Source organism: Lithobates pipiens, unplaced genomic scaffold (genome assembly GCF_037356315.1).
Source record: "Lithobates pipiens isolate NorthernLeopardFrog02 unplaced genomic scaffold, aLitPip1_a1.2 Scaffold_19, whole genome shotgun sequence".
Lineage (NCBI taxonomy): Eukaryota > Metazoa > Chordata > Amphibia > Anura > Ranidae > Lithobates > Lithobates pipiens.
Window position 1 is genome coordinate 416,685,579 of NW_027507764.1, and position 144,179 is coordinate 416,829,757.

Sequence of the window (144,179 nt, forward strand, 5' to 3'; positions counted from 1 at the left end):
TTATTTCTCAGGCCTATAGTGTAAAGGGGAAGATTCCTCCTTTTCAAGTGAAAGCGCACTCAACCAGGGCTGTAGGTGCTTCTTGGGCAGTGCATCACCAGGCCTCCCTGGCTCAGATCTGTAAGGCTGCAACTTGGTCATCAGTCCACACATTCACTAGATTCTATCAGGTGGATGTCAGAGGGCAAGAGGATATAGTTTTTGGGCACAGTGTACAGCAGGCTGCGGTTTAGATCCTCCGGTCCATGGCTTTCTATATTTCTGATCTGTGTCTCCCTCCCCTCAAACTGAGCATTGCTTTGGGACATCCCACTATGTAATGAAGTGTCCCGTGATGTATGATCAAGAAAATGGGATTTTTATATACAGCTTACCTGTAAAATCCTTTTCTTGAGAAGTACATCACAGGACACAGAGCTCCCGCCCCTCTTGGGTTTCACGTGGTTTTCTTATTGCTTTTCTACAAAACTGAGGTGCCTCCCATATGGGAGGGGTTATATGGGGAGGAATTCTCCTTAATTGAGGGTTAACCAGTGTCCAATCACCAGAGGTGCCTATATAACCCACTATGTAATGAAGCTCCTGTGTCCCGTGATGTAAGTCTCAAGAAAAGGATTTTACAGGTAAGCTGTATATAAAAATCCTATTATATTGCAGTCGTTCAGGTGCTTACCTAATAGTTTTTTGAAACTATTGATGCCCCCTGGTGAGATCACTGCCTGTGGAAGGGAATTCCACATCCTTGCTGTTCTTACAGTAAAGAACTGTTTACATAGTTTAAGGTTAAACCTCTTTTATACTCATTTTAATGAGTGGCCATGTGTCTTGTTAAATTCCCTTCCGCGGAAAAGTTTTATCCCAATTGTTTGGTCACCATTATGGTATTTGTAACTTAAAATCATATCCCCTCTCAAGTGTTTGTTCTCCAGAGAGAATAGTTTGGTGCTCACAACCTTTCTTCATAACTAATGTCCTCCAGACCCTTTATTAGCTTTTTTGCCCTTCTTTGTACTCGCTCCATTTCCAGTACATCCTTCCTGAGGACTGGTCCCCAGATCTGGACAGCATAATCCAAGGACGGCTGGACCAGAGTCTTGTAGAGTGGGCATTGCATGTCATTGCTGAGCCTATCATCTATTAGGACCCCCAGGTCCTTTTCCAGCCCAGATTCCCCCAGAGGTTCACCCCCTAGTGTATAGATTGCATTCATATGTTTGCCATCCAAATTCATTATTTTACATTTTTCTACATTAACCCCCTCAATACCAGGCACTTAAACACCTTCCTGCCCAGATCAATTTTGAGCTTTCAGCGCTGTCGCAATTTAAATGACAATTGTGCGGTCATGCTACACTGCACCCAAATGAAATTTTTATAATTTTTTCCCACAAATAGTGCTTTCTTTTGGTAGTATTTGATCACCTCTCCGTTTTTAATTTTTTGCTAAACAGATAAAAAAGGCCTGAAAATTTTGAAAAAAATATGTTTTCTTTTTGTTTCAGTTTCAAAACTTTGTAAATAAGTACGTTTTCTCCTTCACTGATGGGCACTGATGGGGCTGCACTGAGGGGCACTGATAAGACGGCACTGATGGGCACTGATAGGCGGCACTGATGGGCACTGATAGGTGGCAAAAATTGGCACTGATAGCTGGCATGGATTGGCATGGATAGGTGGCATGAATAGGCATGGATAGGTGGCACAGATGGGAATGGATAGGCAGCACAGATGGGCATGGATGGGCACTGATACTTGGCATGGATGAGCACTGATACTTGGCATGGATGGGCACTGATAGGTGGCATGGATGGGCACTGATAGGTGGCACGGGTGGACACTGATAGGCGGCATTGTATTGTATTGTTTTGTACTGATGGATGCCAATCAGTGCAAAACAATAATGCATGCCAATCAGTGATGCCCATTGTGGGCAGTGATTGGCATCCATTGTGGGCAGTGATTGGCATCCATTGTGGGCACTGACTGGCATCCCTGGTGGTCTAGGGTGGCATACCTGGTGCTGGGCATCCATGGTGGTCTGGTGGCGTCCCTGGTGGTCCGCTGTGGGTATTCTGGGGGGGGGGCTACGCTGATAATCGATCAGCACAGATCCCCCTGTCAGAGGAGCAGCCGATTGTCTCTCCTCTACTTGCGTCTGACAGATGCGAGTGAGGAAAAGCCGATCAACGGCTCTTCCTATTTACACTGTGATCAGCCATGATTGGACGCAGCTGATCACGTGGTTAAGAGTCCCCGTCGGAGAATATTTACCGAGATCGTAGTTGCGGGGTTTCAGCCTGACACCCCGCAACAACGATCGCTGTGATGCGCGCCCCCGGGGGTGCGCAGCGGTTCAAAATCCTGAGGACGTCATATGACGCCCAGTCAGAATTTTGAAACCACTTTGCAGCCTTCATTAGCCTATAGGGCGGGCGGCAAGTGGTTAAACCTTATTTGCCCACCCCATTAATTTTTTCAGATCTTTTTGAACGTTTTCCATGTCATGCAGAGAAGTTATTGCCCTGCTTAGCTTAGTATTGTCAGCAAATACAGAGATTGAACTGTTTATCCCATCCTCCAGGTCGTTTATGAACAAATTAAATAGGATTGGTCCCAGCAAAGAACCCTTGCATATTCCCCATTTATCATCACGATGATTTATTATCATGAAGACTGAGGAGAAGAATAAATTCAATACCTGTGTCATCTCCCCATCCTTTATAACCAGATGTCCTTCCTCACTCTTTATGGGACCAATATGGTCTACCCCCCTTTTTAATGTTTACATTTTTTTTGCTCTCCTCTGCTATGTGTCTTTCGTGTTCTATCTTAGCCACCCTAATTACATCCTTACATTTCTTGCTGCATTCTTTATAAAGTTTGAATGCTGATGATGATCCCTCAACCTTGTATTTTTTGAAGGCCTCCTCTCTTGCTTTTATATGAATTTTTACATTGGTGTTAAGCCACCCAGGACTTTTGTTAGCTCTTTTAAATGTATTACATAATGGGGTGCACTGGCTAATGCCCTGTGCATAATGTTCTTTATTGCTAAGATTTTATCCCAATGTATATCTTCTAGCAAGGTTCCTATTTAGGGAAGTTGCAGTAAGAAGGGTAGGGAAGTTATCTCTTTTGAAATTCGGTGTCTTTGTATTTCTCTTATGTTTCCTATTTGTGTGATTTATACTGAAACCCGTGATCGCTGTTTCCTACAGTTCTCCATATTTCCCCATCTGTGATCAGGTCTGTAGATCTAGTAATGCTTTATTTTTAGTTGGTGCATCTACCATCTGACCCATGTCAGAAATTGTCATACAAGACATTTAGGAACTAGAGAGCCTTAGATGAATGTGTGGTTCCCTCCACCCAGTCTGGATAATTAAAATCCCCCAGTATGATAACAATTCCCATCCTTGTTGCTAATCCAAATTGTGATAGGAGATCCACCTCCCCCACCTCCCTCAGGTTAAGGGGCCTATAGCATACTCCCAGTATTATTTTCCCCTTAGCTTCATCCCTCTGGAGCTCTACCCATAAGGATTCCACCTCCTTCCTAGCTCCCTTAGTGAAGTCCACGTGTACATTATTCTTGATATACAGGAATACCCCTCCCCTTTGCTACCCTCTCTATCCCTCAGATAAAGGGAATACCCTGAATGGTTGCCAGCCAATCATGAGAGAGGTTGAACCAAGTATCTGAAATTCCCACAAAATACAAATCCTGCTTGTACAACAGTATCTCTAGTTTACCCATCCTGTCCGCCAGATTAACATGCCACATAGTTTAGACCAGTTGATAACTATACTCTTATTGGTTGTTTTCCAAGATTGCAATTAGGACTTGTGACTATACTTACCTTGGGTTTCTGTGCTTTAGTCAACCTACCACTAATCCCCGGATACTACCCTCTGGACTATGTTCTGCACTGAGTATCTCTACCCCTGGACCCTCCCCCCATCGCCTAGTTTAAAGACCCCTCTTTTTGGCCATCTTTACTCCTAGCACATCTGCACCCTTCTCATTTAGGTGCAGTCCCTCCCTTCTATAGTACTGGTTACCATCTAATAAGTCGGCCCAGTTCTCCAAGAACCCAAACCCCTCCTTACTACACCAGCTTCTCAGTCACTTGTTTACTTCCCTAGTCTCCCTTTGCCTTTCTGGTGTGGCTCGATGTACCTGTAGTATTTCTGAGAATACTACCATGGAGGTCCTTTTCCTAAATTTAGCTCCCAAGTTCCTAAAATCATTTTTCAGGACACTCCATCTGTCTCTGACTTTGTCATTGGTGCCAATGTGCACCATGACAGCCAGGTCTTCCCCAGCCCCGCCTGTCCACCAGATCTGTAATGTGCTGAACCTGAGCAACGGTAGACAGCATACAGTTCGGCGCTTCAAGTCTTTGTCACAGATTGCCCTCTCTGTCCTTCTAAGAATTGAGTCCTCTACCACCAGAAACTGTCTATCCTTTCCCTTCACTTCCCCTCAACTCTCACTGGAGGAGTTCTTCCTCTGGCATCTAGGAGAGTCCGTCAGCTCCAGCAGTGCTGGTCCCTGACTGGTTTCACCAATGTTACTCAGTGGAGCGTACTTATTGGGAGGCTCCAGCCCAGGATCGGCATCCCTGGCACTTCTCCCTCTAACCTTCCCGATTGTCACCCATCTACTCTTTGCTGGTGCCTGCGCTTCTTTGTCTCTACCCACCTCTGTGCTGACCCCTGCCGGCACCTGCTGGGTACATTTATGGCTCTCCTTTAGTATGGAGTCTCTTCTCAGTGCTAACATTTGCTTCACTAGATTCAGAACCTGGGCTTCCAGGGAAACAATGTACTTACATTTTGCACAACAGTATTTGCCGTTGATCAGATAATCAAGGAACACATACATTCTGCAAGATGTACACCGAGTCGCATCTCCACACCCGCCGGGCATCATACCTACCAATTTATTGAGGATTGGGATTATACCCTGTCCAAATTACAACTAGCTTCCTATCAAGACAATGCACAGGTACTTGCCGACCCACTTGCACTGGCAGACCCACGTGCACTCACAAACCTACGTGCACTCGTAGACCACTTGCACTCGCAGCCTACATGCCCTCGCAGACCCATGTGCACTCACAGACCCATGTGCACTCGTAGACCACTTGTACTTGCAGCCTACGTGCACTCGCAGACCCACGTGCACTCATAGCCTACGTGTACTCACAGACAACGTGCACTAGCAGACCACTTGCACTCGCAGCCTACGTGCACTTGCAATACACAGGTACACACCATACACAAGTATAAACAATATACAGGTACTAATGATTCACACATCCACACTAGAGGCGATTCAGTTCGCATTGTGCGCTATACAAGTATTTCATTCATTCATTCATTCACACACTACTCAGACAACACTCAGTTACTCACAGTACACAGGTACTTTGAACCCTGTTATAACCTCCTGTTTTAAACTCCCGTTTTTAACTTACTCCTTAGTCCAGATCCACTAACTCTGGTTTTTAACCACTTCAGTCTTGAAGGATTTGCCCCTTTCCTGACCAGGCCATTTTTTGCTATACAGCACTGCATTGCTTTAACTGATAATTGTACCCAAATACGGTGTATGTCCTTTTTTCTCCCCACAAATAGAGATTTCTTTTGGTGGTATTTGATCACCTCTGTGTTTTTTCTTTTTTGCGTTATAAACAAAAAAAAAAGCGACAGTTTTGAAAAAAACACAATATTTTTTACTTTTGCTATAATAAATATCCCAATAAAAAAAAAAAAAAAAATATGTCTTCCTCAGTTTAGGCCGATATATATTCTTCTACATATTTTTGGTAAAAAAAAAAAAAAATCGCAATAAGCATATATTGATTGATTTGCACAAAAGTTATAGCGTCTACAAAATAGGGGATAGATTTATGGCATTTTTATTATTTTATTTTTTTACTGCAATTTTTATCAGAACTGCAACATTTTAGCTGACAGATCGGACACTTTTAACACTATTTTGGGACCACTGACATTCATACAGTGATTCGTGATTTAAATAGCCAATGATTACTGTATAATTGTCATTGGTAGGGAAGGGGTTAACACTAGGGGTTATCTGTGTTCCTTGTGTGTGTTCTAACTGTAGGGGTGATGGCACTGACTAGGGAAGGAGACTGATCGGTGTTCCTATATACTAGGAACATGAGATCTGTCTTCTCTCCCCTGACAGGACGTGGATGTGTGTGTTTACACACACACATCCCCATTCCTGCTTTGTCAGGAGTGATTGTGAGTGCGCCGGTGGATATCACGCGCACGGGCTCCTTAACCCTTGTACACACGGTCAGAGATTCCGACGGAATGTGTCCTATCGGACCGTTTGTATGATAATCTGACTCTGTGTGGTCTCCATCGGACTGTTTCCGTCGGATACTTTTCCAACTTGTCCGTAAAATTTTCCCACAAAATGCTCCGATCGGACATGCTCCGATCATGTGTAGCCTACTCCGAAGGACAAAGTGCCACGCATGTTCAGATCAAATTCCTAGACCAAAGCTATTGGCTACTAGCCTGAAAGTAGTCCCGTCGTAACAAAATAACGTCATCACGTTATGTACAATCGGATTTTCCGACAACTTTGTCCAACCATGTGTATGCAACAGTTTCGGACAAAATCCGTCGGACAAAATCCGTCGGACAAAATCCAACGGATTTGGTTGTCAGACTGTCCGTCTGTGTGTGCAAGGGCTTAGTGATGTGGCAGGTGCACATGCCCCCTAATCTCCTTAAAGCAGCTACGCAGATTCGCGCAGGGGGCCATTCTTCCGCCGTCAATTGATCGGAAGCGGTTAACTCACCACTTAGTCCAGTTCCACTTAGTCTAAGTTCCAGCAAGCTCAAGATGAGCAGGCTCAAAATGAGTTCTACAGAAGATTATATAGGCCTCAAGCACCTGTGACCAATTAACCACTCCCCTTAAAGCGGAGTTCCACCCAAAATGTAACTTCCACCTTTCGGGATCCGGTGTAACATTTGGCACCTTTCAGGGGGGAGGGGGGAGCAAATACCTGGATTAAACAGGTATCTGCTTCCAGGCATAGGTAGCCGCAGTGTCCGTGGATATCTATGCCAGGTCCTGCATCTCCTCTGCTGTATTCTGAGAGACACACAGGTCCCAGAAGACAGCACTATCAGTGGGATCACATAGCGCAACTCGCGCATGCACAGTAGGGAACCAGGCTATGAAGCCACCTTACCCACAATGGTGGCACCTCCATCCAAGAGCTGAGGGACAGATCGGCTTTGGATGCCGACATTGCGGACTCCCTGGACAGGTAAGTGTCCATATTTTAAAAGTCAGCAGCTGCAGTATTTGTTGCTGATGAGCTGCTGACTTTTTAAAAAAATTGGTCAAACTCCGTTTTAATTAGTAGGCTGAAGGAGGACCAGGCGGCACATCTCTCGTTCTAGGAGTGCATCATATGACGTCCTCCCATTTAAACAGGGAATGCGTGCGATCATGCGCACGCATCCCTGTTTCTTCAGAGACAATGATCGCCACTGAGGGGGGGGGGGAACAGCCATTAAACATGGCTGTTTACCACGTGATCGGCCATAATGAAGTCACGGCTGATCACAGGTGGCACAGCCCCACTTTGCACTGCGCATGCACGTGATTGGGAGCGCTCTGCGCATGGACGTCGGTGGCGGCGTGTTCCCGGGAACACTGCTCATCACCGACGCTGGTAAGCAGCCATTCGCCGGCGGCTGTTTACCACATGATCTGCTGTGATCCTTTCACAGCCGATCACTAAATTACAACAAACCGCGGTAACGAGATGTTATTGGGTTCTCCTCCTCACACACGATCGGGGTGTGAGATTGTGGTAATTTTACCGCCTACAGTGTACACCAACACACACTGATTGCTCCCCCAATAAAGAGGACCTGTCATCACCCATCAAAGTAGCTGTCACAGTCCATCAGAGTACCCGAGTACCTGTCACAATCCATCAGAATACCGAGTACCTGTCACAGTCCATCTGAGTATCCGAGTACATGTTACAGTCAATCAGAGTGCCCGAGTACCTGTCACAGTCTATCAGAGTACCTGAGAAGATGTCACAGTCCATATGAGTACCTGAATACCTGTCACAGTTCATTTGAGTACACGAGTACCTGTCACAGTCTATATGAGTAATGAATAAAGAGGACCTGTCACCACCCATCAAAGTACCTGTCACAGTCCAGCAGAGTACCCGAGTACCTGTCACAATCCATCAGAGTACCTGAGTACCTGTCACAGTCCATCTGAGTACCCAAGTACATGTCACAGTCAATCAGAGTATCCGAGTACCTGTCACAGTCCATCTGAGTACCTGAGTACCTGTCACTGCCCTTCATAGTACCCGAATACCAGTCACCAGCCCATCCGAGTACCCAAGTACCTATCTGTAGCCCATCAGAGTACCCGAGTACCTGTCACCAGGCCATCAGAGTACCCGAGTACCTGTCACCAGGCCATCAGAGTACACGAGTACCTGTCGCCAGCCCACCAGAGTACACGAATACCTGTCACCAGCCCAAAGGGGAGTCCCCGAGGGCCTGTCTGCAGCTCATCAAGTTATCCGAGTACCTGTCTCCAGCCTAAAGGTACATATCTGCAGCCCATGCCTCATAGAATATACATTGGGGTGTTTGCTTTCCAAAATGGGGTCATTTTGTGGGTAATGCCTGACGCCTGAAGGTACTACTGTTGGTCCTCTGTATGTGGCCAGGCTGTGTAAAAGTCTCACACATGTGGTATTGCCATACTCGGGAAGAGTAGCAGAATGTGTTTTGGGGTGTCATTTTTGCTATATACATGCTATGTTTTTGAAATATCTTATAAATTGACAACTTTGTGTAAAAAAAAAAGCGGTTTCATTTTTTTCCACATTTTCCAAAAACTTCTGGAAAAAATGAACCGTTCAAATGACTCATTCTGTCTCATAGATTATACGTTGGGGTGTTTGATTTCCAAAATTAGGTCATTTTGTGGTAAATTCCATTTTCCTGGTGCTCCAGGGCCTTCAAAAGTGTAATAGGTGGTTGAGAAATGAGATGTGTAATTTATGCTCCTAGAACGCCAGAAAAGTGCCACTTCAATGTTGGGCCTCTGTATGTGGCTGTGTAAAAGTCTCACACATGTGGTATCACCATACTTAGGAAGAGTAGCAGAATGTATTTTGGGGTGTATTTTTTTGTATGGATATGCTGTGTGTAAGAAATAACCTGATAATATAACAATTTTGTAAAAAATAAAAATAAAAATCTTCATTTTGCAAAGGATTGTTGGAAAAAAATACAACGTAAAAAAACTCACCATGCTAGCTACTTAATACCTTGGAATGTCTACATTCTAAAAAGGGGTAATTTGGAGGGTATTTGTACTTTCCTTACTTGTTAGTGTCTCAAGAAATGAGATGGACCTGATGTACTGAAGGCCTGATCAGAGGTGATCCATTTTCAGTGATTGACACCATAGTTGTAGACTCTATAACTTTCACAAAGACCAAATAATATACACTAATTTGGGTTATTTTTACCAAAGATATGTAGCAGTATAAAATTTGGCCAAAATTTATGAAGAAACGTTTCTATTTAGCAAAATGTTATCACAGAAACAAATAAAAAAGCCTTTTTTTCACAAAAAGTACAGTCTTTTTTTATTTATAGCACAAAAAATAAAAAACCCACTAGTGATTAAATACCACCAAAAAAATATCTATTTGTGTGAAAAAAAGGATGCAAGTTTCATATGGGTACACTGTTATAACTGAGTTAGTGTCATTCAAACCGTGAGCGTTGAAAGGTGAAAATTGGTCTAAACAGGAAGGGGGTGTAAGTGCACTGTATTGAGGTGGTTAAAAAGTGACAGAGGGCATGTTAAAAAAGCTGTAAGGACCCCCCCCCCCCCCCAAAAAAAATCCTTAAAATGCAACACAGCAATCACCAGCAGTCAAAAGAAAAACTTGTTCACACTCTCCGCTCATGGTTCTCACGGTTCAGCTTCTAACCAGTAAGCATGTTCAAGCAACCCCCCCCCCCCCGCTCTTTTTTTTTACTTACATTACACACAACGATATATTTTAAGTAAATACAGCTTTCCTTTATTTACTAAGTTAAGTAAACACCATCTACACCTTTACTTAACCACGTGCCGCCCGCCCACCATCAAATGACGACGGGGCAGTGCTGCTCTCGTTCTGGGACGATGGGGCTGGTGCAGCTCTTTAATCATGTGATCGGCTGTGTCCAATCACAGCCGGTCACATGTAAACAAGGAAGAGATGGTAATCGTCTCTCCTCTCCTCACACTGACAGAGTGTGTGGCAAGGAGAGCCAATCAGCAGCATTTCCTTGCAAGGGACAGTAAGAGATGTAATCAGGGCACCAGTGCCAGAAACCCATGCTAACCAGTGCCAGCAACCAGTGCCAACCAGTGCCAGCAATCAATGCCCACCAGTGCCCACCTGTGCCAACAATCAGTGCCCACCACAGCCAGAAATAAGTACCCATTAGTGATGTCAGTCAGTGCTGGCTTTCAGTGCCGCCTATCAATGATGCTCATCAGTAAAGCCCATCAGTGCCACCCATTAATGCCCATCAGTGCCGCCCATCAGTGCTCATCAGTGCCGCTTATCCATGCTGCCTATCAGTGCCCACTAGTGCTGGCTATCAGGGCCTGTGAGTGCCACCTTTCAGTGCCCACCAGTGCCACCTATCAATGCCCACTGGTGCCACTCATCAGTGCCGCCTATCAATGCTCATCAGTGCGACTTATCAGTGCCCATAAGTGCAGAATACTAGTGCCTCCTCATCAGTGCCACCTAATCAGTGCCCATAAATCCCGCCTCATCAGTCCTCATAAGTGCCACCTCATCAGTGCAGCCTATCAGTGTCCATCAGTGCCACCTCATCAGCACACATCAGTGAAGGAGAAAAATTACTTATTTACAAAATTTACTGACAGAAACTAAGAAAACCTTTTTTTCAACATTTTAGGAAAAAAAAAAATCTCAGCAGTGATTAAATACCACCAAAAGAAATCTCTATTTGTGTGAAGAAAACAATAACAATTTCACATGGTTACAGTGTAGCATGACCACGCAATTGTCATTCAAAATGTGACAGCGCTGAAACCTGAAAAATGCCTTGGGCTGGAAGGGAGTGGAAGTGCCCAAAAGATAAGTGGTTAATCAGCTGCAATGTATATTGAAATACCTAAAAGAATTATATCTTGATAAATATGCACATACTAATTTCAGTAAATATAGCATATTCTATTACATGGTCACTAGGAAGCTAATTACCCCATTTTCTTAAGTATCCCCACACGGGGTTACACAGTCTTTTCCAATTCTGAAGCAGTTATTCACATGTTAAATATTTGTAAGAAATATTTTCTGCACACTATGGAATGTGATCCAACAGTGCTCCTTCCAACAAATCCTTTTCTAATGAAGACTCCACATTGGGTTTCATCTGTCATGTTTGATTACAACCTATGGTGTGATAGAATGTTATTGTTGTTCATTAAACTAAATGCAGTTCTGTAAACAGGAATGCTTCCTTATAAACGGAACTGCAATAAATAACTCTACAGTATAAATTCACTCTCCATAGGTTTTATTTGCCTAGAAACAATTTAAAATGTGTTAAATTTTGAGCACAAATATCATCATAATACAACAAATATGCACCTCATTCTAAAAAATATATGCATTTGGGATTTCTAAGTAGGTAATTTTTTATCGGTTGCTCTACTTTGCATATTCACTAACTTTTATAACACAGAGTGTATGTAGCATGCCCTGTCCCTTTTTGCCAGCAATTTCTGTCTGTCAAAGAACAGTCAGGACTTTCTGATTATTACAGCATTTTCTGTTTGGAAAGGAGCACTGCAGCCACAAGCAGAACTTTGTTTCTGCCGTAGGTGTCTGATAACTAGCATAAATGTACCAACTAATATTGAGCTTAGGTGTTACTGGACCCAACCAGCTCACCAGTCCCTCTCCTTATGCGTTACCAATCCCTCTGAGGAGGTCACACTTGTGGCGTAACGGGCAAGGGGATGACCCGGTGACGCTGCATTTTTAACTCTGTGAATTGTGAGCTATATTTTAATATAATATAACTGTTTTCAAGGGCAATAGTGGTAATTAGGGATGAGTCAAACACAGTTCGGTTCGCACCAGACACTTGTGAACAGGCAAAAAAATCAAAAGTGCTAATTTTAAAGGCTTATATGCAAGTTATTATCATAAAAAGTGTTTTGGGCCCTGGGTCCTGCTCCAGGGGACATGTATCAATGTAAAATAAAATTTTAAAAATGGTCGTCTTTTCGTGAGCAATGATTTTAATAATGCTTAAAGTGAAACAATAGAAATGAAATGTTCCTTTAAATATCCTGCATGGGGATGTCTATAATATGCCTGTAAAGTGGCGCAGCTTTCCCGTGTTTAGAACAGTACCACAGGAAAAATTACATTTCTAAAGGAAAAAAAGTAATTTAAAACTGATTGCAGCTGTAATGACTTGTCGGGTCTCAGCAATATAGATAAAACTCATTGAAAAAAAATGGCATGGGTCCACCCCAGTCCATTACCAGGCCCTTTGGGTCTGGTACTAATATTAAGGGGAACTCTAAACCAAACATTTTTTAAAAAATTGTGTGGGGGCCCCCCCAAAATCCACACCAGGCCCTTCAGGTCTGTATGGATATTAAGGGGAACCTTGCACCAAATTTGAAAAAAATGATGTAGGGGTCCCCCCAAAATCCCCCTCTGATGCCACGTGACAGTGGAATGCAGTTTGCCCATTTACATCACTGAGTGACCCCACCTCAGCTATATAACAAATATCATTGAGAAGAAGCGTCAATCGACAGGAGCCTCCCATGGAGGTGGAGCTGTTGCAGCTTTTTTTCTTCCTTTTTTGGCTCGTCGCTAGATGGATCTACATTTGTGGGACTTTTTTTTTTTTTTATAAATCAGGAGTGCTTTATTGAAGGAAAAGAAGGAAAATAACAATACAGTAAAGTATGTGATCATTTACATATCAAACATGGTATAATACATCCACTTTAACACATCTTATCTTGTGTAGCAGTCTTCCATAAGGCATAGTATTCAGTACAACAGTGATGGCTGATGCAGTGAAGAAATTATCACATATTTAATTTGGTCCAGCTAAGGGGGAGAAGAAAGGAAGAGGAAAAAGGGGGAAATAGGGGGATGAGAAGGAGGGTGGGGGAAAGAGAGGGGAATAGGGGGGAGGAGAGGAGGGGGGGAGGATCAAGGAGGGAATGTAATAGTTACACATCTATGCGTCATCTTTGACCATTTGGCAGGACACGTGGGGTAAACCGGGTCGTTGAGCCATCTACATTAAGTTATCCAAGATGACCACACCTTATTAAACTTCCAGGGGCAGCCCCGATTAATATATGTCAACTTATAGAGGGGTATAGCAGGGTATAGCAGGATTAACTTTATCTTCCCAGGATGCTATAGTGGGGGGAGTCGGGGAGGACCACCTGCAAAGGATCTCTTTTTTGGCATAGAACAGGAGATAAGAGATTAAGAGCTTGCTATGATGCGATCTTTGTTCATCCTCATGGATACCTAGAAGACCCAACTCAGGTGCCCTATGGGCCAACAATTCCAATCTAACGTTTAATTGTTCAAATATCCCTGACCAGAATGTTGACAACGCCGGGCAATCACAGAACATGTGCATATAGGTGCCCAAATGTGTCCGACACCTGGAGCAATGCGGGTCTCTATCGGAATATATCCTAGACAACCGCACCAGGGTAAAGTAAGCTCTGTGAAGGAATTTGTCCCCTGCCAAAACCACCAGCTTGGGGCCCTCTTCCAAACAGTCCTCCCAATCCTCTTTATCCAAAGCAGGAATATCCATCTTCCACACCTCCCGTAGCCTATCCATTTTTGGTGAATCTGTTGTCAACATGTTCCATATAAAGCAGTGAGAGGCTTCTCCAGACCACTACAGGATAAAAGGTCTTCCACCGGGTCGAATTGTAGGAGTGGGGGCACAGGGAACTGGGCCCTAGCCGCGTGGAGGATCTGGGCGTATCGGAAATACATCCACCCAGGTAGCTCATGTGACCTGGAAATTTGGGCAACTGAGAGTAGTATACCTGCGGGCATAATGTCTCTTAAGGTCTTGATGCTAAATTTCACCCATATATGAGGATCTGGGATTGTCTTGAAGTGGGGCAGGCTAGGGTTCCCTCACAGAGGTTGGACGGGAGACCAGAGCTCCACCAGGATCTGCATAAGCCCTTACCTCCCTATACACTAAGATTTTCAGTGCCTGCAGGAAACCCAAATGAGCCGCTTCCACACATACCATAGCATTGGGTCGTCTTTTCTCGAACCACCAATATGCTGTGACCAGCATCGTTGCCCAGTAGTAAATTCACAGATTTGGCAAATACAGCGTAGATTTCTCTAAGCGGGGGATAGAGCCATTCCATAGAGACAACACCCCAGTCCACCTCCCGAAAGAAAGATGCTGGGATCCAAATTGGGCTATTCCAGAAAAGATAAGTGAATTTGGACAATATTATCATCTTTAGAATATTAATATGACCTAGTAGGTTTAGTGGAAGTCTGGACCATGATTGACACCTTTCCTTGAGAAGACAGAGCAAGGGAAGTACATTTTGACTATAATACTGGTCGGTATCCCTGGCCATCCTGATTCCCAGATATTTGAATTCAGTGACCCATTTCAATGGTGAGCGACTGGTCATGGCAGGGGCCTGATGATCCAGAGGTAAGAGGATTGATTTTGACCAATTTATTTGGATACCCGATATGGCACCAAATTTGTCAAAAAGTTCCAAGACGGCAGTTAGTGAGGGGCCAGCATCTTGCAGGTAAAGTAGGGCATCATCCGCATAGAGGGATATTTTCTCTTCTAGACTGCCTATCTGCATCCCATGAACCTCCAGGGATTCTCTAACTAATATCACTAAGGGTTCTATTGCTAGAGCAAATAGACTAGGAGATAATGGACACCCTTGACGAGTGCCTCTGTGGAGTGGGAAGAGGTCTGAGATCCTATCATTTGTATCCCACGTTTACCGGTTGCCCGGTAAAGCAGCTGTATCCAGTTCAGAAAGGCAGGTCCGAAACCAAAGTGTTTCAGTACCCCCCAGAGATATTCCCACTCCACAGAATCAAGTGCCTTCTCATCGTCCAAAGAGGCTATTACCCTGTTTCCAGCATTGTCATGCGTTAGGGACAGCTTGAGGAAGAGGCGCCTAATGTTTATATCTGTGCCCTTGCCCGGCATAAAGCCAGTCTGGTCTCCATGGATCAGTGCGGAGATAACTGAGGACAGGCGGGTAGCCAATATTTTTGGCAACATTTTTGCATCCACATTGATCAATGAGATGGGTCTTTATGACACTCAGTCCTGAGGGTCTTTGTCGGGTTTGGGAATCAAGACCATAATAGCCTTTTCCATAGATTCAGGTAGGGCCTCCATTTCTGCAAGTCTAGAAAAGAGGTTTGTGAGTCTAGGGGCCAGGAGCTCAATATGTTGGGTGTAAAACTTTGTAGGTAAACTCATAAACGGTCAAGAGTTCATCCGAAGATGTTACCACTATTATAATATAACCGTAATATAATTAGTGATGAGGAAAAAACATCTCTTGAGAATTTAATAATCCAAGAAATAGTATAAAGACAAGATCGTGGAACATCAAAGGTGATTGAATGATGGTACTATGCTCGACATGTTTTGTGTGTCTTCACGCTTCTTCCGGAGCTTATCATGACTGACACATTAGCACAGATAAGAATTATAGACTGGGAAACCAAGGTAAATTTTGTCTTTATACTATTTCTTGGATTATTAAATTCTCAAGAGATTTTTTTCCTCATCACTAAGTATATTATGGTTATATTATAATAGCGGTAACATCTTTGGATGAACTCTTGGCTGTTTATGAGTTTCAGTTGTTTTTGAAATTATTTTTGTTATATATGTAAATAAAATTATATCTTTAAAAAAAAATGTTTTTGTAATTGTGCCTAGAAAGTCCATAGCTCCTTTCCTTTTTCATTCATAATTGATTCAAATTTAGGACGTGGCACGTTCTGTTACCAATCTGTATCCACTATACCACTTGGTGTGTTGATACATCTATTCTCTTCAAGTCTCAATGCAGGAATCTCAACAACAGAGAAAAACACATAGAACCAGAAGGTTCCTAAAAGATTTTTGAAAGCAACAGTGTCTTTACCCCTTAACTGAGGGGAGGCAGGGACTCCAACCAAGCAGCGGCATCTCAAGATGAGGTAAAGAATTTTACTGATTCTCCATCCTGTACCCTCAGCTTAGCTGGGATGAGAACATTGTATTTGATATTTCTTGACTGCAGCCCCACTTTTACCTGATCAAAGGATCTTTGCAGTTTTTGGGTCTCTATGGAGTAGTCAGGAAAAAATATCACTCTCGTATTTTGGTATGTCAACTCACTCTTCGAGTGGCTTGGAGTATTTCATCTCGATCCCTGAAATTTAACATACAGAATATCAAGGTGCGGGTGTTAGAGCCAGGGGGACCGGAAACTGGAGGAATCCAGTGAGCGAGTGCCACAGTGAAGTAGGGGGAGAATTGAGCAGCCAGCAGAAAGGCTCGGAGGAGCTCCTCCATGAACACCGTTGGGTTCTTCCCCTCCACTCCTTCTGGCATACCCAAGATCCAGAGGTTATTCCTCCTATTCCTGTTCTCTGCATCGTCAACCTTGTATTCCAAGGTTCGGACCTTGGTTTGGAGTGTATGGATGGACACAGCTTGTTCCCCAACAGCATCCTCAGTCTGACCAACTCTCTGCTCCGTCTCCAATACCCTTGAGCGGAGCTTGTCGATGTCCTGCCGTATGAGGCCAACATTCAATTGTATCGCCTCAATCTTGTTGGTTAATGCTGCCTGGCAGGAAGCAATCGCTGCCATCACCTCCTGGAAGCCAAGCCGAGTCTCCGCCAACGCTTATTCCACCTCTGTCTGCGATGCCATGCTGCGTACTCTCCTGGGTCGGCCCGCCAAGTGGGGAGCCTCTTTCGAGGTTGTATCCTCTGCAGTCTGTGGGAAACTGAGCTTTTTTCCTCTGTGCCTTGTTTGTATGACATCTGGAACAAAACTGGGCATTTTTAGGGCAAAAGATCAACCAGGAGACTGTATAAGTGTAATATATCCAGCAGCGCTCTGGTTCCTGCATCCTCTCAGGTTGCCAACTTGGTTGGAAATAGCCGTCTCCTGTATTTTTTACTATTTTTTACTATTTTTGTTTGTGAAATGGTAGGGGTACAATGTACCCGTTATCAATTCACATAGGGGGAGGCCAAAATCTGGGGGTCACCTTGTTAAAGGTTCCAGATTCCGATAAACTCTCCACCCGTAGACCCCCAGAACCACCGAGGCAAGGGTTGTGGGGTTGAGGACCTTGTCCCCATCAACATCGGAACAAGATGCTTTGGAGGGCTACTCCAAAGCACCCTCCCCATGATGAGGGCATGTGACCTGATATGGTTCAGGAGGGGGAGGCGCTCTCTCGTTCCTCCTCTTTTCCTGTGGCCTGCCAGGTTGTGTGCTTAGATAAGGGTCTGGAATGCATTTTGGGGGACCCCCACACCATTTTTTTTATTTGGTGCAGGGTTCCCCTTAATATTCATACCAGACCTGAAGGGCCTGGTATGGATCTTGGGGGGACCCCCACACAATTTTTTTTTTTAAATTTTGGTTTGGGGTTCCCCTCAATATTCATACCAGACCCCAAGGGCCACTTTACAGGAATACTATAGGCATAATATTTAAAGGAATATTTCATTTTTATTGTTTAACTTTAAGTGTTTAATGTGTGATAAATCTGAGGTGCATCACTCTTTCGCAACTTAATTGTGAGTATAATTTCTTTAGGGTTTGTTTACATAATAAATATTTAATCAGATGGAAAGTGTTTTACCTGTGAAAGATTGGGAGATGTGCATTTCTCTAACTAGGATCCTTGAAAAAATGTAATCCACACTTGTCTCTTCCCCTAAAGAGACAAGTGTGTATGACCTATTACTTGTAGGTCAAGGTTTAAGGTATGTGGCTAATGGTTGAGGTATATAGCACAGGTTGGTATATAGCATAATGGGATATAGTTCAGAAATGTGAGGATGACTGACAAAACCAGGGATTAAGAGGATTTCTGGTGGCCATGGTCCTGCGAACCAGTGATCTCCAAAAATTGCAGCAAAGCCTGTGGAGGCTGCTGCATCTGACTACCTGAGGCAACAAAGCTAATGTCGTTCCAAAAAATTCATCCCCATTGTCAAATCTGCTATAGCTGCTGGGTCCAGCCTGAGAACTTGATTAGGGTCTTGTACTTAAGAGAGGAAAACCAAGAATCATGAAATGAAGGACCGCACCTGAGGAAAACTCCTCATGAAAAATTAAGTATCCCTAGCAGAGATTGTAGCTGTCTCTTATGCCGCATACACACAATCAAACAATCCGGTGGAAAAGTCCGGCGAACAATCCGCCCTTGTGTAGGCTCCGGCGGACTTTTTTTACCCAAAAGTCTGGCAGACTAAGAAAGTAGTTTTGCACACTAATCTGTTCCGCCGGACTCGCATTTCGGCAGACAGTAGGGCCGTGTGTGTGCCAGTCCGCCGTACTTTTGAAATGAACGGACTTTTCCCACCCGGAGAAAAGTCCGCTCATTTTGAGCTCGTCTCCAGGTAGCCGGGACCAGCGAAGGAGGCGTCCAAGTCCATTCATTTCAAAAGTACAGCGGACCTAGTCACCGTACTTAGTTCGCCGCAAAAGTACTAAGTCCGCTGGATAGTCTGCTACGTGCGTGTGCGGCATTAGTACACTCTTGTGAAAGGGAAATGTTGTGAATAAGAGAACTGATTCGGGCCAATTTGTTGGGAGGTAGGCTGGCCTGCATGGGGCAGGTGTCAAGAGTGATACCTAGGAAAGTGATGGACTGTGCCAGGCCTTCCACTTTATGCTCTGCTATGGGCACATTGAGATTTTCCAAAACTAAAGATAGTGCAGAGGGATGACTCAATGGGCAGTAGTTTAGATGCGTCTGAAATTACCGCTTTGGACAGCCAAGCGCACGTGACTTTAGGATGTGCTCTGTGGGCCGTGACTCAAATTTGAAGCACCCGGCATTGGCTAACATTGCATTTCATAGTTGAAATTGAGTTACATATTGTCTAAGATTGTGAGTTTGTACAAACATACGAATGGACGGACTGAGTAACGACTGCTAGTTTGTGGCAGGTGCATCACGATGGAGACTGGGCTGCAGGAAGCTGTATGACAAATGGAATCCATTTGTGTCATTCCAAAGATTTAGATTGTTGTGCCGCTGACACGACTAGATTCGAATCAGGCAGTAGGGTGTGTGAAATGAGCTGTTAGAGTTTGTGAAGCAGAGTATCGGCTGAGTCATGAGTGCATATAAGCGCACTAATGGATTGGTCTGAAATGATTAGTAGTTTATGGCTGACAATAGAGATCGAACTGTAGTAAGCTGCATAATGGATAGAACTGTGATGTGTGGTGCCGATGGTACAAATCGGTGTGTCGCAGGTGTGACTGGATTTGACTGCAGGGATGCCTGCTGGTTGTCAGGCTGAGCTGCCACTGGTAGTGGGAAGAGCAGCCTGAAGAGCTCAGGTAGGGAATTCCCCTGTGGTGCAGCTTCTCTGTGAGCTTGGGGATGGTCCACCTCCTGAGGGACTGCATGCTGCTGCGCTCTGAACCCACAGAGAGTGACAAAGGGGTTAAGGTGAAGTCTTCACTGCCAGCCTCTGACCTGGCTCCAGCTATAAGAAAAGGAGAGGGGGGTGCATATGTTAAGTGGAGTTGTATCGGTAGGATAGTGAGTGGAGTTGCATACAGAAAAATAGAAGGCAAGCAAGAAGGACAGGAAAAGGAATGACAGGCGCAGTTAGAAGGTCTGCATTCTGAAGCGCTGAACGCTGTTGAGTAAAAATTTAGAAAGCTCAAAAGAGTGCGCATGCACGGGATTCCCGGAACGACGCACTAGCCAGGAGCTCCGCACCGCTCTGGCCCTCCACGGCGCCTAAGGCCGCGTACACACGGGCGGACTGTCTGACGAACTTGGTCCGCTGAAACGTGTTTCAGCGGACAATCCGCTCGTGTGTGGGCTTCAGCGGACTTTTTCAGCGGACAGTCTGGCGGACTAAGTCTTTCGGAATTTCCGTAATATTGTCCGTCCAACTTTGGTTTCAGCGGACAGTCCGCTCGTGTGTAGGCTAGTTGGACGGACTAAGTATGGCGCATGCTCAGAAAGGATTTACACGGCCGAAGGTTGCATTGCAGTGTATTGGACGTCGTATTTCTAGTCCCGTCTTACGTGCTGTACACGTCATCGCGCAAGCTTTCAGCGGACTGTCTGTTCATTGTGTGTGGTCAAGTCCGTTCATTCAAAAGTAGGACGGACTGTCTGTCAGATTGTCTGACGGACTTAGTTGGACGGACAGTCCGCCCGTGTGTACGCGGCCTAACATTAGCCACTGACAGCAGACAACTTCGGGGAGACCCCCACCGATCCGTGGAAGACACTGGGCACCCGCCTGCATGTCGGGAACGTCCACAAAGAAGGACGTTAATCGCCAGCTGAACTTCAGCCTGGCAGCTGCCCAGCATTCCAAGATGGTGACCGCAACTCCTTGCGGAGACAACGCTGTCCTGACCAGCACAGCAGCCCCTGTTATGACTCCATCCGCACCTGTGAGTACCATACAGAACCCCTTCTCCTCTCCTGCATCTACAGAGTCGCTCCTGGGCGGACTGCAGACAGAGAACCCATACTCCCCGCTGATTAACACTCCTAACAGTATACCTGATTCTCTGCAAGCATCTCCCATTCAGCCTAACTACCCCCCCCCCAACATGGCCTAGCTATTGAGCAGCTTCTGTGACATGTTAGCTGCCAGACTAGCCCAAAATGCAATGCAGATTACCTCCACAATTAAAGCAGACATCCAGAGCCTGGGGGCCAGGATAGACGCCATTGAGCAGACAGTGGATGAAGCTGCAGCTCGAACGAATCAGAACACTACTTGCATCCAGACACTACAGGACCAGCTTAATACTGCCCTTTCCAAAATAGATGATTTGGAGAACAGGAGCAGATGTTACAACTTTCGTATCAGAGGTATACCTGAATCTAATGCAGATGTGCATGATATCGTCAAATCCCTGATTAAGGAAATTATCCCCGATATCCCGGATCACCGGCTAGAATTGGACAGAGCCCATAGAGTTCTACAACCCCCTCGCCAAGATGGCCTCCTCTCCTCTCCAACAGAGACGACATCTCTCTCAACGGCAATAAAATTCACATTTTTGCAGACATATCTCCCACCACGATTCAGAAAAGGAGAGCCCTAAAACCTTTACTTGACATTCTCTCCCAGAATATGATCAAATATAGATGGGCTTTCCCCTTTCACCTACAGTTTCACTACAAAGAAAAATCCTAGAACATCACGAATTTGCATAATGGCAAATGCTTACTACTCCATTTGGGGTTTATTGCCCAGGAACTTGCTCCCCAACAGATGGAGACCTGCCCAAGCTCGTCCAAGAGACCTCCTCTGACCAGCACACTAACCCCTCTATGGGTGAAGCAGCAAACGAAGAGACAGCGTGATTCTATTCCTCCAAGATTATCGTCACTCCCAACCGACCTCTAGGGGTCTGATCCCATCTATCCGTCTTAGCCGGATCTCCTGATGATGTAGAGGTGACCTCTACACCCATCAAGTCCTTTCGGGACAATTTGATCCACCCCCCCTTTTTTTTCTTCTTCCCCATGGCACAATCCTCCCCTCAGCTGGTAGTTTTACATATTTTTTTTCCAACAGATCTTGGACTGATTTGACTACTACACTCCCCTTTTCATAAAGGGCTACCTACATCTACCAACTCCCCACCCCTCCCCCCCATTCCCCCCCCACCTCCCTTGAAACAGTTACCTTCTTGCCTCTAAATGTTAGTCTCTAGTCAGGAGACTTGTCTTTAATGTTTGGCTATTATGTTTTGTGAGTACGACACTTGCTTTTTCTCAGGGGGCCTCCCCTTGTTTTTGTGCTTGATTCAGTATTTGTTTTTGGTGTTAATTTACTCTTGCCGGGTGCCTTGCGGCCAGAGCGGGACCGCTTGCCACTCCACCTGTTGTGACCCTGGGGCTTTGTCCTCCCATGGTGGCATCAGGATTGCAACCCCATTTTGGGTTGTCCTCCAACCGATCCCTGGATGTCAAAGGGCATCAGAGCAGGCTTTGGCCATCCAACCCTGCTATTTGGGAGCCCAAGACTCTCCCCTTCTTGGGCTTTCCTTACCTCTCTTTTCTCCTCTTTCTTCTTCCTCTCCGGTCCTGTTTTACTCCCCATTTTCATGTTTCTCTCCCCCCAGGTGCCTTCAAGGAGAGTTTGTCGATTCCCGCCTTCTCGCATTCTGGGTTCACCTCGTCTACCTAGGTTGGATGCCCATGAACACAGGGAACAGGTAATAAATTCTAGCATGTATTCACACCAGCACCCTCGTGTCCATGGCTGATGAAACCCCCAAACTGCAGTCCCTCAATATAGCGTCCCACAACACCCAGGGCCTGAACTCCCCTATGAAAAGGCGTAAGGCGCTCCATAATTACCACTCCAAGAATTTAGACATTGTCCTTATCCAAGAGACGCACTTCCCGAAAAGCTTTAACCCTACCCTCCTGCACCTTCTTCTTAGCTAATGCTGATGACAAAAAAAGGGGGGTTGCTGTCCTCTTTTCCAAACACATCCCATTCACCCTTTCCCAAACCATCAAGGACAGTGAGGGAAGATATATTCTAGTTAAATGTTATATAAATGGGACACTTTTCTCCCTCATTTCATATTACGTGCCCAATAAGGGCCAATCCCATTTCTTCTCCTCCATACTAACCTCCTTATCTCCATATCTGGAAGGCAAAGTGATCATGGGAGGCGACTCTGACGTCGCCTTTGATCATATACTAGATAAGTCAGCTCAGAACAAATCTCTCCTTAAAAGACCCCCCAAGCAGAGTCTTAGCATTGCACGGCTCTTCCACTCTATGGGCATGATAGACTCTTGGAGGGAACTACATCCTACGGCCCAGGACTATATGCATTTTTCTGCACCCCACAGAACTTACGCCCATATAGACCATATATTTCTTCACTCTTCGGACATTCATTTAGCATCTCACGCCTCCATAAACGAAGTACCTTGGTCGGACCATTTCGTAGTCTCCCTAAAAATTTCTGGCTTCCTAAACCAAGATATCACCCCACAATGGCGCCTTAAAGAAACCCTTCTATCCAATCCTGTGCACTGCACCATGCTTGAAAATGACCTCAAGGAATACTCCCACAACAATGACACCAATGATATTTCCCCCAGTGTGTTATGGGGGGCACATAAAGCAATCATGAGGGGAAAGCTTATTCAGCTTGCCTCTCACCTTAAATGCGAAAAACAAATAGACATAATCAACTTAGAGAAAGATTTTCAAGCCTTAAGCAAATCTCATAAAAAACACCCCTCCCCTACTTCGCTTGCCCTTCTGGATGCAGCCAGGATTGCCCTGAACACTGCCCTGACCTCCAGCACAGAAAAACACTTGAAGTGGGTGAGTGGTTAATTCGGATAAATTCGGCCCACGTCTTGCGGCAAAACTTTCACCTAAATACTGAACCCATGCTCTTCCCAAAATCAAATCCCTATCTGGCTCCCTAACTCAAAACCCCAAACATATCTTGAAAGCCTTCCACGCGTTTTACTCAAACCTTTACTCAGGTTCAAACCCAGGCAGCACTCCAAAACTTTCCTAGACGGCATCCCTCTCCCCAAAATATCAGACTCCCACCGATCAATCATGGGTGCCCCCATTTCAGAAGCAGAAATTAAAGAAGTCATACAGGAGCTTAAGAAAGGCTCAGCCCCTGGCCCCGATGGATTTTCGACACAGTACTACAAGACCTTCACCGATGTTCTATCTCCTTATCTGGCCCTGTTCTTCAATTCCTTGAGTGACAACTCGCCCTCAGACTCCGAGGCCAATCTAGCGTATATTTCTGTCATTCCCAAACCTGGCAAAGACCAGAGCCTAGTTAGCAACTACAGATCTATTTCATTGATTAATAATGACTTAAAAATAATGACAAAAATATAATTCTAACAGATTAGGATCCTTTATAGGCTCCTATGTCCATAAAGACCAGGTGGGCTTCATTCCGGGGAGGCAGAGACCGGACCAGATAAGGAGAGCGGTGGATATCATCTCCCTACTTAAATCAGGATGGGACAGAGGCCCCTCACAGGAAGGCTTTCTCCTTTCCATAGATTTGCAAAAGGCCTTCGATACCATTACCTGGCCATACCTATTGGGCATCCTAGAAAAGTGGGACTTTGGTGCACAATTTATATATCTCCTCGAAGCCCTTTACTCCCAACTTAGAGCTCAGATCAGACTCCAGGGCTATCTTTTAGATCAGCAAAGGAACTAGACAGGGCTGCCCACTCTCCCCCCTCCTTTTTGCTATTGGTATTGAAACAATAGCCGTAGCCATCAGAAATCACCCAGATATCCATCGGGTCAAATGTGGACAATCAACACATAAAAGTGCCTTATTCACAGACGACATTCTTCTTTTCATCACCTCTCCCCTCATTTCTACCCCTAACATCCTTCAACTCCTCCACAATTTTGGACAAGTCAACATGGCCAAATCGTTAGCCCTCAATATCTCCTTATCACCGGCCCTAGTAAACAGACTAAAGAATCACTTCCCCTTCTCCTGGAGTTCCACCTCCATCCCATACTTAGGCGTCCAGCTCATGTCCAATATAGACCAATTATATAAACACAGTCACCCACCCAAACTTAAAACCGACCTTGAACAATGGTCGCTCCACAAACTGTGCTGGCTTGGAAAAGTCAATGCCGTTAAAATGACCCTCCTCCCTAGGTTAATATACCTCTTCCACTCACTCCCAATACCAGTCCCCAAATTCAGCAATAATAAGATTTACCTGGGGCAAATCTAACCACAGACTCCCTAAGAAAACCCTATTCAGAGCCAGACGGAAGGGCAGACTCGGACTGCAACTTTGCCAAATATCACATATCTATTCGAGAGGACCCAAACCTGACTGGCTAGAAATGGAAAGACAAGCTATCCCCAAGTTCACTATCGATTTCCTTATCTGGCGCCCCCAGAAATCCAGACCCCCGGTCATGTCCCCTACCCTCTCTCACTCTTTCGCCTTATGTAACTCAATACATAAATCAAACATCCTTACATCAAAATGGAAACCCCTTGCCCATATCTTCAACAACCCTACATTCCCGCCAGGATTGGATATAAAGGCATTCCAGTGGTGGCTAGATAAAGGCCTCTACAGAATCGGGCACTTTTTCAACCCAAATGGACCCCTAAATTAAGCCATTGTATCTCCAAGTTAGAAATGCCTGCTTCAGAAAGATTTTGCTTCCATCAAATAGCATACTTCTTGCACTCTCTATCCTCCCAAGACCCTCTCCCCCTTACTGTATCCCAGTATGAACAATGGTGTTCCTCAGCCATGGACGTGAGGGGGGTATTTCCCTGATTTACTCTGCCCTTGCTCAACCACAGGAGAAAGCGCAATACATGCTAAACTGGGAACACGACTTAGGGTTCGAGTGGGACTTTGACCCATGGTACTCCCACTTCATGACCGCGTTCAAGGGGATCCTAAACACTTCCCTAATGGAGGCGGATGTTAAAGTCTTTACCCGCTGGTACATGGTTCCGACACGTCTAGCTAAATTCTACCCTCAATCCTCTCCCCTATGTTTCAGGGGGTGCGGTCATTTAGGATCTCTCCTACACATCTTATGGGAATCTCCCAGAATCAGAAGCTACTGGAACAAGATTTTTAGCCTAATCCAAGGTCACTGGCTTTGCAGTTCCCCAATCCCCAGCCACTGCCCTCCTAAACCAAGAAATTCCCGAAATCACCAAAAAAAGCCAAATCTTGATCCACTATATTTTCGTTGGAGCTAAAATTACAATATCCCGGTCTTGGAAGTCCCCTAAGGTATCCTTCCCATTAACGAAACAAAAAATTACCTGAATTATGTTCCAAGAAAAAACCTCTAATACAATTCTTGACAAACTGGACAAATTTAAATGTGTGTGGGAGCCCTAGGCCCACTACATTGGGTCCTGCCTCTAACTTCAGGTCCCAAGACCATTCCCTGATAATCTCCCAGAACTGAACCCCCCTTACCTCCTCAGACTCTTATTGATTTAGGCACCCCCTTACTCATATCCCACCACTCCCCTTCTCCTGTCCCCCTTTCATTTCTTCTTCCTTTCTCTTTCCCCTTTCCCTACCCTTCCCGCCAGCACCTGCTGGTTAGAAGGATGGTAGTTCTCATCTCTAAGAGCAGGCAATTGAATATCAGTGGCTCCAAGAATAAATTTTTTGTTAGCTAGGTACCAATCACTCAGGCACTTCTCTGGCAAGATTATTTACTGTTCTTCAGGCTTAGCCTTTACGCAGAACTCAAAAGGGACCTTGCGTCATTTACTTAATTACGCTCTTAATGTTTACCTCTGAGACCCTGACACAGTGTGAGCCCAGCCGGGGTGTCAGGGTGTCGGTCCCTCTGGAGGGTTATCTTCTTTATTGATCAACTGACTTTGTGCATTAATCTATAATCCTGAGCTATATCTACTCTTTGAAATCCCAGTTGTTATGTACAAGAGCTTATCGTCTTCAGTAACTACTCTCAATATATACCACTGTTTTGACTGTTCCTCTTTTATTCTCTCATGACTCCCCTGCGAGGGAGATTTGTCTTTGTCACAGTTTTGATCTTTCAATAAAAAAACTTTAAAACTCAAAAAAAAGAAGAAAACTCAAAAGAGTGCATGACAACCGAGATGAGCCAGGATGACTGGCCAGGTAACCGATAGCTTGGGTGCCCATCTGTTCTGAGCACAAACCTGTGTACCAGAGCCGCGGGGCATACTGGGGCGAGAAGCTAAAGGCTGATATGGCCTAAGTAGGAATATTACGTTCTGTAGTTTGGGAGGTATACTTGGCACTGTCAGCAAGCTCAAGATTTGGTGACCTTGTCTGCATATGTGAAGGGTCGTTATTCGAAAACAGAATGTAATGCAAACAGGTGCAGAGAATTCAGTCGACCGAGAACCTGCAGTAAGGGTGACATAGAAGTCCACTTTTTTCTTTTTTTTTCAAATGACCCGCCTTACCCCTTGAAATGCAACTGGCCCCCTGGTGAAGATGTGATCTGCGATCCTTATGTGTTTTTTTTTCCTTTAAGGAAATAATGTCCAACCTGGTGCAGGATGGAACAACCTGAACCCGACTGACCTAAAGGAGAAATGACAGACAGAAAATGGTTAGTGGCACGACTAGATTAAAAAAACTGGCTGTCTGCGTGTATGAAATGGATCCGATATGAATCGTTTTGCTGCATTCACGGAGGAAATTGGATGATTTATGGTGTCGTTAGAAGTTCCCTCCTCCATTCATCTCCGGTCTTCAAGTGTTCCTTGCAAAAGGCTATTTCTTTGCTGTATACCTTACAGCAGTAAGGTAATTACCTAGTGTGATCAGCACGAAAAATCACTTGAACGGAAGAGAGCTGGCTTGGCACAAAATCGCACTTTATTATTTGATTGTGTTATTGCACTCTAACATTCACGATTGGACTATGTATGGGTCACTTTGACTAGATCCAATTGTTGCTGCTGCTGTTATATTTTATTTTGTTGCTGCTGCTATTCTTTATATTTTATCTGCTATATGCACCTTATCTATAATAATCTTTATTATATGCACTTTATTTTGCTTACCACAGTATCACTGTCGTTGACATTTGAATTATCTGTAGATTAGATTTTATGCTATGCACAGATGCACTTTGTATTACCCGTAGACTATATTTTATGCTATGCACAGATGCACTTTTGATGCAGTTTCTGATTGTTTGATCAAGCACGATTGCACTTTTTTGTTTTTTTCCTTGGCACTACTGAGATATAGATTGATTTTCATTCTTTGATAGTTTATTTGAATTTAGGAAGCGCAACACACCCCCCTTTTTTTTCCATTTCCACATTAATGAGAGCCAACTCATAAAGTGTTTGCTGCACCTATCAGAATAGAATTGTAACTTTTAAATTAATTATTTTTACATATAGCGCAGGAGCCCTTACATATAGATTCTAATTGGACTGTGATGTTTATGAAATGGTGTACAAAACTGAAAAACTGTCTGTATGCGGTGTAATGGTGTGTGGTGGTTGGCCTAAGTCAAGTGGTGTTGGATACCGACTGGCAACGACTCGAGAAATTCTTTTATGAAGCAGGTGGTTTGTATGATGGAAAAACGAAGCCTGCACTCGGAGACCTACAAACGGTTTGTAAGTTCCGCTGCGGAGGCCGTAAATACAAAATGGGGAACACGACGAATTGAACAAAGCTTTTGCTAAGAGAAATGATTATGAATCCTACCTGCGACAGTGAGCAAGATGCGATCGCCTGAAAACCACGAACAGAGAAGTCGCAACACACTGGAATTCGGACACACAACTCACGAACACTAAGTGAGTTGGGAAGAGTCGGCCTAGTGACATGTGACTGTAAGTGGTCTGCTTAAATACCCCCCTGACTCTTCCTATATATATATATATATATATATATATATATATATATATATATATATATATATATATGGGAAGAGTCAGGGGGTATTTATATATATATATATATATATGTATATATATATATATATATATAGTTAGTAGACAGTTGACTGATTTCACTTTTTCCCTGTATTTTTTTTTTTAAAGATAAATTACTCTATTGAAATAAATAAAAAAATAAAAAATATCGTCTATATGTATATCTAACTCTCATAATACTTAAGTGCATTTAAAAGGATGTAATCCCCTTGACATATTATTTTGAACTATTTCATGACACTTGTGTTGGCTGATTCTGCTACAATACTTTGTTATAAATGATCATTAAAGCATCCTACTCTAGGCATTCGCCCACTCATCTTTTCTTACCAGCACATCCTAACCTCTCTCTTGTATATCATTTAATGTTATTTTTAACTGCTAATGCCAGCTGTCACCATAAACAGCAGGCCATGTATGAAAGCAAGAAATTACACCAACATTTCATGTTTTATAGTTTTATATTTATGTTTTGCACCTCTAAGTTGAAAAAAAACAATGTCATTGTTAAGATTTATATCACTCAATAGGACTATTACTTCAGCCTTTTGTTTCAAAGATATCCAATAAAATAAGTACCCGAAAAATAGACACATCTAATATTTCCTGCTTTTTGTGAAATGATGTTAGCCTGACAAATCATCAAAAAACAAACCACACTGTGATACTGCCATCTCTAAAAGTTGCAAGTAGTATACTATGGCTGTACTGTTAGATCTTTACACAATAAAACACATTAGAGTCACTGCATCAATATATATAATTTTAGGTAATGAAGCAAAAAAAAATCTCTTTTTAAAATGAAACTGAAATAAAATCACTTCCATACACCTAGCCTAAGAATACTGTATAATAATAAAAAAAAAAGAAATGTAAGGCCTCATGCACACTGAATATTTTCCCAGCTCTTCTGAATGCCTTTCTCATGGAGGCAGAAAAGCAGCATAAAAAACACACCAAAAACAGAATTTTGCAAATGCGTTTATACATACTTGTATGTCAGGTATTGCTTTGCCTAAACGTTCCTCTCCTGAATGCCAAGTGATTTTTCTTCCTGCCTCTAAATTCTCTTGCCTCTAAATTCATGTAAACGCCTATGTGTGCATTGGACACATAGGCTAACATAGAGGGACATTTATAGGCAGAAGAAAAAAGAGACACATGCCCTTAAAATAAGAGTTTTAAAAGATCAGTAAAAGATGGCTTCAGCTCCTGTTCTCCACCTGTAGAGAACTTTTCAGATGTGTTTTCAAATGTGTTTTGCCCTTTTTGAAGCCTCCATGATTAAGCCCTGAAAATGGCAAAACATGTCTAAGTAGTTCTCTACAAGTGGAGAACAGGAGCTCAAGTAATCTTTTACCCATGGGAATTCAGGCCAAACCTACCCTTCCTGAATACCATAAAGTCAAATATCAATTTAAATAATGACACATAACAACTTGTTGGCAAAAAATTGGCCACGGCACGTTTATTGGTGTATTCAAATCAATAAATAATAATAACAACATCTTGATAATTTTATTAATTAATACAATTCTTAAATTTCAAACAACAAACTTAAAACAGCTCAGTCTTAAAGGATTCAAGCATACAGAATATTTATAACCAAAGTCCCCACACGCAGTGTTTGAAATCTCAAGCCTGGTCTACCCCACAACCACAGCGAATGCAATGAAGTTTTGCAACCCTACATTAAAGATATCTACTCCTATTTCTGACAGATGAATGCCATCTGATCTATATAATCTAGCAAAACCACCCTCTAAATCATTATGTCTGTAGAAAAAACTGCCAATATGTGGTATGAATTTTTCCATAGACTTGTTTAGACTTTTCCTAATTTTCTCAACATTTTTTAAATGGGCATCCTGCAGCCATATGAGCCGAGGAACTATCTCTGAAAATATTATTTTGGTATTAGGGGATGAATCTATGAAGGTCACGTTTCATCATAAACATAATATCCAGTGTTCTTATTTTCCCAACATCATTTCCCCCAGGTGAACAATTAATACATCAGGGTCTGGCCATAACTGAAGCAACATGGAGAGATAGAAACACAAATTAGACCATTGAAGACCTCTAATTCCTTTCCAATATATCTGAAATTTTCCAGGATCCAGAGACAAATTGAATGTATAGCAGCACTTCATGGGTCTTTTATTTGCCAAATACACAAAATAGTGGCCAGGATCCAAATATATCTTTTAGAGCCTAAAATTAAAGAGATAAGTCAGGTCTGCATAAATTTGAAATGTTGTGATTCCCATCTACCCAACCTTTTGATTATTGCATCATCCAATCCCATCTTAGAGACCTCCGTAGCCACACCGATCCTGAAAGAATGAGAAGTAAACTTAAATTGTTGCAAATCCAGCTTTTTCATGCATGCTTTTAAAATTAAATTGAACTGATACGAAGGCGAATGTGCGGAAGTGTCCAAGATGGCCACACAGCCCTGGAGCTCACTACCACAGCAGCTCTCTAAACCCAGCCACAGCACACAAGAACGCTGTCCCTGGCCCACACAGCTACCGTAAGAGAGAGGATTACCCAAGGAACCACCCAATGACCTCAGGATCAGCAGAGAACTCTTGAGCTAGCTGAACTCGGCACATCCACATCCCGGCCAAATCAAGATGGAGACTACAACTACACAAAGCCTGGACCAAGAGGCAGAGGAATCCATCGGTGATCGGGACACAGCACCAGATATGAAGAACCTCACACCACTCCCACAGGAGCACAACGCAGGGGCCTTAATCTATCACCACTGAGCAATGTCTTATCTACCCCAGGTATGGGGGCACCTGGCTATCCCCTTACCCCCTCTGACTTCCCCTCCTTGATGGAGGCTGTGACGAACGTGGGTGTCAGATCCCTGCCGTCCTCGCTAACTGGCGACAAAGGACCGGCCAACCTCACACCACGCTGTCACTTACGTAACAATGCCACACTCAGCTGCACCCAGCACGAAGATTTTTCAGCTTGCGGGACCACAATCTAGGTGCGGGCAGCCTGAGAGCGATTGTCACTGGGCTAATTACACAATTAACCCTTTAACTGCCACCACCCCCATTTTAAAAGGCAGAGGCGGGGGGACTCGTAATTTAAGCAATACCAATTATAATTTTAGAATAAGCGCCTGCAACACACACTGCCACCACAGACAGGTCTGCTCAGCACCTTACTCTACCACAGTAGTGCCCTTTTAAGAGACAGGTTCGTTTATAGTTTGCATCAAGAGCTTTAAAGACAAGGTTAACACTTTTCAACATAAGGGTTTATTATGAAAAGGCCAAGGTTGGTGCGAATAAAACATTTACAGAAAAAGGATGTTTCAAAAAATAAAGACAATATACAGCCACAAAGAAATAAGGTAGAATTGGGAAGGAAGAATACTTGCAATTAATGTCTGAGGGTTGATCAGAGTTCGATCGATGAGCAAATTTAATCGGTTCTCAAACTTGGCAGATGTTCTTGCTTGGATGGTAAAAGGAGAACTGACCATTGCCTTGGCCTCTCCTCTTTTCTGTCAAATCAAAGGGAGTGTTGACAGCGACCAGTGACCAATCGTCTGGTCATCTTGTTTAGGGGTTGGTTGCTGGGAGGTGTCTACACTCATGACCCTGTCCCAGGTACACTTTGTGATACATATTCATATCTCTGCCTCTCTACTGTTTATAGACTGCAGATATCCATTTTAGTGATCAGCATGATATTTGCTTCAAAACAAGTCCACACATGACAGGTTTCCCATTTCAGGGTTACCTAGGATTAGTAAGGGGTCCCAGTGGCTTCCCATATGACCTGACATAGGGGTGTCTAGACTTGAAATGTTAGAAATTATCTGAGGAAACTAAATATGTCCATATTATGGCTGTGCTATGATTGCTTTGAAAGTTAAAAAATGTTGAAGTTTCAAAACGATACTAATCTGTCTGTAATCTATGTGATTGGAGGTATTTACGAGGGGTATCTGTTGGTTCTCTGAATGGAGAGGGTGACAGTTTTACGACAGGCCTGAATATCTTGCCAGGCAACTTGAGCCTTGTTTATTGACCTAGCCTGGTTCTGCTTCCTCTGCCGAGATAACCTTTCTTTCCTTTTGAAAATGTTAAAAGCTTTGGATTCCTAAAACAGGGAGGGGGGAGTTCAGATTATTCTAAGGTCATGGCTGCTTTACAAACAACATGGAAACTAGTTACAATATCTCCTGTCTCGGACGTGATATTGTTACAGAGGCCTTTGCCAGCATGCCTGGCCCAAACAGCAGCACAGATCACTATCTTCATACATGCTGACCTCCAACAAATCGGAGCAAGGATAGACACAATCGAAAAGAAAACAGACCAAGCGGTTGCCAAAATGAATCAAAATTCAGCCAGAATCCAGGATCTCCAGGATCACTTAGAGTCATCAAATCCAGATTTTTGCGGATCTCTCTCCCTATACTGTCTAAAAAAGGCACTCATTGAAACCACTTCTTCAAGTGCTGATGCAAAAATAAATCACTTACCGCTGTTCCTTCCCCTTCAGGCTGAATTCTCTCATCAGAACAAGCCCTTTGGTTTCTCATCATTCACAGTGGGTGAATGTTTGCTTTTACACCTGGGGCTGATCACATAAGAAAACCTGACTCCATCTACCTTCAGAGGTTCCTTTTCTGTGAAAAGGCCATCCCCACAAGTCCTCTCACCCTGGTCTCTCAGCAACAGCAGTCAAAGAAGTTGAGGGAAGCTCATCCTACCTGAGGAAGAGGCCCAGAATGTGGACAAGGATGTCTGTCTTTACACCTTCAGGAACTGAACTTTAGAGAGTAACTTTTCCTTTACACTTTATTTATATGGCGCTCCATGGTTTAGGCACAGGCAGCGCACTAAGACCCCAGAGTAGTCTCCCGGGAGAGTAAGTTAGGCCTGAATTCATGTTTATGTCCAGCTCTGAAGTCTACCATATGAACTTCCAGTAATCATAACAAACCTAGCTGGGTCACCTGTGTTAACATATACAGGGCCCTAAGCTGTGTATCAACTGGAACTCTTGCCCTAAGGAGAGGAGGCCTAAGTTTAGCGAGTACAGTTGATAGCTCTAAATTAAGTTCCCAGGGAGGTAAGTGTGCTTGTCCCCTGTCTACCCAGCCTATGAGAACCTATCCCTATCATGGGGGGCAGGGCTTAGGGATTATGGAGATCGGGAGATTTACCACGCAGATCACACTTTTAACTTACAGCTGGGGACAGGTTTCTGTTCATATATTACTGTTTATTGTTGTTGAAAATGTTTTAGACTGGGTAGCCACCGCGCATACAATGCACCTCCACCTGACATTGAGGGATTCATGTTACTCACTTGGGGTCAGACTGATATTCCCTGATTAAGGGGATATCACCCTTTTTCTGGTTTGGGCCAGAAAGTGGCTGGTCCTTTCCTGACTTGAGTGGATGTGGTAATTTTGGGTTAGGTATATTTACTAATGACTTCTTTCTCTTTTCTTCAACCCCCTATGCTTTCTTTTCTGTTTTGCCTTTCCCTTTACTTCTCTCCCAGTGTTCTATGGTCCTCAAAGCTGCCAAGAATTTACCAATCTACGCCCTCAGGAACAAGGTCCTGAAAGAACGAAACAGTTTTCACTCCCACGGTGTTCTTGTCTGAATAAGGTCAGCTTTTTCTTTCTAACAAACTACCTCCCTCTGATTCATGGCTAATCCCACGAATGGCAAGGTGAAGCTGCAAGTAATTTCCCACAATGTTCAGGGGATTCATTCCCCAGTGAAAAGAAGAACTTTATTCCAACTACATCGCTCCTTAAAAACGGATGTGATTCTATTACAAGAAGTTTATCCACCAAAGCTATTCCCAATTCTTTTTAGCTAATGCTGAAAACAAAACAAGAGGTGTTGCAATCTGCTTTTCCAAACATTTACACTTTTCCACCTCTAATGTTATCAAAAACCCGGGTAGACGATTTCTCCCAGTGGAGGGATCTATAGATTGTGGGATCTATACTTTCATCTCATACTACACCCCTAATAAGAGTCAAGGGAATTTTTTTGAAATTCAGATGAAAACCCTACAGCCACACTGTAGGGGCACAGTGGTGATAGGAGGAGATTCGAGCATACCATTAGACCCCCCTCTGGACACATCATCTAGGGAACCCCTAAAATGATGTGACCTCACAAACAGAGCTCAAAAATAGCACAGCTTCTTAACTCATATGGCTTAATAGATATCTGGAGGGAACTGAACCTGCTTGTCAGGGATTACACACACTATTCATCCCTACGCCCTACATACTCCAGGATAGATCACATCTTCCTACAATCTGCAGTGACGCCTCTAGCTCTCTCTTCCACATCCCTTGACAAGACCTTGTCTGGCCACTCCATGGTATTCCTAATAACACAGTGCCCACTAGGGGTCAAGGGAATGTCCAAATGGCACCTAACTTAAGCAATTCTCAGCAACCCGATACACTGTACATTATTAGAAAAGGCTCTGAAAGAGTACTTCACAGTTAATGATAACAATACGGTTTCACCAGCGACATTATGGGTGGCACACAAAACAGTAATCAGAGGGAAACTAATACAGCTGTCTTCTCAATTAAAACGCGAACGCGAAGCTGAAATTCGGAAACTGGGGAGTTTCTTGCCATAAGAAAATGACACAAACAAAGCCCCACTGCTAAAAATTTAGCTCAGTTGGAAACAGCCCGAACGCACCTTAACTAAGCCTTGACCACAGCAGCGGAAAAACACCTTTGATTGTCTGGAGCAAAATTCTATTGACAAAAGGACAGAACTAGCTCCAAACTGGTGACAAACCTTAGCCCAAAGCAATGTACCCTAGCATTCCCCAAGATACACACTGAATCAGGGGACCTAACCCAAAATCCCATCCGGATCATGGAAACATTCAAAATGTTCTACGATAAGATCATTAGGGAACATTCCCACTCCTCTCCCTCTAAATTAAGTGACTTTCTTAAAAATGTACCCATTCCTAAAACATCCCATAACCACATGGAACAACCTTTCTTGTTGGAGGAAGTCTTAGAGGTCAAAAAAACACTCAAAAATGGGTCTTCCCCAGGCGGTCTTTCGGTATGCTATTACAAGAAATTTGGACATGCTTTTACTCAATTCATGACTCGGTTTTTTAATTCCCTCTGGCATGGAGCCCCCATGAATAAAGTTCTAAATTCTGCATTCATCTCAGTCATCCCCTAACCAGGGAAAGAAGCGAGTGACATTAACAACTATCACCCAATTTCGCTCATTGATAATGACCTAAAAATAATGACCAATATCCTAGCAATGAGACTTTCGAGCTTTATCGCAAAATATATTCATAAGGTGGGATTCATCCCTGGGAGACGGGGAGCGGACCAGATTATGAGGGCTATAGATGTAATATCCATTCCGGTGGGATGTGGGAACCCAGCAAGAAGGTTTTCTGTTATCAATCCAGAAGGCCTTTGACTCCATCTCCTGGCTTTGGTCCTAAATTCCTGGGTCCAGTTAATTTACTTTATTCTAACCCTATCGCACAAATCTGCCTGAGAGGTCACTATTTAGATACAGTCAATATACAAAAAGGAACCAGACAGGGATGTCCTCTTTCCTCGATAATATTTGCGATAGCGATCGAGGCATTAATGATCAGGTCCAATACTGACATTAAGGAGGTTTCCTGCGGTGCGCAAGAGCACAAATGTGCGCTGTTTGCAGATGAGTTTTTCTCACCTCCCTACTGATCTCCACACCCAATCTGCTTCAACTGCTGAAAGACTTTTATCAGGCCTTGAAGTAAATGCCGCTAAATCGGCGGCATTAAATATATCAGTCCCCACTTCATTCATAGACCAGCTAAAGGGTCACTTCCCTTTTACCTGGGCATTAAACACTATTGCATGTTTCGGAATCAAACTGCCTGCTAAAATGGAACACTTTTCTCACTACCCCCCAATGTTCCGAAAAGTAGAAGAAGAATTAAAAGTGTGGTAGAAGTGTGTTCTAGCCTTGTTAGGGAGGATTAACGTGGTCAAGATGACGCTACCACCACGCTTGTTATACCCTTTTCATGCCCTCCCCATACCGCTGCAGAAAAATACACTCTGTAAAATTCAATCCAAAATAATTAAATTTATCTGGGGAAAAAAGGGTCATCAACGTAATAAAGAAACCCCTTTTCATGTTAAAAAACAGGGGGGAATGGGACTGCCCAACTTGTGGTGGTACTACAAGGCCTCACAATTGACCCAAATCTCCATAGCATATCCCGAGCCGGATTGGGTCACTATGGAACGACAGGCGATACCTTCCCACACAATAGATCAATAGATTATCTCCTCTGGTGTTCTCCCAAATTAAGACCTACAGAGTTAGCCCCCACACTATCTCATTCCCTAGCACTTTGTGACTCCCTCCATAAACAGAAGAAGCTAATATCTGATATGAAACCTCTTGCACATCTATTCCATAATCCAGCATTTTCTCCAGGCATGAATATACTAGCCTTCAAATGGTGGCTAAATAAAGGACTACCGTATTTAGAATTGGTAATTTCCTCACCTCGCTGGGCCCTTTAATATTGGGGTATTGTACAAGTAAACTCGAAATGCCGAACTTGGAGAGGTTCAGATTCTTCCAGATCAATCATTTTTTACACTCCATCTGGTTGAACAAGCCTGAACCCCCCAAACCTACTAACTATGAATTGGTGTGCCAACATGATGGATCAGAGGGGAGGTATATCTATCATATACGCCAGATCTGGAAATCCACATAGGCCCAGAGAAATGGTTCCATGCATTCCAAAGGTCCTACAAGAGTATTATGAATATCTCCTTAATCAAAGCTAGTATCAAAATCCTCTCAAGGTGGTACTATGTACCAGCTAGATTGCCCAGGTTTTATCAGATGCTTCCCCCCTGTGCTTCAGACGGGCCAACCTTATTGGCTCCATGTACCATACCTGGTGGACATGTCCATGTTTCAGGTCCTACTGGAACAGGGTGTTCCATTTAATACACAAAGTCACGGGGTTAGAAGTCCCTCAGGACCCGACAATCGCCCTTCTGAGCCACAGGGTAAACAAAGCGCCTAAAAGTGCTCAGACCTTAATCTTCTTCATGCTCTTGGGTGCTAAAATTACCATTGCAGGTGCCTGGAAGAAATCTTCAGTATCAATTCTGGCAGCAAAAAATAAAATTGCCTGGATTATGTCCCAGGAACAAATAGTAGCTAAACTTCAAGGTAAAGTCCAACTCTTTGAATCAACCTGGGAACCCTGCGTAGAACACATTAAAGTACCATTTTGAGGGGGGCGTGGCTAGCCGGCGGAGCGGATGGACGCTCAGTGAGGAGCTCCTCTCAGCTACGGGCCAAAAGGGGGACTTTCTACAGCCTACAAGCCTTGTTTTCCGGCGCAATTGTTCCCAGGAGGTGCGGCTAAGCCCGAGGATGCCTCATTGCAAACGAAAAAGCGGTGGCAAACCGAACAAATTCCCAGATTACTTCCTCACACAGCGGCGGTATGCTGAGCAAGATGGCGGCGGTACACGCAGCGGAGGAGAGCAGGGAGGACGTGACATACCTAGCAAGCAACAACCTGTCTCTCACTCTACTACTCTTCCGCACCGCTATATGGGGAAGGCTACCAGCACCCCTCCACCATCAGGAGGGAACAGCCCAGCAAAAAGCTAGCCCAGACTGGACAGCACAGACAAAGATGAGGCTGAGGTAAGCCTAGACTCCTCGCTGGAGGATACCAGAGAATTGCAGGACTCCCTATCAGAGTTTCCCACTACTAATGCCCCTATTCTGCATACAACCTTAAAGGACATGCTAGTGTCCCTGAGATCCACTATTCACTCTGATATTCAAGCTCTCACTAGAAACTTTAAATCAGAAATAGCTTCAGTTTCTAACAGAGTGACACATGTGGAGACCAAAATGGGGGAGTTTGCATTGACTTTTAATGATTTGGTAGATGCCCATAATGACCGGGAAGAAGAGATGATGCTTATGAAACTTAAACTGGCAAATTTGGAGGACAGGTCTAGGAGAAATAATGTCAAAATCCGGGGTATACCCGAGTCAGTTAAACCTCCAGATCTGAAACAGCATTTTCTTCAAATAATAAAAGCGGTTCTGCCAGATGCACCGCTGGAAGATCTTGTAGTGGATCGCATACACAGGCTCCCCAAGCCCAAACATGTGGCGGCTCATCTTCCCAGGGACACCATTGCTCGCATCCACTTTTATCACATTAAAGACCAATTTATGGCAGCGACCAGACGCAGAGATTCCTTACCAGATGATCTTCAGGACCTGTCTTTTTTTGCTGATTTATCAGCGTTTACAATGCAACAAAGCAGGCAGCTCTCCACGATCACAAAAGTGCTAAACAACCATCGAATTACGTATCGGTGGATATACCCTGCGAGACTGCAAATTGTTAAAGAGGATGCTACACATCTCATTTCTACTCTGAAGGAAGGTATGCGACTCCTGCAGGATTGGAAGATCCTAAACCCAGAGCCTGAAGACGACTCAGACCAAGGATGACTTCGCGCCATCCCATGGGTGCCAACCATGGACACGAGCAAGTTTGTTACAAGGGGGTCACACCCCTCTACCCCCCCCCCTTAAGTGCTCGGCCGCTATGTAGCCATTTACAATCTTTGTCAACTTTAACAGACTATAGCTGTTACATTACTACCCCCCTTGAGTAGAGCGGTGATCTCACCGCACAGGTCTTAAAGCGATTCGCTGGTCAACGTAGCGAATTGTCTCTACCGACCGATTTGATTTATTTGTTCATTACGGTTCTGTTGTTTCCAGATTTCTGTTTATATCTGACTCCCCTTAGTGGTACTGAGATTTATCCTGTTTTTTCTTTACTAAGGTTTTCTACTGGTTTCAAGTTTCAGTGTTGAACACATCTCTCTTTTTGGGGATACCATACAGATCATACACAATTATATCTCTCCCCTAGAAGCTTTCGAGTGCCCAGTGCGTATAGGGGACCCCTCCTGCTTTGCCATCCAAGCAGTATCCAGCTCTAATTATTCCAATTGAAGTAGGCACAAGGAGTTCTCTGTTGCCATGCCCTTCTGTATAACTTCCCTGAATGTAAAGGGCCTTAATAGCCCTTTCAAGCAGCAACTAGCTTGGAAAGAAGCCAAACGGCTGCGTAGTGACCAAGAAACTCACTTTGCAGCCCAGAAAACTCCCGTGTTCCAGAATAGACAATTTCCCCATGTGTATTTAGCCAGCTTTACATCCAAAAAGAGAGGTGTGGCTATTGCCATAAAAAACACGGTGCAATTTAAATGTATAGAAATGATTTCGGATGTACTAGGTCGCTATTGTCAGGCTGGCACTTACCGAACCGATGAGTCCGCTTGGGCAGAGGGTGGTCTCCCGTACGTGTCCGACTCACAACCCCTGATAGAGCAGACAGGTGGTTGAGAGTGCGGAGTGGTAAGAGAGCCTGTGATATGGCTCCAGGAGCAGGAACTTGCAGGAAGCTTCCGGCAGCAGGTGTGTAAGTAGGACACAGGCAAACTGGGTACAGAGCAGGAGCAGAGCAGGCAGGTCCGGATGCAGGCAGGGTACAGCAACAGGCGGGCAGCAGAGGCACAGAAGGAGCAGGCAAAAGAGAGGTCAAACAGGCCGAGGTCAGATGCAGGCAGAGGTCAGCGGTGTCAAAGGGAAGCCGGGTCGTCAGGAGATAAGCAAACAGGAACACAGGATACGAACAACGGGACAGGAACCGAGAAGCTGTTGATCAGGCAGCACCTGGGAGATGTCAGTAGCAGACCTAAATAGGCCGATTGGCGCCAAGCACCGTGCACGTGCGCGCGCCGGCACGCGCGGGAACGCGCGGGCGCATAGGCGCGCGCGCACCCGCACGCGCGCTTGCGCACCCGAACGCCGGCAGACACACCAGCGGTACCCGAAGTGCCCACCACAGCGCGTAACGGCGCGCGCTGACGCGCACCAGCGCCAGCAGGGGCACGTGAGGGCACACACCGACGCGCACCAGCGCCCACAGGAGCGCGCAACACCGCACGCACAGGAACACGCACCCCAGCACGCACCGCAGGACATCGGCGCGCACCAACACGGGCAGCACCGCGACCATCCAGGTAACGACCCTGACAGTGCCCCCTCCCTAAGGGCAGACTCCGGCTGCCCAGGTGAGCCGATCTGGAAACCTGGCGGTTCTTGAAGGCCCGCAAAAGTTCTTGAGCATGTAGATTGTCCTCGGGTTCCCAGGAGTTGTCTTCAGGTCCATAACCCTTCCACTTGATAAGGTACTGGGTTACATTACCCCTCTTCCTGCAATCAAGGATTGCTTCAACCTCAAACTCCTCTTCATTGTCCACTATAACAGGTTCGGGTGGGTCAGTAGTGCGGTCAGCAAAGGGATTTGGGGTAACGGGCTTCAGTAAGGTCACGTGAAAGACCGGGTGCACTCTAAAAGAGTCAGGCAGGTTAAGTTCATATGCGACTTCGTTTATCCTCCTCTTTACTGAAAAAGGGCCCATGAATTTAGGGCCTAACTTCCTGGAAGGACAGGCCATCTTAAGGTTGGCTGTAGATAACCATACTTGGCTGCCGGGCGCCAGAACGAGTTCTCCCCGTCTCTTCTTGTCAAACGCCCGTTTATAGCATTCCTGGGACCGGGCCATAGTTTCCTTTAGGAGTTGGTTGTTTTTAGAAAAGAAGTCCAATGTCTCGGAAACTGCCGGAACAAGGCATTCTGGGACTGAGCTGGGTAAGAAGGCTGGGTGGAAGCCGTAATTGGCAAAGAACGGTGTCTGGTTGATGGCGGAATGCAAGGAGTTGTTATAAGCAAACTCCGCCATGGGTAGTAGCGAGACCCAGTCATCCTGCGAGAAAGAAGAAAAACAGCGGATGTACTGCTCCAGGGACTGATTGGTTCTCTCCGTTTGTCCGTTTGTCTGGGGGTGATAAGCGGAGGAAAAAGCCAATTCAATTTCAAGAGACCCGCAGAGCGCTCTCCAAAACCTTGAGGTGAATTGGGCGCCTCGATTGGAAACAATACTTGCCGGGATCCCATGCAGCCTTACAACTTCTTTGACAAAGATCTTGGCCGTCTCCATTGCCGAGGGAGTGCCCCTCATCGGGAGGAAGTGGGCCATCTTGGACAGCCTATCTACGACAACAAAGATAGTAGAGAACCCCTCGGAAAGGGGGAGTTCCACGATAAAGTCCATCGAAATCATTTTCCACGGTCTCTCAGGGACAGGCAAAGGTTTCAGTAGGCCCCAAGCCCGTGTCCGGCTGTTTTTATTTCGGGCGCAAGTGCTACACGAGTCCACATAGTCCTTGCAATCCTTAAGAAGTTGAGGCCACCAGAAGGTGCGCTGAATCAGTTTGGCAGTCTTCAGGGTACCAAAGTGTCCGGCCATCTTATGGTCGTGGCAGAGTTCCAACACGTTCACCTTCAAGGCTTCAGGGACCACAATCTTGCCTTTATGCCAGAACAACCCCTCCCTACAGCTGACCTCGGGGCTCGGGGGCATTCCAACAGAAGCCTGTCTGATCCGGGAGATAAGGTCCCCTTGGAGGAGCAGGAAGTTCCCAGAAGGGAGAATTGTATCAGGAGGCCGAGTCTCTTCAGGGATAGAAAACATACGTGACAGGGCATCCGGCTTGACATTCTTAGAACCAGGTCTATAGGTAATGTGGAATTGAAACCGGGAAAAAAAAAAGAGCCCATCTGGCTTGCCGTGGTCTAAGTCTTTTGGCAGTTCTCAAATATTCCAGGTTTTTATGGTCGGTGTAAACCAGGATGGGATGTGCAGCACCTTCCAATAGATAACGCCACTCCTCCAGAGCCGCCTTAATGGCCAGAAGTTCTCGGTCCCCAACATCATAGTTCCTTTCGGATGACGACAGTTTGCGAGAAAAGAATGCCACCGGAAAAAGAAGGGCCTTGGCACCCTGCCGTTGGGATAACACCGCCCCCACAGCGATTTCCGAAGCATCCACTTCGAGAACGAAGGGTAAAGCTGGGTCCGGATGTTTTAGAATAGAGGCAGAAGTGAATAGCATCTTAAGTTTTTCGAAGGCCAGCTGTGCCTCAGGGGTCCAAGAGAATCGGGTACCCTGCCTGGTCAGTTCGGTGATGGGAGCAATAATTGCAGAGAAACCCCTGATAAATTTCCGGTAGAAGTTGGAAAAACCGACGAAACGTTGTACGCCCTTCCTGTCCACAGGTGCAGGCCAGTCCAGGATGGCAGATACTTTTTGGGGATCCATCTTGATGCCCTCCACAGATATAACCAGGCCCAGGAATTGGATGGACTGGCGTTCAAACTCGCACTTTTCGAGTTTCGCGTAAAGCCCGTGTACCCTGAGACGAGCTAGCACACTACGGACATGTCTACGATGGTCTTCCAATGATGAGGAAAAGATTAGGATATCGTCCAGGTATGCAATTACGTATAGATCCAGGTAGTCGCGAAAGATGTCGTTGACAAAATGTTGAAAGGTTGCGGGTGCATTACACAGCCCGAAGGGCATGACAAGGTACTCGTAGTGCCCAAAACGAGTACGGAACGCTGTCTTCCACTCGTCTCCTTCTCGGATACGGATTAAATTGTAAGCTCCGCGAAGATCCAATTTCGAAAAGATGACTGCGGACCCCAGCCTCTGGAACAACTCGGGTACTGGGGTAAAGGGTAACGGTTTTTGACAGTTATCTTATTCAATTCCCGATAGTCAATGCAGGGGCCTAAGGAATGGTCCTTCTTTTCGACGAAAAAAATGCCAGCACCGGCAGGGGAAGTAGACGGACGGATAAACCCTTTTTTTAGGTTTTCGTCAATATACTCCTTCAGCGTGCCTAACTCCTGCTCCGTTAATGGAAAAATTCTCCCAAAGGGGACTTCAGTACCTGGTAACAGTTCAATAGGGCAGTCATAAGGCCTGTGGGGGGGAAGAGTGTCTGCGCCCTTTTTGCTGAAAACATCCACAAAGTCCTTGTAGGGTTCAGGAACGGTCTGAAGCAATTTCGGATCGACATCCAAACAGAGAAGTTGAGAGGAGTTGCATGTTGGTTGGGCCAAGCAGTGTTGTTGACAGTAATCGGAAAGAAACTTGATTTCCCCTGTGGCCCAGTTAATGCTTGGATTGTGGGCCTGCAACCAGGGTATCCCCAGGATAATGGGAAACAAGGGGGAAGAGATGGCATCCAGACGTAGGTGCTCCTGGTGACAGGTGCCCATAGTGGCCAGCAAAGGAACAGTCTCTTGAGTGACAGGACCGGAACTAAGAGCGGAGCCATCGGCTAGATGTACAGCAAGCCCCTGAGCCTTAGGTATGAGTGAGATGTGATGGTTGGCAGCGAAAGTCAGATCGATAAAGCAGCTGCATGCTCCGGAATCAATGATGGCTGACACTGGGAAACTCCCTCCTGGAAGCTGCAAAGTGAGGAGAAGGGCAAGGTGAGAACTGGGTTTTCGTAGAACAGAGGCACACATGAAGGAAGAGGAAACACACTTACGTGTCTTGTTGGGGCAAGCCCTGACATAGTGCCCAGGTTCACCACAGTAGAGACATAAGTTAAGGGTACGTCTGCGCTGCTTTTCTTCAGGGGTCAACGAGGGCCGAAGTAACCCGAGCTGCATTGGTTCCGGAGCTTCCAGAGCGGGAGCAGAAGAGGTAGAAGAGAACTGACCAGCAGAACTGGGAACCTTGGGGAGCACCCAGGTGGGACGGAAGTGGCTGGAGGACCTCTCCGACCGGCGTTCCCTTAACTGGCGATCAATCTGAATGGAGAGCTTGACTAACTCATCCAGGGTTTGTGGTATTCCTACCCGTGCCAACTCATCCTTAAGGGGGTCAGAAAGTCCCATCCGGAATTGGTGGCGCAAGGCGGCGTCATTCCAATCCGTATCGGAGCTCCAACGGCGGAATTCCACTGCATAATCCTCGGCCGCCCTGCGACCTTGTTGGAGAGAGTGTAGTGCGGCTTCTGCAGTCGCAGTCAACTGAGGGTCCTCATATAACTGAGACATGGCCAAGAAGAAGTCGTCAAGGCTATCCAGGGTTCCAGATTTCTGCTCCAGTAAACGATGGGCCCAGGTTTGAGGCTCGCCGGACAACAGGGATATTACAAAGCCCACCTTGGTTGCCTCTAGAGAGAATGTCCGGGGCTGCAGTGCGAAGTACAGTTCGCAAGAGTTGCGAAACGCACGATACTTGGTGCGATCGCCAGAAAACCTCTCGGGTGTAGGTACCCTTGGCTCTGGAGGAAGCATCACTATGGAGGGTGCAGATGAAAGACCGGTGGGGGAGGTTCCTTGAGGGTTGGATGAGGAGGACAAGGCTTGGACTTGCTCCTCCAACCTTGAGTAGCCATCCTGGAGACTCTTCACGGCTTGGGTCAGACCGGCCAAATGTCCGCATAACTCATCCATAGGGGAGGCCCCCTGCCCGGACTCAGTCATGGCTGCCTGATACTGTCAGGCTGGCACTTACCGAACCGATGAGTCCGCTTGGGCAGAGGGTGGTCTCCCGTACGTGTCCGACTCACAACCCCTGATAGAGCAGACAGGTGGTTGAGAGTGCGGAGTGGTAAGAGAGCCTGTGATATGGCTCCAGGAGCAGGAACTTGCAGGAAGCTTCCGGCAGCAAGTGTGTAAGTAGGACACAGGCAAACTGGGTACAGAGCAGGAGCAGAGCAGGCAGGTCCGGGTGCAGGCAGGGTACAGCAACAGGCGGGCAGCAGAGGCACAGAAGGAGCAGGCAAAAGAGAGGTCAAACAGGCCGAGGTCAGATGCAGGCAGAGGTCAGCGGTGTCAAAGGGAAGCCGGGTCGTCAGGAGATAAGCAAACAGGAACACAGGATACGAACAACGGGACAGGAACCGAGAAGCTGTTGATCAGGCAGCACCTGGGAGATGTCAGTAGCAGACCTAAATAGGCCGATAGACGCCAAGCACCGCGCACGTGCGCGCGCCGACGCGCGTGGGCGCGCGCACGGGCGCGCGCGCACCCGAACGCCGGCAGACACACCAGCGGTACCCGAAGTGCCCACCACAGCGCGTAACGGCGCGCGCTGACGCGCACCAGCGCCAGCAGGGGCACGTGAGGGCACACACCGACGCGCACCAGCGCCCACAGGAGCGCGCAACACCGCACGCACAGGAACACGCACCCCAGCACGCACCGCAGGACATCGGCGCGCACCAACACGGGCAGCACCGCGACCATCCAGGTAACGACCCTGACAGCTATATCATATTGATATTTGAAATTAATAATGTAAGATTCACCCTGATTAATGTATATGCCCCCAATACCAAACAACTATCCTTCATGAACAAAATGAGAAAGAGAGTATCCAAGGTGCAACAAGGTCGAGTGTTGTGGTGTGGTGACTTTAATGCGATTGCGGGAGGGGCAATGGATGTTTCCAGACACGGTAGACCACAGACAAGCAGGGTGTCTTTGGAGAGATTCAATGCCCAATCTGAATTGTTTGATGGTTGGCGCTGCCAACATGCTTCCGAAGCTGACTTTACATTTTATTCGAATGTTCACCAGAGCTATTCTCAAATAGATATGTTTTTGGTTGATAAGTTTACTTTGCAGCAAATTTCTAGGTCAGAGATCCATTGCATATCATGGTCTGACCATGCTCCAATTTCGATTGATGTGGTGGATCGCCGCCTGCAAACAAGAGCTAACAGATGGAGGAATGATATTTATACTCTATCGCAGCCCTGCCACAAACAGTTCATTGAAAAAGAACTTACGGGTTATTTTACCCGCAATGCACCTTCTGTGTCTGATCCCTTTATCTTGTGGAATTCCCACAAGGCCTTTATTAGGGGCTTACTTATACAATTGAGTAGTAAAATTAAGAAACAAAGGACAGAGAAACTAGATGGTTTATTAGATAAAATACAACAGTTAGAAACTGAAAATAAGCGCCAACCTTCTCGGTTCCTCATAGAGACTCTCTTTACGACCAGGCAGGAATGAAGAACATTGTTTATTGCACAACATGACAAACAGTACAGAGCTCTAAAAGCCCGGACGTATAGATACGGTAACAAGGCAAGTAGATTACTGGTCGGATCAGGTCAGGGACAAAATTATCCAGCAAAAACTACCCTTTCTACTGGACTATAGAACTAACAAAAAACACACCAACCCAAAAGAAATAGCAGATATTTTCAGTGATTTTTATGAATCATTGTATAATCTACATGCAGATGCGGACACACCTCAACCCACCGAGTCCTCTATTAACACATTTTTAGAATCGATCGAGCTGCCCAAGATATCCACAGATGACCTTACCCAATTGAATGCGCCCTTTACGCTACAAGAAATTACAAAAGCTGTCACCACTCTTCCGCGCAATAAAGCTCCAGGTCCTGATAGCTTTTCATCAGAATACTATCAATTATTTAGTCCTATTTTGACTCCGTACTTATCGCAGGTGTTTGATGCGGCTACCGCCGCAGCATCATTTCCCCAAGAGATGCTTATGGCAACGATTATTACCCTCCCTAAACCAGGGAAAGAGCCCAACGTACCGCAAAATTTTCGCCCAATTTCGCTCCTCAATGTGGATGTGAAACTCCATGCCAAATTAATAGCAAATAGATTGAAAAATATCCTTCCCAAATTGATTAATTACGACCAAGTGGGTTTTGTCTCAGAGCGCCACACCACCGACGCTACCAGACGTTTGATCAATCTTCTTTCCCTGGTCAAACACAAAAAGGAGCCTTCTCTGCTTCTTTCACTAGACGCAGAGAAGGCTTTTGATAGGATTTATTGGGGATATCTACAGGGGGTGCTTACTAAATTTGGAATGGACGGAGCGATACGTAATGCAGTTCTAGCCCTCTATACACGCCCCTCAGCGCATGTATATACGGAAGGCTTGTACTCGAAGCCTTTTGCTATAACGAATGGGACTAGGCAAGGTTGCCCCCTCTCCCCTATTATCTTTGCCCTCGTCATGGAACTGCTAGCGGAGAAAATAAGGAAAGACCGTTTTATTGAGGGCATCCGCGCGGGTGAGAATCAGTACAAAGTCTCATTGTTTGCAGATGACGTCATACTGTCCCTCTCTGATCCCACAGTCTCTTTACCAGCAGCACATTCAGTTTTGACTGAGTTTAGCAATGTTTCATATTACAAAATTAATAAATCTAAGTCGCTTATCTTAGGAATGAACATTAAACCGTCGATGGAACTGCACCTTAAGAATAAATTCCCCTACCCCTGGACTGACACTTCGGTTAAATACTTGGGAGTGAATCTTACATTCTCTACCGACTCACTTTACAAAGAGAATTATGCACCTCTGCTGAACATCTTCCAACAAGATCTCAACAGACTGCAGAAATTCTATCTTTCATGGTCAGGCCGCATCGCAGCGTACAAAATGTTTGTGCTTCCTAAATTTACCTATTACTTTCGAGCCCTGCCCATCCCTCTGCCAAGATCTTTTTTCGTTAGGCTGCAAAAACAGTTGTTGCACTTTATTTGGGACGGTAAGAAGTCTAGGTGCTCCCCGCATATGCAATATAGACACAAATCCACTGGGGGTATGGGAATCCTGGTTTTGAAAGACTACTATACTGCATTTCTATTAGACCAATTGAGATACTGGTTTACGGAGGAGGAGGCCAGGCCATGGTGCAAGTTGGAGAAGCTTTGGCTACGTGATTCATCTCCGGTGGCTCTCCTAATTGCAGCATGCATTGACAAACGCACTGAAATCCCTAACCACCCCACCATCCAAGCTTCGGTGATAGCCTGGAAAGAAATAGCAACTAAAGGCAATGAATTCTATCCATCAAAAAATGTACCAATTCCCCTAGAAATTACAAAATGGACAATACCAAATATTAGATTGACAAACTGGCTATCCCGCAAGCTGAGAGACTGGTCAGATATAACCTCAAAGGGTAAAATTGTTCCTTTCCATGTTTTACAACAGCAATTCCATCTCCCCAACTCTGAATTTTTGACATACACACAACTAGCCTCATACTTTCAAACGTTTCAAGTGTTGAGTATTCCAGTTCTTGAAAAGATCTGGCTCCACTTACACTCAAACTCTCCAAAACCAAAGGGTATATCAGTGCTTTACAATGCTTTAGATTCCAAGGATGCCTTTACGAAATCTACATACATACATTCATTGGCTGGGAAAGGGAATTGGGCAAGGAATTTACAGATCTTCAATTGAAAACAGCAATAAAACATACCCACATGTACTCCAAATGCTCGAATTATGACGAATTAATGCAAAAGATTATGTTGCGTTGGTACTACACTCCGTATATTGTAGCAAAATTTTCTAAAAGTACCTCAAATTTATGTTGGCGGGGCTGTGGGAGAGTTGGGAGTTTGGTGCACATGCTGTGGGCATGCCCATGCTTACAACCCTTCTGGTTAGAGGTATTTTCGATGTTATCACAAATCTTGAGAAGACAGGTAGTCCCTAAGACAGAATTAGCTCTTTTAAATATAGACCTCAATGCATTCCCATCCAATTTTAGATCAGTAGTCATGCACATTATGCTAGCGGCCAGATCCCTGATATTGAGCAATTGGAAAACACCGGATCCTCCCTCTATTGCATACCTTGTAGCAAGAGTGAATACTGTGAGGGAATACGAAAACATTTTAGCCTATAGAGATGGCAACACAGAGAAATTTGATGTCACCTGGTCCCCTTGGAATACATTTAAAGGAGGAGTCTAGTAAAATTGTATGTTTTTCTTTACACAGCACAATAATATAAGAACACCACTTTGCTTATATGTTCCAGTTAATAATCTGCTTTACGAATGTTTCATGTCTTTCTACTATTATAATTGTCAGAGTAAGTAAAAGCCTCGGACATACTAAAGTTCAGAATGATTGTTTGTAAAGTTTATTGATGATCGAATGATGGAGTTATCAAAATTTCAGAATGATGTCCTTACTGCACAATTTAGTTTCTTTGCATAACAGTCCGTACTATGTGATGTATGATGTCATTTTTTTTCATTTGTTAAGTGCCATATAAGAACGATATGTAAATCCTGTTTAAAAGGAAAAAAAACTTCAAAATAATAAAAACGAGTTAAACAAAAGTACCATTTTATCCTGGACACAATCCCCTCTAAAGGAAACTCCCTAATACTCCTCTCTTCTACTCTCTATCCTCTGGGAATCGTTCCTGGCTATCCCTGACTCTAACTCTTCCATTCCCCTGTCATTTATAATTGCCAATAAAATGAAGGAAAAGAGACAAACTTCAAAGTCTTACATTGAGTATCTCTTTCCTGGTAAGACGACTGATGGGTAACAATTAAATTCAGATTTTATGTTCTTTGGATTACCTACTTAAAAAATTAGATTTAATCGGGTTGTGGAGTAGTGACTTACACGATCCTCCTAAGATCCAGTCAGAATGAGGTCCAGAATTTGGATAACAAGGTTGATGTCTGTCTGGCTTGGTCAGACTACCCAGTCCACAGCGTGAACCCAATGGGGTTGGCGGAGGGGGGTCTCGGCCAAAGCAGGGTGGGCACCGACCTCCAGCATGCTGGAATACTCTTTATATGTAATGGAGGTAGTATAGAATTCTTAAGGAGTATTTACTTGCGTCTAGTCTTCTTACATATATTTCTGATTGTTATTGTTAGCTATTCAACATTTTTGACAATGGTAAGCTAAATCCAAACTATTATATCACATTCATGTTACCCCAATATGTAATGTCATTGTTCTATGCATATCCCTGTCTCAGAGAAGATCACATGATGTTTCAGTAAACCCAGAACTGATTTCTCGTTTTTTGGTAATAATTCAGATACTCGGAGGACATAAAAAAAAACTAGAACAAAAGCAACAATAAATAGCACAACCTTGAAATCTGAAGAACACACCAAAGGAGTAGTTGAACACAACATTTTTAGTAACTGAATCGAAATCCTATTATCCGGAAAATTATGACTCTTCTTATATCCTTTAAGAGCCTGCTGGATGGAAAAAAATGCTGTACATGGAGGTACGTTTCTTAACTTAAAGAAAATATAATGCACCTGCCAGAAATTTGGCAATGTGACTATGAGATAACTGACTGCATTAAACTACATAGAAACATCTGAATATCTGTTTCAAAAGGTAGAATCAAATTATATGTCAAGTTCCCTAGTAAAGTTGGTCAACCTTTGCCATGCGGCTGAATATTCAGCCCACGTACTGTCTGCAACAGAATATCTTATTGAATTTGCAAGAACTTCTAAGTTAGGTACCACAGTTGTTCTTGACACAGGACCTTCCTTGTCCGCATTGGGCAGAAGTTGACAGAATCTGCATACCTTAAATCGAGATAAGGCACTCGCAATTTGATTCTCCTTCCCTGGAATATGCCTGGCTTTTAGACAAATGTTAAATTTTAAGCAAAGAAATACTAAGTATCTGAGCAATTTGACCACCTGTATGGATTTTGCCGACAAGCAATTCATGGCATATATAACTCCTTTATTATCTGAATTAATCAGGATTCTCTTATTGGCAAATTGCTCACCCCATATTTCTAGAAATACTACTAAATGGAATAATTCCAATACTACTATACTTTTGGTGGCTTTAATTTTTCCCCACCTATCTGGCCACTTACCACAGCACCAGTGAGTCTTCCAAATTGCAGAGAATACACATGAACCTGCAGCATCTGTATATAATTCAAGGTCAGATGAAGATTACAATTTCGGCGCAGCCTGATATATTGTGCATAGGGGATATTCCAAACTAAAGCTGCAAGGTGAGCACTGGCCTCATGCAGGAGAGTGTTTAGCTAGACAATTAATTTCATCTTTGAAAATTATTTAATTTTTTTCCTTTTTCTACTTCTATATTTTTATCACTAATGCTCTCTATATATTACTTTAAGAAATAAATAAATTAACAAGTAAAAATTAAGAATTATAAAAATTAATGATTAATAAATATATAAAAAAAAGTTAAACACCCTTTAACATTAAACATTTAAAAAAATTAGATCATTTAATTTATTGATGAATAGTCCAATATATATTTAATTAATTTCTTGGATATGCTATTCCTATTAAAAAAGACAAAATTAATTTGATCTACAGCACAGATTATCCTTATATTTTGTGTATGAAGTATCCTGCACCTTAGCTGTATGCTTAAAGCCTATACTGTCACTCCCCGCTCACGTATATATGACCCCCGTTTATCTATAGGGAATGTAAGTAATGATTGTATCTATATTCTTATTATTTTTTTATTATTACAATTTTTTTTTGTAATTTTTCACACCCGTTCCCATGATGCCCCAAATCTACCCTATACATCCCCCTTCCCCCCCCCCCTCCTTTTTTTTTCAGGGGAGCATGTTTTCTAGATTGATTATGTCATTTGTGATACATTATGTGTATTTCTTATACTTTGATTGTTTTAATGTTTTGTTTGTTTGTTTGTTTTTCGAAAAAAACACCAAAAGCTCCTGATGAAGCGTTTTGTATAACGCGTAACATGTAGAGCATTTCCGAGCTGAATCATCTATGATACACTGTTCATATTTTTGATTTTCTTTTATTTTTGCTTATGTTATATATGTGTCATAGCAAAATGGAAATGTATGGTTCTTTATCTTAAATTGTGATTTAAAATGGAAGTAAACCCTTCCAAACAACTTTGACCTACAGGTAAGCCTAGATTAAGGCTTACCTGTAGGTCCAAGTAATATCTCCTAAACCTATATGGTTTAGGAGATATTTGCCCGAAAATGGGCACCGCTGTCTACGGCGCATGCGCCGTAGACAGCGGCGCGCATGCGCACTAAATGCGGCAAGTCCAAGAATGGATTTGCCAAATTTGTCGACTCCCGTGCGCATGCGCGGGAGTGACGTCATCGCGGCCTCGCCGTATGACAGCGGCGGAGCTGCGAGGCGCGACTCCCGTGCGCATGCGCGGGAGTGACGTCATCGCGGCTTCTCCGCTGTCATTGGTCGGAGCTGCGAGATGCCACCAGCAAGATGGACGCGGCGGACTACAGGGATCAGCGGCGACTTCGCTGGCTCCTGTGTCAGGTAAGTGACACATAATGAGCTACTATGCGATGCATAGTAGTCCATTATGCTTTACCTTTGCAGGGAAAAAAAGAGGAAGTAAACCCATCAGGGTTTACTTCCTCTTTAAATAGACCATATTGACAATGTAATTGTTGTGCTCTGAGGCAATTAGTGTATGTTTTGCACTATATATTTTTTTTAAAATAAATTTTGTTATAAACTTTTTTTAAGAAACTTGTGTCTATGCCTATAAAGTCCATCACTTCTAACAACATTTTTATTTATCAATTTCAAATATCGGGACGTGGCATGTTGTTGTACTATGTATTGTATCCACAGTACCACTCTGTGTTTGATACGCCTTAATTTTTAAAACCATTATATATATCAAAGAATTTTAACCAAGTAACAGGTCCTCTTTGAGGTCGTCTGTCAATATGATGTGTGAAGACTGAGATTTCATGCCTGACATAGCTAAAAACAAGCGACAGGAGAATATCCTGCCAAAAGGCATGGTTATTGTTGCAAAGGACAATAGTCCTAATAGTGATTGTAGTTCTTTTAATAAAACTTTTTTACGCCTAACAAACACAGAAATCGTGGCTTTAATTTTGCTAATTTTTGACTCAGGTAAGTGAAATTCAAATATCTCAGTGTCTGTCTTGATACAAGGGAATTCTATGGATGAGGATGGAAAAACTGTTTTTTCGCTAGCAAATGGAATACCAAAATGCTGAGCGGCTATACTAAACAGTTGGAGCATAAATAAACAAAGAGGGGAATGAGTCGGGCCAATGAATAAGACATCATCAAGGTAGTGTAATATGCCTTGATAACCAGCTTCAAAAGCAACTACCCATTGGAGAAAGGATGCAATTTTTTAAAAAAATAGGAACAGGATATGTAACATCCCATAAAGGAGGCACTTATCGAAATAATAGTTACCTTCAAAATACATAACTAAAGAATTGAATGCCAATGACGTAGCCTAAAAGCAGCCTTTATGTCCGCTTTTGCAAACAGCACACCTTTATCAAATCTCTTGATCTGCTGAATAGCATCCTCAAATGTTCAATAAGATACTAATGACATGCTAGCATCTATTTCATCATTTAAAGAGGTGCCCTTAGGGAATGATAGGTGGTGTATTAGGCAAAAAGGAATTTGGCTCCTTCTTGGGTATGATCCCTAATGGAGACATCCTAAAATGTCAAAAGGAGGGAGCTAAATGGATCAGCTATTCTACTCTCTTTGATTTCTTTAACTAACTTCTCTTTAACTATATGTGCATAATTAGCCACGACTTTAAATTTTTAACCAATTTGCACCCCTCACCCTGAAATACCGGCAAAGGGAAACCTTTGGAGAAACCTTCAATTAAAAACTTGGCTGTCTCCTGGTCTGGATATATTTCTAACCATTGCTGCATGCTTGTTAGTTTCACTGGTGTGTATGCTTTTTGTGTAATTATCTTTCTGGGAGCCATGGAAATTGGTATTCCTTTGAAACACCTGAGTAAAGATTGGGGTCCTGAACAGTGTGAGCATTCATGCTTGTATTTGAAAGAACCCCCCCCCCCCCCATTTACACGGGTTCTCATTGTATGCAAAGTAATATCCTCTTTTATAAGGGGACACTGTAGAGTGTGGCTGCTGCCTGGCATAACCTGTTTTCTGTGGCACTATCAGGTTAAGCCATAACCCAAAGTTTTTATTACTGATTATTGATGTTTCATCCTATTGGAACCATCCTAGTCCTCCAAAACTCTTATAGGACTCTAGCACATGTTCCATATGTTGAAAAAGCCACTGCAATATTTGGGGTGTTTTTCACCCAACACACTAGCCTATATGGCAATGACTGCAACCAGTTATTAAAAGACCCTGCCACTGGCCTTCTCCTATCATCCTCAGATTTTTCATCTAGTTTTTTTGTCTGTTGGGGAAGAAAAAATATTACTTCCATAATGTTGTTAAGTGTATTTGCTAACTCATTTAGACCACCAGGTGGTGCTGGAGCATTGGATAGAGCTGAAGCAGCATTGTGCTGCTCTCTGTTGTCTCCAGTGGACAGCAGCAGAATGTTTGTAATGCTTACACAGCATGGAGCTTCATGCTGTGTTAGTAAAGCGCTGGGCGGGGCTTGCCGATCTGAACCTCCTACCTCTGACACCGCCTCCTTCCTTCTCCTTGATGCCGTTCTTCCCGCCCGCCAGCCACTGCCTCTGGGCAGTGATGGGGACCGAACCCTTCTCTTTTTCTTCTCCCTTAGGCTGACTCTTCCTACCATGCCATGCAACCTTCTTCTTGCCTAGGGTAATGGGCAGCCACGACGGCAGGCCGTTCTGGCATGTCGGGCACTGCTGCGGGCTTCTTGTGGCTGGTCTGCCTCTGCCCCCAGGAAATACTGGGCACGTCCACAGCTCTCTGCATCGGCTGTTCCCTTACTTCTCCACTACGCTCATTATTCTTTTCAGGCATGGCAAAGCACCTCCTTAGCCAGTTTTCCCCGCCACTGTCCTCCGCTCACTCCAGCACTTGCTGCATTAGGGATTTCATAGTCAGGTCAGCTGCAACTTAATGTATTATAGCCCTCCTGAGGAGCTTGTTGCACCAACGCTGACTAGCTGACACTGGCAAAACTATTCCTGTAAGAGGGTCCTATATGTAGCGCTGGTATCCTTGTCTTACGATGTGTATTAGCAATTTTAATTAAAGTCTATGGTCTAGTACTGAAAGTGAACTTAAATAGTATTTAGCTTTTAGCTTTCAAGCATTGAACTATTTACAGGAAGTGACTGCTATTTTCATTGGAGAGTTGACCCTTTTTCCCAGGATGCCGAGTGACCTACCCATGGACACCCTCTCTTGCACTGCATGCTGGGTAGGAGATAAAAAGACCATTTTAGGTCTCTGGGGAACGCATGGCCTGCCTGTGAGGACTTGTGTGGAGGCCTCCCGGAGGAAGCGGCCTACTGCCCTTGCGGAACCCTGCTTGGTTGTGTGAGTGACCTGAAGGGAAGAGGATCCAGAGACACTTGTATGAGCATCGGAAGACCAGGTCTACCTGTCAGAATGGGACAGAGTGACGGAGCAGGCTGACGCAGAAGCAAACTGCAACCACCGGACCAAAGTCACCATACCAAGTTTGCGATCCAGTTGGTGAGAGGGTTGCTACCCACCATTTTCTAAACCATTGCACCTAGTCAGACTTATATACAGGCCTCGCTGGGATACTTAGTCCCACGGAGGAGGAGTATAGCAACTGCATAAGGCCTATTTACTATCACACTTCAAGCACTGTATAGCAACACTAGGATCATCCTTAATTCAACTTTAACTGCTTTCACCTTGGATTACAAATTGATAAGGAGTTATCATTGCTAGCAAAGATCAGAAGACAAAGACTGAGTACTTTAAGTGAGATCTCACCCATAGCTATACAAGTAGGGGGGCTCCCATATATATATATATATATATATATATATATATATATATATATATATATATATATATATATATATTGTTTGTAACTGTTTTATCAAAGTTCATTGTCCTGTCAAGCTGTGTTGGATGACAGTACAATTGCTGTAATCACCTATCTACAAATATATATAGTAAAATATACTTTGGTTAAGTACCTTGTTGTGTGGAGTATTGTTTTCTCCCAGCAGGTGGAGCCAGTGGATCCTGAGAGCACAATACAGGTATATTGTGATATATTAGATTGTACTGTATTGTATTGCACCACAGCTGTGTCAAGGGGTCTGAGCCAAGTTAGTGGGGGTTTGCTACTAGAGTGCAGGCCCAAATCAAATCACCCGCTCCTTCGGGGGTCAGTGCTACATATATATAATATAATATATAATAAGTCCTTTTTCCAGAACATTCCCAGGAGTCACATGACATTCTGGAAAATTCTCAAATATCATGTGACCTTATTTTCCTGCCTCAATCCCTAATATAGTAAATATGTATATATCCAAATATATATATATATTTTTTCATTTACAAGAAGGAGGGGCAACCGCATGCCCATGCTATCAGGCTTAAAGCCTTAAGCCTTGTTAGTCTATTCTTTTCACACTCTTTTGCAACAGCAAGTTGGTGTCTGTGTGCAGATGGTTGCAATTTTGTTGCAGTCTACTGGAATTTAACAAGCAGATCGTGTCTGTCTTGCACCAGTCTATTCTCATGCTGGTCTGACCAATACAGGTTTGAGGGGCATTTTATCAGTACTAATATCATTGTTTCGGGCTACATGTGCATATTGCCTGTTGCATAGCTGAGCTGAAAGCGTGGAGTGAGGAATTGCAACCATTTGTGCATGAGCTATATAAAGAAAAAGTTATAGAAAGATCAAAGATGGCCCAGATAAGTAAAATCCTAAAAACTGAACTTGAATAAAGGGAGGTTGGTGAGTCTAATTTAGCCCCAAGATACAATTTCCGTATAGTGACCTTTTTGAAGTCCATGCACCGCTTTATATTGTCTATCATTAGGCAGTCTTGTAGTGGATCAGTATCATTTCCCATAGAAGTCCTAAAGTGATCTTGTTGCAAAATTAAATAGTAGACATACTGACTCCTTATAAAGTACAGATATGACATATGACATTACCTGTTTTACCACCCCTGTTATCATTCTTACCTCCTTCCACAAGCCCCTATATTGCAGTCCCCTGCAGTTACATAGGGGCCAGCAGAAATCTGACATTAGTAAACATGCATTGGATGAAGAGGATTCACTGGGCACCATCGCCCTTTCCTCTGGGCACCATCGCCCTTTCCTCTGGGCACCGAAGCTCTTTAGGAGAGAAGTTGATCTTCTTTACCCTCCATTTTAATTTTGTAACAGGGTTACTTTAATCAAAGAATATTGTTTTTTTGAAAAGCACTACACGGACATTTGTTATTAGACATGCTAGCCTTTCATAAATTGTCTCAATTCAAAAAATGGTTAAGCAGGCCAAATATGTATTTGATTTATAAAATGCTATCATCTCTTTCTGTTGTCTCCAATTTCTGTGATTTGTTTGTTAAAGCCTTATTTTTTCAGAAGTTGACTGTTTTAAAGATGAACTCCAGGCAGAAATAAAATTAAGTAATCCATCTGTGTAGTCATTAAATGATTAAATATATTTAAAAAAAAAAATGTCAATATGCACCTGAATACTTTCTTTATTTAAAGTTCCTGTGGTCTTCTGCACAGCAGTGCTCAGACTGGAAAGAGAACTGAACAAATCAAGGCTTTCTTTTTAGTTTGCAGTGCTGTCAGTACACTGAACATACATACAGGAGAAAATAGCACATTATTTTGCTGCAGTGCCTTAAATGTCCAATCAGCAGGTTAAGAATATATCCTTGCCCAAATTCTGTTGCATAACTTAACTTCAGCGCAAGAACCTAACTATGCTGTTTCCAAGAGGTGACTGGATCACAAGATTTGTAAAATAAAATAGAAAATCTTTAGGTACATAAGAAGATTTGTATGTGCACATTCATGTGTATATTTAAATGTTTGCATAGAGGTCCATTTTAAACTAAACAAATGCAGTAAAGGAAGTACTACAATATTTTTTATGCTCCGTGTAGTGTAATATTGTATGCTTGCTTGAAAAACAAAATCAATTGGGTTGGAATATGACATTGTGATGAATGTTATGTTTAAAAAAAGAGAGTTGTGTCATATGTAATTGTGCTCAAGCTATTTCAATGACTGATGAAAACTCCTAAATCACTGCACCGATACAGTTTAATATTTTAGGTGTGTTTTTTATGATTTTTTTCAAAAGTAAATTAAAGGGCATTTTAAACTGGTAGCTTTTTCTATAATCTAGCAACCCAACCCACTTAGTTTGTGTTACATTAAAATTGACACCTTTAACATTGATGCAAACTGTACAATGTTTTAAAAAAATATTTTACAATATTATATATATATATATATATATATATATATATATATATATATATATATATATATATATATATATATATTGTTATAAAAATTACACCATACCAATACAATATTAAACTTGCTAAACTTTAAAATCAAACTGATATTCATATGAACTGTCAATAGTAGGTTTTTGATCTAACAGCTTTCTTTTGCTACTTCCTCCAAAGTATTATTTGTTATGAATAAGCACCACATATTTTAGATAAAGATATGAAAAGCAATGAAAGTGGCACTGTAATGTTTGCAATGCAGGCCACAATGGCAGAACCTAGCAGGAGACTGAAATAATGAGAAACATAAATGAATAATTAAATATGTGGGTACTTTGCTTTTCCATGAATAATGTACTGTTTTGTAATGCAACCACAATATTTTCACTTGAAAACAAAGCTTCTTTTTAAAATCTACATAAATATGTACATGAATATTTTAGAATTAAACCACAGATTTAAAGGTATACTGTAATTTGAAATTCAAATTGAATGTGCCACTGTAGCTTGTTGCAATTCAATTTTTTTGTTAATATCAATACACATTTTATATATTGCAATTTTATATATTGCAACTTACCAGTCTTTCGAAGTGGTGGCTGTTTTTTTTAATTTTATTTTTATTTGCTTTATTTTTACCTGGTAACCCTGTCAGTAACAAAACTTCCTAGAGAAAGAATGCTCACTCCCCACATGGTATTTATAAGGGAGCAACTTTGTCACACTAGGACAGGCCTCAAACACCGACTCCTTTTATTTTCTCCATGCCATAAGCATGCAAAACATGTAAATAGCACAAGTTTTCATCTCCCAATATTTCTGGCAGAATCAAAAGGTATTTTCTGCATTGTTTACATGCATTAAAAAGGCCTTTGGATAACTATAATGCCGTGTACACACGACCAATTTTTTCCACATTATTAATTTTTAATTACTAATTTTTAATTATTCATTTTTAATTTGTATCTATATACACATAAATTAAACTTTTCCTTCACAATTGCCAAGTTCCTATATGGGCACACGCACAATATGCAGCAAGCCTGCAGCACATAGCTCATCAACACCATGCCTTGGTCGTAATAGTTCCGCCCCACAGGGTGGAACCCTAACTCGACCAACCGAATAGAACTGCTCTTTCCCTATTTAAACCACTTCCAATATGGTGGTCGAGATGCCTGATGAAGGAGCACGCATGCTCCGAACGCGTGCAACGTAAAACGTAACGAACGTCATCGCAGTGCGCCCCCAACGTACCAACGAACGGACCTCCCTGACGCTGCTACACCGGGCCGTGCGACGCTGGGAACCACCGGCGCCACCGGACGAGAGACACAGCCGAATGAGAAACCGCTTCTCCTCGGGAGCCCTGCGATGTCCCCCAGAGACCTTTTTAAAAACATGATGTGCCTGAAACTTTCTGGTAGAGAGTGAGTGTATTACTTTACAAATTAAATGTCTGTGATCTAAAAATACTGCACTTAGATTGGCGCTGTTTTTCTTCTGTTTGTATATCTTCCACAAGGTACCTTCTACCCTTGAACATGCTGCCTACCTGCTTGTGCTAAAGAAATCCTCCCTTTTCTATGGCTATTGTCACAACTATTAACTATGGACTATAACCAATGATCCTGTTAGCTACCTATTACTTTTGCTACATTTACTGCCATATTCTGCAAGGACTGCAAAACTCTGTGGAAAAGCAGACTTGAAAACCCTAAATCTGCTATACACATTAACTATAGCAGATACCCCCCCTTCCCCCCCCCCTCCTCTTCTTTCCTTCCTCACCCCCCCATCCAGGACATATATAATCCAGCAGCGCAACGCACAAAAAAACATTTTTGATTCACTCTGTACTTACACTAGAAGTCTGTGCTTGCAGCTCTGCATTATGGACAAATAACATACACATATGCGCCCATGTGTGTATATACATACCTATATATACCGCTCACATCAGAGAGATATACAAGCGCATCAACCTGCCTAGATACTCCCATAACAATACCACATATACACATATATATCTCCCTCCTCTAATTTTCTAATTTTTTATATATATATTTTTTATTTATATTTTTTCATTCTTTATTTTTTATTTATATTTTTTATATTTTTTATATTTTTTCGACCTTTTATTATTTCTATAATGGACATGCTTCAATCAGTAGAGCATTCCAAATATGTTTTTCTAGATGAATTATTCTCGCAATTCCCAAAAGATTTTTTCAAGGTACATTTTAAAACAGGAGAGAATGTATATATGAAATTATGCACACTATTTAGAAAAATTGAGGATTCAATCATAACACTCAATCACCAAAAATGGGACAAGTTTTTTCTTGAAAACTACCTTTCCTCTAAAATTACCCCGAGGGGCCTCAGAATAAAAACTAGATGTGCTTTCCTCTCACCCGACCTCCAAACCGAATGGGAACATATCTCCGAATTTTGTTCCCAAAAATGGATCAATATCATTATGAAACAGCGGGATCTCAAAAGCGCGTCTCTTTTAGAAAAACTAAAAAATCAGGTACTAAACCTCACAAAAGATACAACAAATCTTCCCAGCACATGGCTAGATCTACTAAAGAAAAAAACAAAATTAGATGAAGATCAACTAATAAAGGTAAAACTCCAAAAAATGAGACGAGATATAGACGACTACAACAATAAAAGGGTCTTCCAATGGAAAAGCAGTAATCCTACCCCAGTGCCTCTAATGCAGATCCAATTTCCGTCTTCCTTTCGGCCCTTCAAACCCACCACCCTCCCACACATCCCTCCCAACATCCATACTCGAAACACACCAACCAACCAACCCAACACCTATCATCCTATAATCCAGAACCCATAAGGGAGAACAGCCCTCACACTTTACAACCAAAACCTAAACGTTATAGAAAACCAAAAAGATATATAGAAACCTTACAAAATAAAAAATATACCACTATTCCTACTGACAGTGTAACTAATAACAAACCTACAAACACCCCCAACCAAAACAAAAATAGAAATAAAAATAATACTAATAGAGGTGAGAACACCCCTCCAGGACACACAAAAAAGAGTAATCAGGTTACCTCTAGTACAACAACCCCGGATGTTCCTGCAAAACAGTCTCTCCAAAGCACACATGACACTAACATTACAATGGTTCAACAAAAAACCTATTCCCAAACAGTCCAAAATCGTCCTCTCGAGTTTCCCACACAAACAGACGACCAGTCTTTTTTAGTCCTAACCCCTCAACCTGCACAAAAAAGAAAACTAGAAGAGGCAGAAGAGGGGGTAGAAGAAACAAAACCCAAAGAAAAGTTTGCCAAACTATAAAAATCTACAATCTTTCCTCACATACCCTGGTCCCAGATGAAATCTCCCTACTTAATAAAGGACTCAACTTCGCACCCACTAGCCATCCCAACCCCTTCACTCTATTTGTGGATCTAAATAAATGTATACGTAATCTCACAGTGAAAAGTTTTTTCAATATCAAATCCAACAAAGAAAATCCCAACAATACCACAGAATCCAGTGTGAATAATACCTCTCCTCTATGTACAAAAAATGTATACCAAGATGATCCTTGCCTAGCCATTTTGGAAGAACTATACAATATGAATGAAGACTCTGCCACCACCACTAGTCTCTCAGACACTCCTTGTACATACTATCAGCTAGATTCCCCCCCAGTGAAACATACTCCTTTTAGGCACAAATCCATTTTTAACCCCAGCCAGGCAAAAGGTCCATACATACAAAGTTTCTACCAGGTTGTTTATGCAGATATCAAACGTCTTTGTAAACTAAGCCCCCCCCCCCCTCTCCCCTGCAACACCACAGGAACAACCTCACTCTACAAGAAACTCGGGCCCTCCAGAATCTAACAAAAAATAACTCCATTGTCATCAAAACAGCGGACAAAGGAGGTGGTATAGTAATTCAGAATTCTGATGACTATATAAATGAGGCCAACAGATTACTCTCTGATAACAATACATACAAACCCTTAAAAAGTGACCCGCTCCCCCTCTTCTCTATAGAAGCTGAAGCACTCATAAAACGAGCCCTTGGAGACAATATTATTACAAAAGCAGAAGCTTCTTTTCTATCCAAAACATATTACAACACTCCATATTTCTATCACCTTCCGAAAATACATAAAAATTCAGAAAACCCCCCAGGTAGACCAATTGTTGCTGCAATGGAAAGCATAACCAGCCCCTTTTCCATCTACATTGACCATTTTCTGCAACCATTGGCACAAAATCTCCAAACCTACATACGAGATGGTACACACCTACTAGAGATTCTAAAAACTCACTCCTGGGAGCCCACCTACCAGTGGGTGTCCTTGGATGTCAATTTCCTCTATACTTCAATCCCCCATGCTGTTGGCCTTCGGGCAGTGAAACATTTCTTAGCCCTAGACCCATCCCTAAAAACTGCACAAGCAGAGTCCATCTTAGATTCCACAAAGTTCTGCCTCACCCACAATTACTTCTCCTTCAACAAAAAATTCTACTTGCAAACCCAAGGGACAGCTATGGGCGCCAATTTTGCACCTAGCTATGCAAATTTGACAATGGGTTTTTTGGAATCTTTATACATATGGAACAACAATCCATATACAGAACATATAATCTACATAGGTCGCTACATAGATGATATCATCATCATATGGGACAACACCGGACCACCTATAGACGACTTTGTATCACATTGTAACGCCAATGACTTAGGCCTATCTTTCACTTTTGAATCCAGTCCAGACAGCTTACCCTTTCTAGATCTTGAACTTTGCCATATTAACAAAAACCTCATAACTCAGATTACATCGAGCAAGGTACCCTGTTTAAAAGAAAATTCGAAGACAAAGGCTATCCCCCCACCCTAGTAGATGAAGCCTTTGCCAAATTCCTGGACACCCAGCTAGAAACACACCCGGCTACACCCCAACCACATGAAACCATGCCAAACAAACTGATTGCCCATTCCCAAACCCACAGCACCAGATTCATTACCCAATATCACTCCCAACACAAAAAAATGGAAAAGATCTTCAAAAACCATTGGAGTATCCTTCTAGAAGACCCTCTACTAAAAACCTCTATAACAGATACCCCCAGGATTACATATCGTCGAGCTCGCAATGTAAAAAGTTTTATCGCCCCGAGCAAATTGAAAACAACCAATAACAAGCCAAAGCCACTCAGGACATTTCTCACCCTGAAGGGCATGTACCAATGCAAAAAACTAAAGTGCCTTACCTGTAAATTTGTCCACCACCGCCAAAAATCCTTTACCACTAAGGGTAATACGTACCAACTGAAAGAATTTTATAACTGCTACCATTCGCACCCTAAGAAAGAGGTTCGGCGAACATCGCCGATCAGTAGAAGGGGATTCCAATCTCACCATCCCACGGCACTTTAAAGAACACCACCAAGGGTCCACAGAGGGCATGCAAGTTTGGGCCCTCGAACAGATACCTGGATCTTTCCCCCTCGCAGAGCGTTTTAAACGCCTCTGCGAGAGAGAAACTTTTTGGATATACACGTTGGACACTCTCACGCCTGGAGGCCTCAACGAAGACATAGAAATCAACTCAGTTATTTAATTTTTACCCACTATACTTTCTTAATGAGACTTAAATTTCCCTTCGCCCCCCCGCCTCCCCTACCACAAATCAAAATTGACGCGCCTTTTCTGATCCCACTGCATGTGAGTCCATACACATGTGTGTGTGTGTGTGTATATATATATACACATATATATGTGTATGTATATGTGTGTACATAAGTGTGTGTACATAAGTGTGTGTACGTGTATCAAAATGTACACATATACAATCTCAATACAATATTTCTTACTTCTTATTCAATATTTTTTATATATAATTTTTTTATTGAACATCATTTTTCATTGTATCTTATAATATCAAATTTCATAGTATCAAATTCTATCAATATGCATTTCTCTTACTATCTTACGTCCTAATACCCACCAAAGAAATATACCCTTAGTAATTTTGCCCCTTTTTCTTTTTTTCTTTATTTCTTTGTATTTTTATTTTTATTATTATTTTTATTTTTATTTTTTATTTTAATTTTTATTATTTTTTATATTTTTATTTTTAGTTTTATTTGTACTTTTATTTTTATTTTTATTTTTATTTTTCAATTTTCAATAATCCTTTTATATCAATTCTTTTATATCTATTTCCATTTTCTACTCCCTTTACAAAATTCTTTTTACAAAAATATTTTCGTGTTTTTAATAAATAAAATATCCCAATTTTTTCCACATTATTAATTTTTAATTACTAATTTTTAATTATTAATTTTTAATTTGTATCTATATACACATAAATTAAACTTTTCCTTCACAATTGCCAAGTTCCTATATGGGCACACGCACAATATGCAGCAAGCCTGCAGCACATAGCTCATCAACACCATGCCTTGGTCTTAATAGTTCCGCCCCACAGGGTGGAACCCTAACTCGACCGACCAATTAGAACTGCTCTTTCCCTATTTAAACCACTTCCAATATGGTGGTCGAGATGCCTGATGAAGGAGCACGCATGCTCCGAACGCGTGCAACGTAAAACGTAACGAACGTCATCGCAGTGCGCCCCCAACGTACCAACGAACGGACCTCCCTGACGCTGCTACACCGGGCCGTGCGACGCTGGGAACCACCGGCGCCACCGGACGAGAGACACAGCCGAATGAGAAACCGCTTCTCCTCGTGAGCCCTGCGATGTCCCCCAGAGACCTTTTTAAAAACATGATGTGCCTGAAACTTTCTGGTAGAGAGTGAGTGTATTACTTTACAAATTAAATGTCTGTGATCTAAAAATACTGCACTTAGATTGGCGCTGTTTTTCTTCTGTTTGTATATCTTCCACAAGGTACCTTCTACCCTTGAACATGCTGCCTACCTGCTTGTGCTAAAGAAATCCTCCCTTTTCTATGGCTATTGTCACAACTATTAACTATGGCCTATAACCAATGATCCTGTTAGCTACCTATTACTTTTGCTACATTTACTGCCATATTCAGCAAGGACTGCAAAACTCTGTGGAGAAGCAGACTTGAAAACCCTAAATCTGCTATACACATTATACACATTAACTATAGCAGATACCCCCCCTTCCCCCCCCCTCCTCTTCTTTCCTTCCTCACTCCCCCCATCCAGGACATATATAATCCAGCAGCGCAACGCACAAAAAAACATTTTTGATTCAGCCAGTAGCCAATATCTGCCCTTGCACTGTTTTTGGTCCGTCAGAACAGCATACAGACAAACGGTTTTCCAGATATAAATTGATTCTTTTTTTTTTTTTTTTTGCCGACTCAGTAAAACCAATGATCTCCGAGGAAAACCCAGTCCTCACATCCGCCGCTTGCTCAGGTTGCCTCTCATCTCTTTACATCATGGTGGCAGTGTTTTTTTTTTTTCCTTTATAATATGCAAAATCCAAACCATTTTCATGGCTCAACACCTTCCTGCGTTTATCTGAACAACATCTCCCACGCTTACTACGCGTCCCCACCCTCCACTAATTTCCCGCCCCCCCACCTCCCCTACCCCACTTAGTAGATCATTATATAGCTAAATACATTATACATAACTATACCCGCTTAAATCAATACTCTTAATCCTTCTGAGGTGCTCCATCTCCCTTTAAATTCCTGCCAACTTTTCCATTTTTCCAGCGTATACTTATTACTTCTGCCCCCCGAGCTATCCTCCAAACATTCCATCTTATATATCCCTTCTACAGCATCCACCCACTCCCACATCGTAGGCACTTCCGGCTCTTGCCATTTTTTTGGGATTCGTTTTTTCCCCGCATTTAATAAATGTGGGATCAAGGACATCTTGTACTGTTTTACACTACCCTCTGTAGCATGGAACAGGACTGCCCAGGGGTCTGCATTTACTACCGAACTAGTTATGGTTTTAATATGCAATAGGATCTGGTTCCAGTAGTTCTTGATCTTCGGACACCCCCACCAAATATGAGCCATGGTGCCTATTTCCCCGCATCCCCGCCAACATTCTCCTGACGTATCTGCTTGAAATTTGCTTTTCCTATCTGGGGTATAATACCACCTCGACAAACATTTATAGTTCATCTCTGCGGTTTTCGCATCGATGGCTGAGCTATGGGCCAGTTTAAATATTTTGCCTAACATTACCTTATCCTTTTGTGAACCTAGTTCCCTTTCCCATTTTTTGACGAATGGAGGTATTCCCAACTCCCCCGTCGACAACAGCAGCTTGTACCACCTGGAAACTATCCCCTTAGAATTCTTTGATATAGATAGTTGTTCCAGTGTAGTCATTTCATCAGCCGCCCTAATTGGTTGCGGTAGTGTCTTTATAAAGCGGGAGAGCTGGCGATACCTCCACTCATCAATCACCATTATATCTGTTTTTTGTTTTAATTCGTGGAAAGGTGCAATATTACCTTCCTTCATTACATCTTTAAGCTGTGCTTCCTTCTTTACCCAGTTACCTCCTATCTCCATGCAACCTGACAGGAAATATTTATTATCCTTTAGTGCCATGAGGGGTGAATATATTTTCCATTGACGTGCTTGTATACCATATCCCATATTCGGAAAGTGTTACGTGTTAAATTATTTCCTATTCCTAATTTCTGCCTCTTATTTGGGGGGTTCCATATTTGTTTGCCTAATTGTGCTCCACAACTCTCGTGTTCAAGTTTTACCCATTTTTTTTCTGTGTTATCCCTTTTGGTCCATTCGCTCACCCTAGACAGGGCCACCGCTTTATAGTACAACTGAATGTCTGGAATTGCCAGCCCACCTCTATCTTTTGTTTGTCTCAGGCTAGCAAATGCTATTCAGGGTTTTTTATGCTTCCATATAAATTTATTTAGAACTGATTTTAATTTGACCAGATATGTATTAGATAGCGCTATCGGTAACATCTGCAGATGATACAAGATTTTTGGAAATATTATCATCTTCACGATGTTTATTCGCCCCAACCAAGAAATCGAGCTTTTACTGCATCTCTTACACTCCGCCTTAATTTCGTTTAGTAATGGTATGTAGTTGATGCGGTAAAGTCTCTTCTCAGAATTAGCCAATTTTATGCCCAAGTATTTAAGTTCCTTTCTCCACGGGAAGCACCAATTTTGTTGAAGTGTTTGCGCCTCTGTCTTGTTGATATTTATATTTAGTATTTCTGATTTTGATCGATTTATTTTAAAGTTGGACAGCTCTCCGTATTTTTCTAGTATCCTTATTAAATTGGGGACAGACCGTTTGGGATTACATATATAAAATAATATATCATCTGTGAAGGCTGATAATTTGTGTTCCTCCTTCCCCATTTTTACCCCCGTTATGTCAGGACTATCTCGGATTGATGCGAGGAGGGGTTCCATTGACAGCACGAACAGGAGGGGTGACAGGGGGCATCCCTGTCTTGTCCCCCGTTTCAGTTCAAATTTAGCAGACTCCTGTCCATTGACTTTTACTCACGCAGTGGGTTGATTATATAAAACTCTCACCCTCTGTATTGTTATCGGGCCAATTCCCATCTTAGCCATTGTTTGGAACATAAACCCCCAGTCCACTCTGTCGAATGCCTTTTGTGCATTCGTGGACAGAAGTAGACTGGGGGTTTCCCTCCGTTGCATCTGTTGGATCAGCAACAAGGTTCTCAGACCGTTGTCTCTCCCTTCCCTTCCTGGTACAAACCCCACCTGGTCTGGATGGACCAGGCTCTTCATCAGGACCCTCAATCGCTCTGCTATGATCTTTGCGTATAGTTTCGTATCTGTGTTGAGTAGCAAAATTGGCCTGTAGCTGGTGCATTGGGCTGGGTCTTTCCCGTCTTTGTGGATCAATGTAATTGTGGCCGAAAGGCCCTCACTACTCATGCTAAATTTCTCTCCCAACCCATTGAAATAATGACATATTTTTGGTGTTAGAATTTCTCTGTATATTTTATAATAGAGTGTTGTGAACCCGTCTGGTCCAGGAGATTTTCCCGAGGCTGATTTTGTCAAAGCCTTGTTTATTTCTTCGACCGAGATTGGTCGGTCAAGGGTCTCCCTTTCTAACGAACTAATTTTGGGTAATCTAATTTTTTTTAGGAAAGCGGTAATGTTCTTCTCACGGATCTCACCCTGTACCTTTTGCTCTCTGACTGAGTAGATCTCTTCATAATATTTCCTAAAGGTTTCCGCAATTGCTTTCGTTGAGAATACCATATTGCCATTTTTATTCATTATTTTGCCGATAAAATTTTTTGGTTTTTCTTTTGCACTATCTTAGCTAAATATTTACCCGTTTTATCCCCCCAAAGGTAGCGTTCGCGGGCTCTACTATTAAATACCCTCCTGGTTTCTTGTTCTAGGAGGTCCTTTAATTCCTCGCGGGTCTTAACTAGTTTTTTGTATATTATGTCCCTTTGGGGCTGACTTTTTTTATGCTCTTGTTCTAAGTTATAAATCTCCTCCGTTAACCTTTTCGTTTTCATGGCCCTCTTTTTTTTTTTTTTTGACCCTACTGCGATCAATATCCCTCTTATATAAGCTTTATGTGCTTCCCACACCATTGGGCCTGCAGTTTCCGGGATATCATTCAGTGCAAAATAGTGTTCAATTTCTTTACCAATCCTAACTCTATCTTCTTCGTTATATAGCAGATCTTCATTGATCTGCCATGTCGAGGATCTTATCTTGTTACTTAGATTCTTAATTTTAATCTTAACAGGAGCATGGTCTGAGAGGGTGGTTACTTCTATTCTGGCATCAACCAACTGATCTAATAACCCGTGATCGATAAAAATATAGTCAATACGGGAGTATGTCGCGTGTACCGGGGAGTAAAACGAATAATCTCTACTTTTTGGATTCATAACTCGCCACGCATCTACCAGCTGGCCAATAAATAATTTTTGCTGAATATTTCTTAGCTGATCGTTCCTCATCCTCTGTCTCCCGGACGAGCTATCTACTCCCGGATTGAGACAAAAATTAATATCCCCTAACAATATCACGTATCCCTTCTTAAACTTGGTTAACTTATTTAATATCGACTGTAGGAACCCAATAGGGTTGGTATTAGGGGCATAGATGTTCACTATTGTGCAGTCTATCTCATCTAGTGTACCCTTCAGGGAACAGATATCTCCCTTCCACGTCGCTCATCCTATCCACTAATTGAAATTTCATTTTTTTGGAAAAGCCTATCGCAACCCCTCTACTTCTTGTAGAAATTGTATCGCTGTAATACCAATTGGGGAAGTTCTTCGAATATAGTCTAATATTTGATGTCAGGGAGATATGTGTCTCCTGAAGAGCCACCACGTCAGCCTCATATCGCTTTAACTCTACCAAAATCTTGTGCCTCTTGGTTGGGGTATTCAATCCCTTTACGTTGTATGTTAAAAAATTTATAGCATTCATGTATCCCTTGGTTTCCTAATTCCCTGACACCTCTCTTCTCTTATTCGGGTACTAATATTGGATTTTTCAAATGATCTACCATTCCTCCCTATCCCTCGTCTCCCCTCCCACAATGCCCTCCCCCTCACCCTTATACCCGATCTGTACCCTCCCTCCCTCCCCTCTACCCTTGCCCCCCTCCCCCATCCCCCCCCCTACCTGCGGCCTAAACTCGGCCCTTGTCTGGTAGATGGTCGTATGAACTCTTACAATCTCTCAGACAACTTGTTCTGAGGGTCTGGGGCTCCTTGACCTACGCCTCCTCTCTCCTCTCCTATTTGGGCAGGAGAGAGGGCGCATCCCCTCCGTCTCCCACCCTCCTTCCAACATCTTCACACACCGCCTTCTTTCCCCTCTTCCCCCCTGTTCCCGCCCGGCCGGCTTCTATATCACATTTCCTCCCGACCATGAAAAACCCGTCCTCTCTCATTTCCAGCCTGGAAGTTCCGGAATACATAGATCCAATCTCATGCAAAAGTCTGCCAGGTCTTCCTGGTATATCAGCTTCACTGATTGACCGTTTTTAAACCCCATCAAACATTCTGGAAAACCCCAACTATATTTCACATTTCGCGCAGTCATCTCTACTAGCAGCGGCTTCAAAAGCCGTCTCCTTGCTAGAGTCGCATAGGATAGATCCGAAAAAATTTGTATCTCGCGATCTTTATACTGTCGTATGGTTTTCCCTCTGAGCTTTCTCCAGAGTATTGCCTTGTCCTCAAAATAAGTGAATCTTACAATGATATCTCTGGGTCTCTCTGTATCAAGTTGGCGTATTTTGCCTATTCTATGAATCCTATCAATTTTTGGGGGGTTTTCTCTTTCATCTCTCCAGTATTCATCGAATATATTTTCAAGTATTTTTTTTAGGTCTTCTCCCTTTTCCTCCGGGACGGATCGGATCCGAAGATTTTTTCTTCTACTTTGGTTCTCCTGGTCTTCCAATTTATACCATATCTCCCTCTGCTCTCGTCTTACTGTTTCTACTAACTCCTTCATTTTGTTTATATCCTGGGTTTGTTGTTCAATGCGATTCTCCGTTGCCTCTACCCTCTCTAACAGGCTTCCGAGATCCTCTCGGAGCCCACGGATATCCCCCTTGATTGCGTTTTCAAGACTCAGGAGCATCTCCCGCATTTCTCCTTTTGTAGGGGGTAGATCTATTATCCTTGACTCGTCCACTTTGCTATTGTCAATGTCGCTATCAATCCCGATCTCCACTCCTACAAGTGCGGTAGTATCCTCCTGGTGTTTACCTGAGCCTTTTCTCTGCTCTTGATCAGAGTGTTGTTTCTTGCCTGTACCTGTGTGTTTGGGGCTTTCTCCTTGCGTTAAGTATTGTTGTATAGTGGTGTCTAGACCTTTCTCTTTAGAAGACCGCGAAGTTCCGCTTTTAGCGGCTTTATTGGCTGATTTACTCATGATGTCTTGTGGGGTCTTTACTTCTTTCTTATTTACCACTTCCTTTTCCTCCTAGTCCTCCCTCTCCTCCCCTCCTTTCCTCAGGCTTAGTATGTCCGTTTAATAGAGGTCAGTTCACAGTTTTAAGGCTATGGTGCTCACTTTGTGCTTCCCTATGCTTCACTGTGGATGTTTATGCGTAATGATTCGAGGCTGTAGTTTCTGGAGGAGTTTTCTCCCTTTACTTTATCCTCGGTTAGAGTCAGATTTTCCAAAAAGCTGGACACCTATATGTTAAGACACCTTTAAGTCCCGCCCACAATGTTTATGGTGATCTAGACCAACTTTAATATCGTTACTATAAAAGGTACCATTTGCCTTTGTTTGAAAAAAAAGTCCACTTAGCTGGCCCTGCATATATTTCAGCCGTTATTTATCTTGTCATGTTACAAGCTGTTTAAGGACATGCAATTCAAGACCTGCAAGTATGCGCACCACCTTAGGCATACACACATATCCAGAAAAAAGAAAAAAAAAAGAAAAAGAAAACCACCCAGAAAGAAGTATCCCTGTTTGTCGTGGTGGAACCGGCCCGGGTATTCCAATGTAGCTTGCCAGTTTTGATCCTGGCTTCTCATTCATGGTAGAGAATGCGTGTGTCTGTGCCTATAAGTTTATCGACATTTGATCCGACCCTGCTTGAGCGGTTTTAACAATAGGTTATTACTAGATATTCTAAGTCTTTAAGAAAGCGAAGCCCAATTGGCCTCGCTTCCTTTGCCACTCAATCAGGATTTACAATGTTGCAAGATTATACACCATTAAATACACCATGAGTGAATAACAAATCTGTGAGAGAGGGTTGTTGGCAACAGAGAGAATTCACCGACATATACCTCTGGAGCTTCGCGAAAATGTTCACATTTCACCTCTGCGGTATGGAGCCATTTCTATTGCTAACCCTCACTCACAGTCCAATTGTTCTCCCATTCACTATAGGACATTTATACTCACTATAGAGCATTGGTATTCACTGTAGGACACATAGGTTATTGAGGACTAACCTCAGATGGCTCAAGCTTGCACAGATTCAATACAGGGTTATTTCGAGGTATATTATATGAACTTGTGTCTTACATTATAAATGAAGGACCTGTGAGTAAGAATCCTTGAAAGGAAAGAAAAAAGAGAGGGGCGTTTTCCCCTCTCACACTTCTGAGGCACAGCTCTTTATCTGAGTAGGGAAGTTGTAATGCTCTGCAGAAAAATAGCACTTTGTATACCTCCCACTACACTACACTGGCAAGGGGCATCCCATCCCCACGCTCAGCTGTGCAGTTCCCAGACAGTTAAGTTCTACCACATTACATCTTACGATACCGTCCTCAGTTTGTCTCAGGCAGTTGTCATTTTCGTTCTCCCCGGTGTCTGTGTGTTCTCCGGCGTTTAATCCCGGTTCCCCACTAGTGCCGAGGGGGGATGAGGGGGGGTCGAATCACCGCACGCCGGCGGTACTTCATACGGGCGGTCCATTTCCGATGGCCGAGGGGGAATGCGGCATAGGTAGCGTGTTGCAGCAGGGGTGATTGTATTCGCTCCGGTCGGAGCTACACGCTTCCTCTGAACACGGACACGGCTTCCATCTTCAGCTCCCCGTGCTCACGCCCCTTGACAGCGCAGGTCAGCCCCTCCCCTCGGGCGCTCACAGCGACCTCACGTCCTGTGCCCGCCCCGCATTCTGCATATATAAATTGATTCTGTTGGAAAGATTTAAAACATGTTCTATTTCTAGGTCCATCAGAATTAAAAAAAAAAAAAGTCAGCTGAAGCCTACACATGATCGGAATATCCCATGAAATGATTCCATCTGACTTTTTCCGCCGGATAATAATAATAATAATAATAATAATAATAATACAAGTATTTACTGACTTGCAAATGCTTTTCATAACTGTTGCTATGCTAGCAACATTTTTACTTTTTGTCGCTTATTCTATATTGTGTGTAGTTCTGCATTTTCTATTAATGTCCATTTCCAACCAAAAGTTTTTAGTTTTGCATAGACTTGAGATGGGTAAAATACTTCTGTCAAGTTTCATTGCTGTCTGTAAACTTGTTGGGAGATTTCACTCCACTTCCTGCCCTAAGAAATCAGGAGAGCAGTTGCCACTTAGACAGTAGAAACAAACAGTAATAATAAAATAGTACAAGGAATACTAATTACATTAGTAATAAAAAGAGATGTGTTGTACAAATGGACAAATATGAATAGATTTCATATTGAAGAAAAACTACATATTGATAATACACCTGGTTTAACCACTTGCTGACCAGTCAACGTCATTTTACTGCGGCAGGTCTGCACGATCCCATAAACCGTTGTAGCTATACATCGGCTCAGGGGGTGCCGATGCCCGTGGCCGACGGTCGCAATGAACACCGGCCATGAGCGATCGCGAGCAGGAGAAACAGAACAAGGGTGAGTGTGTATAAACACACACTTCCCTGTTCTGTTTTGAGAGAAGTGACAGATCATGTGTTCCTATTAGCTAGGAACCACGATCCGCCACTTTCTCTAATCAGTCCCCTCCCCCTTCATTTAGAATCACCTCCCAGGGAATATGGTTAAGGGGATGTAATGCAGGTTTCCTTTACATCACAGGGGGGCGGGGTCACCCGCACATCACTGGGGAAGCCCGGGTTTACCCTTGTGTCAGAGAGGGGCAGGGCAGGTGACAGGTGGCCCCGTCTTCCTCAGCTAAAACCTGTCAGGCTGCCGGGATTCCCACAGTGTCTCCGGTGGAGAATGGATGGATGCGCTGCGCTGGACCATCGGGAGAGATCACCCATCACTAGACCCCGGAAAAGAGATCAGGCATCGCTGGACCCCGGAGAGATGATCAGCCATCGCTGGATAGCAAGAGTGGATTACCACCGCTGGAATCTTTTTTTATTTTTTTCTTATTTTTAATAAAGGACTTTTCCCATGGTGTGTGTGTGTTTTTTAACAATTTTTTACACTTTCTTTGTGAAATGGTAGGGGTATTTTTGTACCCCCTTACCATTTTAAACAGGAGGGGTGGGATCTGGGGGTCCCCTTGTTAAAGGGGGCTTTCAGATTCTGATAAGCCCCCCACCTGCAGACCCCCACAACCACCGGCCAGGGTTGTGGGGTTGAGGCCCTTGTCCCCATCAACATGGTAACATGATGCTTTGAGGGGTCACAGACCCCCAAAGCATCCTCCCAATGTTGAGGGCATGTGGCCTGGTATGGTCCGGGGGGGCGCTCTCTCGTCCCCCCTCTTTTCCTGCGGCCTGCCAGGTTGCTTGCTCGGATAAAGGGTCTGGTATGGATTTTTGGGGGGAACTCCACGCCATTTTTTTTTTATTTGGCGTGGAGCTCCCCTTAAAATCCATACCAGACCTGAAAATGAACAATAAAAAAAAAAATGTTTTTTTTAAAGCGCCCCTGTCCCCATGTGCTCGCATGCAGAAGCGAACGCATACGTAAGTCCCGCCCACATATGAAAACGGTGTTCAAACCACACATGTGAGGTATCGCTGCGAATGTTAGAGCGAGAGAAATAATTCTAGCCCTAGACCTCCTCTGTAACTCAAAACATATAACCAGTAAAAAAAATTTAAATCGTCGCCTATGGGGATTTTTAAGTAGCGACGTTTGCCGCCATTCCACGAGCGTGTGCAATTTTGAAGAGTGACATATTAGGTATCTATTTACTCAGCGTAACTTCATCTTTCACATTATGCAAAAATTGGGCTAACTTTACTGTGTTTTTTTTTTTTAAGCACAAAACTGTTTTTTTCCCAAAAAAAAGCATTCGAAAAATTACTGCGCAAATACCGTGCGAGATAAAAAGTTGCAAAGACCACCATTGTATTCTCCAGGGTGTTTGCTAAAAAAACATATATAATGTTTTGGAGTTCTATGTAATTTTCTAGCAAATAAATGATGATTTTTACATGTAGGAGAGAAATGTCAGAATTGTCCTGGGTGCTCCAGAACACCTGATGGCGCTCCATGCATGTTGGGCCTCTGTATGTGGCCACGCTGTGTAAAAGTCTCACACATGTGGTATCACCATACTCGGGAGTAATAGTGTTTTGGGGTGTAATTTGTGGTATGCATATGCTGTGTGTGAGAAATAACCTGATAATATGACAATTTTGTGAAAAAAAAAAAAAAGTAAAAAGAATCTTGATTTTGCAAAGAATTGTGGGAAAAAATGACAACTTCAAAAAACTCATCATGCCTCTTACTAAATACCTTGGAATGTCTTCTTTCCAAAAAGGGGTCATTTGGGGGGTATTTGTACTTTTCTGGCATGTTAGGGTCTCAAGAATTGAAATAGGCCGTCAGTCCTTCAGGTGTGATCAATTTTCAGATATTGGCACCATAGCTTGTGGACTCTATAACTTTCACAAAGACCAAATAATATCCACCAATTTGTACTTATTTTTACCAAAGATATGTAGTAGTATAAATTTTGGCCAAAATTTATGAATAAAAAATTACTAATCTGCTAAATTTTCTAACAGAAACAAAGAAAAATTCGTTTTTTTACAGAATTTTCGTTATTTTTTCTTTTATAGCACAAAAAATAAAAAACCCAGCGGTGATTAAATACCACCAAAAGAAAGCTCTATTTGTGTGAAAAAAAGGACAAAAATTTCATATAGGTCCAGTGTTGCATGACTGAGTAATTGTCATTCAAAATGCGAGAGCACCGAAAGCTGAAAATTGGTCTGGTTATTAAGGGTGTTTAAGTGCCCAGTGGTCAAGTGGTTAAATTACTTTTTTCCTGCAGAAATGACACTGTGCAGAGACAGTTCTAAGCATGGGAAACATGCGCCACTTTACAGGCATACTATAGACACCCCCCCGGGTACAAAATTTAAAGGAATATTACACTTTTATTGTTTCACTTTAAGCATTATTAAAATCACTGCTCCCGAAAAAACTGCCATTTTTAAAAGTTTTTTTGCATTGATGTTCTGCTCATCCTTAGTTCCTTGCTGTATCCAAAATGTTGCCTATAAATCTACTTTAAGGCAGCTTATTGATATCCATGGGATTCCAATACACCATCAGACAAGCCCCCAGTTTGTTGATGCGGCACACAGCGTATATTGTCACACATACTGTATGTTCTGACACACAGTCAGATTTTGCGACGGAAAATGTACAATCGGATTGTGTTGTCGGGAAATCTGATCGTGTCCCCTGGGGCAGGACCCAGGTCCCCAAACACTTTTTATGACAATAACTTGCATATAAGCCTTTAAAATTAGCACTTTAGATTTCTCCCATAGACTTTTACAGGGTGTTCTGTGGCTTTTCGAATTTGCCACGAACACCCCACATGGTCCGCTGTTCAGTGAACAGGGGAGCAGGCAATGTTCGAGTCAAACATGGGTTTGACTCAAACTCGAAGCCCATCCCTATTTGCCATATTTTGTTTTAGAAATAAAGAAAATGCTGGTATTTAGCTATACAAAGTCACTGGGTGTGTTACTTGCTCATAGCTCCTGGACATGCTTCCTCAGACACATCCTCTCTTCCCCCACCGGCAGAGCATTCAAATTCGGAGCACTCTCTGCTTTGAGAAATTAAGGTGCTACTGGGAGTCTGGAATCCTTCCATCGCTGCTTAGAGCACATAGAGGAGACTTCCTCTTCGCTTGTTGCTGCAGTAAAACAACTAAATGTCATTGTTGGGCTAAAGCAGACACACATACAGGGCCTTTCTCCAAATGGACAAAAGGGAAGACATTGTAGGAACATTGTGCACCTGAGGCCACTGGAGCCTGTGATCTCAACTGATTTGAACATTTATCGATTTTAATGCTTCGAAGCAAAATAATCAGTAAATTCGAAGAAAATGCGAAAATTCCGAATACAAATTCTGAATACGGATTCCAAATAAAATTTTTTAATCAAAACGATACAAAACTAATTTTTTGGTCATGCTCATGTCTAGTATTCCTAGTATCGGGCCAAGGCACTTCACAATGCGGTATCATAGTTGGAGAGGAGGAGAGTTATGTAAAACCCATGAGAGGTGCCAGAAGAATTTAAAGGAGATATACAAACACAGACAATATCTGACCCTCTTTTTTGTTAAAGGGGTCGTGGTTCTCTGGTGAGTGTACATCTAACTGAGCACTATTGGGTGAATTAATATTAAGCTGGTGATGGTTTCCAATCTCTTACCATATTGAAGACTGATTCTACTGATCTAAAATAACTTATGAACTGCATTTTTTAAGGACTTTCACTTATTGTCCCTTTGTATTGATTGATAGCAAATAGTGTGCAGTGCTTCATGTACAAAGTGAACCAAAATAAACCAGTCTTATAAAAGTGAATAAAGTCTCATCCTGTGTGTCAGTGATTGAACTACATCTTCAATGAAATCCTCCAACAAAACACCACCAGCTGTGCCTGGAAATTATTTGTCACACATGTACACCTCCACCAATCTATGCATTTACCATATGATAAATCGTAATACGCTTCTATGCAGTTATTCTTAAGTAGCAAGATATTACATCATGGTGTATCAGTGGTGGTCCACGATAGAATAAATCTCTAGATAAAAAAGCTCACCAATAGGAGCCCAAAAATGCTTATATAATGTAGTTTAAAAAAACGGACATAAAAACAGCTGCAGCATGATACAAAATAGGCCTGTATTATGCCACCGCTCCCGCCACGAGGAAGCGGTGGTGACAGCTTCAGCACGTAAACATGCACCAAGGGGTTCGCCTATCACTAGACCTATCACAAACGAACACTCAGGATGGGACTTTATTCACTTTTATAAGACTGGTTTACGTTGATTCACTTTGTACAGGAAGCATGGCACACTATTTGTTACTTTTGAATATTTTGAAGGTTGTATGTTCACCTTTATGCACTAGCTGCTAGATAAGTAGTCAGCGCTCACTTTTCTCCTTTTCTGACTTTTATTGATTGGTATTTAGCACCCCGCACTTTGCTTTGAATTGCTTTGAAGCATAAGCACTTTGCACTTTATTCTGTTCCACAGCTTTTGTATTTCTATATAATGTTTTTGCTGTATAACTCATGAATTTTTGCACTTTACTGGTTATTTGGTAATAGTATACTATTTGAGTTTGTTTTTTTGCGTCCCCTCATGCTTAAACAAGTCACAGTATAGGATTATTCCTATACCATTGGGGAGAAGCTTTTAATTGGTCCCACAGTTGCACTTTACATATCATATTTTATTTATAACTGCAGTGGTGCAAGGTATCCTTAACATTTACCCTCTAATAAATTGGCATTCCCCCTCCTCTCTTGGGGAAAATTCTGGTATTATATGATAATCCGACAGCTCGTTTTCATTTCAATGACTTTCTGTCTGATTCCGTGATCATTTCCAATAGAACATATCCCCTTTCCATGCTCCTTTTTCTTGTATTGGTAAGAGAACATCTAACCAGAGCAATTTGGAATAACCTTACTATCCAGAGCATCACTGTGAGTGGGCAACACCATAAAAATGGGCTTTATGAACATAACATGCTTTTATACATCTTGAATCCCAGGCTGGCTTTTCCCTCTATGCTGTACTTAAAAAGTCAAAAAATTTAGTGAATCTACATAAAAATAACCTTACAAAATGTAAGGGAGTGCTACATAATCAGTGCGTACGTTCTGTTGTAATCCAAATATCTGAAGGTAATAAAGTCCTCAAATTGGAAAAAGCTCTCAGAGCCCGTTCACACAGGGGAAACTCAGGATCTGACTTCAGGTCATCCCTAGTCGCCTCAAGTCGCACTACATGTAAAAATCAATGTAATTGAATGAGAGCCGTCTTAATGCACACTACTGAAGTCGCTCCTACTTCAGAAAAGGTTCCTGTACTACTTCTATCCGACTTCTAGGTGACTGGTACCCATTGATTTCAATGGAAGTCGCCTCCAAGTTGGATCTCCATCTATATTGAGGCGACTCTCACAGAATAATCAGCTCTCGAGAGGGAACTCCACGCCAACTTTTTAAAAAAATCCGGCATGGGTTCCCTCTCCAGGAGCATACCAGGCCCTTAGGTCTGGTATGGATTTTAAGAGGAACCTCCATGCCAAAAAAACGGTGTTGGGGTCCCCCCAAGGTCCATACCAGACCCTTATCCGAGAACAAAGCCTGGCCAGTCAGGAAGGGGGTGGGGACGAGCGAGCGTACCAGGCCGCGTGCCCTCAACATGGGCAAGCGAACGTTTTTTTATTTAAATTTGGCGTGGAGTTCCCCCTTGAGAGCTCATTCTCTGATTGGCCACGGCCAAAGTCGCCTGGCCTGGGGCAACTTAAAGTTGTGTTGTAAGTCGCCCCAAGTCGTGTTGACAAGTCGTGTCCAAGTTGCCTACAAAATTCACGTTGAAAGTTGTGTTGCCCTGTGTGAACCGACTCTCAGTGCTGCACCCAAATTGATCTCATGTGGTTGAAATAAATCCAGAAGAAAGAAAATGAGGAGCGCTTCTAAGAATAACCATTCATTCATCTAAAAATGGGAAAGGGTAATAATTTCCACTAGTTAAAGACTTGCAAATTTTGTTGTTGTTACTGTATAAATCAGTTAATAAATTAAAATAATTTCCCTTTACATTCATTCTAAAAACAGTAAATCTATGGTACTGCCAAAGAAGAAAAACAAATAAGAAAAAATAAGATTCTTTAAAGCATTTCTTGGTGGTAATATACACCACAGAATATAACAAAATATTAACAAACACAAAAAATCTACTTGCTCAAGTCACTAAGGATCCAAATAACAATTATTGTTTTGAACCAGCAAAAATCATACTAATGGGATTTTAAACTATAAGTAGGGATGAGCCAAACACCCCCCCCCCCCCCGGTTCGGTTCGCGGCAGAACATGTAAACAGGCAAAAAAATTGTATGAATGCGCAAACCTCGTTAAAGTCTATGTAACTCGAATGTGAAAAATCAAAAGTACTCAAAATCAAAGACAGAGACTCTTTACCATGTGATCAGCCATGTCCAATCACGGCTGATCACAGTGTAAATAGGAAGAGCCGTGATTGGCTTTTCCTCACTCGCGTCTGTCAGACGCGAGTAGAGGAGAGCCGATCGGCTGCTCCTCTGACAGGGGGGGTCTGTGCTGATTGATTATCAGCACAGCCCCCCCCCCCGAGGATGTCCACACCAGACCACCAGGGGATGCCCAGAACCAGGTATGCCCCCTAGACCACCAGGGATGCCGGCCAGTGCCCATAATGAATGCCAATCAGTGCCCATAATGGATGCCAATCAGTGCCCACAATGGGCATCACTGATTGGCATGCATTATTGTTTGGCACTGATTGGCATCCATCCCCACAATACTTTAAATTACAATGCCACCTATCAGTGCCCATCCATGCCAACTATCAGTGCCCATCCATGCCGCCTATTCATGCCCATCCATGCCGCCCATATGTGCCACCTATCCATGCCCATCTGTGCCGCCTATCCATGCCCATCCATGCCGCCTATCCATGCCTATTTGTGCCACCTATCCATGCCGCCCATCCATGCCAATCCATGCCACCTATCCATGACAATCCGTGCCACCTATCAGTGCCTATTTGTGTCATCTATCAGTGTCTATCTGTGTCGCATATCAGTGCCACCTATCAGTGCCACATATCAGTGCCACTTCATTGGTGCCACCTCATCAGTGCCCATCAGTGCCGCCTTATCAGTGCCCGTCATTGCAGCCCCGTCAGTGCCCATCAGTGAAGGAGAAAACGTACTTATTTACAAAGTTTTGTAATTTTTCTGCCTTTTTTTATTTGTTTAGCAGAAAATAAAAATCCCAGAGGCGATCGAATACCACCAAAAGAAAGCTCTATTTGTGGGAACACAATGATAAAAATTTTGCAATTGTCATTCAAAGTGCAACAGCGCTGAAAGCTCAAAATTGGTCTGGGCAGGAAGGTGTATAAGTGCCCAGTACTGAAGTGGTTAATAATGCTTAAAGTGAAACAATAAAAGTAAAATGTTCCTTTAACCACTAGGCATCCACGCTATAGCCAAAAGACTGCTACAGCGCAAACTTCAGTTTCCGGGAGGGCGTCCCTGGACGTCCTCTTGTTTATTTCCCCTCTGCGTGCCGCCGCGGGACACAGCCAATCACAGATCGTGTTAAATGGCCAATCACAGTGGCCATTTAGCACTCAATCTGAGTGTCCAATGAGAGATGAACTCATATGTAAACATATGAGATCATCTCTCATTGTCAGCTCTCCCTCCTCACACAGAGACAGCTCATGAGGAGGTAGAGCGAATGGCTGCAGAGTAAGTGAAAGAAAAATAAAAGCAAAAAAAAAGTGCCCACAGTACCTGTCAGTGCCATCTGTCCCCAGTGCCATCTGTCTCCAGTGTCACCTGTCCCCAGTGCCATCTGTCTCTGCCACCTGTCCCCAGTGCCATCTGTCAGTGCCATTTAAAACTGCTTGCAGCTGTAATGAAATGTCCCCCCCCCCCCCCCAGCCCATTACCAGGCCCTTTGGGTCTGGCATGGCTATTATGGTGAACTCTGTACCCAAATTAAAAAAAAAAGGCCCTATATACAGAAGCAGTATTCAGGCAGTCCCCGAGTTACAAACAAGATAAGGACTGTAGGTTTGTTCTTAGGTTGAATATGTTTGTAATTTGGAACAGGTACATTTTGTAAGTGTAGCTCCAGCCAAAAAATACATTTTTTTAAGCTTTTTGGATAAGCTCACTTTCTGTCCCAATGAGAATTGGATTTTGAAAATTTTGGGTTGTTGTAGAAACAAGGATTGGTATCAAAGCATCAGTGGAGACAGCTTTTTCCCATATTAGCTCTTAAGGAGAGAATTTCCCTTCCTAGGGGTAGATTTCCTCTCACTTCCTGTTGTCTCCCTCCATTTGTAAGTAGGAGTCGTTTGAAAGTCGGATGTTTGAAAATAGGGGACCGCCTGTATATACTTTACGTCCTGCCCTATACACTCGGCATAAAATTGGTCCTTAGGTGTTGGTGGTACCAGAACACTGTAAGCCCTCACAGTTACTCTTGGTGGGCGCTGCTGTGAAATATTATATCAAGAATTGTAATTACGTGTCCCTGTTAAATAGGGGCATAAAAATTGGGCATTAAAATTGGGCATTAGGCGGTGGTGGCACAACACTGTAAAGCCTCACAGATACTTTTGTTGAGTGCAGGAACAAGCCCTGCTGTGAAATATTAGATCAAAATTTTTAATTACCTGTCCCTGTTAAACAGGGGCATAAAAATTGGGCCTTAGGCAGTGGTGGTGGCACAACACTATAAAGCCTCATAGATACTTTTGTTGAGTGCAGGAACAAGCCTTGCTGTGAAATATTAGATCAAAATTTTTAATTACCTGTCCCTGTTAAACAGGGGCATAAAAATTGGGCCTTAGGCAGTGGTGGTGGCACAACACTATAAAGCCTCATAGATACTTTTGTTGAGTGCAGTAACAGGTCCTGCTGTGAAATATTAGATCAAAAATTGTAATTACGTGCCCTTGTTAAACAGAGGCATAAAAAATGGGCTTTAGGCGGTGGTGTGGGTGGTGGTGGTGGAATAACACTGTAAAGCCTCACAGATAATTTTGTTGAGCGCAGGAATAGGTCCTGCTGTGAAATATTAAATCAAAAATTGTAATTACGCGTCCCTGTTAAACAGGGGCAGAAAAATTGGGCCTTAGGCGGTACTGGTGGTGGTGGCACAGCACTGTAAAGTCTCACAGATACTGTCCTGCAGTGAAATATTAGATTAAAAATTTTAATTACGCACACCTGTTAAACAGGGGCATAAAAATTGGGCCTTAGGCGGTGGTGGTGGTGGTGGTGGCACAACACTGTAAAGCCTCACAGATACTTTTGTTGAGCACAGGAACAAGCCCTGCTGTTAAATATTTGATCAAAAATTGCAATTACGCGCCCCTTTTAAAAAGGGGCAGAAAAATTGGGCCTTAAGCAGTGGTGGTGGTGCCCTGAACCAAAAATATTCCTAGAAGTTATCATCATTAAGATTGAGGAGGAATAGGATAGTTACTCTGCATAATAGGATAGTCACTCAGCATATTCAGTCTTCAAGGTATCCCACATCCATAGAAAAATAAATCGATTATATCAGCATCAGGTGCTTGGTAGCCAGTGGTCCATCCTCAAGATCCAGTAACCCAGTGGATGCTCTGTTGTAAAGGTCCCCAAGTCTGATCTTGCCCCTATATATTCCTGCACCATGTAATTCAGACACTTGCAATGGTTGCTGGAACCGATCAGACCTGGGCGCTGAGGACTGTAGAATTGTCTGAAGGCATCAGTCAGCCGGCCACCTTCTCCACCGCTCTTTCTGAGACTGCATGAAGCCTCAGCAACACATTGTCAAGCACCAGGAAATTGTAACCTCCCCAGGCAACTGGAAACTCATTGCACAAACCTTTCTGCAAAGCCTCCCGAAGATGTTTCATCCTCTACTCCCTCTGCGAAGGCTGTATAAGTTCTGCAACCTTATCCTTGTAGTGTGGATCAAGAAGGGTTGCCAGCCAGTAATGAACCCTCTCCTTGATACCATGAATCCTAGAGTCCTTTTGCAGGCTTTGCAGGATCAGGGAGGCCATGCAGCATAGGTTTGCAGAGGCATTCGATCCTGAGTCCTCTGGGTCACTAAGGATCACATGATCCTCAACCACCTCCTTCCAGCCATGTACAACTCCATGGGTTTCTGGGGACTGAAAACAATCCCTTGAAGACTGCTTCTGATGCTGAGTGTTATCCTCCAACTCCATGCTGACACAATCCTCCTCCTCTTCTTCCTGTGTGATCGTTGGGCCTGCAGGAATAATAGTATCTGGATAAAGGAGGTCTTGAGAGGTAAGGAAGTCCTCTTCTTCCTCCCGGTGTTCTGCCTCAAATGCCCTGTCCATTATTCCATGAAGCGTGTGCTCCAACAGGAAGAAAAGAGGAACAGTATCACTGATGCATGCAGTGTCACTGCTCACCTTCCTAGTGGCCTCCTCAAATGGTGACAGGACAATACATGCATCCTTGATCAGTAGCCACTGGTGTGGCGAAAAAAAACAAGCACCCTTGACCCTGTCCTGGTGCCATACTCATACAGGTACTCATTGATGGCCCTCTGCTGCATGTGCAGCCACTGCAGCATTGCCAACGTTGAGTTCCACCTGGTGGGCACATCACAAATGAGGTGGTTCTGGGGCAGGTTGCATTCTCTTTGAATGTCAGCCAGCCGAGCACTGAATGAATGAATGAAATACTTATATAGCGCACAATGCGAACTGAATCGCCTCTAGGCACTGGCATTATATGACCGGCAGAAATGACCACAGACTTTCCTGACCTGCCTCAGGAGATCCTGTAAGCCCGGGTACCTGCACAAGAACTGCTGCATCACCAAATTCAGGATGTGAGCCAAACAGGGAACATGGGTCAAGTGTCCCTGTTAGAGGGCGGAGAGGAGGTTGGTGCCATTGTCGCATAAGCATGGCATATTTTTGCCTGAGTGCTTGCATAGCCCCTTGAAAGCCTACAGAAGACTGCTGGTTCAGAGGAGAAATCTGTAGAGGAAGAGGCCATAGAGGAAGAAGAAGAGGAGGGGGTGGAGGAGAGAGCTGTGTCAGAATTTCCACTACTAGCATTTTGGAGGCATAGTGACGGAACAAGCTCCAACAATATTGTTCTGCATCCAGCTGCCAGAAGAGTTACCCAGTGCACTGTGAAAGAAAGGTAACGTCCCTGTCCATGCCTGCTGAACCATGGCTTAGCAGTAATATGCACCTTACTGCTGACCACCATGTCCAACGAGGCCAAGACATTGCCTTCCACATGCGGGTAGAGAGCCGGAATGGCCTTCTGTGAAAAGAAATGGCGTTTGGGAACCTGCCACAGAAGTACCGCACATTCCACAAATTCACAAATGGGGGCAGAGTCTACCAACTGAAAAAGCAGCAGTTGCAGTGCTAGCAATTTGGCCAAGCTAGCATTCAGACGCTGAGCATGTGGATGGCTGGGATCAAATTTCTTTTTTTTAAATTGTATTTTTCATTAATTAATTTTCAAGACAAATACAATGTAGTTAAGCACTGGAATAATCATTGAGCATCAATGATTAACCACTTTAGGACCACCGCATGTAATAATACGTCGGCACAATGGCACGGACAGGCACAAGCATGTACCCATACTTGCCTGCCTTCCAGTGGGTGGGGGGTCCAATAGGACCCCCTCCTGCTGGCTGCGGCGGTCCGTTTCGCTTCAGGAGCAATCTGGGATGAGGGGATGGCTATTGGTTTCTGGCCATCCCCTCTCGATCGCTCATGGCGAATGAGAAGCTTCCCCTGCCTGTGTAGTGTAAACACAGGCAGGAGGAAGTGATGTCACTCTCCTCGGGGCGGTCTTTTTGACCGGACTGCGAGGAGAGAAGACATAGTAAGTGTGCACCAAAACTACACTAACATGTAGGTACACATAGGCACACAAATTACCCCCTGATCACCCCCGATCACCCCTCCCCCTCCCAGTCACAGTGTCACTGATTGCAGTGATCATTTATTTACTGATCACTGCATTTAGTGTCAGTTGTGACTGTAAAAACTGTCAGGGCAGTTAGTGTTAGGTCCAGGGTAGCCCCCTACCCCCCAATAAAGTTTTAACCCCCTCATTTCCCCTAGAGTTAACCCTTTCACCCCCTTTTGCCAGCGTCACTAAGCAATCGTTTTTCTGATCGCTTCATTAGTGTCACTGGTGCCGCTAGGTAGCTAGTTATGTTTTTATGTTCACCGCAAGGTTTTTATAGTGTTAGGTACCCCCATATATAACCTAATAAAGGTTTTAACCCCCTGATTGCCCCTAGAGTTAACTCTTTTACCAGTGATCACCGTATAAGTGTCACTGGTGACGCTGGTTAGCCAGTTAGTTATTTAGTTATTTAGGTTCCCCGTCAGGTTTTTATATAGCGTCAGGGACCCCCATATACTACCTAATAAAGGTTTTAACCCCCTGATTGCCCCCAGGTAACCCTTTCACCCCCTTTTGCCAGTGTCACTGGTGATGCTGGTTAGCCAGTTAGTTATTTGGGTTCCCCAACAGGTTTTTATATAGCGTCAGGGACCCCCGTATACTACCTAATAAAGGTTTTAACCCCCTGATTGCCCCTAGTTAACCTTTTCACCAGTGATCACCGTATAAGTGATACGGGTGACGCTGGTTAGTTAGTTTGCTTTTTATAGCATCAGGGCACCCACCATTTACAGTGGTGTGAAAAAGTGTTTGCCCCCTTCCTCATTTCCTGTTCCTTTGCATGTTTGTCACACTTAAGTGTTTCGGAACATCAAACCAATTTAAACAATAGTCAAGGACAACACAAGTAAACACAAAATGCAATTTGTAAATGAAGGTGTTTATTATTAAAGGTGAAAAAAAATCCAAACCATCATGGCCCTGTGTGAAAAAGTGATTGCCCCCCTTGTTAAAACATACTATAACTGTGGTTGTCCACACCTGAGGTCAATTTCTCTAGCCACACCCAGGCCTGATTATTGCCACACCTGTTCACAATCAAGGCATCACTTAAATAGGAGCTTCTTGACACAGTAAGGTCCACCAGAAGATCCTTAAAAGCTACACATCATGCCGAGACCCAAAGAAATTCAGGAACAATTGAGAAAGAAAGTAATTGAGATCTATCAGTCTGGAAAGGGTTATAAAGCCATTTCCAAAGCTTTGGGAATCCAGCGAACCACAGTGAGAGCCATTATCCACAAATGGCGAAGACATGGAACAGTGGTGAACCTTCCCAGGAGTGTCCGGCCGCCCAAAATTACCCCAAGAGCGCAGCGACGAGTCATCCAAGAGGTCACAAAAGACCCCACAACAACGTCCAAGGAACTGCAGGCCTCACTTGCCTCAGTTAAGGTCAGCGTTCATGCCTCCACCATCAGGCAAAGACTGGGCAAAAATGGCCTGCATGGCAGAGTTCCAAGGAGAAAACCACTGCTGAGCAAAAAGAACATCAAAGCTCGTCTCAATTTCTCCACAACACATCTTGATGATCCCCAAGACTTTTGGGACAACATTCTGTGGACCGATGAGACAAAAGTGGAACTCTTTGGAAGGTGTGTGTCCAAGTATATCTGGCATAGAAGGAACACTGCATTTCATAAAAAGAACATTATACCAACAGTAAAATATGGTGGTGGTAGTGTGATGGTCTGGGGCTGTTTTGCTGCTTCAGGACCTGGAAGACTTGCGGTGATAAAAGGAACTATGAATTCTGCTGTCTACCAAGAGATCCTGAAGGAGAATGTCCGACCATCTGTTCGTGTACTCAAGCTGAAACGAACTTGGGTTCTGCAGCAGGACAATGATCCTAAACACACCAGCAAGTCCACCACCGAATGGCTGAAGAAAAACAAAATGAAGACTTTGGAGTGGTCTAGCCAAAGTCCTGACCTGAATCCTATTGAGATGTTGTGGTATGACCTTAAAAAGGCCGTTCATGCTCGAAAACCCTCTAATGTAACTGAATTAGGACAATTCTGCAAAGATGAGTGGGCCAAAATTCCTCCAGGACGCTGTAAAAGCCTCATTGCACGTTATCGCAAACGCTTGGTTGCAGTTGTTGCTGCTAAGGGTGGCCCAACCAGTTATTAGGTTTAGGGGGCAATCACTTTTTCACACAGGGCCATGATGGTTTGGATTTTTTTTCACCTTTAATAATAAACACCTTCATTTACAAATTGCATTTTGTGTTTACTTGTGTTGTCCTTGACTATTGTTTAAATTGGTTTGATGTTCCGAAACACTTAAGTGTGACAAACATGCAAAGGAACAGGAAATGAGGAAGGGGGCAAACACTTTTTCACACCACTGTATTACCCAATAAAGGTTTAACCCCCTGATCACCCGGTGGGTGATATCAATTAGGTTTTAGGGTCAGATAGGGTCTGCGTCACCCCATGCAGCACTAGGTTAGTGCCAGTACCGCTAACACCCACACGCAAAGCATACACCTCCCGTAGTGGTATAGTATCTGAACAGATCAATATCTGATCTAAACAGATCTATACTAGCGTCCCCAGCAGTTTAGGGTTTCAAAAAAACGCATTGTTAGCGGGATCAGCCCAGATACCTGCTAGCACCTGCATTTTGCCCCTCCGCCCAGCCCACCCAAGTGCAGTATCGATCGAGGGGGAGCACCGGACAGCCAGCATAGCGGGATAAGCCTCTTAGCAGCTAATAGAATATAGGAGATCAACCGGTTTGTATTTTTAGGTAAACCCGGAACAGGGAAGCCCAGCAAACAGTTTAAGGGCTCATCCGGAAGGGACACCCCCGTCACTCCTAGCACCAATGACCCCACCTCCCTCCAAAAGGGACGTATCAGGGAGCATTCCCAAAAGATGTGAAATAAGGAACCGGTGTCAGTCCCACATCGCCAACAGCGCGGCGAGACTGAGGGGGTCAAACTTGTGGATGACATCAGGGGTTCTATACCAGAACATAAGGATTTTTATGGCCATTTCTCTTTGTGTAACACATTTAGAGGCTTTAAAGGTGGGGGACTAAATCTTGTCCCACATTTGTAGATTTATAGGTTTACCCAGCAAATGGGCCCATTTACTCATGCACAAATGTGAAAGTTCATTTAAGGAGGTCGACTCATGGAGAATTTGATGGATGGAGGAAATTAGATGTAATTGGTGGGGTCCCTGAGCGCATAGGTGTTCGAAGGCTGTGGGCTTGTCAAGGGTTAGAGTTGGTGATTTGGAGCTAAAGAAGTGTCTCACTTGTAGATAAAAATAGAACAATTTTTTGAAAATGTTATACTTTTCACGTAAGGTCTCAAAAGCATAGAGTCTCTGTGAAATGGGGTGCACCAAATTTCGAAGTTGAAAGAGGGGGGGGGGGGGATTGAGCCATGTAAAGATCCTATCCAGGGACATTCCATCAGGTATAGTTGGGTTAAACAGCACATTCGTGAGGGGGGGCAGGGTGAGGGTGAGGCAAGGGAATACTTTTTTTGGCACTTTTGCCATATGTCCAAGGTAAAGGACATTGGGGGCCGTACATTGATGCCTAAAGTTGGGATGCAGGGGGGATGGTGCCCCAGATTAAGGAGCATGGGTGGGTTGGATACAGCACCCCTCAATAGCAGCCCACTGACTTGTGGCGTTTAGGGAGGACCATGTGGCAATGATTCTTAAATGTGCAGCATGATAGTATTTCACAATATCCGGAGCCCCCAGGCCACTCTGGGATCTAGGCGCGAGTACCACCGAACTGGCTAGGATCTATTGGGCCATATAAAGTTTGAAAAGCGTCTTTGAAGAAGTTTTAGTTGTTGGGGATGGGATGGCAACAGGCAGCGTCTCAAAGTGATAGAGCAATCTGGGCAAGATTGACATTTTGAGGACATTGATCCTTCCCAGGAGGGACAAGGGGTATTTTGACCAGGATAATAGCGATCTATTAATGTCTTGGAATAGAGGAGGGAAATTTACGGAGTAAAGGTGGGAATATGAAGGGGTCAAAAGTATGCCTAGATATTTGAGAGAGACATTGCACCATTTATAAGGATACATTCTGGAGAATTGTGTTGCGGAGCTATGCATGGGTAGTGCTTCAGCTTTTGAGGTATTTACTTTAGAGCCAGAGCTACCACCAAATGAGAAAAGCAATTTATGTAGCAAGGGGAGGGGAAACTAATGGGTTGGTAATAGTTAGCAATATGTCGTCCGCAAAGAGTGATAGTTTATTCTCCCCCTGTCTCATCACCACCCCAGGTATATCTGGATGAGATCGTATGGACTCAGCTAGAGGGTCAAGGCATAAAATGAATAGAAGCGGTGATAAGGGACACCCCTGCCGAGTTCCATTCATCATGGGGAAGCAAGGAGACATGAAAGACGACATCTGTACCTGGGCAGTGACAGTTGAGTACAGGGCCTCTAATGCTTTTAGAAAGGGGCCAATAAAGCCATATACTTTTAGCGTAGCGAACATATAGGGCCAACTAAGCCTATCAAAGGCCTTTTGTGCATCTAAACTAAGGATCAGTGCTGATCAATTGGTTCTATCCAGGAGGTCTATCAGGTTGTTTGTGCGTCGAGTGTTATCTCCGGTGTGCCTGCCAGGGACAAACCCCTCCTGATCTCTGTGAATAAGTTTAGGGACAAGACCGGACAGCCTAGATGCAAGAATTTTAGTAAATTTCTTGCAATTTATGCGAAGGGAGGTCCCATATTATCGCCGAAAGCTCTTCCGCCGTTACGCTTTTATTTAGGACCTCTAAGTCAGTTGGCGAGAGCTTGGGGAGTTTCAGATTGGAGAAAAAGGACTCAAATTTCTCTTGTGTGAAATGGAAGTGGTTCTCTGGGGTTAGACAGTTATATAGTTGGTGGTAAAATTTGGCAAAGATGTTTGAGATTTCACGAGGGCAGTGGGTCTTACTTCTGTCGGGTCGTATGAGAAACTCAAGGAAAGATTTAAACATGCGCGGGCATAGCTTGTTGACTAACATTTTGTGGGGCTTATTGGAGAATTTGTAAAATGTTTGCTTTGTCCAAAGCAGCAATTTAGCAACCTGGTCAAGTTGTGCTGTTTTAATCTGTTTTCTGAGTAGGAATTATGGGGAAGCCTCAGGTTTAAGCAAGATACCATCGTCCCAGTTGATGTATATAAAACAAAAAAGAGCATAAAGCTCATAGAATAGGAAAAAGACTCTGGGGGAAAATTTCCTAAAGATTTAGTGGGAACAGTAGGGACTATTGCGGTATCAGATAATATTCAAGAATAAGCATTAGAATTAAAATTCAATAACATTTTATTATAAATAACTACACAAAGGTAGTAAAAAAGACATATAAACATAAATCAAGACAAACAACAATATAATCAATCCATTAGAAGGACAGTGTTGTACAGAGGGTGATTGAAAAGTCCCCAGTGAAAAGGGATTTTTTACATAAACGTAGAGTTGACCTATAATTCGACCGGTTTCGTGGCACTGAAAATGCCGCTTCCTCAGGAAACGTCAATGTCAGGAATCCGCCCGTTCCGTGCGATCGGCTCTCCGTACGCGCACGCGCGTTCGTACCGCGGGTCGTCGTGGGCACGAGCGTCTTCTGACGCTCGCGGGTGCACGTCGTTCGTATGTGCCCACGGTACACGCACGCACGGGCGAGCGTTAGCACGATTGGCGCCAGTGGCCCTATTTAAAGGCACAGCTGCAGGGGCTCTGTGCTGTCTCGTCTGCAGCTTGTACCCGAAGTTACCTGCTATTCTGCCTGAACCCTATCTGATACCTGACCCGGCTCCGTCTGACCTTGCTGATCTCTCCTGCTCCGACCCCGGCTTGTTTGACCCTTCTTGGACTGTTTCTCGTTGCCGAACCTCTGCTTGTACCTGATTCCTCTGCTGGCTCCTGCTTGCTTCTGTGTCTGCTACCTCCTCATCCAGAGATCCATCCATCCTGATTCCACGGCACGTGGCCTTCTCCCAGCTGCCTTCCTGCTACAGAGAGCTCCTGCTCCAGAGGATCCTCATCTATCTAGCATCAGCTGCTGCACCTGGCTGGACTCTCCTACCCCGCTGCGCTCCGGTCTCCCTGTTCCCATTCCAGAGAGACTAGAACCAGAGCCGTAAGGGAGGTCCCCTTCCACTCAGTCAGACTCACTATCTGAAGACCTTAACAGTACGAGACAGCCATGTATGAGTCTGCGGAAGGGGCCTCCGCCATGAAGGAGATCTGCTCCCACCTTGCGGCTCTCACCCAGGCCGTGAAGTCTCTTCAGGATGGCTACACCAGGTTGGAGGAACGTGTTCAGCATCTCTCTACCACGGGGTCACCAGACACCACACCTCAGCCTCCTCCTGTTCAGCCAGCTGCCCATTCGGCAATCATGATGCTTCCACCTGAGCCTAGGGTTCCCATTCCGGAGAGGTTTTCGGGGGACCGCTCCAAGTTCCGGGCTTTTCGCAACGCCTGCCAGCTATACTTTGCCCTCCAGCCCAGGACCTTCTCCCTGGAGGCAACTAAGGTGGGGTTTGTTATCTCTCTCCTACAAGAAGAACCTCAGTCCTGGGCCCACCACCTTCTGGAGAATGACAGTCCCCTTACTCAGACTCTCTCCACCTTCTTCGAAGGGATGGCGCAACTTTACGACGATCCCCAGCGGGCTGCCACCGCAGAATCCGCATTAACTGCGCCCCAGCAGGGCCGTAGGACGGCTGAGGACTACGTCTCGGACTTTAGACGCTGGAGCACAGATACCCAGTGGAACGAGTCGGCCCTAAGACACCAATTTCGCATGGGCCTGTCTGAAGGCCTCAAGGACGAATTAGCCCGTGTTGGTACCCCTGACGCCTTAGAGGACTTAATTGCTCTGGCCATTCAGATAGACCGAACGCTCTTCCCAACCTCTGAGACCTGCCTGGATGACCACCAGAACCCCGTCTTCCACACCTTTCTTCTCTCCTCCCCCTCAAAGGGGGCCTGCCAGTTCTTCTCCTGCCCCTGAGGAACCTATGCAGCTTGGACTACTCCGACCTACCCTGTCTCCTGAAGAGCGAGCCCGCCGCCGACAGATGAACTTGTGCCTATACTGTGGCGGCTCCGGACATTTTGTGGCCAACTGTCCTGTTAAGTCACGTAAGTGCCTCTCTTCAGTGTCTCGCAGTTCCTTTAACCTGCCTTCAAACTCTCTCCATGTTGCCCTTCTGCTCTCGTTTCAGCTTCCGGGAAGAACGATCCACGTCAACGCCATCCTTGACTCTGGAGCCTGCGGTTGCTTCATTGACGCTGCCTTCACAAACCTACATTCCATTCCACTCCAGAAAAAACCTCATGGACTCTCTATCTTCTTGGCCGATGGTTCCCAGATTAAGTCTGGCCGGGTCACCCAGGAGACCCTTCCACTACCCACCTCCACCTCCTGCCGACATACGGAACTGTTAACTCTTGACGTCATTTCATCCCCACTCATACCATGGCTGCAGGCCCACAATCCCTCCATTGACTGGTCTTCTGGGGAGGTGAGGTTCCTCTCCCCCTACTGCCAGGACCACTCTCTTCCTGGGGCTTCTGTACAATCCGGAACGCTTCTCTGCCTAGACCCAGACCTGGACTTATGTCAATCAGTCCCCGAGCCTTACCACGAGTTTCTGGATGTCTTCAGTAAACGGGGGGCTGATTCCTTACCCCCACATCGCCCCTACGACTGTCCCATTGAGCTCCTTCCTGGGGCGGAGATCCCGTTTGGACGTGTCTACCCTTTATCCGAGAAGGAACAAGAGGCTCTGAAGGCGTACATCTCCGTGAATCTCAAGAAGGGGTTCATCCGTCACTCCACGTCTCCTGCCGGGGCTGGGATATTTTTCGTTACTAAAAAAGACCAGACCCTCCGACCCTGTGTGGACTATCGAGAGCTGAACAGAGTCACGATTAAAAACCGCTCTCCCTTACCCCTGATTCCAGAACTCTTTCAAAAACTGAGGTCGGCTACTATCTTCACCAAGCTAGATTTGAGAGGAGCCTACAACTTGGTCCGTATACGAGCAGGTGACGAGTGGAAAACTGCGTTCCGAACTCGCTTTGGGCACTACGAGTACCTGGTGATGCCTTTCGGGTTGTGTAACGCCCCAGCCACCTTCCAGCACTTGATTAACGATGTCTTCCGGGACTTTTTGGATATTTTCGTTATTGTATATCTTGATGACATCCTGATCTTCTCCAGGTCCCTGGAACAGCACCGGGGACACGTCGGCAGAGTACTGCTTTGGCTCCGGCAACATGGACTCTACGCTAAAGCCGAGAAATGTAAATTCGAGCAACAGGAGATCCAATTCCTCGGCCTTGAAATCTCCCCAGCAGGCATCAGGATGGACCCGCAAAAAGTCGCTGCTGTCCTCGAATGGCCAGCCCCCACCGACAAGAAAGGCATCCAACGCTTCGTGGGCTTCGCCAACTTCTATAGAAAATTTATTAAAGGGTTCTCAGCCATTATCTCTCCCATCACCCAGCTCACTAAGCAAAATACGCGTTTTCTTTGGGGTCCTGAAGCCCAGGCCGCCTTCAAAAAACTCAAGGACTTGTTTACCTCTGCTCCCATCCTCAGCCACCCGGATCCATCTAGACCCTATATTCTGGAGGTAGATGCCTCTGAGATAGCAGTAGGGGCGGTGGTCTCCCAGCGCTTAGGTAAAGACGACCTGATGCACCCCGTGGGGTTCTTTTCCCGAAAACTCTCTCCGGCGGAGAGGAATTATGATGTGGGTGACCTGGAACTACTTGCCATTAAGTCTGCTTTGGAGGAGTGGAGATACTTACTTGAGGGGGCGGTACACCCCGTGCTCATCTACACGGATCACAAAAATCTCGAGTACCTCCGTACCGCTAAACGCCTAAAACCTCGGCAGGCCCGCTGGGCCCTCTTTTTCTTCCGGTTCTGTTTCCACATAACCTATCGCCCTGGATCAAGAAACGTAAAGCCAGATGCACTCTCCCGCATGTTTGACAGTCCCAAGGACACCGCACCCCCGGATACCATCCTCCCTGCTAACACCTTTCTACTCATCCAACCAGACCTAGTATCTCTGCTAAAGAGCGCCTCCTCCACATCTTCCTGTCCCCCAGGAATCTCATTAGCATCCAGGGAGGGCCTGCTTTGGAAGGACAACCTGATCTTCGTCCCTGAAGATGTGAGAGTAAAGGTCTTGGGTCTCCTCCATGACCATCCGCTCGCTGGGCACTTTGGTGTCCGTAAGACTTTGGAGCTGGTACAACGCTCCTTCTGGTGGCCAGGCATGAGGGAGTTCTGCAAGCAGTACGTGAATTCTTGCCCCGTATGTAGCCGGAATAAGGTCCCCAGAAATCGGGCCTGGGGGCTGCTTAAACCTCTTCCTGCACCCGACCGCCCCTGGCGGATGATTACTATGGATTTCATCGTGGAACTTCCCCCCTTCTGAGAACTGTACTGCCATCTTTGTAGTTTGTGACCGTTTGTCTAAGATGGCCCACTTCCTACCCTTAAAGGGAACCCCTTCTGCGACCGAGACTGCCCACATTTTCATCAAGGAAATAATCAGGCTTCACGGGGTACCCACCAACATTGTATCTGATAGAGGGGTTTAGTTCACCTCCCGTTTCTGGAGAGCTCTATGTGAAGCCTTGAAAATAGAATTGGCCCTGTCCTCCGCCTACCACCCACAGACCAATGGGCAAACAGAATGCACCAACCAAACCCTCGAGCAATATATCAGATGTTTCTCTTCCTTTGTCCAAGACGATTGGGTTTCCCTGTTACCTCTGGCGGAATTCGCCTACAACAATGCCAGCCATGCTACCACTGGGCAGTCCCCGTTCTTTGCCAATTACGGTTTTAACCTGTCTTTTCTTCCCGATATCCTTACAGAATCTCATGTTCCAGCAGTACAGGACACAGTATCCTTTCTTCAGCAGAACAACCGGACCCTGCAGGAGGCCATAACCAAGGCTCAGGCTGACAGCAAGAGGAGCTTCGATCGAGGGAGAAGGGGAGAATTGATCCTTCAAGTCGGGGACCAGGTATGGCTGTCTTCTTCTAATTTAAAATTAGCATGCCCCTCCAGGAAGTTGGCACCCAAGTTTCTGGGCCCATTTCCTGTTAAGAGGAGGATTAACGAGGTGTCATATGAATTGTCCTTACCTGATTCCATGAGAATTCACCCAGTCTTTCATGTAGCCCTACTTAAGCCTGCTGTAGCTGATCCCTTCCCTGGTAGAGGAACAAGGCCACCTGACCCTGTGCTGATTGATGGCAGTGAGGAATTTGAAGTGGAGGCCATCCTAGATTTCAGAAGACAACGGGGACAAGGTCAGTTTCTGATTAAATGGAAGGGCTATGGCCCGGAGAATAATTCTTGGGAACCTGCTACTAACGTACATGCTAATAGACTAATCCAGGCCTTCTTTGCTGCACACCCGGAGAAAAGAGCCACTAGGGGCACCCGGAGGTTGCCCCTTGTGGGGGGGCAATGTCAGGAATGCGATCGGCTCTCCGTACGCACACGCGCGTTCGTGCCACGGGTCGTCGTGGGCACGAGCGTCTTCTGACGCGCGCGGGTACACGTCGTTCGTATGTGCGCGCGGTACACGCACGCACGGGCGAGCGTTAGCACGATTGGCGCCAGTGGCCCTATTTAAAGGCACAGCTGCAGGGGCTCTGTGCTGTCTCGTCTGCAGCTTGTACCCGAAGTTACCTGCTATTCTGCCTGAACCCTATCTGATACCTGACCCGGCTCCGTCTGACCTTGCTGATCTCTCCTGCTCCGACCCCGGCTTGTTTGACCCTTCTTGGACTGTTTCTCGTTGCCGAACCTCTGCTTGTACCTGATTCGTCTGCTGGCTCCTGCTTGCTTCTGTGTCTGCTACCTCCTCATCCAGAGATCCATCCATCCTGATTCCACGGTCCGTGGCCTTCTCCCAGCTGCCTTCTTGCTACAGAGAGCTCCTGCTCCAGAGGATCCTCATCTACCTAGCATCAGCTGCTGCACCTGGCTGGACTCTCCTACCCCGCTGCGCTCCGGTCTCCCTGTTCCCATTCCAGAGAGACTAGAACCAGAGCCGTAAGGGAGGTCCCCTTCCACTCAGTCAGACTCACTATCTGAAGACCTTAACAGTCACCTACAGATCTAATGTATACAAGAAAGCTAATATGATATTTCAATGAGTACAATTTTACTGCAATGATCTGAAAATTTATGACCATAAACACATAAACATGGTACAACCAGAAATGATATTGATAAAAAAGTCATGACTCACTCCGGGACTTTTTAAACCCTTCAACACAGGAGCGACCAGCTTTGAGACACCCAAAGTTAGGGTGCCCCCCTGGGGGCGGGCACGGGGGGTGAGGTTTGTAGAAAGACACACTATACACTACGAGTGGAAAAACTAATATAAAAAATAATAAGATGGTCCGTTTAAGGTAAATTTGCAGGAAAATATTTTATAGCCCATGAACAGAGAGGTTTGATATCCAAAGATTAAGATGTTAGAAAATAGTTAAAAATAGGTAAGTGAAATCTATCATACCAAACAGAGCACCCAGTGGTCCATGGTCCATATAATTAGGTGATAAAAACTAAAGGCAAGAAGGGTAAGCTGATAAACAGAACCTACCCCAATTTTGCCAAGGTAGCTATAACGTTAGGTATAGAATATCACACTTCACTGCGTTTTATATGGCCAAACAAATCTTCAGTATAGGGCCCCAGCAAGCTTCACAAGAATTTGCTCTAAGTATAAAGTTGGAAGATAAAAAAATATAAACTGAAGCCATAAGTACAGCCAAGCTGGGGTTAAAAAACAGGGGTAGAGTAGGGGAAGGAAAGAGTACAACAGCAGTGCTGCCTTCAGGACAGTAGCCAGGTACGTGTGTGTCTTTCACCATAGGCGCCACTCTGAGAATGATATTCAAACAGCGGCGCCTTTTACACCCCCAACCCGGAAGTGATCAGAGCGTGAATGTGCGCTCCTTCTCATCATCCCCCCAGGTACTGCGCAGGCGCAAAGTACGCGCGTGCGCAGAAAAACATTCCCCATGAAGAGAAGATGAAGAGGGGGAGCTAAGAGACGTGGCAGGGTGGGCGCTTAGACACCAGTCAGCGTCCGTCCGCCGTCACTTTGACCTGGGGTGAGGTACTTCCGGGTCAGGCAACCAGCGCGACACGCATCTCCGTGCACGCTCCTCCTCCCCGCCGGACTAAATGTCCGCAATGGAGTGAGTGGGGCGTAGCTTGTAAACGCCCCCCCCCCATGGTTACCACATGTCCGCCCATGGGGGGGAGAACAAACTCCTCAGGTCACTGCGAGTAAGGGACAAATCCTGGGGAAGCCAAAACAAATACATTGAAAATAATATATAAAAAAAGAACAAAATAACAGGGGTCAAACAACGGCCGGCTTGGGCACCGAACGGGGCAGATTATACCAAAGTCCCACATAGGTGACCAGAGCCAGCAGCCGATGACACCAATTAAGATCTATAGAATAGTATATAGAACCTGCCCACCAGGAATTTGTCACAATCACAATTACTAATGACCTCTCAATCAGAAGAGAAGGTACAAATTAATGAAAATTAGCAAAATAATAAAGTAAGTAGGATACTGGGTATATCCTAAGGGGTTTGACCCCCGGTGAGGGAGAGTAGGAAAAGAGGGAAAAGAAGGGAAGGAGAGATATAGGAACAGTACTTTTGCTCTGAAATCACTGTAAAGAAAAGACACACAAAAAAATATCCAAACAAATAACCTTGACAGAAAACGTATATATATGTATATGTGTTACATTAATTAAGACCTCCTATGGTAGAACATATTTTTACATGTATATATATATATATATATATATATATATATATATATATATAGAGAGAGAGAGAGAGAGAGAGAGAGAGAGAGAGAGAGAGAGAGAGAGAGAGAGAGAGAGGGTTCTTCAGAGAAAGCATTTATAGGAGTGGGCTTCATTTAGGCCGGGGGGGGGGGGGGTAAGGGCATTTAACTGCTCTATCCATAGAGTTTCTCGTCTCAGGATAGCCTGGTCCCAATCCCCCCCCTCTAGGGTCTTGTGGAATAACCTCTAGGACAAGGAATTTCACCATTTCAAATTGAAATCTGTGATGTATGCCAATGTGGCGGCCTACCGTAGTCATTTTGGCATTAGTCGAGTAGTACAGGTGGTCACCCAGGCGCTGGCATAGTTCCCTGATGGTCTTTCCTACGTAAAAGGCCTGACAGGCGCAGACCATCAGGTAAACCAACCCCCTAGTATCACAATCAGCGTGATGTGGGGGCAAAAAAGTCTCTCCATTAGGTAAAGTCAATGTCCCCCCCTCCTGAATCCATGGACACTTGGAACAGTGTCCACATTTGTAGGTACCTCTTGGTCATTACAAAGGTCTAGGATAGGCTCTATAGTGACTGCTCGTCAGTCTGTCTCGAAGGGAGACGGCTTTTCTAAAAACTAATTCAGGGGTAGGTTTGACATAGCTACCTATCACATGGTGTTCTGTCAGAAGATGCCAATGTTGGGATAGAATGTGTTGGAGTTGTTGATGGTGTGAAGAGTATTTGGTGATTATTTTAACAATAGAGGGCTGTTGTTCACGTGGAGGGCCATAGAGTAATGACTGACGGCTCAGAGAAAAAGCTTTGTTAAAAGCCTTTCTAAGGTTGGTATGGCTATAGCCTCTGGCCAAGAGGCGATCCCGTAATAAGTTGGCTTGCACATGAAAATCCCTGTCCTCTGAGCAGTTCCGCCTCAGTCTCAAGTATTGCGCATAAGGGATGCTGCGAACCAGAGGACGGGGATGTGGAGGATTCCCACTAAATCTTTAGGAAATTTTCCCCCAGAGTCTTTTTCCTATTCTATGAGCTTTATGCTCTTTTTTGTTTTATATGTTCTCTGAGTAGGGTGACTCTCCGCAATCTCTCCACCGTGGGGGCGCCCAAAAGCCCCCGCTCTGCTGAGATGAGAGCAGAAGTTAGAGACCGGACAAGTTCAGTCCTGTCTCTCTTCAGTCTAGAGCTCTCCACAATACAAGCACCTCTAAAAAGGGCCTTGTGAGCCTCCCACAGGGTAGAAAAATCAGAAACCGACCCTCTATTTAGTTGGAAAGCAGAGCGGGAGCTTTCAGATTGTAAGAGATGGTTATTAAGTCGCCAATGGCAGGATCTGGGGTAAGCCTGAGCGAGCAAGAGATCTAGTGTAATGGGGGCGTGGTCTGACCATGTAATAGGCAGCACTTCAGATTCGACCCCATATGGGATGAGTGGGACAGAGATAAAGAAGTGATCAAGCCGTGAGTACATTTTAGATCAAATTTCTTTTGACGGTTTAGCAACTGGGGTAGGGAAATTTGGCTGCTAAAATCTGATGTTGGTACCACTAGCAAATTGGCCGAAAGTACTTGGGATTAGTGCCATCTGTCATCAGTGTCACATCAGTGTCACGTGCCATCAATACCACGTATCAGTGCCATCTGCCATCTGCCGTCAGTGTCACGTATCATTGTCCTGGTGCTCCAGGGCCTTCAAAAGTGTAATAGGTAGTCAACAAGTTAGATGTGTAATTTATGCTCCTAGAACACCTGATGGTGCTCCCTGCATGTTGGGTCTCTTTAAGTGGCCAGGCTGTGGAAAATTCCCACATGTGGTACCGTAATACTCAGGAGGAGTAGCAGAATTTATTTTGGGGCATTATTTGTGGTATACACATGCCATGTGAGAGAAATAACCTATTACAATGACAATTTTGTGGGAAAAAAATAAAAAACAAAGAAAAATCTTCATTTTGCAAACAATTGTGGGAAAAAATTACAACACCAAAAACCTCACTATGCCTCTTACTAAATACCTTGGAATGTCTACTTTCCAAAAAGGGGTCATTTTGGGGGTATTTGTACTTTCCTGGCTTGTTAAGGTCGCAAGAAATGAAATAGGCCACCAGTACATCATGTTGCCTTATGAGGAGTTTATGAGTAATCTCCATTAGCAACTGGGAATATTTGTATTATAGATGTATATATTAGGATAAGAAATAAAGAAGGTTTATAATAGTTTTAGGTTAACATGGCTAGATGTTTTCAAATACATGAACAGACTTCTGGTCAGCGTATATAATTCAATTAAAATTCCCTTTGTCTTACAGGTATGCTAAGTGTGTGTGTTAGGGAGATGTCCTGCTGTTTACCTAATGTGGTAGTCAAAGGCCCAGGAAAAGATACCATTTGGGTGTGTAGTCGGTGTTAGGTTGCTCGTCTTCTGTAAGTAACCCCTGGTAGCCTAGGCTAGGATGGAAGAGCGGAGGTCCCTGGTCACCGGTGGACAGACATCACACATACACACGATTGTACGTGAATAATGAATGTGCATATTGGAGCACACACAGCAGTTTTATTTAGTTTGAGCTAAAGCACAGCCCTGTGGTTTAGCCAATCAGGGACTGCCACATAAAATATGCAAGATAGTATATTTTACTACGTCATCATGGTTTTTTGTACAAGCAATTTCTGCCTAGAAACAAAAAGCTAAATATATATATTCACAGTTTAGAATGTTTCTTAGATGTAATCCAAGATAGGCCTGTGGTCTAACGCCATGAAATTACTTCTGCTCTTAAAAGGAAGTAGCTTAACCACATCCAACTGTTCTGAACAGATAACTAACCTTGTGATAAAATACCTTGTACAAGCAAAAAACACATATGACCTTAAGCAATAGGTTTCTATGTCATGCTAACAGTAATTTTCCAATACCCAAAATGGATGTCTCTTAACAAGATGGTTCCCTTATTACCTTATAGTCGGTATGGAGCCGAATTAATTTGCTAGATAAAGGCTTGTGTATTCTTCCGTGCTAATCAACCATTTATCAATTTCAAAGGGTGGTTGATATGCTTAAAATATTTCTTTGATCTGTTCAGGAATGGCCAATTTACCCCGGCTAGGACTATGCATAGTTAAGTGCCCTATTCAAGAGCAGACTTCCTCTTTAATTAAGCTTCAGACTAATTATCACTAACCAATTAAACCCAAAGGAGGAGGTGCTATTGAGGGAAAATTAAGTTATGAGAAAATTGACCAGCAAGAGATACGCCCAGGGGAGGAGAGGGCTAACCAATCAGGGTGGTCCTGTGCAAGTCAATGAGAGATGGCCCTTTATTAGTGGGACCCAAAACCAACATAGATGGCAGATGAAACTGACCAGGGCCATGGACCAATATTAGGTAAATTATTAGATCATCTCCCAGCACTTAAAGGTATACCTGCTTGTCATATGTCTTGTTTTGCATTGTAATGAATGTAATCTGTACTCTTGTTGTATTTTAACCTAATATTTTACTCCCTCACTTAAAGACTATAGATATTTTCTGTGTATTAGATAGACCTGTAACTTACTCTAATAAGTGGTGTTATGTTAAACCTTTCTTTTCCTTGTCAATAGAGTTCTCTTTTAATCCATATCATATCTTCTGATTAATAAATCAGAAATATAGATTTTAAAGGTTAACAATCAGATGTGATCAATTTTTTTATGATTTGCACCACAGCTTGTAGACTCTCTAACTTTCACAAAGACCAAATAATATCCACTAATTTGGGTTATTATTACCAATGATATTGCACAGTATAAATTGTGGCCAAAATTTATGAAGAAAAATGAATAATTTGCAGAATTTTATCACAGAAACAAAGAAAAATTTTCTGTCTTTTTTCATTTATAGTGCAAAAACTAAAAAACCCAGAGGTGATAAAATACCACCAAAAGAAAGCTCTATTTGTGGGGAAAAAAAGGACAAAAAAAAAAACATTTGGGTGCAGTGTTGCATGACTTAGTAATTGTCATTCAAAGTGTGAGAGCACCGAAAGCTGAAAATTGGTCTGGGCAGGAGGGGTGTTTAAGTGCCCAGTAGGCAAGTGGTTAAGTTTAATTTACATTATCACTAGAATAGGTTTTTCTTTGACAACATTTAGGATATTGTTAATATGTATGGGCAAAGGGCAGTGTTAGACCTTAAGCTAGCTTTACAGTTTACATACCATACTCAACTTGAGAAAACATAAAAAAGACCATGTACCTATAGAAAAAAGGAACAAGAGATTCCAATACAACAGGTTACTAGGCAACATAGCTGTACCCATAGGATGCTGAAATGAAAAGCGCCTGCAACTAAGGACAGACAGAAATATCTGTATCTTATTTGTTTCTGAAGGTGGATAGCTTACACAAAAATAATGCTTCTACTATATCACTCAGACTTACCTTACATTCATGCAAAAACAGTATACTATGATAAATGTATCATAAATCAGTATACTATTTACAATGAAAAATGAACCTAAACTTCTTTACTGGCAGGAAATATTGGTCAGGCTGAATTCAAGATTGTTCCTATGTTTTTAACTAAAGTTATATTGTGCATTTTTCCTAAGACATAAAGCCCGAGGATGTGATTTATCAAAGGATTACATTTTTAACCTAGCCCAGTGAATATGTTTCCATCAAACTTTCAGTTGTGTTCAGGGGATTTAAAAAAATACTGTAGAAAATATTATTAAAAAGTAAACAGCTGAATAATATTTACTACAGCATGGAACACTGAAATTACATCAACAGGTAACATGTGACATATTACTACATAATCTTTAAAACATAACAACGTTTTGGGGCAAATTTATAAAGCAGTGAAGGTAACATTCATTAAACATTTACTACAGGTGAATAAATAAATGAATGAATTTAAAAAAACACATACGCCAGGACAATACACCTGCAGAAAATATTTGGTGAATGTCACATTCACAGATTTATAAATATACCACTAAATATTTTGATAAACTTCTTAAATGAAATATAAAGCATTTATGTAGAGATTGTCTTAATTATTTTATGTCCTGAAATTATAATGAGTAAAAATATAATAATTTTCTTTATTTTACTTTTATTTGATTAAGTATAACATTTAGATAATAAACGTAATATAATATAATGTAATATTTAGCAATTGCAGCCAGAGTCTGCCCTTTACCACTTTATTTATTTATTTAATTTTTTACCACTGAATATTTTTACCTTATAAATCAATATAAGATCCACTATTATGCAGCAACTCATGATTAGGAGCATATATTTTTAACCAGTGAATGTGACATTCACCAGATATTCACTGCAGGTGAATATTCATTGTTCATGTCTTTTAGATTCCTAGGTGATGATTAACCACCTATGATTATTTGACGAATGTCATATTCACTGATTTATAAATATTCAAATATTGTAAAATATAAATAGTCATAAAGTGAGCAAAGATTATTGTACTTTTTATTAGTCAAATCTGCTCTGTAAATTACTGCATCATGAAATATTGTATTTCATTTTTATTTGTAAAATAAAGGATTATGTGTTAATAAAATAAAATATAACAGTCATTTATTGTGTTTTAAAGTGCAGTTATCTTAGTTATCTAATAGTTTTGAACATAATTTCCTTTATGGAATAACATCTTACCTGCAAATTCTCAGGTTTTTCTCATTATGGATAAAAAAAAACAAAAACCCAAATATGGAAATCCTAGATAATCACTAATGTTAAGTATTATGTATATGTGAAAGTTTTTTTTTTTACTACAGGGGCCAAAACTGGACCATGAGAAACCTCAAAATCTGACAAATGTTAAAAGGGGGCACAATATGAGCCCACTTTCTTGAGATTGTGGTCACCCCTTCCCAATTTAATTAATAATGTTAGGATTTTGCATTTAGTTATCTGGGTATTTAAGGGCGCTGTCCCCTTTAAGGATGCAGGGATAGATTTTCCTGTGGAAAACAATGAGAATCCTGTGAATGTTCTGGAAGACCAGTAGAGGATATTTAAGGACAGTGGGATCGGGGCTAGCCCTCTTTCTCGGTGGTCAAGACAAGAAAAAAAGCTCCCTCCTGCCCCAGTTGTGAGCACTATTATGTGGTTGGGTCATCCTGGTATTCTAGGGGGGGCTGGTTATTTTATATGTAAAATATGTCATACTGCTGCTCAAGTTGTAAAAATTGAGCAGAATGAACTGACGTTTGTTTGATTTTTATGATAATAAATGAGTATTAAGGATATTAATGTGTTTAAAAAACAATAAAGTGTCGCAGACATTTTTTTTTGCCAAATTCTGTTTCCTGCTTCTTTATTTAATTGCTTTGTATCTGGGGAAAAGCGTGGTGGGATGGATGTGGCCTGTAATCTCATAGATCTTTTCACTCTTGACCCTCCTCATGGATTCAAAAGTATTCAATATACCTTTTGTTATGATGTTGACATGTCCACTGTTTTGGATGGCAAAGACTGTAGACTGAACTCATAACTTGTCATGTAGGGCAAAGCAACAGGTTCACCATAATGGTTGCCCTATCAGCTTTACATACTTACCTTCAAGGTGAAAAAAAAACCTGCAACTTACAGCTTAAACAGGCCTGATGATTTTCTCTCAACTCCTATTTTGTTGATGGCTGAGTGAAAAAAACACCAAATGTCAACACTGCCATGTGAGAGGGATTGTGTTAAGTAACAAACACCCCATAACCTGAACCTAACCTACCAGAAATATTTATTCACTACTGTGGATTAATTGAGTGGTGGAGGAAGTAAACAAAGTATGTGCTGCTGGTTGGGCTTCCATTAAATGGATTTCCTGCATGAGCAAAGCAGAGGTTTACATTACAACAGGAATGAAGGGACTTGATGACATAAATAGTAAAAATCTAGGGCAGAGCAGGAACATAGACAGAATCACAGTGTAGGCACACAGGAGCATACATACAGGATCAGGGAAAGTAAATGGAAAAATACTATATTACCAACTAATGGGCAATCATCTCCCTGTGGGAAGCAGGTACCCGGAATTGTTAGAAAAGGTAGAGATAGACTTGTACAGCAGGACAGCTTCCATATTAAAACACATGAGATCGTCTATCTGAAAAACCACATACAGACAGACAAGAACAGGGAATGTGCCGGTACACAGCAGATAGAAAGAAACAGGTAGAGAAGTAACAGGAGCAATAGGACATACAGTACATATAAGAAGACAGAATCAGAAACGGATCAGGTCTGATCAGATCAGAATTTCAAAATGCTTGAACAGAGAGGCCAAGAGAAGTTAAATTGGTGTGTTTAGTGAGACGTAGGTTTTCCTAAAGCACATGTGGGGGAATTCATAAAAGGTGTCATAGACTCCCTTTAGAATTCCATTGGTGCGCAGAACCAACATTTGCAGGGCTTACACCCAATACTGTGACAGGTACACACACCTGTCCATAGCTGCCCACTGGACATACTAGACACTTCTTCCTCAGTGCACTCCCTTCTTGGCCACTGTCTGTCATGCTGACAGGCACATGGCTGAGGAGTTTTGTACTGGTGTGGGAGGAGCTTGATGGGATACTGAGAGACTACCTACTACTAATTTCAAATTCACCCACTGCTGTGTGCTGTCAATCAAATGTAAACCTGACAGGGAACTAAATTCTAATTTCCCCATCAGGCTCTGCCCTCTTAGTGGCAAATCACTACCAAAATTTGGGCATTGCCTGTGTCCACTTTTACATTTAGCTTTTGGCCAAGGAATCTCCCAGCAGGCAGCTGAATGGGGCAGACACTGTGTGAGAAGCTATCACATTCATTACAGCTTTCCAGCACAGGCACTGCCCGCTCTGAGTACTGGTGTACCTCTGCACACCAACTCAGAGCTGGTCTTAATTATTGTCAGTTTCCCTATATGAAAACTAGCAGTAATTCTTTAAGAATTTTTCCCTGCCATAGAGGCAGGTTTTTAAATGGCAGTAGTAAGAACTACCTGAACTTGCAGGACATGTCAGTATTGTTACCAACACTGGCACACAATGCTTGCTTAACTGCTTGCCGACCAGCCGCCGTCATTATACTACGGCAGGTTGGCACGGCTGCATGAATTGCCATACATGTACGTCGGCTGCTTTAACAGTGATAGGGGCCGATGTGCATGGCCGGCAGCTTCAATGTCTGCCTACCATGTGCGATTGTGCCACAGAGAGCCAGAATGGGGATCTGTGCATGTAAACAAACAGATCCCTGTTCTGACGGGGAAGTAGAGAGAGATCTGCTGTTCCCAGTGATCAGGAACAACGTTCTCTCTCCTCCTCCAGTCAGCACACTCCAACACATTTATAAAAACCTCCCTAGGGAACACTTAACCCCTTGATCGCCCCCTAGTTTTTTTTTTTTTCCCTTTCTCCCCTTCCCCTTTTTCTCTTCCTCCTTTTTCCCTCTGTGGAGAAATGGTTGTGTAATCAATCGTACCAACTTTCTCATTCTCCTTCGGAAACGGTGGTCTCTCTATCTGGGACACACTCTATGAAGAAATGTAAGTATTGATGGCTTGACACTATATGATATGGAATAGGAATGTTATATCCGCCCCCACATTGTGGTCCCAGAAAATCCCCCCTTTTTCCTTCCTCCCCCCCCCCCTCCCCCCTCCTCCCCCTTTTTTTTTTTTCTCTCCTTCATTCCTTTTTGGAACACCTCAGTACTCTGATGGGTGATATAACGAAATATGTTATATATATTTGGATATATGTATTTTATATGTATGCTTATATATGTGTTTTTTAGTATTTTATATACATATATGTTTTTTCTTTTATTTATTTATATTCTCTCCTTACAATTTAGAACACTGTTATCAGCTCCTGAAGAAGCGTCATCACAGACGCGAAACATGTAGAGCACCAAAAATATATGTAATTGCTGACTGTATGGTTGATATCCTTGATCCTATATTTATATAGATATATATTTTGTTTTTTCCTTTTTGGAAATTTGAAATGGATTTTACTACTGCTGATAGGATGTCAATTAGGTCTTAAATGTGTAGTTATAAGGAGGAAACATTTCTTTTTTGTGTGTAAAAAGGAAATTGAACTCTTTATTTTCTGTTTTTATTTTTTGTTTTAAAAATAAATAGAAATAATTCCTTTTGAATATACTGGTTGTGTTTACAACTTTCTTTATGCCTAAAAAGTCCAACTGAACCCACATTTTTTCTTTTGAGGTCTTTTATGTGAAGGTTCTTTTATTTCTATTTTTTATTTTTCTCCCTTACTCCCCTTTTTCCTTGTCAATATTTACATTCACAAAGTGATAACCAGGACGTGGCATTTCATTTATCAGTGTATCCACAGACACCACCCTGTGATAGATACACACTTGTTCCATTTTAAATAACAGTGTTGTAGCGCAAAAAATGGCCTGGTCATTAAGGGGTAAAGCCTTCCAGTCCTTAAGTGTTTACATTAGGTGCAGGTAGTAGGGATGGATGAATGGTTCAGAAGGAAGGGGGTAAAATCTTCCGGGGCTGAAGCTGTTAAAGTGCATCAAACACCTATTTACATTGATCCATTGCATCCATGTACAGATTTCAACTTCTTCTTTGCTTCTTCATTTCTTTTAGGGTGGTACAGTGGTACAGTGGTGTAGTGGTTAGCATTCTCACCTAGCAGTAAAAAGGGGTGCTGGTTCAAATCCCAACCACGCCACTACCTGCCTGCCTACCTTACATTCGCATGGCACTGTAAGGTAGCCAGCAAGAATTGTGTCCACCGGCAAAGGTGGACGTGGTGGTCAGTCCTCAGGCAGGGCATCATTTCCTCTGTTTAGTGAGTTTGCCCATGCTATCCAACCCCAGCATGCAGAGGAGGTAGTGGACTGGCTTACTAAACCTTCCTCATCCTCTGTCACGCAGAAAACGTTTTGAAAAATTACAGATTTACTGGCCAAACCCCCCGGGTGAAAATAGATGAAAGCCTAAAAAAGAAAACAAATGCAGCCTTCCCATCATAGCCCTTGTACACACGGTCGGACATTCCGGCGGAAATTGTCAGACCGGACCGTGTTGTCGCATAATCTGACCGTGTGTGGGTTCCATCTGATTTTTTCCGTCGGAATGTCCGACCAACAAAGTTTGAGAGCTGGATATAAAATTTTCCAACAACATAATCCGATCTGACTTTGTCCGATCGTTTGTAGAGAATTCGGATCGGACAAAGTGCCACGCATGCTCAGATCAAATTACAAGACCAAAGCTATTGGCTACTAGCCTGAACGTAGTCCCGTCGTAATGAACGAACGTCATCAGGTTTCCGACAACTTGGTCCAACTGTGTATATGCAACACCAGTTTCAGACAAAATCCGTCTGAAAAAATCCAAAAGATTTTATAGTCGCAATGTCTGTCCATGTGTACAAGGGCTAAGAAATGGTAAGCTGCAATATAATAAATTGATTTACATCTTTGCATTGCATTGCATTTCTATCTGTGTTGCCATGCAATATTATGCATTGACAATGAATGTTCACATATATATTTCAACATGCTCTAACACATATTCTGTAAGTTTTATTTGAATGGGTGGAGACAGAATATAGTTTCAATTGTGTGGAACCATATCATGAGGATCAATGTGTCAACCCATTGCAGACCCTTCTAGCTAATAATTCCCATTCCCTGGATAAATATTTCACAAGGTTTCTGTGCTGTTTCTTCCAAACTAGTATAGAGATAATGGGGTGGATTTACGAAAGGCAAATAGAATGTACACTTTGCGAGTGCAGTTACACTCATTTCCCCAGAGCTTGGTGAATGTGGTGACTTCCATCATCCAAGCATGTGCAAGAAAAAACCTGACTCCGTGTTCTTTGTAAAGTAAAGCTTCACCACATGCACTAAGTTCTGGGGAAAATTTGTGAAATGTGTCCTGAAACATATTTAAATCCCTTGCCGACCAGCTCACATATACTGCAGATCCCCGTTCTGACAGGGGACCTGTCAGAAATCTACTGTTCCCAACTGTCTGCACAGGTACTATAAGGAAAACCTTTAATAAGGTTTACCTGTAGATGCAATGAATATCTCTTAAACTTGTACTGTTTAGGAGATATTCACAATGCATGCAGCTGATGATGTCACCCCGCATGTGCTCTGAAGGGACGGTATACCCGTGCATGTGCAGGAGTGACGTCATAACGGCTCAGCCAGTCAGGCGGCCGGAGCACGCAAACCCAGAATCAAGAACGGGTGAAGATAGAAACCATGTTAGCGGTGGCAGCGTGCCACTAGAAGGCTTTGTCCTAAGGTAAGCATTTCATAGCAGACAGTTTTTTTGCTGTCTTTTACATTATTGCAGGGAAATAGCGAATACATTAATAATTAATATTGTACTATTTATACAAATATTATTCCTGCAATAGAAGAGATATTATGTATTTTCACAGACATTATGGACTATTTGTGAGCTTACACTTGTAGCTCTGTAAAGGCTGCGTATGTGCAGGTAAGTGTGCATAAAGTGGCTGTAACATCAAACAAAATCAATATTAAATTGTAGAGATGACATGATTTCATTTGTCATCAAATATGTTCTACTTATATACATTTCTGTGTTAATAATATTAAATGTGGCCACATTCAGTATAACAGGGATTAACTAAAATAAGGTACATTTTAAAAAGAAAGGCTCCTGCTGTAGTGGCTTTTACACATTTTCTTAGATGTTTTAGCCTGCTTGATACATTCATTCACCATGGATTTATAAGCAGGGTGCATTACTACTCCCAGGAGGGGTATTAGCAGCAGCCATAAGGGTTGGGTGGGTAGAAATAGTTGGATAGGCAGGGCAGTATATGAAGGCTAAGCATAGGATGGAGGAGGTTTGTGATCATATAAGCATCTGAGAAAGATATATAGGGCAGAGGGGGTTAGGTTTGTGCAGGTGTAATGATATAGTGGGGTGAGCCTCCAGTGACATTAGTATCAGAAGGCAGTGAGTTACCTACTGCTTGGGCGACTAACATCCTCATGTGGCATTTCTGTTCTGTGCCCGGTGCTAGAAAAGGTCAACTACCGGTAAGCTTATTTAAAGATATACTGATGCTGCTACGAAACATAGACCCTGTGTCAATCAAAATTACAAAAACAAGAAAAAAATAATTTTGACTACTTCTACTAAATTTCGATCAAATACACAATAATAATAATAATAAAAAAAGACAACATTTTATGGATCTTGCTTTTCAGCAGTTTTTGATTTGATTGAAAATCAGCTAATACAATTTTCTCTTGTGTTTTTTCTTATTATAATCAAGTATTTCCTCTTGTACTAACATGCCTCATTTCATCTATAGCTTTATATCTCATATATATGTATACTTGTACCTTCTCCTGTTTGGCTATGTAGAAGCCAGGAACATTTTTGTTATCAATTTTTATTATTTGTTTTAATAGTAGTAATGGCTGGAACACATGTCACTATTAATCCCTGTAATAATGGAAAATATGCTGCTAATCATTTACTTGGTTTACACCATAAAGGTCTGACAATTAGGGTATAATGTAAGATAAATGTGATTTTTATGCTGAATTTGGATTTTATTAATGTTATTGTTTTGTTCATTCCTGTTACTGGGTGGGCTCCCTCTCCTCCTTGGTTTGTCTCCTCCCACCCAAGAGGAGGTTCTCTGGGTCCTCATGTCGTGGTAAGGAAGTGTATACATTCATCTGAAGAAATTCTTGCTGTTTGGTCCCCCTGTACTCTGGAGACTGTTGAGTCTAGGACTACTGAGCTTCGGACGAGTGGTTCGATAAGTGATACTTATTCATATGTTTGTGAATATAACTTATGATGATTTTTTTTAAATAAATGCTGTGGGATAATGCACTAGGCTGGTATGCCCTCATTTGTTTGTTTTTATAGAGGCTTCAGGACATCCTTAAACCTAGAGAGTAGCAAGGCTTGAAGCAGATTCCCTTGTGACGGGAAGTTATCATTAATGCCTGTACTAGGCTATCACATTTATGTGCAGGAGCATAGGCATGCGCACAAGGTCTGCCAGGTGTGCCTGGGCACACTCTAATCAACTAGTGCACATTAGCATTATCGCTCTTTGTGGCAGCGGGGATGGGAACAATTTCCCTCTTACTGGCTATGGCATAGGAGAAGTGCTTACGCACTTTTCTTTCACTGTGCTGGCAGGAAGATCAATGTGCCCGGACCATTTATACAGTATGTAGACATACACACGCATGTGTGTTTGAGCTTTGGGGTGCACACCCTAATGCAGTAGGCTGCGCACACCTATGTGCAGGAGATATCTGTTGCAGTTTATCATTATTTACAACTATGAGGATTTACAAACCATGCATTGTAGTGTATAACAACACATGTGTTAAAATGCAAAAGTCTGAACGGACTTTAAAAGGTGGATTGGCGTTTTTGAACAGCAGTGTGCCAAAATTTAAAGTCCAGTAATGATTAAAAGGAAATCAACCAATGTCATGTGCTGTCACGTAAGGACCAATCATCACCTGAACCAGCTAATTTCTGCCCTAAACCAAAGAGTTATTGGTTTAGGGCATATATTTAAAAGTGTTACACTGTGCAATATAAGTTTGAGAATTTACAGTGGATACAGATATTAGAAATGTATATTTTAAAGGAGATTCCAAATTGGATGACTTTTATTTTGCTAAAACATTGTATATTCAATAATAGCCATGCTTTTTTTTCTATAAAATACAGTTTTCACCCTTTTGTATTCTATTTTGCATCTTATTGAAGGCTAATCTTCTCCTGCATTTTCAATTACTTCCTATCTACATGTACTCACTCCAGGGTCTGTTGCACCATCACTCTGGGCCAGTTTCCTGACAGTGACAAAAGTGGAACATGCCTGTGCAAAGTATATTGGGCAGGCAACAGTTTTATAGCCCTGGAACATCTTTTCATCCCTCTGTAGTACAAAGAGTAACCATGTACTTGTTGTGACACAATCACAGGAAGCTGCATTAGGCACACTTCATTAACAGGATTAATAGATACTAGTGGGACTTTGCAGATGGTCTAACAGAAAACTGAAAGTGCAAACACACTTATAAGTAAGTGCTGCGAATACATGCTGGAGATGTGGCTCCACAGTGGGTACAATGCTAAACATTTGGTGGGCCTGCAAAATGATCCGTCCGTTCACAACCTATAGCCTAGACTTTACACCAGAACAATACTTATTGCATCACACTTTTCTCACTAGTAAAGTATCTTGCTATGCATTTGATTACTAATAACCACCTTCCAATACACAGAATGGTACCCCAAAGCCACTCCTGGTAATACTTTGGGGGAGACTCAACATCCAACCTTCTTTTTTGCCAACCTAGATGCCAATGACATGGACTGCCACTAAATTGTAGTCTAAGTTTTGTCAGTTTTCCCAGACTTTTGTTTACTTCCTTAGGCTAGTTGAGTTCTTATGAATGTCCCCTTTTGTGTATCTTATACTGTACCGTTTTCTTCATAGGCAGATTTATATAACAACTTCTTGTACTGTGTGTCTTATATTTGATTTGATAGAACTTTTTAAAAAACAAATGTATACGTTTTTGCTTGTTTTTGATTTGATTGGGTCCTAATAGGGTTACAAAATAAAAATACCAATTTATAAAGAAAACTACAAAGTTAAATGTTACGACAAATTTGTATTCATTATTAAGCTATTCAAATAGCAACAATCAAAAATTATATTTTAAAAATGTGTGCAACAACATATAAAAAAATAAGCAACTTATAGCAATCACTTGGTCTAGGCATTTACAGAACAGACTCAGTAAAGTCATTATGATGTACTAAGATAGCCACAACGTTTTATGGAATATTTTATAGCACTTTCATTGGGTATTATTTCAATAGATTTATGCCTGTTTCAATGGATTCCTGCCCTAGGCACATCACAAATACAACCCATATAAGAAAAGATATACGGCCATCCTAGACAATGAAGAATGGATATTAGAAGCATGACTCAGAGTATAATGTGACACATTATCCATGAGAATAATACACTGGACAACAGCCACTCATGATATGTTCTATATGCACCTTCCTGAATCAAGACAAAAATTTAGATCACAAGATGCATTTTCTTAAAGTTGCACAATTATTTGTTTTGGAAGTGCAAAGGTGATGGTCTTTCTTATGCCAAAATATAATATTTATTTATTATATCATTAGCATATAATTGTATACTGCATAGGAAATTGGAAAAAGGTTTATTGTAGTCAGTCAAAAGCTATCAATTCAGCATGGAGCAAATACCCTTTAGGCACTATGAGGACAAGAGGGTCTTTTTCAGAGTTGCGCATACTGTATTCAGTTGATACTATAGTGTATGAATATATAGTCTTTGCATATAGCACATACAGTATATAGTATCATGATCATGTAAATATAAACAGTATCTATTTAGATTATCTCCATAATCTCACTGACTATAAGCTGTTGAGATACATAAATATAGTCTATAATTCTAGTAATCCATGCCATTCTAAGAATGATTTCTCACTGCGCAATATATATTTAACTCCAACCAAACAATTAAATGTTCCCTATCCTTGTGCTAGGTATAAGTTAATAAATCACATGAGGGACACAATAAAAGTGAATTAAGCATATGATGAAATCATCTTAACTTGACATATCTGTGCAAATAAAGTCCAAATAAAATGCGCAAACACTGTACAAAAAAAAAAAAAAAAATATATACCATATTTATCAGCGTATAATACCCACCCTAATTTTAAGAGGGAAGTTTCAGGAAAAAAAAAACATACCATATTTTTCGCTCCATAAGACGCACCTGACCATAAGACACACCTATGTTTTAGAGGAGGAAAACAAGAAAAATAAATTCTGAACCAAATGGTGTACTAAAATATTTTGCAGTGCCCATGAAATGCAGCCTGACCATTGCCCATAAACGCAGAGTGACCATTGCCATAAACGCAGAGTGGCCATTGCCATAAATGCAGAGTGACCATTGCCCATAAACAAAGAGTGACCATTGCCATAAATGTAGAGTGACCATTGCCCATAAACGCAGAGTGACCATTGCCCATAAACATAGAGTGACCATTGCCATAAATGCAGAGTGACCATTGCCCATAAACGCAGAGTGATCATTGCCCATAAATGCAGAGTGACCATTGCCCATAAACACTGAGTGACCATTGCCCATAATGCAGACTTACCTGATGTTATCCCATCCTGTCAGGAGCAGTGTCAGGCTGCCCAGCCGGGAGATCGCCTGGTGCCCACGGTGGGTTTGTATGTCTGTCCCCCGCTCTCCTATCTCCTCTGGCGGTGGGGGAGCAGTGCCAGCAGCGGCGGGGGGGCGGTGCCAGCGGCGGGGGTGCCAGCAGCAGTGGGGGCGGTGCCAGAGGCAGCGGGGATGCTGCCAGCGGCAGTGGGGGGTGGTGCCAGTGGTGACGGGGGCCGTGCCATCAGTGACACGTATATTCGCACCATAAGACGCTGAGACATTTTCCCCCATATTTCTGGGGGAAAAAAGTGTGTCTTATGGTCCGAAAAATACGGTATTTTTAAAATACACAAATTTGAAGCAAATTAAGGGTCAGTGTCCATCAATATCCATCTGCAGCCCGATTAATGTCCTCAAAGCAGCCTAAATAAATTCCTCAATGCAGCCTGATCAGTGCATCAATGCAGCCTGATTATTGTCCTCAATGCAGCCCAAATAAAGTCCTCAATGCAGCCTGATCAATGCATCAATGCAGCCTGATTATTGTCCTCAATTCAGCACAAATAAAGTCCTCAATGCAGCCTGATCAATGTATCAATGCAGCCTGATCAATACATGAATGCAGCCTGATTATTGTCCTCAATGCAGCCTGATCAATACATCAATGCAGCCTGATTATTGTCCTCAATGCAGCCTGATCAATACATCAATGCAGCCTGATTATTGTCCTCAATGCAGCCCAAATAAAGTCCTCAATGCAGCCTGATTAATGCATCAATGGAGCCTGATTATTGTCCTCAATGCAGCCCAAATAAAGTCCTCAATGCAGCCTGATCAATGCATCAATGTTGATTATTGTCCTCAATGGAGCCTGATCAATGCCTTTTTTACATTACCGTCATTTGCAGCCTCACCATCTCCCTCACCAACAGTCTGAATCAGGAAATGACAGAGCCATCATCTCCGCTCCGCTCGGCTCTCACATTATACACACACAGTCCCACCTCTGCCATCGGCATTGGATCAGCTCCTGTGATAGGCAGAACACTAGTCCAATGCCGGTGGTGGAGGCGGGACTGTGTGTATGTGACATGAGAGCTGAGTGAAAGCCAAGGAGCCGAATGGAGAGGAGATGACGGCTTGATGAGGTACATTGGTGGTGTATAACATGCACCCCTGCGTTGCTCCCGATTTTAAAAATACGGTATATATGTGGTACAAAAAGTTGCTCAGATTTTCAAAATAATACTCACTCATTCTTTGGCTTGGAATGATGATAATGTGCACCACTGAAGAAAAAAGTGCTCCCAAAAGGAATCCCTACAGGCGCTTAAATTAGCTCCTTACCAGCTGCTCTGATCCCACAAAGAGACCCTCAGACACCTTGCTGCATAGCAGCCATATACACCACAATCTTGCATGCAAAGGTTCCGCAATCTCCTAAGCCAAGATAGACTCCATGGAGGAAGTTAAAGTACAGAGGAAAATCCACATAGTGTAGTATTTCACCAAAATTGAAAAAATATGCTAAAATCACACTTGCAATTTTAAAGGAATTAAACAGCATGTGTTACAAACAACCAGCAGGTCCAAGTGATCAGGCCGACTTGTGGAATAACGGAAAATTGTTTGATTCCACGCAGTGGAAGATTTATTAAGTACCAGCAAGAAATAATATAATTTAAATAAATGTGTAAAATCAAATTACATATATAAAGAACTGCTGCCCCTACTGATTACTCCCACATAAGTGGCCTAGAAAGATGAGAAAAAGAAAATAGAGGTAGGTGTGGTGCTGTTCATTTAAATAGCTTAAATAATTAGTGATATAATGATGTGCCTAGTACAATTAATTAATATAGCTTGTGAAAAATAAAAATAAAAATAAAATCTATTGTATATAATGATATAGATGTAGAAAAATGCAGAAAAAATGCACAAAATTATAATATAAGATTTGATACTACACACAGAATGCACACAATTAATCCATAGAAAATAGTGAATAAATATAAAAAAAAGTCCATGATTGCGTAAAAAAATGCAAAATTAATTATATATCTCCAACATGGTCAGATGTTTACAACGTGAATATACTAATCCAATTTAAAATTTTAATATAAAACAAATATAAACGTTCATGATCCCAAAAAGATTAAGTAGTTGAAAGTGCTTTGTGCTGGTGAAGGAAAAAAAACCCTGCTGCTCTAGTTCCTCTTGGAAGGTGAACACAACATACGGGATTTATTCATGCTCTTATTGTGACTGCACTCACCAGAGATCATTCCCCCTCCCGGGGTATGGAGCATTCACAGTTTTTGCCACTGTGCAGCACTCTGGAAAATTATACAATCCTAGATGTCCTGGTAATGTTTCCCTTACGCACCGTAGAAAAGAGAGAAGGATCCCAATAGTGTAATATTGTAAAAGATCTTGTTTATTTGTAAAAAACGTGTGGAAATGTACTCACATTTACCATGAAATATAAAAGCATCTACTGCTGACACTGTAGCCGTCAACCGGAAATGACGCAGGGACATCTGTGTATCTCAGCTCTACTAGTTTCATCGTACTGACGTCTTCTGGAGCATTACATCCGTCACATGATTACAGCTGCCATTTTTTATAAGACATTGCAGACCAGAGACCAGACAGCTCATCCTGTATAGTGAACACTCGGCGGCCATTTTTGCTGAGGTATTGCAGACCGAAGCCCAAATTGCCTGTATTTGATAATAAACCTCAGCGATTAAGGAAGGACACTCCCCTCTTGTCTCTGGCGGCCATTTTTGATGTGGTATTTCGGACCAAAGATTATTATTACTACTGCGGCGTCAATTGGTAGTTTTTTTCTTTGCTTAATTAGATGTTTAATTCAAAAACTAAAACTAAAAAATTAGATTAATAAAATATAATTGATAAAATATATGTTTGTGACGTTCGAATTGCACTATACATTTGATGAATGGGGTGCCTCAAGACTGTCCATAATTTTAAAGGGTGCCTTGAGATTGTCTATAATTCAAAAGGGTGACTCGACTGAAAAAAGGGTTGAGAAACACTGATAGCTACTGTTTATTTAGTTCTTTTTTGTTAATATAAATTGTAAAAAAGTTTACCCCTAAATGTAGCTGTTCAACAGTATCCCACTTGAGAAGCAGCTAGCTACTTTCCAAAGTATATAAAAGTATTTGTTTTTATGTATTACATTTATAACTTATGATTCTAGTAAAGTAAACTAGATGAGGTGTTCTTTGAAACACTTTCAAGTTAACCATGCATCAGCCGTACTATTTTTAGTAGTGTATAGAAAGGCAAACACTTTTTTTCTATTTAGTTTTGAATAGCGTGGGGACAAATTAGAAAGAAAGTTAGAAGAAATTCTACATTTTAAACTTGTGATGAGAGTAAGAGGTGAGGGGAAATCTTCCAAAGGGGACAAATGTTTATGGTGACAGCTGTCACTGTCAACTGTCTCTACTTATTTGAAAACTAATTTAAAAAAAGTTATAAAAGTTTTAACTATACATACACTTTAGATAACAAGACTAAGCACCCTGTATCCCTGACCTTTGGTCTCAATGGATAATAAAAAGCAAACTATGTGTATGTTAATGAATGAGGTTGCCTTTTTCCCCTGTCACTCATTATTTTATCAATTATTTAAAACACATTTTGCTGTTACAAGACTGTTATAGGTATTTCATCTATTGATATTTTTTTTAGAATAACTTTTATTCATTTTTTTTAATAACCTTTTTCAATCTATTTAATCTAATTTTTGTCACATCACTTTGCTGCATGTCAAAAATAATTTTAATGGCCTAAACTTCATTCATTTGACAGGTTACCAAGAACCTTGAAAAAGTAAAGCAGTATTTCTGTGTGTGAAATTCGTTTTTCTAACTTGAATTTGCTAGATCTAACCAATATAAATAAATTATTGAGTGATTCTACTATAAAGTTGGAGCTTGACACTCTGCCAGTCACTTGTTGATTTGTAAAATTCTATAAGATCTTTATAACATCTTAATAACAAATGATATTGCTATATTGCCTAAAGGCTCAGTAAAGCTACCAGGCAATTACCATTTCAGAACGAAGAAGGCAATAGAAACTTTTTAGTTTTGTCATGGAAAGTTTACTTTACATTTTCATGGATATCAAGATGTTCATATTAGTTAAATGTTTGTTAACTCTTATGTATGCCTCTTTAGACTGTTAGAGAATGCTAACTATTGGTGATCAAATTTTGTGGCACATATGTTGTCCTAATAAGTAAGCTATTATCAAATAAATGACATGGGAATCTGAGTACTGTCATATGGGGGTCTATACCATATAGACAATGCCAATGTCAATGCCATTGGTTTTAAAATACACAAATACTTTCAATTATTGGCTTTTGGATAGCAACTTGGATAGGGTATAGTGAATATGGGATGCCCAACTTGACTTGAAGAAAAAACAGATGTGGACAAACGTCCTTCTTTATGTACAAAAATTAAGATCTCTCTATGTTCAAAATGAAGATCCTGGTCTGTACACCCTCTGGAATAAACACAGTCTCTATGGATCGGTGACAATATCCTTTATGGACCTGGAGATCTCAATCCCCTTCAACCAGTTCTGACACTTGCAGATACTACCAGCCCACCTGGCTGCTCTACAGAACTCCGCATGACAGGGGATCAGGATTTAGCACAATGCCGTCCTTGGAAAATATGCTATGCCTGGCAGTCTCTCCCCTTGTATGTCCCTATGTGTGCTGAGATACTCACACTGCACTGTGCAAAACTCTCGTTAAGACCTCCAACTGAGCACATTTTCCCATGCCAGCCTGTATGTCCAAAGGTAATGGAGATTCCTCTCTTAGGCTTCCACTCCTTCCTTTCCCCAGTTCCTGCCTAATATATCTACAGCCCCCACATTACTAAACACTGTGTGACCACTGGAGTTATGTCACCTTGCTTACATAACAATAAGGGAATTTTCACCTGAATGCACTGTACATATACAACAAATAAAATTACATATGGCTTAGAGATGACTCGGGCAGTGTTGGTCTCCCCAAGCACTGCAGTGCTGGAATGGACAGCTTCACTTCTGGATTTTACATATTCGCCCCCTTGTATCCCATCACAACACAAAGCAATAATAGAATACTGTAAAAAAATCTGATCACTTCCCCACTATGGTGACACTAAATATGCTGTTGGCAGTATGTAGAAAAAAAAGAAAAATAATCTTAAAAATGAAAAGAAAGTATAAAATTCAAAGTTTGCATTTTAAAAAATGTTTTTTTTTTAACATACTGTCACCAGCCACCACCACACCAGTCATATGATGATCATATGATGATGTGGTACTGCACTGGTGACACGGCAATGTAAAAAAAAAGTGAAAACTAATTTTGTTTAATTTTTTTATTTTCCAAAAAATTATGACAACAAATTACAACTTCAAAAACTAGCCATGGCTCTTACTAGATACCTTGGACTGTCTACTTTCCAAAAAGGGGTCATGTGGGGGGTATTTGTACTGTCCTGGCAATCTAGGGCCTCAAGAAATGTGATAGGCAGTTAGTACATCAGGACTGATCGATATTCAATATATACCATAGTTTGTAGACTCTATAGCTTTCGCACAGACTAAATAATATATACTGATTTGAGTTTTTTTTTTCTACCAAAGCAATGTAGCAGACTGCATTTTGGCCTATGTTTATGAAGAAAGATTATTTGTTTGCAAATTTTTACAACAAAAACTCAAAGAAAAAGAAGAAAATTTTTTTTTTCAAAACTTTTGGTATTTTTTGTTTATAGAGCAAGTAATAACATTTTTTTGATTAAACTCCACTGGAAGAAAGCTCTATTTGTGTGAAAAATTATATAAATTGAATGTGCGTACAGTGTTGCATGACCGCACACTTGCAAATTAAAATAGTATATTGCTGAACAGTGGCGGCTGGTGTTATATTATTTGGGGGGAGCGGCAAAACAATCTACCCACCAATCCCCAGTCCCCCTGGTCAGTCGGATCACCCACACTACTCCCCCCATCAGTCAAAAGCCTTGCACTTACCCCCTCTAGGTCATGGGCAATGCTTCCTATGGGCGGCAGCTTCACCCTACATCTTGCTTTTCCTCTTGGCTAAACGGGTCTTAGGGCTGGATTCCTGATTGGCCGGGAGGAGAATCAGGAAGACCATAGTGAATATTAATTTTCTATTGTCACAAAACTGGGTGTGCTCACTCTTTTTTGAAGCTACTTAGAGCCTCAGGCTCTAATCATGTGCTTCTAATTAAAAAAAAAAAAACATTAGAATCCATGTGTCTGGTGCCCTGCATGTAGAATAGGGGCCACACGCATTGATTAGAGGGGCAGCCACTGTTGCTGAATATCAAAAAATGCCCTTGTCATGAAGGAATTACATTTTCTGGAGGTCAACTGGTTTTGATTAATCAAAGAAATTAAAATACAATTATTATTGGCTGATTTAAGTTAGTAGGTTGTGCCATAATAAAAGTAGAAGCTCAGTAAAACATAAAATTGAGAATAGCCGGTTAAATATAAAAAAAGCTTTCCCGCAATACTGACAGTTAGTCCAAAACTGTCAGCTGCAGTACTTCCTTTATTTCATTTATTCCTTTATTCCATTATTCAACCTACTTCCTCTGAGCCCAGACTGTTAGGTACCAACTCCTGACTTCATAGTAAAGGATAATCCCCATAGAAATGAGCTAATCTCTCTGCCACCTTGCTTTCTACTCCTATCTATTATTATTATTATTATCGGTATTATTATGCAGGATTTATATAGTGCCAACAGTTTGTGCAGCACTTTACAAGATAAAGGGAGACAATATAGCAACAATACAATTCAATACAAGAGAGTTAGGAGGGTTCAGCTTCTTGGAGCTTACAATTTAATAGGGAGGGGCTAGTGGAACTAAAGTTAATAGTTATGATGGATGAACTGATGGAAGAAATACAACATTCAGTTGTTAGCTGAAGGCAGAATAGGCTTTTCTGAAGAGATGACTTTTCAGGGATTGCGGAAGTGAACAGAGTGGGAGATATTTGGGGAAGGTAGTTCCAGAGGATGGAAGAGGCTCTGGAAAAGCAACAAACAGGGGAGAAGGAAACAAGGGAATTGGCATGAACTGATTAGCTCATTGCACTGTTCCTTCTTCTGCTTCCAAAAAAATAAAGATTTTTTTAACCACTTTAAACCCCCGGACCATTTGGCTGGCCAAAGACCAGAGCACTTTTTGCGATTCAGCACTGCGTCGCCTTAACTGGACATTCGTACGGTCGTGCGACGTGGCTTCCAAACAAAATTGAAATCCTTTTTTCCCCACAAACAGAGCTTTTTGCTATAATAAATATCCCCCAAAAATATATAAAAAACATTATTTTTCCTCAGTTTAAACTGATACGTATTCTTCTACATATTTTTGGTAAATAAATCACAATAAGCATATATTGATTGGTTTCCGCAAAAGTTATAGCGTCTACAAAATAGGGGATAGTTTTATGGCATTTTTATTAATCATTTTTACTAGTAATTGCAGCGATCAGAGATTTTTATCGTGACTGTGACATTATGGCAGACACATCGAACACTTTTGGCGCTCTTTTGGGACCATTCACATTTATACAGCGATCAGTGTGATTAAAAATGCATTGATTACTGTGTAAATGTGACTAACAGTGAAGGGGTTAACCTTGAGGGGGTGCTGCAGGGGTTAAGTGTGTCCTAGGGAGTGATTCTAACTGTGGGGGAGAGGGGCTATGTGTGATATGACACTGATCACCGCTCCCGATCACAGGGAGCGGTGATCAGTGTCCTGTCACTAGGCAGAACAGGGAAATGCTTGTTTACATCAGCATTTCCCCATTCTTCCTCTCCGTAAACCGATCGTGGCTATCCCTGTGGACATCGAATTCGCCCCCGGACCTGCGGGCAGACTCAGAGAGCTTGCGGCATGCACGTGCCTGCTATGTGGACCTCACGGGATCACGTACAATAACGTAACTTCACGCAGCAGAGCCAACCAGCCACAATAAAACTGCCGTGGCTGGTCCGCAAGCGGTTAATTAATACAGAACTACATTTTTTGGAGTCTTTATAATTGTCTACAGTTCTGATTTAATCATATTCCAATGACATTTGGTTAAATTACAATAGGATTGCACAGTAATTTAGAAAGGATAAGTGTAAATATATGGTACAGTATATACTTATTTACATGACAGCTTTTAAAATGTCATAATTAAATAATTTTATACATTGTCGGCAATGTGTTCCTTTGTGAGATGGAATTGGGCAGGAAAATAAAGAGTTATATTTTTTGTTGGAATTTATGTTCCAAAAATATACCACTATTATATATCTGTGGATGTCTTAGCAACACAGTAGCAGCAGGCTCAGAAGGTGAATTACTATGAAAGGGTCAGGGTAAGTGTTCACCCATTGTCAGCTATTCTGCTATTATCTGCTTTTGAAAAGCTACTATACTCTATATGCCCTTTTGTAGCTGTCCCCAAAAAAAGTAATTTTCTTGTAAGCTGACCTGTTAATAATGAACTTTCTTCCTAGGGACCTTGACATATGGCAGACCAGTTACTGAAATTTCCTTGTTAACCATGTTGGTAACATTACATGAGATCTGTTTTATCTTTTTCTCCTTTATTAATAAAAGGTTCTATTAATAATTTACTGCACAAAAAAACAGCAGAGATAAAATAATAACACAAAAATGATTACTGTTGTATTAATCTCTAAGGCAATAACATGATTTGTTTCAAAATCAAATAAAGGAAATTATTCTGCTTAGATTGTTTATGTGTTTCTGTTTATTGTTTAAATGATGTTATGACAGGGTTTCACTATCTAATTCAATATAAATGATATATGTGCTTATATTATATGCTAGTTTGAATGTGTCCAGTGTCCAGGTACATTATTGTAAAACCACCTTTGAGTTTCCCTGTAATTACTTAAGCCCCGGACCATTTGGCTGGCCAAAGACCAGAGAGTTTTTTGCGATTCGGCACTGCATCGCTTTAACTGACAATTGCGCGGTCATGCGGCGGAGCGCGCACAACCCATGACTGGGCACTTAAAGGGCAACGTACCTGTACGTGCTTGTGCCCAGCCGTGCCATTCTGCCTACGTGTATCGGCATGAGGCGGTCCTTAAGTGGTTAACATTTCTCCATTCTTCCTCTCCGTGAGACAATCACGGGTATCCCCACAGACATCGAGTTCGTGGCACCCGCGGTCGCACTAACAAAGCTCCCGGCACAAGCCGCCTCTTAAAGGGCCACGTACAGGTACGTTAATTTGCCTATACATGCCCTTCTGCCGCAGTATATCTGTGTTAATGATAAATGCATGATACACATTATCATCATTGTGGCCTAATGTCTCGTATACACTGCTAGTTTTTTAGCCACGGGCTGAATGAAAAAAAAACCTGACTCCTCAGGTCAGAGCCACTATACTAACAATCCAATGTTAGCAGAGCACTCTCCCCTGCTGTTCTATTGTGTTCTGACAAGGGGATCCCCCCCACCAAAACACACCGGTTAGGGAGATGGCCAGCAGCCCTTTTTTGATCATGCCATGGCTGTGATGCTTTACTTCTGAGATGCAGCATTTTTAATAGAGGCTGCAGAGTTTGACAGGCAGCACCAGCTTTTGTTTCTGTCTTGTTTGGTTCATAACTGCTTTGCTCCCAACACAAATCAATAAGAATACAAAAGCAACCTAAAGTGTAATTCCAATTTATATATTGTTTTATTATCTGCCCCTTCTTCTGTATACAAAAAAATATGTCACCAAGCTCCATGTACCCTCTCAATTTTCCAGCATGATCCCCAGATTTCTCCTCTGTCCAGTACTGATGGCCTTTTTTAGGTCAGGATATTTGGCATGATTTAACCCTTTAAACCTTTAATTTCGTTTGAGTTCAGCCTGTCATTGAGATGCCTCATTAGGCTGGGCTCACATTACTTCCAGACTAAGCAGCACTAACACATCATTATGTAGGTGACTTTCAGGCCTGGTTTACACTGGAGCGTTTTAACATGCGATTTGACAGGTGAAATCGCATGTCAAATCTGCATTTGCATCTGCGGTGCTGCACTGATTTCAAAAAGTAGTTTCTGTACTACTTTTTACGATTTCGGGCTGAGATTTACATTGATATCTGTGCAGAAACCCACATAGATGTCTGTGAAATTGCGGTTGAAATTGGGACTGACATGTGGGAGTGAAATCGTGCGCGTTCAGCTGAATGCGCGCGGCTTCATTCCCGCAGCTCAACGTGAACCTGGGTTCAGTTAAAGTGGACATAAACCCAAATTTTGTTATGTCATAATGTAGAGTATAAGATTTCCTATCATTTGATCCCAGTCTTGCCACAAAGAGTTAATTCATCTCTGAGCAATCATCTTTTATTGTTCAGTCAGATAAATCTTGACAAACAGAGAAAAACTTTGTCAAATCCACCCCCTTGCTGTGAGTGACAGGTGATTTACACATCTCGTGTGCTAGCCTAAGAGAAATGCATTATTTTTTAATTCCCTCCCACTCCTTTCTTCTGCTGCTCTGACAGAATTGGATGTTCCACAGCTCAGCATAATTGGGCATGCTGAATTCATGTGGTTACTTTCCTGTCTTTTCACTGGATCTTAGAGATCATATCAGAAGTTCAGTGTAAGAAATACACAGGAGAATATGCATATTGACAAGGCGAGTGTAGAGGTGGGTGGGGAGCCTACTGACATCAGGACTCCACCCACCAAGCTCCAGACAACAGACCCATCCACATAATATGCAGTTTTTAGGGTCTCATAGCAGACAGTGGGGATACATTTTACAGGTAAAGATACATGCAGGAGGCATTTTACTGCTGGTTTTTGCATGGATCACTCACAGACTGTGTTTTTTATTTTGTTTTTTCACAGATTACACTAGACTGTAATTCTATAATCTTTTGAAGTTTGCTATTTGGGACTTTTTGGAACTCTATAAGACATGCTTGTGCTTTATGGTGTTTTTGGTACACTTTTTGGTCACTTTTTATAATTAATTGAGGTTTTTTTATATAATAATTTTTTTACTACTTGTTTGTCTTAAAAATGCATATGCATTTTGATTTTACATAAAGGCAAAGTTATTGCTGAGTTATTGCACAGCAGGGGTACAGTCCCAGGAGGAAATCAGCACAGCACATGTATGGTGGGAGCCCCTCATAATGATCACAGCAGGGGTACAAACCCAGGAAGTCAGCAAAGCACAGGGGTGGTGGGAGCCCCTCATAATGAGCACCGCAGGGGCACAAACCCAGGAAGTCAGCACAGCACTGGGATGGTGTCCCTCATAACGAGCATAATGAGTTGACGACTGCCATATTAATAAAGGTAATTTTTGCTTTTTGTTTTCAATATTTTTATTGAGAAATATAGATGCAGATTACAATTTAAAGAAGTCACCTCAAAAAAATGTCGTTAAAATTTTTGCTTTTTAAATTCATCATAACGAACGTTCGTAATTGAATGAAAATTCATATTTCGTATAAATCCAAATTGAATTTCGGACACGAATTACGAAATACGAATTGACGGTTAATACAAAACGGAACAGAATGAAACAAAACAAATTTATTGACGGCGCACATGTCTTGTTAAAGAAGCTGAGGGTAAAGGTGATGGACTGGCCATGCATGTCTCCAGACCTAAACCCTAATGAGTATCTGCGGGGCATCCTCTAACAGAAGATGGAGGAGTGCAAGGTATCTAACATCCACCAGCTCTGTGATGTTGCCATGAGTGGAAGAGGACTCCAGTGGCAATCTGCGAATCTCTGGTGAACTCCATGCCCAAGAGGGTTAAGGCAGTGCTGGAAAATATATATATATTATATATAATGGTGGCCACAAAAAAATATTGATATTTATGGCTTAATTTGGACATTTTCACTTAGGGATGTACTTACTTTTGTTGCCAGCAGTTTAGACATCATTGGCTGTGTGCTGAGTTATTTTGAGGGAATAGCAATTTTATACTATTATACAAGCTGTACACTCACTAATTCTCACTACTCACTACCACTCTACTACTACATTGTAGCAAAGTGTAATTTCTTCAGTGTTATCAATGAAAAGATTTAATAAAATATTTACAAAAATGTGAGGGGTGTATATATATATATATATATATATATATATATATATATATATATATATATATATATATATATATATATATATATATATACACATACACGCATACAGTTTACTGTATATACTGTTGTGTATATATAGATATATATTGTGTATGTAGCACTGACCCCCGAAGGAGCTGCTGATTTGAATTGGGCCTGCACTCTATTGAGAAACCCCCCTTCTGAATGCCTCTGTCCCCTTGGCACAGCTGTGGTGCAATAATAATACAGTACAGTGTAAACAGTATAATGTACCTGTGTCTATCCCTCAGGATCCTCTGGCTCCACCTGGTAGGGAAAGACAGTAAACCACACACTTGTACTTTTAAACAGGAATACTTTTACTGAAAATATAGCAAATAGATGGTTACAGAGTTTGCACTGTCGTTCCAACGTAGAACATCAGCACAACATGAGTCAACAGGCAAATACAATAAATAACATGCAAGTATGTTACTATCTAGACCTGGGAGCTCCCCTTATTTAAAGTCTACGTGAGGCATCACTTAATGTATTTCTTCCTTTATCTTCTTTCTTCACTAGCTTAAATAGTTCCTCAAATAATTGTAATCCAAAGGGGTAAGTAGAGAAAGTTAACTTAGAACACTCCAGGTATAACTCCAGAAACTTGTAATCACACTTAGGTACTAAAGTGAAGCAGGCCTCGAGCCTATTAAGTGTCAGTTGCTAAACTATGCTTCCATGGAACAACAGGTCCCATCAAGGCCTATTAGTAGGTCTAAGTATGTGTAATAAATTAAACAGTGGGCCGTAACCCACTCACCAATTGGATCAGAGTTCTGAGTGATGGCTTGAGTCCTACAACTGCAGCTTGTTTCCGCTGACTAGGACAGATGTTCCTTGTCACTCCACCGACTGGATCCGGCTCTCTGTTGCTCCAACAAGCGTCCCGGATCCCCGTCGGTCTGATCACCAGCTCTTGACTCCGTCAAGTCACCCAGCAAACAGTCCAGTTTGCACTCCGCGGTGACTATCTACCTATGCATCCGAGAACCTTACACACAGTTCTGCACCGGCAGGCAACGTGGTTCTAAGAGACCCAGCATGCACTGCATATCAAAGTGTTCATGGGTAGGTCACACAGACTCCTGGGTAGATGAGGTCAAATGACCAATGTAAGCACAGTCACTTCCTGTTATATTTCCAACAAAATAGAAAAGGAAAATAGCTAAAGTCAATTTCCAGTTTTGGTCACTAGATGGCATCCAGTACTAGTGAATAACATTGTCCATAGATTTACATTATACTTCACATTAATTGCATTAATACACAATTTTATCCCCGCTACATGTATTTAGCTGTGTACCTGGTGTTCCTCTTTAGAAAAATTGTGGAATGGAAGAAAAATCAACAGAGATGTAAGAAATAGACCAAATACAAAGTAAAAGCCATTATGACCTTTTATGAATATGGCTTAGAAGAAACGAAAGTTTCACCTTAAAAAATCTCACATTGACACAATTTATGATTCGTTGTGCATAATCATGTTGAAAACCAGCTCATTTTGGTAAATAGAGTGCATTCTAAAATGTTTGTTCCTCTGTTGTTTTCTGTATCATGTTATTAAATAAGAAACTCTATATGAACCCTAAATATAAGATTTGCATACCATAAGATACAGCAAAGTAAAGTTCATACATGCAGTTAAAAATAAAATGAAAAATACAGACCTACATTGTCTGAATATTGTTTATTGCTCTGTTTCCAATTCTTGTGACTGACTCTGACCTTTTAAAGACAAAATCTACCTTTGTGTTAAAGAGATGCAGGGTGATAGAAATTGGTTCAAACTCCCCGAAGGCTGTTAAATGACATGTTCTAGCAATCACTGACTGTTATCCACAGCGTAATTAGTTTGCAGATGAGAAGTGTGTCTGTAATTCTTTCTTGGTAAGACACATTGAAGAAATACAATATACCTGACCTTCAGGTATTTAACTTTGTGAAATTATAATAAAACATGCAGTATAGACAATTTAAAAACTTCTAGAATTACCACAAATAAGAGATGGTCAAATGGATGTGAGAATCAGCCTGGATGGTACTTATCTACAACCAGCAAAGAAAATTGAATAAAATCTTCCACAATTCAACTTCCTGAATTTTCTCTTTTTTAATTACTTTTTTTGATAACTTTTTGTTATTTAGTTTAAAAACAAATCTTTTACTCTCTGCCCTACTTAGAAATACCTGGTATACTCACTGCTAAAGGGCAACCAGAATGTTGGATCTCTCCCAAAAGTATACAGCCTATAAGCCCTACAACAAGAGAATAAGAAAAAAAATGCTCTGGGACTTTCAGGGCAGAATGAAGAAAAAAGGTTTGCTATTGCTAAAAGGCAAGTGTCAATTTTTATTTTACAGTATGAAGTAAAAACAGGCAACAGTTCAAAAAAATGTTGTATATAACAAACAATATATGCAGAAAACATTGGGAAAAAAAACACAATTTAATTTATATACATCAATACCCTACTACATCAAGGTATGCCCCAAGGGGCTGCCAGCATGATACTTGGTCAATTTGGGAGAAACACTCGAATGGTTCCTTAACTTTTTTCAGAAAATTTCCTTCTTCAGGGGATTTTATGGGTATGAAACATATCTAAAATTGTAATATGTTATAATTACTGTGGGAATATAAAAAATGTACAGTACAGAATATTCAAATAAATACAATTGACTATTGTATATAGACGTACACTAACAGTCAATAAATCAGCAAATGAATAAAGGTAAATTCTATCGGATAAGACTGATGTTGGCTACCCCTCAACCAGTGGGCAAAGGGGGGCACTGCATGGATCCCTGCATGTCCACAGTGACCCTTAATGTAAAGGCAAAAGCGCCAGTGCATGGCGAGATGTTCTGTGAATGAAAATGTTAAACATAAAGTTGAGACGGTATAGCAAAAAGGTAGCTCAGGTAAGTACGGAGAAACAGCAAAGCGATATAGATTCATCCATAAAACATAATAAATCACCAAAATCAATGGCAAAGGAAACAATAAGCATACCTTACAGAGTATAAGTTGTAGCCCAACAGGGGGACATACCTGTTCCCAGGTGATAGACCTATGTTATCAACTCAGTGGTCAGTTTTTATATGTGCTCATACCCCCCATGGAAACAGGGAGGAGTTGAACTCTCCCATCGAGTGCCACGTGGCAAACTATGCCAACCAGCCCACCGGTAGCTGCCTGGTGGCCAGAACTGAGGCAAACAAATCCCCCTGGTGCAATGATGTGCAGCGCCACCCCGCCTACTAGGGTGGGGTGACATCACACGGGAACCACGTCACCAACATGCTTGAGACAGACCTGTGTCAGGAGAGGCACAAGGAGGACGCCATGTCCACACGGAACCAGAAAGGGGTCCGACCCACTGGGACAGGGAAGGCCCCTGCATGTTGGGCAGAACACAGTGCGCATCCATCACAGACAACTAACTGGCTCCCCCTGGTGGAGAAACAGCACACAACAGCCCAAACCGTCATACAGGACAAAAAACATATATACATTCTGAATTGTAATGAGGGTATATCATATTAATCATCATAAAATAGTAATACACAGTGAGGAAAAGAACAAACACAGAAACAAAAAAAAAAAAAACAGCACCAGAAATAATATAAAAAGATGGAAATTTGTGATACTGATGAACTGGAGAACAAAACAATAAGCAAAATAGAATTTAAAATAGACAAAACCAAAACATGAAGGAATGCGCCTAAAAAAAGGGAAAATGGGCTAGAAAAAAATTAGATGAAATAACAGGAAAATAATACCTTGCAGCCAAGTTCCAAGTTGATAGACACATACCATCATAGGCAGCTAGGAGGAGGGATCATAGACAAAAGGGGGAAAAGTGGAGAGCTAAAGCATTCCAATGTTATAAGAGAGCCTTTCAAGAGGGCAAAGCTTTTAAATGGCATCATGGTCAGAACAGCAAAAAGGGATATTCTAATGTCTCCAGGCAGGTTAGAGATGTTACTGTTCCTGAATTTTCTATATGTTCATCTATGTCCTCTCTTTCCTCTCAGTCTTCCACACAACACAAAGGATCTAGGCGACACAAACATCGCCATCATGGTGATGGGTCACATGACAACTCTCCCTCCATGGACAATCCCCCCCCCCCCCCCCCACATCTAGGTAACTGTAGTGAGTTGAGCTCCCACAACAATGCATGGGATGACATGGCAATCTCATATACCTGGTGAGAACCCCCACAGCTCAAACACACCTAATACAGCATCCACATCTTCACAATCCTCTTCACACATGCATAAAGACACTTTCTTAGGAAAGATGCATGGTAATATGCCTACATATCAGGGCATCATGAACATGTATGTCAAAAAGGTGCAAAAAACACATCCTAACAAACATCAGTAAACATTATTAACCTGTCCCCACACAAATTATCACCAGATGAGATTAATGTACTATCAAAGGGCCTAACATTTGTTTTACGCCCGACTCTAGTCTGAACAGATTTGAGGCCACAAAAGACATACATATATTTGTACGCAATCTACTCCTTACAATCCTATTTGCCAAGAGACAAACCTCCCATAACCCCTCCTATACTAGGAGGGATCGCACAGCCCTAGACCATCTGATTGCCTTACTTGAAGAGAGTGAACCTACTGACCTTATTGACTCACTGGACATTCAAGACCAATCCCATATCCCGTCAGCCAATACTGAAACTAACTCCCTTAAGAAGAAGTCAGATTTATACCTTTCACCTAGTTCTAACCATAATGCAGCTACTTTTCTCAAATGAGTTTACAAATTTAAGGATTTCAAATACATGTCACAGCAATCTTTCCCCAGGTGAAAAGCAGGGCCTTCAATCCTTGTCCAAAGAGTATCTCCATCAAGCCCTCTGACAAATGGAGAAATGAGGTGGTCATGGACAATGACAAATACGTACATATGTGCAACAAAATTCTTGTCAACATAGAATGGTACCGCTCAATACCCAAATCATTCTTGGACTTCTTTACTAGAGAGTTTTATCCACTGGTGGACCAGGTTTTTTATAATAACATCATCTCTAAAACATCATGGGAGTTTATTCATCCCAGCTTCCCCCAAATGGCCACCTTTCATGCGTTCCCAAAAGTACACAAGAACCACTCCAATCCCTCCGGTAGACTCATCATTTTGGGCAAGGGCAGTCTCATTGAAAATCTAAGCTGGATGGTAAACAACCATGTTTGACCTTTTGTAACCAGCCTATCCTTGTATGTACATGATAACATCCATCTGCAACAGATTTTAGAGGGTACTTAAGTCAATGGTGAAACCATCTTAGACGCTATTGATGTGGAGGCCCTCTGCAGCTGCATACCTCAGGAAGGCCTCTCTGCAATACACAATGTCCAATCAAAGAGAGAGGTCAACACAAACATCAACTGAATGAATTCATACTTTTGTCTTTTGATTTGATCCTTAAGCCGCGTACCCACGTAGTGGTATGTCCGACGTACTTAGTCTGGCGGACTTTCCGCCAGACTGTCCGTCTGACTTTCTGAACGGGCTACTTGCCCACACACGGCACTTTTTGAGCGAACTAATACGGCGTACTAAGTCCGCCGTACTATCCACCCTACTTTTGAAATGAACGGACTCGCCCACACACGCAGAGGAAAGTCCGCTCATTTCGAGCGCATCTCCAGGTAGGCGGGGCCCGCGAAGGAGACGTCGCTGGCCCCGCCGCCTGGTATGGACTTAAAGGGGAACCCCAACGCCGAAAAAAATCGGTGTGGAGGTTGCCCCCAAGTCCACAAAAGACCCTTGTCCGAGCACGCTACCCGGCCGACCAGGAAAGGGGGGCGAGCGAGCGCCCCCCCCCTCCTGAGCCGTACCAGGCCGCGTGCCCTCAACATGGGGGTGCCTTGGGGAAGGGGGGGCCACGCGCCCCCCACCCCAAAGCACCTTGTCCCCATGTTGATGAGGACAAGGGCCTCTTCCCGACAACCCTGGCCGTTGGTTGTCGGGGTCTGCGGGCGGGGGGCTTATCGGAATCCGGGAGCCCCCTTTAATAAGGGGGCCCCCGGATACCGCCCCCCCACCCTATGTGAATGAGTATGGGGTACAATGTACCCCTACCCATTCACCTGTAAAATAAAAGTACAAAAAAAAACACAACACACGAGATAAAATACTTTATTGCACAGCTCCGGGGGCCTTCCGTCTTCGGGGGTCTTCTCGCCGGACTCCTCAGCTATCTTCTTGTAGCTCTTTTGCTAGCGGAGGAGTCCGGCTTTCTTCCTCGCTGCCGGCCTCTTCTTCTGACTTCGGGGGTCTTGTCCCCCTCTTCGGTTCTTCTGCCGGGCCACCACGCCTTCTTATAGCTCTTTTACAGGCGGTGGCCCGGTCTTCTGTCGCCGCCGGCGCCGCCTTCCGTTCTTCTTCTTCTCCTTCTTCTCCAGGAGATGTTGACTCGACGATCTCTCCGGCCGCAATGCCAGGGACCCGCTGCGCTGCCACTTATATAGGGACAAGGGGCGGTGTCACATGGCTTTATGTCACATGGGTTGGTCACATGGGTTGATGTCACATGGGGACTGTGACATCGTAAGGGGGCGGGGTCACCATGTGACACCAACCCATGTGACATAAAGCCATGTGACACCGCCCCTTGTCCCTATATAAGTGGCAGCGCAGCGTGTCCCTGGCATTGCGGCCGGAGAAAATCGTCAAGTCAACATCTCCTGGAGAAGAAGGAGAAGAAGAAGAAGAAGAACGGAAGGCGGCGGTGGCCCGGTCTTCTGTCGCGGTGGCCCGGCAGAAGAACCGAAGAGGGGGCCAAGACCCCCGAAGTCGGAAGAAGAGGCCGGCGGCGAGGAAGAAAGCCGGACTCCTCCGCTAGTAAAAGAGCTACAAGAAGATAGCAGAGGAGTCCGGCGAGAAGACCCCCGAAGACGGAAGACCCCCGGAGCTGTGCAATAAAGTATTTTATCTCGTGTGTTGTGTTTTTTTTGTACTTTTATTTTACAGGTGAATGGGTAGGGGTACATTGTACCCCATACTCATTCACATAGGGTGGGGGGGCGGTATCCGGGGGCCCCCTTATTAAAGGGGGCTCCCGGATTCCGATAAGCCCCCCGCCCGCAGACCCCGACAACCAACGGCCAGGGTTGTCGGGAAGAGGCCCTTGTCCTCATCAACATGGGGACAAGGTTCTTTGGGGTGGGGGGGTCGCGTGGCCCCCCCCCTCCCCAAGGCACCCCCCATGTTGATGGCACGCGGCCTGGTACGGCTCAGGAGGGGGGGGCGCTTGCTCGCCCCCCTTTCCTGGCCGGCCGGGTAGCGTGCTCGGACAAGGGTCTGTTGTGGACTTGGGGGGAACCCCACGCCGATTTTTTTCGGCGTTGGGGTTCCCTTTTAAGTCCATACCAGGCGGCGGGACCAGCGACGTCTCCTTCGCGGGCCCCGCCTACCTGGAGACCCGCTCAAAATGAGCGGACTTTTCTCCGGGCGGGAAAAGTCCGCTCATTTCAAAAGTACGGCGGACTGGCATACACACGGCCGGATTGTTCGCCGAAATGCGAGTCCGGCGGGAAGATTGGTGTGCAACACGGCATTCTAAGTCCGCCGTACTTTCGGGTCAAAAAAGTATGCCGGAGGCTACACACGGGGGGATTGTTTGGCGGACTTGAGTTTGCCGGACTTTTCCACCGGATTGTTTGATCGTGTGTACGCTGCATTAGACACAATATGTTCTTATTCAATGGCTCCCACTTCCTCCAGGTCCCTGGGTGGCTGCAGCGACCTATTGTGCCCCCTCATATACCAACTTGTACCTGGGGGAGTGGGAGCATACCATGCTCATGGACGAGAATCTTTTTAGATATATGAACCACATCTTAGCATGACACCACTATATCGACAATGTCCTTGTCCTTTGTAGTAGCCCCAAAGAACTAATTTTGGAGTTCCTGACATGCATTAATACCAACAATTACAACCTCAAATTCAGTATGTCTTATAGTAAGTCTGAGATCACCTTTCTTGATGTTCTAATCCAAAAAGACACTAATAGGCCAAATCTCCAGTAAATTGTAAATTGTAATTGTACATTTCCCTGGAGTGGTAAAAAAAAGTGATAGACAAGTAGAATAAAAAGGGAAAAAAGGAGATGTTGAACTAGGCAGGGAGAGCAAAAGAGAAATAGTCAAGACAAGATGGCATATATAAGTGCAGCAGTTGCACAAGTACTTTGTTGTCTGATCTGCAGCTGTACCTGTGTTCTGAACCTGAATTAGACCTGGCTTGCCTCTGACTTCCTGTATATATCCTAACCTGACCCCAGGCTGTATGTGGACTTTGCCTCTGCCTTCTACTTACCTGCCTGAATTTGTGTTGCCGATCTATGTCTGTACCGTGACGACTCCTTGTCTGCTGTCTATACCTGCATCTGACCATCTGTTACTAACCCGGCTTATTTGACCACACATACGGTGTCTCTTTCTGGTCTGCATGCACCTGCCTGGCTCCTGCTGGAGCAAACTCTATTGTGGGCCACCAGTCTTCCTGCACCAGCTATTGCCACTGCCTACTGCTGCTAGCTGCCACCAGCCCTGGATTTACTGTTTCTGCCAACACCCACTGTCCAGCTATCCAGTACATTTTTGTGAAGCACCCACTACACAAAAGACTGTACATGCACCCTTATATCACTGTGCTGTCACAGTCACTGTTACAACATCATGATCTCTCATCAGGTATGTGAGAGCCCCTTTTGCCCACTGATTGAGGTATGTCCGACGTACTTAGTCTGGCGGACTTTCCGCCAGACTGTCCGTCGGACTTTCCGAACGGGCTACTTGCCCACACACGGCACTTTTTGAGCGGACTAATACGGCAGTACCCAGCTCACTACAAAGGACCAGTACTGGAGATAAAGGGTATGATTAATGTAGTAGCAATAAAAATAACATATTGTAGGAATTCCCCCCCCCCCCCATTATATGGGACTTTAAAGGCAGATCAAAAAGTAATAAAAGTAAAACAAAAATCTTTATTACAATTGTATCATAAAATTATATAAAAAAATCTTTTTAGCTCTAATTTCTTAGCATGTCACATAGGTACATTGTTCCAATAATGAAGTGCAGAAAAATTGGTACAACAACTTATGTTTCAGAGGCACTAGCTCCTTCTTCAGGATTATCTCTGCAGACAGTACCTTATGATCTACAATAAAATCAGAATCATATTTTCAGAACATATCACTGTACAAAGGTTACAAAATTATGAATACATTGAGTACATAATACTCCACATCGAAGAAAAATGTGAAAAGTTCAACCATATTATAAAAACATAGCTATATTGTCACGATTTCTTTGCTAGCCCCCTAAGATGACAAGGGGGAGAAGGGGGTATTCCTGTCAGATGCAATCCATCAAAGCAGACACTGGGACCACCAAATAGGGGAGCATGCATTGGTGCCAAAATATTATGCAAAAAACATAATTCACCAAAACTGGACAAGAGTAACCCACCTAGAGATGATAATGGGGCACTTTTTAGCTGCTAGTTTACCAAAGAAACACTCTTTAAAAGCAAAATAGCAACTATAAAAGGATATTGCAAGATAGCTTGTTCTTCGATGTATGGGTATTATGCTCTCAATGTATTCATAATTTGTTTATTGTTATACTTTTATCACTTTTTGATCTGTGTTTAAAGTCCCATAAAATTGAGGGGGGGGGGGGGACATTACTACAATATGTCCTAGAACAGAGAATCTTTATTTTTTTTCTATCAATAAAAATAATAGCCATAATGATATCATGTTATGTTATGATAACAGTTAACCTTTTCATAGTAGCCTCCCCAATGGGTAACCCTCCTACCCCAGGCCCCAGAGATATGTTTTGCTGTCTTTTTGAGGTGGTTACCAAGGGTGATTTTGTGCTTCTATATACAGACCTATTATGAAACGGTTTCCGCCCTATGGGTACGAGGACACCAGCTCATACACCTGAAAGGCGATTCAGTTCGCATTGTGCGCTATATAAGTATTTCATTCATTCATTCATTCAAAGGGAGGACCTGTATCTTCAAGGTGTATGTCTGATTTAACCACTTGCTTACTGGGCACTTAAACACCCTTCCTGCCCAGACAAATTTTTAGCTTTCGATGCTCTCACACTTTGAATGACAATTACTCATGCAACACTGTACCCAAATGAATTTTTTGTCATTTTTTTTCCCACAAATAGAGCTTTCTTTTGGTGGTATTTGATCACCTCTGGGGTTTTTATTTTTTTGCGCTATAAATGAAAAAAGACCGAAAATTTTGAAAAAAAACACATATTTCTTTGTTTCTGTGACAGAATTATGCAAATTATAAATTTTTCTTCATAAATTTTGGCCACAATTTATACTGCTACATATCTTTGGTAACCCAAATTAGTGGATATTATTTGGTCTTTGTGAAAGTTAGAGAGTCTACAAGCTGTGGTGCGAATCGCACAAAATTGATCACATCTGATGTACTGGTGGCCTATCTCGCTTCTTGTGACCCGAACAAGCCAGGAAAGTACAAATACCCCCTAAATGACCCCTTTTTGGAAAGTAGACATTCCAAGGTATATAGTAAGAGGCATGGTGAGCTTTTTGATGTTGTAATTTTTTTCCCACAATTCTTTGCAAAATTAAGATTTTTCATTTTTTTTATTTTTCTCCACAAAATTGTCATTGTAACAGGTTATTTCTCTCACATGGCATGTGTATACCACAATAAACACCCCCAAAAAAATTCTGCTACTCCTCCTGAGTATTACAATACCACGTGTGTGGGACTTTTTCACAGCCTGGCCACATAGAGAGGCCCAACATGCAGGGAGCGCCATCACGTGTTCTAGGAGCATAAATTACACATCTAACTTGTTGACTACTTATTACACTTTTGAAGCACCAGGACAATGACACGTGACAATGATGACAGATGGCACTGATACGTGGCAATGATGACACTTATACGTGGCACTGATGACAAGTGGCACTGATGATAGATTGCACTAATATGTGGCACTGATGACAGATGGCACTAATATGTGGCACTGATGACACGTGGCACTTATACGTGGCACTGATGACACATGGCACCAATACGTGGCACTGAAGACATGTGGCACTAATACGTGGCACTGATGACAGATGGCACTAATACGTGGCACTAATACGTGCCACCGATGACAGAGGGCACTAATACGTGGCACCGATGACGCGTGACACTGATGACAGATGGCACTGATAAGTGGCATTGATGACACGTGACACTGACAACAGATGGCACGTGACACTGACAGGTGGCACTGATGACAAATGGCACTGATACGTGGCACTAATGACAGATGGCACTAATACGTGGCACTGATGACAGATGGCACTATGTGGCACTGATGACACGTGGCACTGATGACAGATGGCACTTATACGTGGCACTGATGACAGATGGCACTGGGGACAAATGGCACTGACAACAGGTGGCACTGGGGACAGATAGCACTAACAGGTGGCACTGGGGGCAGGTAGCACTGGGGTGGATGGCACTGGGGTGGATGGCACTGGGGCAGGATGGCACTGGGGTGAATGGCACTGGGGCAGGATGGCACTGGGGCAGGATAGCACTGGGGCAGGATGGCACTGGAGGAGGATGGCACTGGGGGAGAATGGCACTGGGGGAGAATGGCACTGGGGAAGATGGCACTTTTTTTTACTTTTTTTTTACACTGACGGCCGCTGCAGCCGTTCATCTCTCCCCTCTCACACTCTGTCTGTGTGAGGAGGGAGAGCGGCGCTGAGAGATGATCTCATATGTTTACATATGAGATCATCTCCCATTGGACACGCCGATCGCGCTGTAAACGGCTGCTGTGATTGGCCGTTTACAGCGATCTGTGTTTGCCTGTCCCCGGGGGGCACGGCAAACACAGAACTTCCCCGATGCGCGGCTGTGGCGGCACGCATTGCGGAAGTAAACATTAGGACGTCCAGGGACGGCCACCCGGACGAAAGCGCCTGCTCTACGGCCGTCATTCGGCTATAGGGCAGGCGCGAGGTGGTTAAAAAGTGCAATACATAAACAATTAAATAAACAAAGCATTATTAATTAAAGGATTGGTGGATGCAAGCCCTATGGACTGGGTCTGACAAGAAAAGCACATTTGTGTTATTTGTTATATTCTTTCTTATCAGGATAGAAACTAAAAAGAAGAGCTCTCTATGCAAGATAAACCTACATCACCAAACACAAAAGCACCATGTCATTTATTTGATTAAAATTTTGGTTTCACTTTTGCGATAACATTATTAATTCAACTTTCAAATACAGTGAATACATTTTAGGCATTTGGTTACTGAGCCAATATTTAATAATTGCACACTTTTATTATTGAAGTTTCTCTTTAAATACCTGTGCAAGCAAAATCATATGTGGAAAGATATACGTTGTAAAAGGGCTACTCTTATAAGGCTACCTCACTATATTCTCCATTAAATATGAAAAAGTACTGGGATTGATTTACTAAGTGCACTCAGAATCTGGTGCAGCAGTGCATGGTAGCCAATCAACTTCTAACTTCAGCTTGTTCAATTGAGCTTTGGCAATAACACCTGGAAGCAACGGTAATTGGTTTCTATGCACAGCTGCACCAGATTTTGCTCTCGCTAGCTTTAGTAAATAACCCCTGCTGTGTTTTTCTTTTTTTCTCTTTCTGCTTTTTCAGCGTGAAGAGTACAGAAGACTAAAAAAGTAATCTCTTCATTCTTCTTGGGTCATTGGTCATTGTGGTGAAAGTTAACCACTTCAGCCCCAGAAGGATTTGCCTCTTGCAGTGCCGTATCGCAAAAAATGGCCTGGTCATGAAACGCTTTAACTGACAATTGCACGGTTGTGCGATGTTGTACCCAAACAAAATTGTCGTCATTTTTTTCCCCACAAATAGAGCTTTCTCTATTTCTCTTTTTGCACTATAAACAAACAGAGCAACAATTTTTAAATGTTTTTTTTAAATTTTACTATAATACATTTCCAAAAAACCCCCCAAAAAAACACATTTATTCATCAGTTTAGGCCAATATATATTCTTCTACATATTTTTGGTAATAAAAACTCCAATAGACATATATTGATTGGTTTGTGCAAAATTTATCGGGTCTACAAACCATGGGATAGATTTAGGGTCTTTTATTTATTTTTTTACTGTTTTTACTATTTTTAGTAATGATGGCGATCTGAGATTTTTAGCGGGACTTCGACATTGCGGCGGACAAATCTGACCCCAAATGACACTTTTTGGGGACCAGTGACATTATTACATTGATCTGTGCTATAAAATCAATGTAAAAATGACACTGGCAGGGAAGAGGTTAACACTAAGGGGTGATCAAGGGGTTAAGTGTGTTCCCTTGATGTGTTCTAACTGTAAGGGGGATGGGCTCACTGGGACATGGAAGAGATCACTTTCCCCTGTCAGAACAGGGATTCACCTAGTTTACAAAGGCAGATCCTCGCTCTGCCTTTGTATTAAGCGACCGTGGGTTGCTGGCAGACACCGAGTTTGCTCGACCTGTGGGCATGCTCCCGCAGCATACAGCGGGAGTGAGAGCACTCCGCTGGTGGTGCGCACCCGCTTGTAACTGCGTCTGCTCGAGCTGCCATACAGGTATGGCGATTGGTGCAGGAGAGAGGGTCTGCCGCAGTATAACTGCATGGTTAAAGCCTCCTCTCTTTCCTTCCTTACAAGCATTTAATACGGGATGTGTGGGATGTGCAGGCTAAAAAACATGTATTTTATGTAAGCATCTCTGAGGTTGAAAAAAGGAAAAAAGGAAAGTATACTAATAAACAGAGTGGTGTGTCTGCTGCATGCAAACTCCTCCAGACATGAGACTATAGGGAAATAGTGAGAAAGTGAGAAAAAGAGACTTGTCCAACAGAAAGTATGAATTTTTTAAAATACAAAATCTTCTGAAAGGACAAAAACACTTTAAGCTAAAAAGTATATCCCCTCTAGTCTAGTCTGTGTGATGCTGTTTTTTTTCTGTTACAGCTACATTATAGCATGTAGAAAATGTATTCAATGCAATTAATAGTTTTAGCATTTAATACAAATGTCAAACATTTCTCGTTCAAAATTTTTTATTTTATGTTAAAATAAATTACATGTACAGAATATAAGACAAATTATGTGATACCAGAAATAAAAAGTAGACATATTGAAGTACGAATGATACAAAGCAAAGAAGAATTTCAAGATATTCTCGTGGGAATGACAATAAATGGCCTTTATATATTTTAGAATTTGAAAACATTCTTATAGCTGAGTTTTAAACATTTTAATCCCAAGAAAATATAAATATGTCTAAAAGAAAATATATGATTTTAAAGTTTTGACCATAACTTCTAAAGTATGTTTATAGCAAGTATTATATAGTAAGGGAAGAACATAAAAGGTATATAGGAGGGGAAGGGGAGGGAATAGTTCTCCGGAGGAGGTTTTATATATCAAATGTCATACATTTCAATAAATCGTATTTGTATGGAATTTTAGGACATTTCTGTATTTAAAATGTTAATGGAAATTCTAAATGTTTTATGAAAATGTGAATATTAATTTAACAATCAAATTCAGTTATGAAAATATTGCTTAAAAAAAAAAATGTCTGCATTGTTCATTGCCTAAAATATTTTAAAAATTTAATTTTCCCAGGGTACCTTTGAATATGATTGATTGGTGTAAGACATCACAGACATGTAAAGGAATGTACTTTTAAAAATGAAGCCAACTGTCTCTCTGTTGGTGTGATACGTTCATTAGTAAGCATTAGCTCTCAGCTCACGTTACTGGTGCACAACATGTCAGAATATATGCCCAATGAATTGATAACAAACAGCAGCCTCTATAGAGTCAATGGCCTAAAGTCACGCAAGCTTGAAATAGTGTAAACAGTTTTAAATCTAACTTTAGTTAATAGATAAATACACAGCTAAACTGAATTCTGCTCAATAAGTCTTGTGATCCAGGCACCCATGCAACACTGTATAGCCAAGTTAAAGGGGTTGTAAACCCTTGTATTTTCTCACCGTAATGCATCCTAAACTTCTGTCACTGAGCAGCCCCCCATTTTACTCACCTGAGCCTGTTTGTTCCCTTGGTGGAGACGCGCTCTACCTCTCTGCCCGGGGTTCTCGACTGTTTAGTGGGTAGATTGATAGCAGCGCAGCCATTGGCTCCCACTGCTGTCAATCAAATCTATTGACACGGGCACCGGGAGGCTGGCCGACTAAGGCATTCTGTCTGGAAGTCTATGGATGCAAATACTGGACTCAGGAGTGCACCCGCACTGTAACCCCAGGGAGAGCGCTTCTCCTAGGGGGTTTACCAGTGCGTGGAGAAGACGCGATCGCAGTTGGGGGACCCCAGAAGACAATTATCAAGGCCACTGTGTGCAAAACAAACTGCACAGTGGAGGTAAGTATGATATGTTTATTTAAAAGGAATAACTAGGGTTTACAACCCCTTTAAGTTTGTGATCTCTCTGCAGCTAAGCAATATGCAGCACTGATGAACTTACCACCCTACATTTCTTCTCCTGTTAACAGTCTCCCTGTATTCGATTGTCAACACTGTGCAGGAAGCCTGATGATTTTTACAGTGCTCTTATTCCCTATATCAGTCATGACTAAGTATTACAGCAGGCTAATAAAAAGGAGCTATAGGTACTTGTACTGGTTTTATAGAGATATAAACTAAGGCTACATAGGTGGCTGGGGGGGGGGGGGGTTAGCAGGTTGTAACCACTGCTACAGTAGTTTTACTGCTACAGGATGGCAGCTGTGCTCCAGATCACATATACAGATGAACTGACTCGATGTCCGCCAACACCTTCTGAGCATTCGTTACCCAGGCAGAATCTCAGTCCGCCTATGTAAACAAGGCAGATTGCTGTTCTGTCAGTAGGGAAGGCATGGATCCTGTGTTCCTGCAAAGCAGAGACATAGATCCATTCCTTCCCCTAGTAAAAGCATCTCCCATATTAGATAGGCTAGAAACACTAGTTAGGAACACCGTCAACGCTTTGATCGCACCTGATGTTAACCCCTTCCCAGCCAGTGTCATTAGTACAGTGCTAAAAATGCACTGATCACTGTATTTGTGTCGCTGGTCCCCATAATGTGTCAAAAGTGTCAACTAGCATCAGAATGTCCGCCTAAATATTGCAGTCCCACAACAGAGGTGATCAAATACCATCAAAAGAAAGCTCTACTTGTGGTTAAAAAGGACATCAATTTCGTTTGAGTACAGTGTCACATGAGCGCTA